Source organism: Lynx rufus, unplaced genomic scaffold, assembly GCF_022079265.1.
Source record: "Lynx rufus isolate CCGP_SWC_20201006 ecotype Redwood Valley unplaced genomic scaffold, mLynRuf1.p SCAF_10, whole genome shotgun sequence".
NCBI classification, from domain to species: Eukaryota; Metazoa; Chordata; class Mammalia; order Carnivora; family Felidae; genus Lynx; species Lynx rufus.
Genome location: NW_025814824.1, coordinates 50,346,174 through 50,465,419, shown reverse-complemented (window position 1 = coordinate 50,465,419; position 119,246 = coordinate 50,346,174). Strand labels below are relative to the sequence as shown.

The 119,246-nt window shown below is 41.5% G+C and overlaps 1 protein-coding gene across 1 annotated transcript; it reads right to left on the bottom strand.

Moving 5' to 3' along the window:
• Positions 1-218: 218 nt before the first annotated feature.
• Positions 219-106,240, bottom strand: TEK (TEK receptor tyrosine kinase). Its single transcript, XM_047065125.1, has 23 exons — positions 106,112-106,240; positions 60,890-61,201; positions 51,085-51,195; positions 50,059-50,211; positions 46,363-46,494; positions 45,902-46,042; positions 44,791-44,919; positions 41,197-41,348; positions 39,435-39,579; positions 33,358-33,519; positions 31,468-31,602; positions 26,691-26,978; positions 20,549-20,848; positions 18,529-18,680; positions 16,807-17,017; positions 14,304-14,414; positions 11,853-12,043; positions 11,189-11,302; positions 6,242-6,312; positions 5,145-5,185; positions 4,116-4,212; positions 2,198-2,297; positions 219-1,407 (listed from the first exon to the last, which is right to left on the bottom strand). Exons 1-23 carry the CDS (start codon positions 106,161-106,163, stop codon positions 1,333-1,335), a joined length of 3,375 nt encoding a protein of 1,124 aa, XP_046921081.1. The 5' UTR covers positions 106,164-106,240; the 3' UTR covers positions 219-1,332.
• Positions 106,241-119,246: the final 13,006 nt, after the last annotated feature.

Here is a 119,246-nt window from a genome sequence, read left to right as displayed (position 1 = left end):
CCTTAACGTTTGTTCCAAAGCTGTATGAAAAATGTGAAGATCTTATTTACATTTTCAGATCATCCTTGTTGTGGTTCATTTCCACATCCTATACATTCAAGCTAGCAGTTGTCAGGAGTATCTCTACGGCATTTGGGTAAAAAGCAAAAGAAACTATTGGGACTCATTATCAAGGGCTCTTCAATTAAGTTCTCAGTTGGAGGTATATGGCCCTGGCAAGAAAATGAACTAGACACAACACTTCTCGATGTTTCCAATCCTGGGAGCTTGCGAGCCCCTGTCTGGCCGAGTACCCACCTGCTGCTCTACATGGATCTTACTGACAAGTTCAAGGAGGATAACTTTAAAGTATAATAAAGATGTTTGTCAATACCTATGAGAAACATTCCCGGACGAAAAGTGGGTAGGCAAGACATTTATTCACTTACTGTATGACCTCAGTGCAACATGTGCCTACGGTATAAACTGTAAACTCACAACTGATCAACACTGAAACTTTACAACGTGCAATACATGTAGGGATGTTCAGTTGATACAAATGTCACATGTCTCCCAAGTGGAACTCCAGGCTTCCTACTTCAGTTTCTTAAAACACACAAATCCATGTTACCAGAGAAACTAAAACCAAATCTCATTAATTTATCAAACTTGTACTTCTCTAAAGATTCTTAGACTTGTATGGAATGAGATTGAAGCTTACTTTTAGGTGTTAGCATTCTGGATTGACTGGTGGGGTCTGGAAACACATGATGAAGTTGACAAATGACCAAGTGAAAGTGGGATGGCTTCTATACACGAGGGAGAAAGTTAAGAGATGCACAGCAGGATCTCTTTTAGATGTTAACCTCTATCCTGATAGAACTAACCTATTTCCCCCACTTTTCTTACCCAGCCTATCAGGGCCAGTGTTAGGTTTACTAACAAGATCTTTCTTCTACAGAGCCAAAGATTTTATAGCATTCACTATGAAGGTAAATATCAAAAATACCTAGGATGATAATGAGTTATGCATTATAGTAATTGTACTCACACACCTTCCTGTAAAGTCCATATTTTTAGAAAAATATATTATTGAATATGAAACCACAAACAGGCATTCTGATTTCAGCACATTCTTACTCGAAACAGTATATACAGTCCTATGAGAGTCAAAGTGTACTATAGATTCACACACACGGGTTTTTGTGGTAAAGTCCCAGACACACAGCAATATATGTACATGTTTATGTTCTAGGTCACCTCTCTTGGCACAGTCTTGCTGGCTTGCTTGGCATCAAGGGTCTGTCATGCCAGTGGAGGGGAGACAGAACATACAGGTGGGTGGGCTTGGTCCTAGGCTGCCTCCTCAGCCGAGCAGTCGATCCCTGCGTAGGCAAACTTCTCATAAAGCGTGGTGTTCACGTAAGTCTACAAGAGCAAGAGTGGGTCAGAGACACAGGCTCCCCCGGTACTGCCTCTGCACGTGGCACTTACAGTCATACCCCAGCTCCCTTCATGTGGTTCAAGGACTAGGTACCTGGGGGACATTTTTCGGTCTTAAGTTCCCATGTTGTATTTGACAACTTTCTTCCTGAAATGCATCCCTCGACCTCAGCAGGTAAGATTTCACCCTGTCTCTCTCTCCAGGCCACTCTCTGCTGTCCCTCCGGAGATGTCGCATTCTCTACAGATACTTTCTCTGTCCCCATCCCTGTGGGTGACCGCCCTCCCCCCCCCCATCTCTGGTTTAATTACCACTTGCATTGTGGTAACCTGCCATCCATTTCCTTAACCTAGACTTGCCTTTTCAACCTCAGATCAGTATAGCCGACCACCTGCTGGACATTCTGATAGACTTCCTGCCCCTCCCCACAGAAACTGGACACCAGGCTCCACTACTACTGGCTGTGTGTCCTTGGACACATCACTTTCACCTCTTTGTGTATATTTCTTCTACAAAATTGAAGGATCAGGCCACATTACTCATGAGGCTCACAAGCTAATTCTGTTCTACCACATGTGACTCTCTTTTACAGAAATGTTACCACCTCTGAAATTGTAACTTCCTCAAAGTTAGCGGCCACATTTTTTATGTCCCTCTAATACCAAGGGCTATGGCCCAGAAGTACTTGGTGACTTGTATCAGCCATTTTTTTTTAACCATACAGGGCACATGAGGAATTCTGACTCAAGAGCCTGCCCTGAGCCCCACGCTCACCTTGCGTTCTTCTAACATCCTGTTTAAGGACACCAATATCTGGGCAAATGACGGCCTCTCATAAGGCTTCTCCCGCCAGCACTGTCTCATTAGATCATACCTTTGGAAACAAAGAGTTATCCAGTTAACTCTGTGCTTCAGTCCTGGGCATGGCCCGGTGTGGGGTATGGAAAACAGAGAAAGTAGCCATTCAACACATGGTCATTACACTTGACTGGCAGCACAGGGTACAGCACTGAGTTTTGATCCAGCCTCCCACTTCCCTCAAGACCCCCTTTCTTCTGCCAGCAAATCTAGTGCCTCTGCTGAGTACCATTCCCGCAGGATCTTGGTCTCACCTCTTCTGATTATCTGGAAAGAACTGAGTCATGTGTCTAGGGCAGCATGTCCCTTGGAATACTGTGTCTCTCAAAGTGTTATTTAAAAAAAAAAATGGCTCCATACTCTAATAAATTTGCCAACTTCCACACTGCATCTCCCTCTAAGGGATTAGCAGAGCAAACTCTTGAGAAGTCTTGCCATTTAAACAAAAAACCTGTTTAACCTGACTTAACATGGAATTTCCCAAGGTGACCACAGAACTCCTTCCCCCTTCTATCACTTCTTTACCTCTTGCACGTGCATGAACACAGTCTGGGAAGCACTGATCTAAGACAGTACTCTCCCAAATGTGGTCAGAACCACTTGCGTTATTAAAATGCAGATTCCTGGCAGTGCCCTCCCCCCTCCCCCCAGGGCTACAGAACCAATGTCTGACTGGGCTCAAATTTTCACACTTGGAACAAATGCCTCAGGGGAACCTTATGTGCACAGAAGGCTATCAACCTAGCATGGTCTAGGTTTATGGCCTCTTGTATCAGTACCATAATTAATAGCACTCTTTCTTAGAAATGGCTCAGTTTGGACAATAAATTCTTTGCTGAACCTAGAGCCTTGTGCTTTCACATCATGCCAGTTAGGCAGCAGCTAACTCAGTTTTGAGAATGGTGGTTTCACAAAAGCTAATCATTCTTCCCCTGGGTATAATTCTTACTCCTAGAAAACAATCCTTGCAGAAGCAAGATTCTATGACCAAAAAAAAAAAAAAAAAAAAAAAAATCTTCCTACTATCACAGCCTAAAATCTCTGTCCCCAAAGTTAGTCTCAAGGTTTCATGCATTTACTCATGAAGAGTCTCATGAATTGATTTCAGATCTTTTCTGCATTTTTTGCTTTTCATTTCAACCTTCCTGATAATCATCACCTTAAATTCCTCCTGGATTTCTGTGCCTAGGAAGCTCTCAATTCCCTGCCCATTACAGAATGGTATTAGTTTAAGGAACTCCCCTTCTTTTTTGGAGGGGGGGGCAGTATGTAGGATCTCAATGTGTGTGCATGTACAGGTATACATATACGCATGTGTGTATGAATCAGGTACCCCCTTCATTAGTATCAGTCTGTCCAAGAAACACACAGAGGAAGGTTAAGATAAAATGGCCCTAAGGTGCGGGGCGCCTGGGTGGCTCATTTGGTTAAGTGTCTGACTCAATTTCAGCTCACGTTATCATGTTTCAGTTTGTGAGATTAAGCCCCGTGTCAGGCTCTGCGCTAACAGTGTGGAACCTGCTTGGGATTCTCTCTCCCTCTCTCTCTGCACCCCCTCCACTCACTCTCTCTCTCAAAGTAGACTTTTTAATTTTTTTTGTAATGTTTATTTCTTTTTGAGAGGAAGAGACAGAGTGCAAGCGGGGGAGGGGCAGAGAGAGAGAGGGAGACACGAAATCTGAAGCAGGCTCTGAGCTGTCAGCACAGATCCGGATGCAGGGCTCGAACCCACAAGCCGTGAGATCACGACCTGAGCCAGTCGGATGCTTAACTGACTGAGCCACCCAGGCACCCCTGAATAGACATTTGTTTAAATGGCCCCAGGCTGACTTACACCTCGTCATCACAGTTTAGAGGCTTCTCCAGTCTGTAGCCCTGGGGCAGCTTCTCGTACAGCTCTGCACATGTCATCCCGCAGTAAGGAGTGCCACCTGCAAGACAGGAAACCGGGTTGCCCTGAGCCCCTCTGGGGTGGAGCTCAGCATCTCCTGCCCCAGGCCCCTCAAGCCCAGAGACTGGGATAGAGACAGGGTGTGTCAAGAGAAGACGCAAAATCAGCATGATCTTCCTGTCTGAGCAAACCCACCACACATCACAGCTGGACATAAGCCCCAATCTGCATGACAGTGTGGCCATTCCGTCAGCAGACAGATCCAGAAGGCGGCTCCTTGTTTCCCGCACTGTTTCTCTTCCCTGAGTTCACCTGCACACGAGTCCTCTACTGTACTAATGGGATGTATCTTTGTCCTATTTGGAAGTCCTCGGTCGGGTTTATACAATTCCGATTTTATCTACAATCGGTACTGCCCAATTTTAATTCTAAAACATACATATTTAATATAGAAAACTTGGAAAATACAAAAACGCATGAAGCAAGCAAGCAATATTTGTAGTGCTCTCCTGCAGACTCCTTCCAGGTTTTTCATGTGTAACATGTATAACATTTATAAAATGGGATCACCGTGTAAGGAAGTTTCTGGGTTTTGGCATGCATGTTTTCACATGCTATTAAATGGTCTTCAAAAATGACTTTTCACGGCTGTGTAACATATCATCTTAAAGTTGTAGAAGTGAACTTATAACAGTTCTGTGACACCTCTGTACAAACAAAGACAACCTATGATGAAGTTCACAGCCACCAGGTTGTTAGTACTAAATATGACATTAGACACAGGGCTCTCAAAAAAGAGAAACATGGGAATAAACACACTCATACATGGAAACCCATCAAGTTCTATGTCCCAGTCCCATCTAGTGGTGCCCCAGAAAGATGGCACCCGTGGGATCCCACAGTGAGGGAGAATGGGAGGGGTCCACTCCCATTGCCTGGAGTCTCACCTAGTAGATAAACATAGATACTCACCTAAGCTAACGATCTCCCATAGGAGCACTCCATAGGACCATCTGCAGGAGACACAGTAGGGAAACCAATAATCAACAAACAGGTTGACCTGTCAATCTCCTGCCTCAAAAGTCAGGGTGACTGATGCTTTGCCAGAAAAGGAAATGTTAAATGTGTGCTCCCCAGGACAGGGTCTTGTACGTGGCCTGTGCTGACCTCCTCTTAGGCCAAGGGAAGGATCCTAACAGGGAAACGTTAGGGAAATGTGTGAGAACACCCACTCACTTTAGGTGGAGAACATGAGCTGGTACTGGGGAAAGCAGGTGCAATTCTAAGCCAACAGACTGGACTTAAATCCAGGCTCGGCCGCCTGATACTCGTGTCACCTGGGACAAGTTACTGAACCTCTGGAGGCCTCTTCGTGTCTTCTGCAAGTGGGAACACCAATTGCCACCTCAAAGTTATGCAGAGACGATGGAAGAGAACATACAAAAGGCACCTTGCATGCAATGAGGAAGCAGTGCTTGCCAGCCCCCTGCCCTTCCCCTGGCATAAGCTAAACGCCCTGGACAAGTCATCTCAAGCCCCGGGGCCTCAGTGTTTCCTCCCGTCAATGGGGGGGTGGGGAGGAAGCGGAAATGGCCTAAGTTTCACTCCCAGTCCTTCCTTCACCACCAGCCTGAGACTTGTCTCTCTTGGCTGTGAGCAGACATGGGCCCTTGATCTGGCCTGCCTTTTTCCCCAGCCACATGTGACCCCCAGCAGCTATTGTGAACTGCCCCTCACTGTTCTGGGTCCTGTATGCTGAGGTCAGTCTGGGAAGTGGAGCGGCAGGAATGCTCCATATGCCCCTTGCTCCTCTGGAGATGGAGAATTCACCATTTCTCCTTGATGGGCAGAAGGACACCCACAGCCTGTCACCAGGGATCTTACATTACACCCTGAATACTGTCTACTCTGAAGCTTATTTCATAGACTCCAAATTTATTTCTCGGGATTACTGACTACTTTTGTTCCATAGATGGACATAACAGTCCTACTTTGCTTTAAGACTCTGTCAGATGCTTATTTTTCTGGGAGAAAAAAAAAAATCCCTCAACAATAAAAGGCTTACTCACACATCACTGTTGGTTGTATACACACTGTAATTTAGCGACTCAATTGCCATCCAGCGCACCGGGAGCCTTCCCTGGAGAGAACAAAGTGAGATGCCACTTAGGCACAACAGGGACCCTTCCCCAGGCACACAGCTTGCCCGGAGCTGTGGTTCACTCAAGCCCACAGGGAAGTGTGTTTGGGATTCCCCACACGTAAGATACAGCACAGTCAGGAGCTGCTGTTTGTGTATGTCCCATGTACAAGAGCGTTCTCAAACCCAAAGATGTGCAAGGAGTATAAACCCCGCTGACCTCAAAGAGTCCCTACCACTGTTTTGTATAAAGAAAAATAACATGTGTGGGTATGTGTGTGTGGATGGGCATGTGCATTTTTGGTAGGCATTTCATTGATTCACGTTGTGGCTCTCAGAGGCACTCAGAGCTTTGAAAAGGGAGAGAGGCATCAGGGAAATGGAGAATCATAGTGTGGGAAAGGCTCAGGTGATATGAGGTGGCCAACCACGCCTGGAAGAGACGGGGAGGACTTTCAGACAAGGGGACACGTGAGCTCGGTTCTGTATGTGTAGGTGTCCTCAGGTGGGTCGGGGAGAGAAGAGCCTTTCCAACCAAAGGGAACATTGTGCATACACATTAGTGGGGGAGGAGGATATAACCTCCCATCAATGCAGTTTACACTGGGTTTGAAGATGGGATGACACGCAATCATTTGCCCTTTGGGGGCCAAGTGCTGACTCCACCCAGGTTGTCCTTTTTTTTTTTTTTTTTTTGCGTTGATTCATTTTTGAGAGACAGAAACAGAGTGTGGGTGGGGGAGGGGCAGAGAGAGGGAGAGACTGAATCCAAAGCAGGCTCTAGGCTCCGAACTGTCAGCACAGAGCCGGATGCAGGGCTCAAACCTACAGACCACAAGATCATGACCTGAGCTGAAGTCAGACGCTCAACTGACTGAGCCACCCAGGTGCCCCAAAGTTGTCCCCATTTCTTTAAGTCCAGCCTGGGGAAAATGACTGGACATTGGGAAGTTTGGCTTCTAAGTTTTATTCCTAGTTTCACTGTGATTTTGGGCTCCCTTCCCATCAACCCCAGGAATCATATAAGCCCTACTGAGAGGGACTTCTCCCCCAGGGATTTGTCAAGCTCTAACAGCAGTGTTTCAGCTGTGGCAAGCCAGGAAGTAAGACAACATCAAGAGTATTTGGGGGTCTTCTCAGTTCCCCTGAAATAGGAGAAGGCATTCTCCCAGACCCATCTTGAGATCATCTTGAGATCAGCCATGCCCTGGGCCCCAACTCTAGACCTGAAGGTGCCACTGTCTCCTAGGTCTTTGTGAAGTGGAGATATTCTGAAGCCCGTTCTGACCCTAAGTCCCGATTGGTACTTTAACATTCAGTTATAAAACTACCCCTTTGCAAACCTACCTCTTGTGCTCCCCAATATTCACTCCATGCCCACCTCACCTCCGGGCACACCTGTTATTCTAGCCTTTTCCCCCCCTCCACAGGAATGGAAAGAGTCATCGACATTTTCTGTCTTGTCTTTGCTTTTATGTACCTGCTAGCTTCTGACCTCATGCCTCCAAATTACTAATTTCCACGTGCACTTTATTATTCTTGTTTGATTTCTTTTGGGTCTGTCCATTTCAATCTGTTACTCCTGCTCTCCCACCTGAGTTCAGGCCACCATCATCTGTTACCTGATGACAACCTCTTAATTGATCTTCTTGCTTTAGAGGTTCAGTCCCTAAGGATCAGTTCTCTGCACCACAGCCAGATTAATGGCTCAAAATGGCAAATCCAAACACCTGGTTCCTTTTTTAAAAAGTTCTTCCATGTCCTTATTGTCCCAAGATCTTAATTCCTTAGCTGAGTCCAAAATTTTTAGCTGGAATTCAAAAATCTTCAATAAAACGGTATCCCTGTGGGGCGTGTGGTTGGCTCAATTGGTTAAGAGTCTGACTTCAGCTCAGGTCATGATCTTGTGGGTTCTGGCTCCACATGGGGCTCGCTGATCTCAGTGTAGAGCCTGCTTCAGATCCTCTTCCTTTCTCTCTCTTTTCCCCTCCACCCCTGCCCCTCTCTCTCTCAAAAATAAACTTAAAAAAAAAAAAAAGACCTTATCCTTGATTCCTCCTCCCATCTTGAATTGTAACTCTCCCTCTTTTTTGCATTATGCTCCAGCCATATTGAATTACTTGTCCCCCAAATGTTTCCTACCTTCCTTTGTCTCTAGGCTTTTACATGTACTGCACCCTCCAATTCATTCTCATATCTCCCATATCTATTTAACATTTGTAAAACACAAGAGTTAGCCTCCTCCACGGAGCCCTTCTTGATTGCCCACAGGCTCAGTTCAGTGTGCTTCCTCTGTGTCCCCATGTGCATTTCTCCTCTGTGCTTTCTTTGCCGTCAGCACTTATCAACTGCTTTTCATTATTAATCAACTGTTTTTCATTATTAATGAACTGTTATTTATTATGCATCTGAGCTACTTAAAGGTGGAGGCTGTCCCAATTTATGTCACCCCCAAACCTAGCACAGACATGAAACACTATAGTCATAAAGACATTGATGAGAGGGGATGCATCTATCAATGGTAATAAAGCCCCAAATCACTTAGTATGTTAGCTTGCAACACTTCCAATATTAGCATCGCCTGGGGGACTTAAACAAAAAAAAAAACAAACAAACAACCACAAACTGATGTAGGACAACAGAACAGGACAACAGAATCAGAGTATATAAGTATGTATATAGTATTTAAGCAGTAGGACTCAGCATCAGTATTTTTTAAAGCTCCCCAGATGATTCTGAGGGGCAGCTGGAGTGCAAAATCTCAAATTTAAACAATAGTCCAGAGACAGTAGCCACTCTGCCCTCTGGTGGTAACTTGCCACACTGCACCCCTCTTGCAGGGAGCTGGCTTCCCTCCATTCCCTCTCCTTTCCCGTGCCTGAGGGCTAATGTCTTTCCTCCCAGACCCCATGCTGCTGCAGGACACTTCTCCCAGCCACTTCCAGCAGACACAGTTACGTTCTGACCCATCTAAGTGCTCTGCCCCCCTAAGCATTCCTCTTGAGCTCTCCAAGACTGCAGAAATCACTGCCCTTTATGAAATGCCAAGCAAACCATCATTCTCCCCGGGCATCTGAGGACAGCATCCAAATAAAATATGTAGGTTGTGGGGCTAAATTATGTCAGTGCCTCCACCCCCTCACTCCGGGCACCACAGCCCCCAAACACCAAAGAGAAGCAAGGAAAGATTCTCTGTGAGGAAGAAAGCAAGCTTCAGGTGGCCTAGGGGGAGAAGGAGTAAATGGGTGAGTGGTGGGTCCTGCTTCTTTAAGACAAGCCCCGCCCCTCTGCTGAGAAACATCTGCTTGGAGTGAGGCAAATTCAGAAAAGCTTAGAGAAAAAAGTATTGTGTGCCTAGGAGTCAACCCTCAGGGAGGCGCCCAAGGCTTCTGGAAGGTGTTGATGTTGATAAGCATCCAAGACCCCACTGGATGTGTGTGAGGTCTCTAAGAGCCAAAGAGGCCCCACCTCAAACCCTTATCAGAAAGGGAACTGGAAAGATCCAAAATAGTTATGTTCACTGTGATAGTAGCTATATAAAAATATGTATGTTTGTGCAAGGCAAGAAGTAAAAAATGAAAAATAAAATGTGTTAAGGTAGTGAACTGTGGGTCATTTCCTTTTCAAAACATTCTTGAATATTGTTTCTGTTATCTTGTCAGTCAGTAAAATAAGCATTTTTTTTAAAAGAACCTAAAAAAGAGGGTAACTACAGAAGCCTGAGCCTTGCCGAGGCAATTGTTACCCACAAAAGCAAAGGGACCGTGTGAAAACCGCAGGATTCCCAGGAAATCTTAGCCAGAGTAATGTCCACCAGACCTGGGAAAGGGGGAGCCATACCACTGGGGTAGAGCCACCAAACACATGTGATGATGCAGGATTTGTTAGCTCCAAGGCCCTGAACGTGCCAGCCCACCCTGGGAAAGCAGAGGGTGGCGCCATGATGTTGTTGTTACATCCCTGGAAGGAAGGGGCATTTCCAGGGAGCTATGACAGGCAACGAAAGCTGACTGAGTCCAGCTTCTCTCCTTCCATGGTGAGGTTCTCCTGGGATCTTTACTTGAAGATTAAATGTTACTGTTTGGGAGAGGAGGTGTCATCAGCAGAATGTGGATTCGACGTAGGCTTGGAGAGGGAGTGGAGAACTTTTGGCAAAGAGGGAAATCTTCTGTGGCCTTAGAAGTTAGGGATTTCTCGGGGCGCCTGGGTGGCGCAGTCGGTTAAGCGTCCGACTTCAGCCAGGTCACGATCTCGCGGTCCGTGAGTTCGAGCCCCGCGTCGGGCTCTGTGCTGACGGCTCAGAGCCTGGAGCCTGTTTCCGATTCTGTGTCTCCCTCTCTCTCTGCCCCTCCCCCGTTCATGCTCTGTCTCTCTCTGTCCCAAAAATAAATAAAAACGTTGAAAAAAAAATTAAAAAAAAAAAAAAAGAAGTTAGGGATTTCTCTACAGAGCCTCTTTGTGAGGTAGGAACCTTATTAATTTCTTTCCTTTAGATTTGGAAAGTATGTTAGATGTCTTTTTTGTCCCTCCTATGCTTGCTGTACATGAAAGGGGTTTGAGGGAGCTCCTCAGAGGTTTCTGAGTGAGACACTTAGGGGTCCTGCCTGGATGTAGACTGACCCCTGTACCATGAGGCTTGCATGTTCAATCACTTGGCCACATGTGACAGTGGCTTCTTCAGTGGCAAATACAGAGCCTTCAGTCATTTTAGCAATCAAACCTCAGAAAGGATGTTTGCCTGGCCAGGGCACTACTTACTGGGGTACCCAGCCAGATGCCTGAGTCACCAAAGAACAATGGCATCCAAGAGAAGGGCCATCGGGAGAAGGAGGGTGTCCTGGGGAGGATGTCCTCAGTGTCTGTGTTCTGAACTTACCATTGTCTTCTTCACATATACTTCTTGACCTCGGGACAATCCAAAATCTGCTATTTTGGCTACATAGTTTTCACCAACTAAAATGTTCCTGGCAGCCAGATCCCTGTGGATAAACTGAAATTTAAAGAAAAAAAAACATCATTTGCTTTTTTCACTTCATTCTGCTGGCACAAGGCCACTGCGGTCAGACCTTTGGGAAATAGAGAAGAGAGGAACCCAATTCCCTTAAAGTTCCTCTCTAATATCCTCAGTGGATTTGGCCAAATGACCCATCATGTTTTGGGAGAAGCATTTCAGGGGAAAAAAAAAAGAAGAAAAAAAGAAAGAAAAGAAAAGAAAAAAAAAAAAAAACCCAGGTCATTAAATCTTCCTGCTGCAGTCCAAGTCCTCTGCTATCATGCATTATTTGGATCCAAATGAAGCTAAGATCAGTTCAGCCTCCTCATCAAATACACATGCTGAGATTCACTAAATACAGTTCTTGTCAGTGTCTGGCATTAACTTCTATATAAACAGAATAGTAACAAAGAGATTAAAATTAGGACAATCATAAGAGGAATTAAAGGGGGGAAGTTGAGTAGAAAAATGTATAAATTTAGCTCAACTCTGAGTCCAGAGAGAATTTCAAAGGAAAGATGTCCAAAGCAAGGTCCTCACCACACACCTGTTTCTGGCTCAAGTAGTCCATGCCACGGGCCACATCTGCTGCAAAATGGAGAAGCTGCTGGGAGGACAGCGTGGAGGCGGTGCTGTTGGCAATGGCAAAGGCAGGATCGGTCTCCAGCACTCGGCTCTTGCGCAGGAAGTCCAGGAGGTTTCCGTGGGGAGCGTATTCGATGGCCAGGTACAGGTAGCCTGTGGGGAAAGGGAGAGACATCACCTTCTCAGTGGCCCTCAACAGCTCTGAGATTTCAAAGGTGTGCTAGGGTCTCGGGAATGGCTTGTAAAATTTAGTATCTAAAAGCAACACGTTGGGGCACCTGGGTGGCTCAGTCAGTTAAGTGTCCAATTCTTGATTTGGGCTCAGGTCATGCTCTCACGGTTCATGAGTTCGAGCCCTGTGTCAGGCTCTGCACGATGAGAACAGAGCCTGCTTGGGATTCTCTCTCCTTCTCTCTGTTCCTCCTCTGCTTGTGCTCTCTCTCAAAATAAATAAATAAACATTAACAAGGAAAAAAAAAAAAGCAATACATCTAGTGGTACCAACCTTGAGAACACTGACAACAGGACCGAGAGAAGTTTCACGTTCCTGCCATGCTTATAGGGCACCATGCTCGAACTCAGGGTCCCCTCTTTCCCACCCCCTCCCGCCTACCACACGTGGACTAACATGGAGGCTTCCTGAAGGCCTGCACCTACTCAGTAAGATTTGCCTCCAGAAGATCTAGGACAGCTAGTCTGCATCACCTGTTATTTTTTTATTCAGTATTGATGGAGAACTAACGTGAGCCAGGCATGTTATTCCAGTCTGTCTCTAACTTTTCTTGAGGTTATTTTAAAAAAAGAAAAAAAAAATAGTAAGTGTCCATGGCAGAAGGACCCGTACCAGGTAACTCTCTGCCTCCTCCTTCTACTGCTCCCCTAAAACTCCCGCTACGTCACTGTCTTGCTCGTTAGGTTCGCAGACTCTGAGGTCAGAGACTGCATTTTGCTTAGAGAAATCAGAAAACTCAAACTTAGACAAATAAAACAATAGGTACTAGAAGAAATTATGGTCCATTGTCTTGGCCTATTCCCAAATTGTTTTCCTTTTTTCTTTTTTCTTTTTTTTGATAAAATTAATCTTCTTTCACAAAAACATTGATCTTTTGAGTCAATGAAAAGTAGAGTGGTTTTACTGTCTTTTAAAGGTAAAATTTTTGGTATACCATTTTTTACATTTAAAATGTCGAATGAATTTTAACTTCAGAGACATTCTAAGAAATTGAAATTCTGGTGTAAAAAAAAAAAAACGCCTAGTACTGTAGCATGTAGCACTCTAAGGCAAGATACGCCTCAATGCTTTCTCACTTCCTCACTGAACTATAAATTTTAAGAGCCAACCAGTTATGTGCTAAGGTGATGACAGAGCAAAAATTTAAAAGATACACATTTTTCTGTTGGCGGTGGTTACTTTTTTTAACTTTCATTTACTGCTGTCCCATGCTGACCACTGTTTTCAGGAAATAGCTGAAAAATAAATGTCATTACTTCATTATTGAACCTAAGGGACATGATCTAGCTTTCAGAATTACACCCTATTGGATCACAGAATGATATATTGTTTGAAGCCCCAGTATTTTTAGTTTAATAAATTGAGGAAAAGGAAGTAGTCTCTCTTCTATTGTTGGTGTTTGTGCCTCAGAGTCAACAAGAGGTTGTCAAGTTTGGAAATAATTACTGTGTGGAGCTTTTTTGTGGGATCAAACTTTTCCATGAGGAATTAATAATAATTAAGCATAAATTTAAGCATAGATTCAGAATTATAAACCCAGGTAGGATGTTGAAGTAAACCCATAGAAGTGCTCAATTATATCTAAATAATATAAGTTGACCTTTAAGAGTATGTACAACATAGGATAGTTGTAGAGCTCCACCATAATTGTACCCATAATTGTTTGGGGAAAAAAAATGAAGTTCTATCAGATATGTTTATTACTATTATTTTATCCTAGCCATTACCAATGCTTTTCTATTACAATAGGTTTTTGGCATTCATGGGTTTAACATTCAGAGTATCAGTGTCTTGGGTTTCGAGGAAATAAGATAGGCAACTCAGAAGAGCCAATGCACTTCACTCTTCCTGATGCTGAAGGCTCCCCCAAACCCTAGCAATAGTAGCTGAGGGAATCCCTGAATCAGCAAGGATAGCAATGTGCAGCAACCACGGGTACCTTTGAGCATTAATGGGTGAACCACACCAGAAGGCAAAAGATCCAGCCTGGGACCTACCTCCAAAAAAGATCCCAAGTCTCATTACAATCTATAAATAGGACCAGACATTCAGAATTAAACTGCAACTTTAAAAAAAAAATGGGTAGCATTCTTAAGATTGTTATATTTACTAATTTCAATATGGAATGTGCCTGTTTTAAACAAAAATTCTGGCAGGAAAGACAGGAAAAGAGCATCTTACCACGATGTTCACACGCTCCCAAGAGATTGATGATGTTTGGGTGGTGGCCAAGTTTACAGAGAACCTCCAGTTCCCCAGCGAAGTCCCTGTGGTCATCTTTGGAGGCATATTCTGGGAATTAAGTCAAGAGTTGTGATCCCTGGCTGTTAGACCTCTTTAGAAACAACTATCCCCTCCCACTCCCCAGGACCTTCAGAGGCACTTAGTCACCATCAGGTCTGGAAAACTGTATAGAAATCAGACATTACTCTAGGAAGAGTACTTGGTACCATTGATACTTTGGGCAGAAACCTCTGTTGTTGGGGGGCTGTCCTCTGCATAGTAGGATGTTCAGCAGCATCTCTGGCCTCTACCCCCCCCCCAGATACCAGCGGCCCAACCAAAAGTGTATCCACACATTGCTGAACGTCCCCCAAGGGGCAAACCACCCCTGGTTGAGAACCACTGTTCTCAAGTTTTCTTGTTTAAGCTCTCAAATGCCCAGTGAGATGATTTGGTAGAGATGGAGCAGCCTCTATTTAGACTCCAGCTATTCTAGCTGAAGCCGCTGTCCAGCAACGCATATGCTGAGGAGCAGAACCAAAGTTTCAGTACAACAACACCGGGAATGTACACACCTTCCTTTATCATAATACTTTTAACCTGCTTTCCCACAAATCAGTCCTGCTAAAAAAACAAACAAACAAACAAACAAACAAAAAACACCTCAAATCCAACGGCATTTCTATGGAAGTTGCTTGATGGTCAGGAAACTGAACTACATCTGTTTCTATTCTTTCCATCCTGTCTCTCGGTTACCACTTGGATCAGAGGAAGAACCACCAGGTACCAACCAGGCTGAAGGGAAAGCTCTCTCTGGCTGATGCACAAACTGATCAGCCTTGATTGGTGACAGAGCGCTATTATGGTTTTTTGAAAAATAATGTTGGGTAGGAAAGGGAGGAAGGGGGGGCCAGTTGGTGCTGGTGGCCCTGTGCCTACCTGAACATGCTTGGAAATTACAGGAATGTTTCATATGGGCTAAGGGTACACACAAAACTAGCTAGTAGGCAATCCCAAATCAGATACCCTGTTCATACCATAAGAAGCCCGAGGTTTAATGCCTTGGAAGCATATTTAAAATGAAGTTCTTTATAATGACCTTGTCCCCTACTTCAGTATCTGTCTTCCTTTGGATGCATCATTCTCCCTGCAGACATTTTCTGCCCTGGTGCCCCATTAAGCTATTTTACCTCTTCACATGGGCATGGGACCATCAGGCTCAGATCAGACTTTAAAAGCCCTGATTTTACAAAATTCTATATCCTTTCTTCTCATACTATCCTTACTATTCCCCAAAACTCCCTGTAACTAAAGTATCAAAACAGAAAAGACATTTCTGGATGCTAAGCAAGATTGTGTGTGTACATGTGTACGTGTGTGTTTGAAATATACTACTATCTCTAGGCATTGACAGTATTTTATTTGTTTTATTTTATTTGTTTTCTATCAACCTGCTGCAAAGAACAAGTTAATTCCCCCCTTGCGCTCAATACTGCTGTCAGAAAGGAAAACCCAGCAGCAGCCTTAGAGAGCCCACACGGTGAAGGTGACCCACAGAAGTAGTTAATTACATTCCCTGTTCTGACACACAGCTTTCCAAGCCCAGATGCTCTAGAAGCCACAATGCAGCTTCTCAATCAAGCTATGTGCATTACCTGCCGCTTCACACAGAAGAGAGTACAGACAGTGAGCTAGACATTCAGCTTTCTCAGAAGATGTGTATTAGCCATCTTGTTAGATGGGTAGGCACCAAGCGGTCTTGAGATGAAGACAACTGGAAAATACCTCATTCTTGTGACCTTAGATCAATGGTTTTCAAACTTGAGGGTACAGAAGAAGCAAGGAGCATGCTTGTTGAGAACACAGATTCTCACGTGTCGCCCCAGAAACTCAAATAGTGTAGATCCAACAGTGGGAGAAGCCAAGTAGATGCATTGCTAACGTCTCCAGGAATTTTGATGCAGATAATCCATGAAGACAGTGGTTTGCAAAATGTGGCCTCCAAACCCTCAGCGTCAGCATCACCTGTGATCTAATTAGAAATACAAATCCTCTGGCCCTGCTCCAGACTTACTGAGTCAGAAACCAAGGTGGACCCCAACAGTCTGCTTCTAACAAGGCTTTCAGACGATTGTGATGCATGCTCAATTTTGAGAACCACTGCAGTAAGAGAAACAACAGTCCTCCCCCACAATGAGCAGTGTGTGACAGGGAATCTGTATTCTCACATCACAACAAGACAGTGGCATTTAAACAGCTCATGCCTTCATGTTTATGTCCTGACCCTGTCACCAGCTGACCTCAAAGGAAATATCACCTGCAGTTGCACTGAACAGCTATATCTGACACCATGCCAATTTTCTGTTTAAATAATGTAAGAGAATAGAGGAAAGATTCAACAGGAAGTCAAGTTGTCTCCCCGCCCGAGTGAAATGCTGACTTGATGTGGCCAAGCACTGACCTTTCATTCTCTTGATGGCAGCGTCCATCCGTAAGCCGTCCTTCTTGATGCGCGCCTTAAGAACCTGGCCAAAGTTACCCTCCCCGATCACATCTTGAAATTTGATGTCATTCCAGTCAAGCACTGGATAAATTGTAGGATCTGGGTTGTTTTTGGCCTTCCTGTTCAGGGCCAAAGTTCCTGAGTTGAACTGCACAACTGGCTCTTCCCTCTGGAGAAATAATTTTTTAAAGGTTTTATGTCAGGATTTTTCATAATTCTGACATGCATAAATACTCCTGGTTTGTATCCATACCAAGTGAAACAAGAAACTAATTCTGGGATGGAGATGGAAATAGGTTTCATCTAACAGACTGTCTACAGCTTCATGGGACACTTCCAGGCATTGGGGGAAGGTATTCTGCAATCAATTAGCAATGTCTGCAGACAGCAAGGCAGGGGAGAACTAGAGCAGGGATGCCACAGGATGGCACATCCCTGAGTTAGTCACATTGAGTTTCTACTGAGCTTTGAAATAAGCAGGTATTTAGTTCTGGTTTGGAAAAGAACACAGAGATCCTACCTGGGACAGTAAGAGGCCATGCCTCCATGAGAGCTTTTCTTACATAGTCTTGGTCTATTCTGGACTCTAACTCACTCGCTCTGGCTTATCCTAAATCTGAGAACTTCTTGAGCCCACTCTGGAGCAGATTCAGACCCCAGGATGACAGACGCTTACAGCAAAGCCCAACACAGCATCACCTTTTCTCCTGAGTTTGAGAGGCTGGCCTGTATAATGACAAGGCACCAATATTATAGGAGCTCCAGTGCTCCCGGCCCCCTTGCTGGCCCTGTCTCTCCAGGAGCAGCTTGAGTTGAGCCACCTCTGGCATGGAGTCAGATAACAAAGCTCCCCTTGTCCTCCATAGAGGGGAAGCTCAGGGATCTGTGGACATGAAGGTATACCTTATCTAGAATGTGTAGCTGTACTCAATGTTTTATACATGGCATTGATAAAGCTGGGTGCAAGTTCATTTTACATAGCTTAAAACCACACACTAGAAAAACATTCAGGCTCTAGTAAAACCAAAGGAATCAAACAGGGTACATATTGGTCAAGTATGATTTTGTAAACTCTGGTTACTGATCAAAATGTCTAGGCGAAAGAATGATGCAGTGCCAGGTATTATGAACTATGATGGCAGACTGAAGGATACAAAGGAATGGAGATACACACATGTACATACAATTCACATATATTACAGACACAATGTATATGGGATAATAAGATTGTGGGAGATACTAAAAGTCGAAAGTGGGAACTGGAAATAGGAAATGTCTAGCACAATACATCATTACCCATGACACTGAGGTCTGGTTACACTCATGTCCTTCCTTACCAACAGTGTTCAGTTCTTCATACTGCAAGATTAGTCTCCCTGGTGACTTATCATTAGGATGACCATACAGCTCACTTTGTTAGGGCCTGTTTTAGCCCTGGCTTCCTGAATAATTACTAAGAGCAACCTTTTCACTCTCATAATTGTTCCAGGTTGGATAACAAATTATATAGTCATGCTGTTTATCTCCCATTTCATAACGGAAGTCAAAGAGAAGATGAGGCCTGGCTAAGGAAAATACTGGCTTTAGAAGTAAATTTCCTGGTCCACATCTTTCAAGTGAAGGTTCTGCATTCATGCAGACTTGTACTTATTAGTTAGTAGGAAGATGAGACACTACCACGTTTTGGAAAGCTTGGGCCATTCTCCTTTGGACATTTGCCCTCTTCAATTGCAACATGATCAGGAAGGCCAACAGCACCGTCAGGCAGGTCATTCCTGCCGAGCCAAGGATGGCTATAAGCAGCATTTTCCCGCCTCCAAGGTCCGCTGGTACTGCGCAGAACACAGGAGAAGCAGTAGGGTTAGTTTTGGAGAGATAGGGCAAGACCATCTATGGTAGACATCACAGGGAAACAGAAATGTCATGGTAGCCCTGACTCTGCCACCTAATTGCTATGGGACCTTGGGCTACTCATTCATATGTTCTGAAACTCAATGGAGAGGAATGACTCACAGTCTGACTTTTCATAAGACCTAAAAAAAAACAAAAAAAAAAGCAACAAAACAAACAAAAAAAACACCAAAAAACACAAAGTGCTGATTATTATATAATTATTAATTATTAATCTCATCATTTATCCAACTTTTACTTCCAAGTAGAGGCCCAACCAACTGCACATTGTCAAGCAATAGTGAGAATGACTAACTAGATGTAGAACTTTGGGAAAGTAGCTAAAGTTCCCCTGAATAATTTCCCCACCTAGAAAATCTCTCTTGTTCTAAGATGCTGAGTTTAGAGTCTGTAAGGTATTTTGCTTTTTTTTTTTCTTACATAAAAAACTGATAGAGAAAATCTGAGAATACCAATGGGAGAATGAAGGAAAGGAGGAGGGGAAAGAGGGAGAGACAGAAGAGAAAAACCATTAAATTCAGGGCTCAGGTCAAAATGAACTTAAAGATTATGGTCTAATCTTTCCATCTCTTTCCCTTAAACTCAAATAAAATTAAATGCAATATATTTTTACAAAAAACAGTATGTAGAGCATCACCCCATCTTCTTACAAGTATTCTTTTGTGATTATCTCTTTCCTTCCTTCTATCTCTACTCATGGGTGCATAAAAACAAGTCTGGAATAGAATAGTGAGAATTTTGTTGTTTTGTTATGTCTTTTTTTTTATTTTTTGCTTGTATTTTTGTAGAGCTTGGATTTAGGACCTGTACACATTTTACCAAAACACAAAAAATTATAAAAGTAATGCATTTATTAAGAGTGTCATCTGAAAACTCCAATTCTCTATAATTGGTAGACTCATAATTCCTTTAACATTTCAAAAATATTCCAAAGAATCAGCACTGAAAATATCCATGTTTCATTTTATTTCTTAAGCCCTAGGTAGCCCTCGAAACCAAGAAGTTTTTACTACTATAAGATTTTCTGTAAAAAAAAAAAAAACACAAACAAAAAAAAACCTTAGTCCAGGTTATATAAATCTTCCAAAATTTCCATCTAATGTCACTCTATGTTCCCTCACACTTGTGGTACAGGGCAGAGGGCTGGGAGGTACGGTTGCAGACAGAATTCAAAGGGAGGATGCTCCAGGAGCTGTAGCCCCCAATCCCCATCCTGAGTCCCTTTTGTTCACTTAACTACGTTCAACAGGTGTAATCAATCACAAACCCTGGGCATCCTGTGCTTGGCACTCTGAGGGACCTCCATCTGTCTCGAAGAGCTTACTCTCACTAGAGTGGGGGTTAGTGGTGGATGTGGAGACATTATAACTTGGATAGTTATAATAGAATAGTATAGTGTCATCCAAGCTAAAAGAGGAGTTCATTTGAGAAAGAATGGTGTTGGTTCTTGGAGCCTCCCACTGAAGCACCAGCGTAGGCCTGCCTCCACTAAGCAGGTTCCACATTCTTTTTCCATGGAATCAAATTCATATTCTTCAGAGCTTCCACTGCTGGATAGGGAATGTGATGGGATAATTTAGCCTAAGGCTTAACAAAAGAAAATGGATCAACAAGGATTCCTTCCCAGGGGCATTTTCATTTTAAGAACCTATCTAGAGATGGTGAAGCCTATTTGGACAAATGAGTTATGTCACATGACGTACATATCAGGTAAATATCTTAAGATAATGGGGCTTTCCCAATCATCTCCAGAAATAATCCTATGTAAATACCTGTCCACTCTACCAACCTTGAGATTTAGAAAGGGTCATCAGTTCGTGAGAAAAGGTTGGGTTGCTTGACCCTATGTTGTTCTCTGCAAAAATGTCCACCTGGTAAGCTGTTTCAGGCTCTAGGCCCTTGAGGTGATACTGGGTAATGGTGGCATTCTTGATCTTCACATCGATGTGCTGGTCTTCATTCTTGCCCTGAACTTTGTAACGGATGATAATAGAAGAAATAGAATAGCCATCCAAGATTGTCCAAGAGATCATGGCTGAGGAGTCTGTGATGTTAGAAATCTTAATGTTTTCTGGTTGAGGAGGGAGAACTAGAAATTTAAAAAAAAATTTAATTCACTTAGGATACACTATCATCATTTAGATTATTATGTTCTTAAGAGATACTTAATGTCAGTTCATAAACCATGAATGGCAGAAAGCAGGAAAGAACCTCTTTGACCCTGCCTGCAGCAACTTCTTATTCAACACGTCTCTGGAGGCAAGGGAAGCAAAAGCAAAAATGAACTACTGGGACCTCATCAAAATAAAAAGCTTCTGCACAGCAAAGGAAACAATCAGCAAAACTAAAAGGCAACCGACAGAATGGGAGAAGATATTTGCAAATGACATATCAGATAAAGGGATAGTATCCAAAATCTATAAAGAACTGATCAAACTCAACACCTAAAAAACAAATAATCCAGTGAAGAAATGGGCAAAAGACATGAGTAGACACTTCTCCAAAGACACCTAGATGGCCAACCGACACATGAAAAAATGCTCAACATCGTTCATCATCAGGGAAAAACAAATCATAATGAGATACCAGCTCACACCTGTCAGAATGGCTAACATTAACAACTCAGGCAACAACAGATGTTGGCGAGGATGCGGAGAAAAAGGATCTCTTTTGCATTGTTGGTGGGAATGCAAGCTGGTGCAGCCACTCTGGAAAACAGTATGGAGGTTCCTCAAAAAATTAAAAATAGAACTACCCTACAACCCAGCAAATGCACTACTAGGTATTTATCCAAGGGGTACAGGTATACTGTTTCAAAGGGGCATGTGCACCCCAATGTTTACAGCAGCACTATCAACAATAGCAAATGTATGGAAAGAGCCCAAACGTCCACTGATGGATGAATGGATAAAGAAGAGATGGCATATATACATACAATGGAGTATTACTGGGCAAACAAAAAGAATGAAATCTTGCCATTTGCAAATATGTGGATGGAACTGGAGGGTATTATGCTAAGCGAAATTAGAGAAAGACAAAATTCATATGACTTCACTCATATGAGGACTTTAAGATACAAAACAAATGAACATAAGGGAAGGGAAGCAAAAATAATATAAAAACAGGGAGGGAGGGGGACAAAACATAAAAGCCTCTTAAATATAGAGAACAAACAGAGGATTGTCAGAGGGGTTGGGGGAGGGGGATGGGCTAAATGGGTAAGAGGCATTAAGGAATCTATTCCTGAAATCACTGTTGCACCATATGCTAACTAACTTGGATGTAAATTAAACAAGAAGTAAATTTTTTAAAAAACATGAATGGCAAATAGATGTTTTCTCAGATGGTAATTCCAATCAATTGGAAGTGGAGTCCAGAAGACATGACAAAATAGCATAAGCCAGGAAAAACGTCAACACATATATCACATATTTGCTCATGCTTGCATTAAAATAAGACTTCAAATTCTGTTACCCACAAACATATATTATACTGTTTTTGATGCTGGGGAGAACAGAAAGATTATGAGAGGTGACATTTATATAGGCTCTTCCATACAGTAACTCATCTCCTCTTCCTAACAATCTTATAAAAATTCAGTCCCAGAGAGGTAAAGTGACTTGACCAAGGTCATATAGATATTGTGTAGAAGAAATAGGATTCAACTCCTGGCAGTCTGACTCCACAGTCCATCATCTTAGCCACTGTCCCAAAAAGCCTATCCTTGCCCTAAATGTATTTATGGAGCAGTAACAAGTCAGTGTATACATAAGAAAATGTGTCAAGGACTTAACAGACAAAATGCTACTGGGATTTAGGGAAAATAGAGATCACATTCTACTCGGGGGGAGGATGAGAAAGAGAGGTTCTGAGGTTTTCCAGATGTGAAGATGATAGGCACAGAATTGTCCCTACATTTTCACTCAACCTGCTGTCTGGTAAAGGACTCCTGCAAGAGGTAAGTCGCTGACTCTATACAATAGAGTGACTCTGTATGACCCCAGGGAAGAAGGAATCCAAGGTCTTGCCCCGATATCAATTATACCTTCCATCTGTGAGGCTGTTGACAAGGTGTTTCCATATGCAGGTTCCCTCTTGACCCTCATAACCACATAGGTGGCTATGAGTAGTGCTGAGATTTTTATTATCCAGTTTTAGAGATGGACTTTGAAAATGAAAGGACTTGTACTGGTCCCGGTAAGTAAGTAAAAGACCCAGGCGACTTCACCCCATATATTACTGTCTTTCCCCATATACTGCTTAGAAGCAAAACAGAACCTTCAAGAAATGTCTTCAGGTATATTCTTTCTATCCTAAATTCTCAGAGATTCTTCTGCATTCTAAATTTCCTCTTTCCATGACGTTGATCATACTCCTTTGGTAACTGTGGCAATTTATGAGGATTAAATATTGGATTTTGGGCCTTCCAAATCTGATGGTCATTTTCTATGTCCCAAACTACAGTTGATTCATCAACAGTATGTCTTAACTTCCTTTGCCTCCACTACCAAGATTTTGTATATTTTTACAAAAATATAGAATAATCTTCCTTCCCATAAGGAGATGACAGAATATTTGGATTCTTACCATTTTCAGACTACTATTAACACATGATTAACTTTGATATAGTGGTGCCTCAAAAAAATATTCAACTTGATAAACCAGCGGTAGATCTAAACCTGTCACAAAAAGAAGCAGTGCCTTGCAGACACCTGCTAATTTTAATGCCAACTAAAAAGCACAAATTTACATCTACCAATTTATCCACATTATGCCTGAAAGAAGTCACCCTTTGAACTAGCTTAGTGGACCTGTGATTTAGATGCAATGAGTCTGAATCCAGCCATCTACATTTTTGCAGTTTCACCGGGTAGGTTCTAAAGTCGATTTTAAAACACTTTAGGAAAAGCTAACCAAACAATTTACAAGTGGGATATGACTGCAAAATGAACTTCTCCAAGAAGCGATCTCTTTTTGCAATGGTTCATTGCCCCTCCAAAGAGACTAATGGGTATCCTGGTTTAGTAAAAACAAACAAAACATAGAATTAAAATATGCAATTTCAAGTCCTAACCCCACGATTTACTTGCTTAATAACTTTGGTCAAGTTGCTTACCTTCCTTTGCTTCAGGTTCCTCATTTGTTAAATGTGATGACAATTCCTATTCTAATTTCCTTACAAAGTAATTGTTAAGTGTCAAATGATATGCTCTGCATATACGTATGCAAAAAAAATTACACACATGTATTATTTTTACATACGTTTGGGGCCATAGGCCAAATTTAACTCATTCCACCCCTTACACTTGGACCAGATGAAATTGCTAGGCTGTGACTACTCAAAGTATGGCATTGTGACCATTAGCTTGCTATATGTGAATAAATAAGACTAAAACTAAAAAGATTAAAATACACCAAAATAGGGGCACCTGGGTGGCTCAGTCAGTTAGATGTCTGACTTTGGCTCAGGTCATGATCTCGCCGTTTGTGGGTTTCAGCCCCGTGTCAGGCTCTGTGCTGACAACTCAGAGCCAGGAGCCTGCTTTGGATTCTATGTCTCCCTCTCTTTCTGCCCTTCCCCTGCTTGTTCCCTCCCTCCCTCTCTCTCTTTTTCAAAACTAAAATAAAACATTTTTTAAAAACACACCAAAATAACATCCCTAAATTTTAAAGACCCAAATATACAAAACAACTAGAACTACTAGAAAAAATACAGAGAATATGTTCATGACCTTGGGATAGAGAATAATTCTGAAACAAAAGTACAAACCATAAAGGCAAATATTGAAAGGTCTCATTACTTCAAAATTTAAAGTATCTGTGGAGAAGTCACCACAGACAAGGTGAAAATAAAAAAATTATGAGAATAATATTTGCAATGTGTGTAATAAGAATAAGTATCCAAATTATATAAACAGCTTTTTACAAATCAGTAAGAAAAGGCAACCAATAGAAAATGGGCAAAGTGTATCAACAAATACATCAAAAAAAAGGAGGAAATCCAAATGCCCATGAAAAGATGCCCAACATCGCTAGTTACCCAGAAAAAGAAAATTGAAATTAACAGTGGGGTACCATTTTTTACCTTTGAGATTATGAAACATAAAAAGTTCTTCAACATCAAGTGTTATAGAGAAAGGATATATATACAGGACTGGATGTGGGGAAGATGGTGCTCTCACATATTCCTGGACATCATCCACTTGGAATAGCCACTTCAGAGAAAAATAGCCTCAGTTCTACTTCTGGACATACTCCCTAGAAAAGCTCTCACACCTATGCACCTGGAGACATGTATAAAGGATGATCATTGCATTTTTCTTTGGGATAGTTAAAAAAAAAAAAGGGAAGGAAGGAAGTTAGGAAGGAAGTTGGGAAGGAAGAAAACAGACAACCTAAATGCCCACCTCAAAGGGAATGGATAAATAAGACAACAGTCATAACAAAGAATATTATGCAGAAGTTAAAAAGGGATATGTGTCAGATCTAAACAAAGGAACATGGATAAGATGAAATGATGTTTATTCCAAAGAGCAAGGTGAAGAGTGATTTGTATGCATAGGTGCACTTATGGATGAAATTAACATACTGAGTTGATTCAACCTTGAATGGAAAGATACACAGCAAACTCCTAATTGGGTTGTCTCTGGGGAGCAGAGAATAGAATGAGAGTAGGGATGATGCTCCAAGGGGCTTGTGATCTGTCTGTATGGTGTTATTACTTCCATAAATCAACAAAAAGGCTGAAAGTAAATATGACAAAATATTAACAGTTGTTAATTCTGGGTGGTAGGAATGTAAGTGTTTGAAGTACTATTCTCTGTACTATGTTGTAACTTTAAATTTCACAGAATTTTTTACAAACTGATGAAGAATTCCTGAACACTGACAAAGCAGTTGACTTCACATGTCACTCACAGAAGACAGTGGCTGGAGAAACAGAGCCAGTGTCTACACCTGGTACGGAGGAAGTGAGGACACAGCTGAAGAGAGCCTCAGACATCGGGTATTGGCAAGGGACCACAAGATCCTAACATAAGTGGCAGTCGGTGTGGCCAAGAAATATTTAATCTTTCCAAGGACTCCAAAACACACAGATATAGTTCTAATGCAATGAATCAAAAGAGAACTCTTTGCCTAATGATGAAAAACTTTCAATACTACCAGGAAACCCAAGAAGTCCCAACTAATTTTAAATGACCAATCTGAAATACAGAAAATCCTGGGCTGCAGAATATTTTGAAAGAAAAGCGATTTTATCACTCTCAAATATACTTTGGAACCCTAAGAATTATCTATTATGAATATTTTTCAAGTCAAGTATTTGGCTTGTAAGATTAGGAAAGACCTAAGTAACCAGCATTTATGTGTCTAAAGAAATAGGACAATCCTAGCTTGTTTGTTTGTTTGTTTGTTTTCTAGAGAGAGACAGAGCAAAGCTGGGGAGGATCAGAAAAAGAGACAGAGGATCTGGAGTAGGCTCTGTGCTGACAGCAGACAGCCCAATGTGAGGGTTGAACACATGAACTGAGAAATCATGACCTGAGCCAAAGTCAGTTACTTAACTGACTGAGCCACCCAGGCGCCCCAAGAAAGAGGACAATCCTGAAAACTGTCCTGTAACAAATTAAACCCTAGGAAAGCTTATTCATGTTATTAACTTACTTAATACATAACTCCATACCAAGGAAAGGTAAATTTTAGCACAGTCCTGCCTGAATTATTGCAAATCCAAAAACATGGAGATTTCTTATGCATTACAGGTTATTCAAATGATTTGGTATGCTGGGGCAGGGTATTAATTAGCCTCCATTCACAATTAACTGCCTTTTACGATTTCCAGCAAACAGTCTTGACTTAATGGTAGCTAAGTCCAAGTAGTGTTAGCCAAATGTCATTCAGGCAAGGTTGGGGGCACATGAGTTACTTACTGTCACTAAGGGTCCAAGCGATGAGATCTTCACTCCATTCCCCCTGGGCCTTGGTGTTGACTCTGGCTCGGACTATGTACTGCTCCCTGGGGTGTAAATTGTTAAGTAGCACTGAAGTCAAGTTGCCTGGGACTTTGATATTCTGCTGGTCACTATTCATTTGCACAGACCTCCTCTCCACTTCAACATAAAAGTCATCTTCTGAGGTTGGAAATATTGGTTGCCAGGTCAAATTTAGAGTAGTCTGACTTTTTGGTAGGAGAATAAGACCTCTTGGAGGAGGGAGACCTGGGAGAAACCAGAAAGGTTATGATTTTTTTAAAGATTTTATTTTCAAGTAAGCTCTATACCCAACATGGGGTTCAAACTTAAAACCCCAAGATCAACAGTCACATGCTCTACCGACTGAACCAGCCAGGTGCCCCTAGACCATGATTTTCACATAGGGTGAAGCACAAACAGCCCCAAAGGGCAGCTTTACATAACAACCTTGGCTTCTAGAATAATATACAACTTCACAAGCCATCAAAGAAACACAAGCTAGCAACCATGCAAGACTTTTTTTCTATCAAAACTGCAAATCTTTGTAACAATTCTAATTTGTAGTTTGAATACTTATAATACAGGAAGACCTTTAGAGAACAACTTGGGAATATTTTCCAATAGCCCTAGAAATGACCATATGCTTTGGCCCTATAACCTAACCATACCAGGGATTTATATTGAAGAAATAATTCAAAGAAAGGGAAAAACCTATGTACATGAAGATGTTCATTATGGCATTATTTAAATAGCAAACAGTCCTAAATACTCAAAATAGGAAAATGCTTTAATAAATTATGATATAGCCATCCAATGGATTAAAATAGATCATGAGGAAAAGTATGGGAGGCCAATAAAGTATTTATAATACTTGAGAAAAAACTCTGCAACATGGTAAAAGTCATGTCTACAAATGGTGAAGGACAGGGAGGAAAGTGATAAAAATTTAAAATGTGGAGGGGCGCCTGGGTGGCTCAGTAGGCTGAGAGTCTAACTTCAGCTCAGGTCAGGATCTCACGGCTCGTGAGCTTGAGCCCCACGTCAGCCTCTGTGCTGACAGATGGTAGCTAAGTTGGAGCCTGGAGCCTGTTTCAAATTCTGTGTCTTCCTCTCTCTCTGCCCCTCCCTCCCTCCCTCCCTCTCTCTCTCTCTCAAAAATAAACAAACATTAAAAAAAATTTTTTTTAATTAAAACAGATTTCCCAAGATTGTGGGATAGTAGGTAACTATTCAGTGTTCCTGTCATGCTTTTGAGCAACATATTTTAAAGCAATTTTAGGGTTACTTCTCCTTAGCAAGAATTTCAAACATTATAATAGCTGTGGTGGCAGGGCCTGGAGCAGCCCGGCTCTAATCACATCAAAGTATCAGCTACAACCACATGCTGCCCCTGCCAAGACCCTGGGCTACCAGACAGGTACCTGAATGGAAACAATATGCGTTCTGAAATGAATCAGATAATGCTTTGTGGCTTGGGAAAATTCGTAAGTTCTCCAAGTTTGCATGTAACACAGGATGAAAAAAGCAATCTTGCAGACTCAGGAGGAGTAAACGGGATAATGGATGTGAAAATGCTTGGAAGGTGTCAGGGACTCTATTAATATAACCTACTTTCCTTCCTTCCTTTCTTCCTTCCTTCCTTCCTCCCTCCCTCCCTCCCTCCCTTCCTCCCTTCCTTTCTTTCTTCCTTCCTCCCTCTCTTCCTGTCTTGTGTCAATGGACACAGAAGGAATCTGTGTATTTTCAGTTAATAATAGTAAATTGATTTTTAAATTCCAGATATTAAGTGTTTGCAAAACACAGAATAGGGATCCTCTAACTTGTGCTTTCTCAGTGGGGACATTATTGCCCCTAAGGGGGCAAAAACTGGTTCCTGGGATATGAGAACATTTTATACATTACAATGGCTTAGACATTTTGTCTTAAGGACACAGATATCTAAAAAGGGGGCAATAATTGAAGAAGGAGGAGGGGGAGGGGGAAGGAAAGGGAGAGAAGGTTGAGAAACACTGTTCTAACTCTTCTTGGTGAGAAGAAGGGTCTATTTCCATACATCAGGACAGTGACTCCCACAAGCCAGTCTGACTGCTGTTATACTAGGGAGAACCAGCAGTCAGGTCCCACAATTTACTTGGCATTATGCTAAAGCAATAGTTACTCTCTATAGCCTTTGCAAATTAAATCATTATTATAACTATTTAACATGAATACATTTATTACTCTACATAGTTATTATTCCCTATAACCTTTACAAACTCAAAGAGGTGATGTCAACGCCTTTGGCTCATCTCTGAGGTTTAAGGTCCATGAAGCCGCCCAGAGGGGCTAGGCAAGCTTGTAACGACAAAGCAGAACAGAGGGTTGATGTCTTGGAGCATACATCTAAACCTTCTAAGCCTATGCCTGGTACAGGGGAGTAACTGGGACCAACTTCCCTTTGCCTTTCCTTCGGGAACATGACTTACCCTTCACCCCTCCCTACCTGCCCTGTATGTGCCATGTGTTCAGAGTGGGATCTCTTCCCTCCTCTCCTGGCCTTCTGGCCTTCCCCATTTAGTCAACACACTTATAAATAGTGCAACTGCCAGATAAATTAAAAACCAAACATCAGCAAGATTCAAATGATGGGAAAAGAAGAACCATCAAGAATTCCCTCCCCACCTACCCCTGAGAACTCCTTTGAAATATTCCAAGAGACTTCTAAATACATCCTGGCTGGAACATGTTCTGAGCACTGAAGACAGTCCAGTGTGGGTCTGTGAAGTGTTTTATGATCTGTTCCATAAATACTTTCCATCTGAGTCAGATTATGTATGACCTTCCCCTTTGATTCATCAGTACTGGCAGAGAGAGAATTAACTACCATTTGCCTTCGAGCAGCAACCTGACCACAGCCAGAAGCCCCTTTGATGTCTTTATCTTCTACTTTATGTAGTTTCTGGTATGATTTTTGGTATTTGCTATCTGCTGAGTTCCCAGGAAACCGTTCCTCATTTGCACAATGCTTCTACAAGCACCAGAGTTGGTTTGGAGTTTCCCTTTGGTTTTCTAAGGGTGGCGCTAGTGAGGTGAAACAGGTAGGGTGAGTGAAGTTGGGCAGTCTCTGTTAAGGGAAGCACCACCCCTGCAGGAGACTTAGATGTTCTTTCGTGTTTCACACTCATTAATCCAGATCCTTCTGGACTAAAAATAGGAAAACTGACCAAGTGGGATAAAGAAATGGTGTCTTTGGGCTCCTAGCTAAAATAATAATAATAATAATAATAATAACAACAACAACAACAACAACAACCAAAGAAGTAAAAGGATGTTAAGTCTGAAGATCAACTTAGTAACCACTCAATAAAATGGGGAAGATGATTCTTACCCTTTAAGGTAATATAAATTAAATATATGTGAACTACAAACTATAAAGCGCTGACCAGGAGACAGCAACAAATGCTTATACCCAAGGACCACTAGAAAGGCAAACTTTACAAGGGATCACTCCCCTGTTTCTGACAGGGGTACCTGGGTAGCAGAAAGATGGAGCCTAGGTTAGCATCAAGGAAGCTTCACAGATTCAAAGGATTCTCAGTTAACACAATAGAAGGCCAATAGATACTAACATTGATCAACCAAAAAAATATCACTATATTACTCAGAACGCGTGGACCGAGGATATGCAAAATCCAGTACAACTCGCCAACTTTTTAGAGCTGCAAAATCTTGAGCCTGACTCCCACCCCAAACCTACTGAATTGGAAACTCTGAATTGGAAACTCTGGAGGTGGGGGGGGGGGGGGGGCTCAGATACCTGTTTTAACAGGCTCTCCAGGTAATTCTTATGGACACTAATGTTTGAGAACCACTGAGGTATATATAATAAGAAATAGCTTGGGCACCTGGGTGGCTCAGGTGTTAAGCATCTGGCTTCCGCTCAGGTCATGATCTCACCGTTGGTGAGTTCAAATCTCATATCAGGTGAGCTCAAGTCCCACTTTGGGTAAATACTAGCCCCGCCTGGGGTGAGTCCCACTTCTTTTTCTTTCTCTCTCTCTCTCTCTCTCTCTCTCTCTCTCTCTCTCTCTCTCTCTCTCTCTCTCTCTCTCTCTCTCTCTCTCTGCCCTTCACTCACTTGCACTGTCTTTCTCAAAAAAAAAAAAAAAAAAAGGAAGTAGCTTAAGGAGGTGAAACTGACTGCCTATAGGGAGGAGCACTCGGAGGTGGGGAGGTGACACAGGGGTCTGATCTTTGGATAACAGCCTTTCATTCTATTTGACGTTTTAACTACGGGCATGAATTAGTTTGAAACATTAGAAATTAGTTTTAAAAATAAGTCAACTGGGATTTCTGAAGTATACATGTGGCAAGAGTCTGGCCTAGGCCCTGAAGATGGAAACAGGAAGCTGTTGGTGAAACTCAGGAACCAAGCAGTTGCTGCTAAGTAAATCCCAACTCCTAAGGGATGTCCCTGCCTTCCTGAAGGCTCATCTGCTTCCTCCTCTGTCCCGGAGTGCTGCAGACACCCTCCCCCAGGGAGATAGACCAGGAGTGCAGCCCAAATAAAAGAACGATTTGGCTCCAAGCTGTCAACCTTCCTGTCACTTTCCCACCCATTCAAAAGCAAACTCCTTCCCCCTGCACCCCCACCCATCCACTCGCCCACCACCACCCTTCCTGGTCTTCCTTCCTCTTTCCCCTTCCTCCCCGCTCCCACCCAGCGCAGGAATAAATGCCGTTTGCTTCCACTGACCGATAGAAGCAGTGGTGAAGCGTCTCACGGGTCCCGGATGCCCTTCCCCGCCCTCTCCACGCCGGACCAGCTGCACGCAGAGCTCGTATTCTGTGCGAGGTTCCAAATAGTTGAGTGTAACAATCTCATTTGTCACTGAGAAGAGGGAAAGTCCAGGAAACTTAAGTTGGCATTCTCATACCTTGCTTAAATCAGAATGTTGTTATTGTGATGTGAACTAGTGTTTGGTTCTCAGAAATAATGTGTAAGTGAAACAGGCAAGCCATTCCTAACATAAGGGAAAAAAGGCTTTTTAGAGGAAGTTTCCAGGTGACGATGTATACATTTCATGTAGGTCTCTGAGCCAGTTAATCACTTCCACATTTGTCTTTTCATTTGTAGAGTAAAACCACACAAATCCTCAACTATATGAAATAACAATTAGATTTAAGGGAGGGAAAATCCCAATTACAATAATATAAAATAATTTAATTGCCACTGTTTTTAAATACATAGTGATTGCAGTCAGCTCTCAACAGAAGAGATTCTTTGGGAGTTTGTTTACAAAGACCGGATAACAGATTTGTAATAGTTACACTACTTGCACAGGAAGGGCTCTGAAGTACTTGAAAACAGAGCCCATAAACAAATAGTTTATGCATGTTTAGCTATTAGCTTTAGCCAGCCTCTGTCCTCCATAGCTATTGCAAACTATTGCCTAATTGTAGGATAAACTCCCAGTTGGTAAGAAAAAAGAATTGGGCTGTGTATAAGAGTTCTTAGAACACTTTGTGAATGTCCACTTGTAGAAAGTGATGACGGACTAGTACCACCGTATTGAAAAAAAAAAAAGCTGATTTTTAATAAGACCTAGCCATTGATATCGTAAACAGCAACATAGCAAATCAGCCTTATGTCACTGGGATTCTGAATTTCAGCTGAGTCTAGAATAGAATGAAGCGCTCAGTAACAATGCCATGACTTAATTTAACACAGGTCAGCTAGCATTAAGCTCAAACCTCCTTTTGTTCTCCTTCTTGAAACTTCGTCAATTACCTACAGAGAGTATGTGGAGGGCCCTTTTTAGGAACTGACAGGCATAATGATACTAAAGGATGCCTGTTGTCCACAAGTGTGGTAGTGAGAGCTCTAACAAGTTGGTGCTACCATAGCCAGTTGACAATGTTCAGCTTTAAAAAAAAAAACAACCTGTGATTTCCACATCAGGGAACAAAAAGAACTGCAATTTGTGTTTCAAAATAAATGTAACTGTTTCCGTGAACTGTTGACATTTTATCACATTTTGGGATTTTTTTTCCTTCAGGGAGTTGGGGGAGGGGCAACTCTTTGTCCACATACCGCACCCCCAACCCCAGTTTAGTCTGTCACAGCCCAAACTTTTCAGGTCCAAATTCCTTTCAAAATCTCTGTGTGTTGGGAGCCTGCAGGACAGGGCAAGTCTCAAAAGAGAAAAAGAATGAACAACTCAATACATCAGCAACAATCACCCCTCAGATTTTATAGTCTCTCTGCCTTTCCAGCAGGCCCTGGACTTTCCTATTACCGTATTCATGGCATGAGCATGTATCTTCCACCATGACCCAGCCAGATAGAGTAGCTAAACAGAGGATTGATGAGCCAGAGAAGTGTGGGAAAGACATACTGATATAAATAGTAACGCTGGACACAGCCTGGTTCTGTGTCCTGCAGTATACCACAATTTCCAGAAAGTTAGCCCAAGAACTCAGGACCCACGCACTCTGTCCTGAATACTCTCAAGTGGAACCCTCTGCTATAGCCACTACCCAGGGGCAGAGGAATGGGAGTGGGAGAGAGGATTTCTATATTTGAGGAATTTTTTTTCTACCCCTGCCACTTCTTTAGCTGGAGTCTTTCCTGTTCACACCTTACCTTGAATATGCCGCCAAGCCTCATAATGATTAACAGGTTTGTATAGGAGCTTCTTGGATTTGATTGGTCCATCCCCAAAGTAAGGCTCAGAGCTGATGTTGATGACAGCAAAATTATGTCCAGTGTCAATCACGTTTGGGGCATTCAGGGGCTTTGGAAGAACTAAAGAAAATTTCAACAATCAGATTAGTCCTGAACACTTTGGAGCTTGATTATCATTTTTTGGTGGAGGTAGAGGAAGAGTGCCCTTACATTCCAACAAAACCCTCTTGAGGCAGGTGCAATAGGGAAACACTGGGTAACCGTAGGAGGAACAAAAGACAGGGAACTGAGTCTGACACCTGACGGAATGTGACATCTGAGTAACCCCTGTGATAGCTCTGTGGTTTCTCACGGCCATAAGAATCCTATTGTTGCTCAGGCTCAAGCACACGTGTACACAGACCCAGTTAGCCTCCAAATTGCCAAGAATGACTCCTGCATTGGGGGCGCTAGAGTACTCCTAGTACCTTTTGACTGTGGAGAAGCCACAAGAGAAAAATCAGACTGCGCCTGCATATAGTAGCTGACATGGAGAATGCGTAATAATATGCAGAGTTTTTAGAAGTCCCCGCCTATTCCCACAACCCTACAAGAACATACCATCCCCTAGTTATGACTACCCATAAAAAAGCAGAACCCTACCTCCACCCAAGCGACTCAGATCCTGTATCTGACTGTACCTGCACCCCACCCATCCCCTTTCAGTGTGTACTTGTGCTTTGCAATAAAGCGTCTTCTGCTCCACTTTGACTCCTTCTTGAACTCTTTCTCACAATGAAATCAAGAACCTGGCACTAGGCTGGTGGTTGAGGTCTCAAGGCCGGAGAACTCTCCCACATTTGCCATATCACCCTTAGAGTTCTCTGTTCAGATTCAATGCATTTGCCAGTGGTGTGGTCTCCTGGCTTTCCTCTTGCCCCTCCAAACCATTATCCACAAAGTACTCCTTAAAATATGCTCACTTCCCTGCTCAAGACCTAACTATGGATCCCCATCATGTCTAGAGTAAAATCTAAGATTCATACCATGACCTGCCAGGCCTTGCACAATTGAGCCCCTGCTTCCTCTTGCCCTCACCCAGTACCCTCCAGTGCCATTGATCTTTCAGTTCATCCAACTGACAGTGTACCAAGCTCCCTTCTGTCTCAGGTTCTTTGTACATGTTGTTCTGCCAGCAGTGCTCCAAACCTCCCACTACTCTCTGGTACCTCTTAACTCATCATTCAGCAATCAGCTCTGATGTGACTTCTTCACAGAGGCCATCCCCAAACCCCAGTTAGGCTTGTGTGTCATACACCTTCACACAACTTACACTTTTCCTTTGTTGCAATTTTCAGAATTTATTATTCTTAGAGATTTTGTGTGATCATTTGACATTGGTCTTCCCTATTAGACTATGCATGGTCTCTCTCTCTCTCTCTCTCTCTCTCTCTCTCTCTCTCGAGCTTAGAGCAATGCAAATTTATTCTTATAGTTCTGGAGGTCAGAAGTCAGACACGGGTCTCACTGGACTAGGATCAAGGTGTTAGCATGGCAGTAAGGGAGCTCTAGGGGAGACTCTGTTTCCTTGTTCTTTCCAACTTCTAGAAACCACCTACATTCCTTGACTCGTGGCTCCTTCCTCCATCTTCAAAGACAACAATATCATGTCTCCTCAACTCTTTTTTCCATTGTGATATCTCTGACTATAACTAAGAAAAATTCTCTGCTTTTAAGGACTCATGTGATTACAGTAGGTCCACCCAGACCATCCAGAATAATCTCCCCATCTCAAAGACCAAGTATTCTCAATGGGGTGAAATAGCAACCCCAAGGTGGTTAAAATTGGTTCTTGCATGATTGGAAAAGCCTCAGATAATACAATGGTTTGTGACCCTCGAAAGAGCCTAAGTTCATAAACAGATATGCAGTACATTCATGATACTAACATTTTATGGTGTTGGGAGGAGAGTTTGGGAATAAATTTCTAAAGGGGCTCCTTGGTGAGGTGATAATGATAAAAAGGTTGTAAAACACTGCACTGGACTCTAAACCCCGAAAGGACAAAGACCATGGAGGTTTACCAGGTGCTGCGTAATGTTTGTCAATTGAATTTCTAGTGAGTTCTGTAGCTCCACTAACCTATCCTTCTTAAAAATGCACACCTGTTTTTTTCCCTCCCCAAGAATGTATGCTATGTATGTAGAGTCTTTCAGATTCTGCCAGTGTTTTTAGTTAGGGCAGTTTCTGAGAAGAGGGCACTGCTGTGAGTAAATTCATTCATTAAGTCATGCTTCCCTTGTATGATCAAATAAGACCACCTGTTTGCTTAAACCATCAAATGCTTATTTTATTATAGCTATTAATACCAGTATCTTATAAAAGGGATACTTTTACAAGCATGAAACAAACTGCCCCAAAGCTTCCTCTTAGTAATTTATCATTTTATTTTTTGTCTTTTAATAATTTTTATTGAGGAAAGCCTGGGTGGCTCAGTCGGTTAAGCATTTGACTTCAGCTCAGGACATCTCACAGTCCGTGAGTTAGAGCCCCGCAGTGGGCTCTGTGCTGACAGCTCAGAGCCTGGAGCCTGCTTCACATTCTGTGTCTCCCTCTCTCTGACCCTCGCCCGCTCATGCTCTGTCTCTCTCTGTCTCAAAAATAACCATTAAAAAATTTAATAATTTTCATTGAGATATGCATAATGTAAAGTGCAAAAATCTTAAGTGTGTTTAGCTCAAGGGACTTTACCTGGGTACACACCCACGTAACCATGACCCAGACTGAAACACAGTACATTTCCAGCGCCTCCTCGCCTCCCGAAAGGGAACTCTTGTGCCCCTGCCCTGTCAATAGGGAATTATTTTCCTGGCTTCTGTCATTATCAGTTAGGTTTGTCTGTTTTTTAACTTTATATAAATGGAATCATAAAGCATATATTTTTGTTGCTCAATATTATGTCTATGTATTATTGCAGGAATTAATTTTTTTGCTATTTAATATTGCATTGTAGGATGTTATGAGCTGAATTGTGTTCCCCCAAACACAATTATTATGTGTATGCATATGTGTATGCATATCTCTTATGTACTTAAACAGATCCTACATTGAATTCTTAACCCCTAGTACCTTGGAATATATTTGAAGATAGGGTCTTTAAAGAGGTCATTAAGTTAAAATGGCATCATTAGGTCTGTTCCTAATCCAATATAACCGTTGTCCTCTTTAGAAGATTAAATCAGGACACACACAAAGGGAAGACCATATGAAAAATACAGGGAAAAGAGAGCCATTCATAAGCCAAGGAGTGAGGCCTTAGGAGAAAAATCAGCTCTGCTGAAACCTTAATCACTCACCTGGCCTCCAGCACTTGAGAAAACAAATTTCCATTGTTTAAGCCACCTAGTCCACGGAACTTTGTACGGCAACCCTAGCAAACCGTTGTATATGAATATACTACAATTTATGTATCCTTTATGATGTTGACGGATGTTTGGGTTAATTTCAATTTGGGGCTATTATGAATAAAACTGCTCTGAACATTATTGAAGATGCCTTTTTGAACATACACCCTCATTTCTTTTGAGCATGTATCTAGGAGAACTGCCAGGTCATAGGTATGTGAATGATTAGTATGTATTTTCAGTTTTCCAAAGTGGTTGTACCAACTTGTCTTCTGGCAGCAAAAAGCCTTGCATCTTTTTTTTTTTTTTTTTTGTGTGTGTGTATCAACTATGATTAAAGACACTGATTAAATTACCTAATGGCTATTTTCATTTTATGGATATCAGTAATTATGACATGAAGAGGCATCGGTAACCTAGTAAAACAGATGCTTCTATGCACTGATGCTGTGTGCCGTGACTTCCACCAAAAAATAAAAATGAGAACTACTGACTCTTCTGAATCTTAGCAACATGGTTTATTTTTGACTTATTTATTTTCCATGGGCAGCAAACATTCCAACAAGCTTAAAAATAAGGTAATTTGTCTTGTCTGCATATCATTTCCTTCCTTTCAAGAACACGCAAGATATAAGAAATTATTTTGATCGTGTGAATGTTCTACTGAATAAAACAGATCAGGGCTTTTTTCCAGTAACCCAAAAAATATTAAAGATTCTTTGGCAGTTTACACAGATCCTCAGGGTACAGAATCCAAATGTATAAGGCTGTATTCAGGCTAATGTTGTTATTGGTCTTTCAAAAAAAGATTAGGTTCTGGGCATTTACATTTATTTCATTTATGGGAATTAGCTCTGGGATAGCCCAAAGATTCCTAATCAAGTAGCAAAATGGGTCAAATACAAGTCAGCGTTGGTTATCTTGCTTCTTAATCTTTAACACAACAGACTCAGAAAATAAAATGGTCTAGAAAAGATGGTGGAGTATTTGGAGTCAGGAGACCCGGGTTCAAAACTCAGATTTACTTCTTAAGAGATATGCTACCTTACACAAGTTAACTAACCCCTCTGAATTTGTTTTCTGACTGGTGAAGTGGTCATAACAACATCTATCACCCACAGTTCTTATAAAAATTAAATAAGATGAGGTATGTGAGGCACTTAGCTTGGTGCCTTTTCTTTCTACAACACATATCAGAGAGCTGTTTGCTGTTTTTGTCTAAATGAGTTCATAAGAAACTGACAAATTTAGGGGCTCCTGGATGGCCCAGGTATTTAAGCATCCAACTTTGGCTCAGGTCATGGTCTCGCGGTTTGTGAGTTTGAGCCCTGTGTCGGGCTCTGTGCTGACAGCTCAGAGCCTGGAGCCTGTTTCAGATTCTGTGTCTCTCTTTCTGACCCTCCCCCACTCATGCTCTGTCTCTCTCTCTGTCAAAAATAAATCAACATTTAAAAAAAATTTTTTTAATAAAAAATAAACATTAAAAAAAAAATACTGGGGCACCTGGGTGGCTCAGTCAGATAAGCATCCGACTTCGTCTCAGGTCATGATCTCGTGGTTTGTGAGTTTGAGCCCTGCATCGGGCTCTGTGCTGACAGCTCGGAGCCTGGAGCCTGCTTCAGATTCTGTGTCTCCCTCTCCCTCTGCCCCTCCCCCCACTCATGCTCTGTCTCTCTCTCTCAAAAATGAATAAACGTTTTTAAAACACGTTTTAATAAAATGAAGCTGACATTTAAAATTCCTTGTGGTATCCATGTATACCAGCCAAGCTAACTTGGATTTACCTCCACATTGCTTCTTCCGCTCAAGCCAAGAATGTACATACACCCACTTAGATTAATTTGAATTTTGAAATACTAATTCAGAGCAGGAAGAATACTCACAATGCTGAATATGTGAAAGAAATCATTCATGTTCATTATATAGCATAGTCTGGATTTCATAATAAATGAGTAAGCCTCAAAGTATTTGCCAAATTATCCTGTGCAATAGTGAATAGAATGAAGTCAAACTTTTCATGAAATATTAACACTATAAGACATGTTGTTCCAGACACAACTCCAAGTGTTTTTACATATTTAACAAATTTTCACAGTAACCCTGAGAGATAGATAAACTAAGCTTTATTTTCAAATAAAGATAGGCTCACGGAGGTTAAATTCAATTGCTCAGGGCTATAGACAGGTGTCTGGCTACTAGGGACAAAAATTAAACCCAGGGCTGTGTGACTCCACAGGTCATATACTTAATTCCTCCCTTCCATTTTCATGCATATAAAAAGTTGTTAAGATTTCCTATCCTGGAGGGGCGCCTGGGTGGCGCAGTCGGTTGAGCGTCCGACTTCAGCCAGGTCACGATCTCGCGGTCCGTGAGTTCGAGCCCCGCGTCAGGCTCTGGGCTGATGGCTCAGAGCCTGGAGCCTGTTTCTGATTCTGTGTCTCCCTCTCTCTCTGCCCCTCCCCCGTTCATGCTCTATCTCTCTCTGTCCCACAAATAAATAAACGTTGAAAAAAAAATTAAAAAAAAAAAAAGATTTCCTATCCTGGAAAATATCCTAACATCATCTTAGTGCTCAGATAACATTTCTGTCTTGGAGCAGCACCCAATGATACATAAAGGATACAAGCTCTACTTCTATAAAATGGAGCTTACCTTTAACAGAAATGTTGAAAGGCTTTTCCACCATCCCAGCCACTGTGTTCACACTGCAGACCCAGACCCCTGAGTCAGGGGGGAGGACCCGGTGGATGGTGAATGTGGCCACTGACAGATGACCCGTATGGTTGAAGTCTTTTGGCTGGAAGGGATGAATACAAATAAAAGCTTCTAGGGAGGCAAAACACACGAAAGGTCCATAACACTGACCCCACCTCATTGTTTGATAAGAAGTTTTCTAGGAGAGATTAAGAAACCAAATGCAATGCTAGTATAATCATTGGCTTATTTCCAAAGCTATTGTAGTGGCCCTGAAAGTTTATATTGGATAGTTGCCCTCTCAGATCCTGCTGTTGTGTTTGTATGTTTGGGAGTGTGGGGTAAACACTTACAAGCTAGGAATCTAATTCTTTTAAACAGCTTCTGGTAACATTTGTTCCTTCCCAGTTTAATGTGGAGATGGCTGGTGAGAGGACAAAATGGCTTCCTAAAATGATTGAGGAGCTGTCAAGTGTGGTGTTGTGGGAAAAATCAGGGCTCTGAGGACAAATGAACCTCAAGTCACATCCCTGCTCTGTCACTTTTCACCAATTTCTTAATTACTCAACTTCACCCAGCCAATTTCCACTTCTACAAAAAGGGAACAGGCTTTTTAGCAATGTTTAGCAACATGTTGTATACAGTATGGTTGACCCTCACTAGATGGTAGCTCTTACTTCCAATAACTCGTGAAAAGGCCAACAAGATTTGAAGAAGCTGTCAGTTTGTTTCACTACCTAATGAATTCTTTGAGTGGAATCAAGAACATCTGATGTGTCAACACCAGTAATGGCACATTTTCTACCTATCCTGCCCTCAAGAGGTCACTCGCATCTACCCTATTGTCAAGGTGATGTTCAATCATCTTTGAGAGAAAAAAAGGTAACCACTTCAAAATCTTTGGATAAGAAAATACATCAACTTTCTGATCACTTGTGACACAGAGAAATTTGGGGAAGTCCTGTCTGTGCTGCATTTGGGATTGTTGGGAGAAAAGAGGCAAACATATTGGAGAAGTTGTTTAGTCCTTTCCAGCAGAGAAGAACTGCTATGACAGCACACTAACCAGAGCTGAGCGCCAGCAAGGGCAGAGTGAAGTAGTAGGAGGGTCAAGGAATGTCCTCAGATCCAAGGGATTCCATGGATCACGGTTTCTGAACAGGAAACGTGGGAGCAGATTCATCTAGAGTCAAAAGGACTGTGCTGAACTCCCCTCTTTTACATGCTGCTAATTTTTGCTCCCAAAAGCATTGTAGAAGTAGACCAGTCATCAAAGCACCATTTCCTGATAGCACTGGGGGGTAACACACGAATCTCCTGCTGATTCATGGGGCCACACCTACCTTGCCACACACTTTGGTGGCCACAAGACCACCTCATTCTTCCTGATAGGAGAAGTTAGAACATGGGGATAGTTCGGGGGGCTGAGCCTTGCACAGGCTGACACATACTTCTCAACACACACAGTTGGAAAGTTCTGCAGGATGAGTGCCAGCCTTGGTGGATAGACTGTGGTGGTCTATTTCCAACCTTGCACCGTAGCTCTGGCCAGGCTGTGTTGAATCTGCTCTACCTCCCCAGAGACATGGCATTTTGTCAAAGCTAACAGTACACTGGCTTAGGAGGACACAAGCCCTGTGTGGAATCTAGCCTTTAGTGGGGGATTACTGCATAGAAAGCATCTAGTGGTGTCAGGAGACAGGTTAAGAATGACTCTTACATGGAGCACCGTTCCATCCGGCTTCACGAGAGTCATTTCTTCATTAGCAGGCAGTGGCCAGCCAGACGCCTTGCAGATGGGATTAAATTTACCACTGTTTACTTCTACGTGATCCGGCAAATCCTCTATCTTTGGGACCATCCTTGGCATGCCTGCATGAAGAAAACAACATTGTGGCATCTAATCTTTAACACAGCAGCAAGAGTAATACAAGCAGCTACCATTTAGCAAGTTACACCCCAGGTAAGAACTCCGCAAATGTTATATCATTTTATCATCACATAATACACTTTTAGGGGGTATGCTCTTGTACTCCCCATTTTACAGATGAGAAGACTGAGGCTCTGAGTCCAGAATCAAGCTCAGATCTGTATGAATCCAGAGTCCACACTCTGCCATAATGCCCTGCTCTCCTCCATGGATCTGGGATGGACAGTCTCTATATTAAAATGATTATCATGGCCACATCCCCCTGGCCTTACTTTTCAGCTCCTTTTACTTTTTAAGAAAATGTTAACAAAAACAAAAGCAAAGAAAAAAAAACCCCAAAACTAGGTTCTCACTGACTCAGCCAATGACCCCACCTATTTGCTGATCCTCCATTCTGATATACAAGACATGTCTCATTGATTGGGAATCTCCAAGTAGCAGGCGATTAAAAACATTCACATTTACATGCCCGAAGTAGACTATAACTGCCCCAGACTGGTTTCTAGGCAACAACCAATCAAAAGTGTTGCTGCCAATACTGAAAGAAAAGGTCTCTAGTAGCAACGAGGGTATCATGACTCCTTGCCGAATACCTATGTAGTAGAATGGATAATCCTGAAATAGAACAATTTTATTCTCAATCGTAAGGTATTTGAGAACCTCAGACCCTTTGTAAGTAAACGTGAAATAAGGCAGAAAGCAGTCCATCACTTAATGGGGAATGTGGATGATGTAAGTGCCCCCAGAGCTGCAGTGACTTACAGGCTGTTTTATGGAGGGGCAGGGGGAGGCCACAGTAAACACAATATTGATATTTTATATTGATATCTTGTTTCTCGGGCCCAGATTATGATGAGGAAAGGGTATGGAGCAGGAGGGAAAGAAGTCTAATAACGGCAGAGGTAATTACTTGATATATCTGTAGACTTGAAGGGATTATGATTAGAATCTACCAGATTTTGGGGGCACCTGTGTGGCTCAGTCAGTTAAATGGCTGACTTCGGCTCAGGTCATGATCTCACGGTGTGTGGGTTCGAGCCCTGCATCGGGCTCTGTGCTGACAGCTCAGAGCGTGGAGCCTGCTTCAGATTCTGTGTCTCCCTCTCTCTCTGCCCCTCCCCCACGCTCACGCGCTCTCTCTGTCTTTGTCTCTCTCTCTCTCAAAAAATAGATATTAAAAAAAATTTAAAAAGAAAGAATCCACCAGATTTTTCAGCATCAGAAGGTACTCGAGTAGGAATTTTAAAAAGTGCTTTGATATTTTTTTTAATTTTAATTTTTTATAAAGTGTATTTATTTTTGAGAGAGAGAGAGAGAGCGAGCGAGTTGGGGAGAGGCTGACAGAGAAGGAAAGAGAGAATCCCAAGCAAGCTCCACACTGTCAGACTGGAGCCCAATGCAGGGCTCAACCTTGAGAACCGTGAGATCATGACCTGAGCCGAAACCAAGAGTCAGATGCTTAACCGACTGAGCCACCCAGGTGTCCCAAAAGTGCTTCCATACTTTTAATCCAGTGAAGTCTTTCCTTCATCTTTGCCTTGTGTTTCCTGCTGTCAGAGGTGCAGGGGGAGGGCAGAACTGGGGGGAAGGAGACTGCTCTCTGAAAGCCAGGGGGGCAGGGTCTGGGCTTGAGGTTCTCACGCCTTTTGCAACATCAGAGTTAGAACAGAAAAGCAGGCATAAAATTGAAAATCCAGATCCTTCAGCTTCTCAGTTGCCTATTTTCAACACGATCCTCCGGCAGCCCCAAGACCTTTCCCTCCCTTCCTAGACTCTCCCAGGTTCCTACTCTGCAGTAGAGTCCGAACATGGCAGAAAGAAGTGAACATGGAAAGCTCAGCCAAAGCCTTTGGGAAAACAGTCGTTGGTATTTTCCTCCCATATCTGTTCTGATTCTAAAAACGAACAGAGAAAAAGCTGTGAAGCTCTCAGTTTTGCTGCTCTGAGTGTAGATTTCTTTCTGTAACAGTGACATTTATAGGATTGAAAAGGTGCTATGTGTTTATTATTTGTAAATAATAATATTATTTAGTATTAATACTATTAATATTAATATTTTGAAAATATGCAAAAATATGCTTCTTTTAATTTTAAAAAGTATATTCTAGGGCAGGAGTTGGCAAACATTTTCTGTACAGGACTAGACAGTACATATTTTCGGCTTTGCAAGCTAAAAGTTCTCTAGTAACTAACTACTCAACTCTGCTGTGGTGTGAAAGCAGCCATACATTATATGTTCTAAAGGAACCAGCGTGGCTGTGTTCCAGTAAAATTTTCTTTATAACAACAGATGGTAGGGAAATAAAAAGGAATGAAGCACTGATATATGCTACAATACAATTAAACCTCAAAATAGTATAGTCAATGAACAAAGCCAGCCACAAAAGACCACATAATGTATAATTCCACTTACAATTTATGAAATGTCAAGAATAAGTACATCTACAGAAACAAAGTAAATTAATGGTTGCCAGGGGCTGGGAGGAGCAGGAAATGGGAGTTACAGCCAGTAGGTACAAGGTTTCTTTTGGTATGGCAGAAACATTCTAAAATTAGATTATGGTGATGGTTGCACAACCCTAAATATACCAAAAAAATTATTGAACTGTACATTTAAAAGGGATGAACTTCATGGTATAAAAATTCTGCTTCAATAAAGCTGTAAAAATTGTGGATTGGGGGGCACCTGGGTGGTTCAGTTGGTTAAGCAGCTGACTTTGGCTCAGGTCATGATCACACAATTCATGAGTTCAAGCCCCACATCGAGCTCTCTGCTGTCAGCACAGAACCTGCTTCGGATCCTCTGACCCCCCCCCCCCTCTCTCTGCCCCTTCCCCGCTAGTTCTCTCTATATATATCTCAAAATAAATAAATAAACGTTAAAAAAAAAAAAAAGAGCTGGCTGGAGTTGGTCTGTGGGGCAGGTTTTGCTCTAGGGTAATTTCTGAACTAGAATTATTAAAATTTCATCTTGAGGGTAATCTTTTCGTTTTTCCTTCTTTTTTATATCTTGCTTTTCAAAAATAGCCTGCGTCCAAATCCCTCCAAAGCAGTTCTTCCCTGTTGTGCATATCCAGGGAAAAGACTGGTCCCAGAGAAGGGACAAGAGGTAGGCAGAGCCCTCAGCTAGCCAGTCATCATTGAATGTGCCACAAAGTGCCTATGGTTTACTCCTAGTGGAAGGAGAAACGAAGGCCACCATGAGGGCCTGCATAAGAGAACTAGAATGGTGTCCTTTAGGACTCGGAATATATTCTTCCCACCTTCTGGATGGAAATAGAAGTGGCTTGAGGAATGTGGGCTGCTGGGGCAAGAATTATAACCAGCAAAGCTCAGCTCAGACATGCTGAACATGGCCCGAACTACAGTGTTACCTTGCTTTACCTTCTTTCTCACACTGGAGCCCTTGGCGTTCTGGAGAGCAGAGACATCCTTGGAACCGATCACACGTCTCCCCGTGGCTGCACCTGCATGTAAGCTTACAGTCTGGCCCATAATAACCAGGCTGGCATGCTGCAGACAAAGACACCAGAACCACCGTTACCACGGGGGAAGGGAGAAAACTAAGGCTGTGGGTGGCTAGTTTTGTCTAAGCTATTTATCGGGTGAGATAAAATCCTAAAAATTATATCCACTGTTACTTTTAACTTTTTTTAAAGAGGACTACTAGAAAGTTATCAGTTATATATGTGGCTTGGTTCTATTTCTACTGAACTGCTCTGCCCCAGAACATTGTTACCAAATCGCCAGGACTCCATCATAGTTCTCAATATGGCAGATGTGGAAGCAGCTGATTTTGTGAGGTAAATACTGACAACCCTTGGAGCTATGGTGAATTCACCACATTAGCATTCATGAGAGAGGGTCTGGCAACCTTGACTGTGTGTTCGTGGCAAGCTACTGTATCACAGGACGTGTGAAACCGAACTTGAAAGATGTGAAACACATACCACTCAGTCTCACTGAACAGGAAGGTATATTTTAGAAAGGGCAGAGGGACTCTTTGAGTAGGTGAAGTTAGTACTGCCTAAGTAAGGTCCACAGAAGAAAAGACCTTCCTCTATTTTCATATCCCAAATCCTGTCTGGATCGGGCCTAAGAGTCCTGATATTTACATCCCACTGAAAAAACAAATCCTCTATGGCCTTCCAACTCCAAGTGTGGTCTGAAAACCAACAGCATGAGCACCATCTGGGAGCTTGTTAGAAACAGAGATGCCCAGGTGCCAGTCCAGACCTATGGAATCAGCACCTGTGTTTCAATAAGAACGCCAGGTGATATGCATGAGAAGTACATTCTATAAAGTCCAGAGTCTTAATTATGAAAACATAATTAACTTCGGATGAAAACATCCGTGATTCAAAACCCTGTAGCCCAGCATTGGGCCGCTGACTGGACAGCCCGGGTATATCCCACACTATTATTTCCAGCAAGCTGGACCTCCTTGGTATACCTGCTAGAACTTTCTCTGTTCAGGGGTGTGACTGATACGTACCTTCATTGCACTGCAGACCCTGCCACCCTGTGGCACAGGAACACCCGTAGGGGTCTGGGAGACAGAACACATACGACTTGCATCCCTCCGGTCCACTACACCTTTCTTTACAAGTTCTGCCGAATGTGTGCAGTTCACAAGCTTGGAGGGGAAGGAAAAGAGGACTCACAGTCAAACAGTCAAGCCCTTGGAATGTAGGAGTCTTCTTTTAAAGGGTCTCTCCTAGACTTGTGAATATGGAAAATAAGCCAATCTCAGCTGTGGCATGGACAGCTTTTCAGTGGCCGGCGATCAAGCATCTCTAGGAAAGGATACCTTTTTCCAATTCATACCAAGTTACCATATGGCCTAACACAAGCCATTTAGTTTCTGTTCCCAATTGTGTCCAGGGTTCGAATTCTAAATCCAGCAATGACGGTTTTTGAAATCTACAACTTACTCAGCAAGTACTCTTGACTTACCCTTCTCACATGTCCTCCCCATAAACCCAGGTGGGCAAATGCATTCTCCTGTATCCTCATGACAGATACCGTTGTTCATACAAACAGTGCAGACGCGGTTGCATTCAGGTCCCCACTTCTGAGCTTCACATCCTTTCAAGGAAAACAAGGCTCTGGTGAGTAGAGCACATTAACTCAGCCAACATTTACTGGGCACCCACGACCTGTCAGTCATTTTAGTGGACACTGGTAAATGAAGATAATCTTTGCTCTCTAAAAGTTAATGGTCTTATATGAAAAACAGACATGGAAACAGGAAATAAGGATCGAAATAAAGACAAGGAGTATCTAATCCTGTCTTGGGGATGGAAGAGGATACACAGGAAGGCTTCCCAGAGGAGGTGTGTGTGAGTTGAATCTGCAGGACCATGTAATTAGCCAAGAAGACAGGCTGCAGAGTGTGTTCCGAGCAAAAGCGAGATAGGGGTGGAAAGCCTGGCATGTTCAAGAGCTACGGGAATGGTTAGAGATAGAGCAATGGTTTTCAAAGTGTGATCCCTGACCAACAGCTTCTCCAGTACCTGGAAATCTGCTGGAGATGCCAACCTCAAACGTACTCCCCATCCATGACCTAATAAATGAGAACCCTGGAGGTGGTCTAGCAACCATGTTTACCAAGTCCTCCAGATAATGCATGCCAGAGTGTGAAAACCTCCAGTCTAAAGTACGTAGAGCAAAGAGTCAGCTAAAAAAGCAAGCAGAAGCTAGTAGCATTCACCTAGTTTTTCAAGAACATTCAAGAAGCGAAGCAAGACACACAGAACCTAAAATACAAGAATGGTAAAATGCTTCTAGATTCTTTCTCATGGAAAATCGCACCAGGTGATTTTCGATGGTTAATTACATCCAAGGACATCTTCTGATGTAAGGGGAAAAACTCAGGGGGATTTGGATGACCCTTTGTGGTCAGGAATTTAATTTCTCATCTGAAAGCAACTAGTGTCTTTGTCCCTGAATATTAGTCTCACAGTGGTAAGCTTGGACCTGTGCCTACAGCTGATGTAACTTTATAACTGCTTTGGCAAGAACTCCTGGTTATCAGTATTTTCTCTGAAATAAGCAGGAAGACTGTCTACCCGGACCCTTTCTTACAGACTTCCACTTAATAGATAAAGCTACAAAATGTCTAAAAGCTAATATTTACATGCCTTAATATATAAAGGGAAAAATACTTCTGCATGATTAGTGATTTCTTGAGAGCCAGACCACATGTTATCTGCACATGTTGAAAACTAATGATGGCAGCCTATGGAGATGATAGTGGGCTTCCTCATATTAAACTATGTCTCTAACTATATACTTCTCTATAGACCTGTCCCAGCTTCTCCCCTAATCCTGGCAAGGGTGAAAGAATAAAGATTGGGGAAAGACTTGGGGTGACCTCTTGGGGATGAAGAAGCCAGGTAAAGAGTTTGTTGATAAGCAACAAGTATGCAATCAGGCTTCTATGATTTTCTTCAAACACCCTGAGGTTTTATATTTCAGGAAACCAAATACTCATGCATACAGAGAGAAATCCTATAAACTCAATGGTTGTGAGAGATCTTTTGTCAGAGAGAGAATTTATATTGGAGAGAAATCCTATAGATATAACCAGTGTGATTTTTAACATGAAGTCTTTATGCACCGATTATTCCTAGGTTTCAATTCGTCCTAGAGAGACACCCTACAGTTATGAGAAATGGACAAATGCCTTCAGCTATACCTCATTTCTTTTCTTTTTTTTTTAAATTTTTTTTCATGTCTTTATTTATTTTTGAGACAGAGAGAGACAGAGCATGAGCAGGGGAGGGGCAGAGAGAGAGAGGGAGACACAGAATCCAAAGCAGGCTCCAGGCTCCGAGCTGTGAGCACAGAGCCCAACACGGGACTCAAACTCATGGAGTGTGAGATCATGACCTGAGCTGAGGTTGGATGCTCAACTGACTGAGGTGCCCCTGTACATCATTTCTTAAAATATCAAATAAATCATACTGGGGAAAAATACTCTTAAATGGGATGGGTTGTAGCCTAATTCAAACTTTCTTAGAACGATTTTAGATATTAGCCATGCTTCTCAAATACTTCCACCAAAATACTCCTAAAAACAGCAAAGGAATGAACATGTGTTCCTAGCAATCTCAAGGTATAAGCTAGAGATCAAAATGTGTTTGAAATCTTTCACTTTACCTTTAAAAATCAGGTGAGTTTCAAATTCTAGTCTACATTAAGTTGTGTTTGTTTTCACATTAAAAAAAAATGTTAGGGGCACCTGGGTGACTCAGTCGATTAAGCGTCCGACTCCTGGTTTTCAGCTCAGGTCATGATTTTGAGGTTTGTGATCAAGTCTCAGGTTGGGCTCTGCACTGACAAGCACGGAGCCTGCTTGGAATTCTGCCCACCCGCCCCCCCCACCCCCGTTTCTCTCTCTCTCTGCCCCTCCCCCACTTGCACGTTCACTCTCTCTCTCAGAATAAATTTTAAAAACATAAGAAAAAGAAAGTTAAGTCTTTTACCATAGGTCAACATCTGATGTTTCTGATATTGCTAGAAAATGTGCCTACATACCTCAGACTCTGAGTACTGCTGGTACATCTAAATGAAATGAAGATAAACTGTGCTTTTGCCATTTGGACTCTCCATGAGAGCAGTGGGATAAAAGCAGATTTCACTTGACCAAACCAGATGAACCACACTTTTCATACTTCTACTACCATTCCGAGGGGACAGGGATTCATCTTATTATCCTTGTATTTTCATACCAACACAATGCTGGACACAGAGTTATGATCAATACACATTTGTTGAACAAACGAATGAATAAATGAATATAATGCAAAGCAAAAGCAAAACTGTGGATGAGTTAGAGATTCCCATCATTAGAATGACAGAGTGGCCCAAATACTTAGGCCTGGGTATTTAAGAGCATGAAGGCTTGGCAGAGCCGGGAAAATTCAAGGCAAGTTTTTCTCTCTATAAATCAATCTCTTATAAAAACTAATGGTGGATGGTTACTCCCCCACTTTGGTAGTTGTAAGAGGGTGGGGGAGCTTTTACTAGTTTTACTTCATGCACATTTTTCAAACATGAAAACAGAAATCCCATTTGAGTGTTACATGATCTGGAAAGTGTGGGATTTATAGGAGACTTAATGTTTACATATTAGACCTACCTAGAAGACCCAATTCCTCCCCACGTAGCAGATACCTTTCAGGGAGACTGCCCAACTCACTGTGATTCCCCCTTCCTATGGAATGATGCTGCTATTCAAGTGGGAGGTCCTAGGGCCCGCACTGTGGTAAGTGGTTCCGCACTTGACTATAGCTCATTGGTCTAGGCCAGTAGACATCTAGCATATGTTAGGCCAGTCTGATTCTTTACCCTGGGAATTCAAACTTTGGAAGTAAAAGAAACATTGCTGAAGCACAGTTAGGCTAAGAGTAGCATCCTAGAGAGAAAGTCCATCTGCCCCCACCAATGCTGGGCCCCAGATCCTCCCTGGGGCCTATCTTTTCTGGAAACTTGCTTGTCAGCTGTTCCACCAATTTTTAAGAGTCCTTAATATACTTTCAACCAATCCCTGGTTTTTGCTTAAGTAGCCAGAGTCAGCTTTTGTTACTTGTAACTAAAAATCCTAACAACCAAATCATCACAGACTGTGGCCTCTCAATCACTTACTCCGGACTATCAGCCTGGTGAAGGCCGAGGTGAAGAGGTTTCCTCCTATGTACCTGGCTGAGTACACTCCAGCATCCTGGGGCTGAGCATGAGGCAGATGCACTTCTAAAATATCAGGTACTTCGTGCCGGGGCACTGAGTGGATGAAGGAACCTGGTGAAGGGAGAAAGGTGAAGAACAGTGGGTCACACACTGACACTCCTGTCTCCCCATCTGGCCTCTCCACTTCATCAGCTCTCCCTGACTGGATACAGAAAATGTGCTCTAGCATAGTGTATGTAGAAGAATGAAAAGGCTGAGTTATTCAATGCTCTCCCAAAAAGTGAGAAAAGTATGGTGAGAGAGCAGACAGTTTAGTCTACGCAATCTACCACCAAACATACGAAGACAGAGGTAAAGCTAAAGTGCTTATCTTCTGCAGGGAGAGATGAACGGGCAAAGGTACCCCTGCCAACTAACCAAGTAACCAGGAGATAAATACCTAGAATCACTACACCAATCTGGAAGTCCCATCCATCCATAGGACTCAGAATAGTCCCCATCAATATTTCACCTGGGTCCGGCAACTGCCACCAGGTGGTGCCAAACCCATAGTTGGACCTGGACAGATTTGTACAGCACAGTTGGACTCCCAGAACCACTGCCAGTTGGCTTCCCAGTCTCAGCCTGGTCATCTCCTTAACCTCTCAATCAAACAACCTCACGTTTTACATGACTGGATTTGGGACCTCACGTATCACATCATGATGGGGTTTTATTGTACATTCACAATTCCATATTACACATTCATAAATACAAAATGTATGTACATTCATATATGTATATGAATCTGTACTTTGCTTGATGAAGCAACCAACCACACTGCCTATTAGAGCTTCTTTAATAAAATTCAATGGGCTTGCATCATAGCACTTTACTTCAAACATCTGCCCACCAGACTGCACCAGGGTAATGATCCAACAACATATTTTGCGTTATCTGATGTCTCACATCATGGTGCTGGAAGGAAACAAAACACATACTCACCATTTTTGTAAATCACTGCATCTTCTTCTCTAATCAACACCTTTTTGAAAGATATGTTCACGTTATCTCCCCTGTCCACAGTCATGGTTAAAGTAGCTGGTAGGAAGGAAGCTTTTAAAAGAGAGAAAACAAACAAGTGAGATGAGGGGACACACTTTCTCCAGGAGCAACTGAACTACGAATTAAGAAGATGAGGGCGAGCGTTTGCCAGGAGTCAGCTCAAGTGTAGGATCTAAAAGACAATGACAACTAATGGGTTTCAAACTTCACTAAGGTTTTGAAGAATATGATGAAAGGAACAGTCATTTTCTCTGTAAAACTGTAAGAATGTACACACCACCTATATATACACATTTTTTCCCATACAACTATTGGGGGAGAAAAGGACTTTATGCTGATTAATATGTGTTATCAAACTAAGACCTGAGATTAACCATAAACTAAAACGATGAATCAGCCATCCTTCTCCAATCCCTACCAAGTTTTCTCAGAGTGGAGAATAGAAATGGTTAAACATTTGCCAAATGACTTGTCCCTTCTGGGTGGTGGTCCTTTTCCGTTGTGGGGATCCAGATAATTCTAATTGCTTTAGAATGCCCTAAGCATTTCTCAAATGGAATTAGCATCATGCTAGACTTATTACTAATGGTGTAAATAATGGAATATTGAACACTAAGGCAATGATGGGACCCAGTATACACACACATACACATACATATATATATAATATGTCTGTTACATAATTATAAATATATAATTAGATATACATTACTATATAAATATATAATTAAATATATAGATATAGATATAGATATAGATATAGATATAGATATAGATATATACACACACACACATACACACATATACTGACACAGTTATGGGGACTGGGCAGTACTGGAAGGACACTGGGGAAGCTACTGCATATTTGGCTTATAAAACCATTTTGGAAACATCTGTCTTTGTGTCAGCCTTAGAACATAACAGTGCCCGAGTCTCTTGGTTTGTTGGACAAGATGTGTGAGTAACATGTTCTAACATTCTTCCAGCCACAACAGTTTCTGAATTCCCTTAATTTACACCATAATCTACAAAGAGCCACAATTACAAGAATGGAGGTGTGATTAATTTTAGTCTCTATTAAGGTAAGCCAATTTTTAAAATTTTCAGCTTTATTGAGCTATAACTGACAGACAAGTTAAGCCAATTTTTAAAATTTAAGGATCACCACTAGGAGAAGATAATCAGAATATATAACTTTCTGGGGCACTTGCCTGGCTCAGTTGGTTGAGTGTCTGACTCTTGATTTTGGCTCAGGTCACGATTCCAGGGTCATGGGATTGAGTCCCATGTGGGACTCCACACTGAGTGTGGAACCTGCTTAAGATTCTCTTTCTCCCTCTGCCCCTCTCCCCAGCTTGTACAATCTCTCTCTCTCTCACTTTAAAATAAAAAATAAATAAATAAAAAGAATCTATAACTTTCCTAAACATGGAGGGCAGGAGAGAATGGAAATAAAAAGACCTAAAAGGAGAGGAATAAGTCCAAATAAAAATCACAGCATAAAGAAAATATAGATTATGCCAAATATACATCAAAAGCCAGAGAATCTCAGAATGAATTAAAATATCTATTTTTTTCATGAGCTACACATTAAATGTAATGACACATAAAATTGAGAATAAGGGTGAGAAAAATAGACACCAGACTTACACTATTTGAAAGAAGCTGGTATTGCAATATTTATATCAGGAAAACATCATTTACTTTCAAGGCAAAACAAAATTTTAGGAATAAATATGATCTTTACATAATGACTGAAAAATGGGAGGCACCCGGGTAGCTCAGTCAGTTCAATGTCTTACTCTTATTTCAGCTCAGGTCATGATCTCATGGTTTGTGGGATCGAGCCCCAAGTCGGGCTCCACGCTGACAGCACAGAGCCTGCTTGGGATGCTCTCTCTCCCTCTCTCTCTCAAAATAAATAAATAAACTTCTAAAAAAATGAAAGAGCAATCCTGAACTTGTATAAGCATCTATAACAACAGTGCTTCAAAATCCATGAAACAGAAACTGACAGAATGAAAGAAACTGACAAATCCACAAGCATAGTAGAAACCTTCAGAAGCCGATTCAACAAACAGACCAAAAATTACTAAGGACAAAAAAAAAAAAAAAAAAAAAAAAAAAAAAAAAAGAAAAGAAAATCTGAATAACATAATTAAAGATCTGTTGGCTATTCATGGATCCCCATACCCAGCTATGTGAGCGTACATTCAGGCATATTGCCTCCCTTATTAAGCCACAAAGCACATCTCTATAAATAAAAAGACACAATATCCTATAGAACAAATTCTCTGACCAGGAGGCACCTAAATTAGAAATCAATAGCAAAACACCCTGTACCCTAAGGTTTGGAGAGCTATGGAGTTTCAGCCGAGGACCAAGCCTGCTGAGGACCACCGGGTGAATCAGCCTTCCTTCCTGCTGCTTCTGTGGCTTTCAGACAGGTGGCTTGAGAGAGGCTGATTCAGTACTATGCACACCATGGGCTTGGAGAGCTACCCTGTGAGGGCAGAAGATGCCTTGAACTATACTCAGAAGGTCTCAGCTTTTGGTTCAGCTGCCCATTCTCCTCTGTGCCTGCTGACCCAGGCCTGATGCCCTGCCAGGACACCCACATAAATGCCTTTGGTGCAGGCAATGACACGGTGACATGGGGCAACCTTAGAGGGAGAATGGTATAGATCAAAGGGCACCATGAGCTCTGGAAGAGGACAGTCCTGGGCTTGAGGCCACCCTCTGCCAGTTACTAGACCTCTTTGAATGAGTTACTTAACCTGTGAACATCTCTGCTTACTTGTCTGTAATTTGGAAGTAGAAGTATTTACTTCGTTTATTTTTTAATGTTTATCCACTTTTGAGAGAGAGAGAGACAGGGTGCAAGCAGGGGAAGGGCAGAGAGAGATGGAGATACAGAATCCGAAGCAGGCTCCAGGCTCGGAACTGTCAGCACAGAGCCCCACACGGGGCTCTCTGTGAACCACGAGATCATGACCTGAGCCGAAGTTGGACACTTAACCGACTAAGCCACCCACCCAGGCGCCCCAAAAGTATTTACTTTGAAAGGTTGTTAGGAATATTAAATAATGGATGCCAAACCCGTGGGTACTTAGAAGAGGCCAGTATCCTGCCCAAATATAAACCAACAGCCACACTGCCGTGCTGAGCTGTGCAGGATGGACATGAGTGGCAGCTTGCTCACTGGTACTGACATGGATCAGCCATGCAGGGACTGGCAGGGGGACTTGACGGGGCGCCCTCTCACTCTGACAAGATGCGTCCATGAGCAATCCTAACAGCAGCAGCTCCTGCTCTCTGAGACATGACCCTGGGCGCCTGTGAGAATCTTTTCTGACCATTTCATGCTGTTGTTCCTTTCTAAGTGGTTTGTTTATATTTTCTGCCCCTTTGTGTGAAGACTGTTTAGCTAACCCCAGACTTCTCACTCAGCATTGTATTCTGAAAAGGAATAGAGATTCCCCGAGGCTCCACTCCAATGGGGCTTTTCTTCCCCACCCCATCCCCACTCTGTGGATTTTTATTATTACAGACCTTGTACCTTTTAAGTTCCTGTTTCCTTAGATAGAAACAATCATAGCAGAGTTCCACTGCTGTCCAACCTGCCACGTCCTGCATTCCTGGCTCGAGGTCGATTGTTCTCTGCCGGGTACTAATAAAGGGGTCTACAACCTTCCATGCTGTACTTTGATGATGGAGGAGCCCAGCTTGCACACAGTACACACAGACTAATGTCATGTGACTTGACTGTACCGTGAAAACCGTAAGCACCTTTCAACAGTGCCTACTACCAGGCACTACATTTCCTTATATACACACACTGGAATACTACTTGGCAATGAAAAAGAATGAAATCTTGCCATTTGCAACAGTGTGGATGAAACTACAATGTATTATGCTAAGGGAAATAAGTCAGTCAGAGAAAGATAAATATATGATTTCACTCATACGTGGAACTTAAGAGACAAAATAGATGAACATAGGGGAAAGGGAGGAAAAACAAGATAAAAAGAGAAAGGGAAGCAAACCATAAGGGACTCAACTAAAAAGAACAAACCGAGGGTTGCTGGAGGGGAGGTGGGTAGGGGGATGGGCTAAATGGGTGATGGGCATTAAGGAGGGCACTTGTTGGCATGAGCACCGGGTATTATATGTAAGAGATGAATCACTAAATTCTACTCCTGAAACCATTATTACACTATATGTTAACTAACTTGGATTTAAAATAAATAAATAATAGTGCCTACTATCAGGCACTACTTTTTCTAAGCACTTCACACATAGTTAATTTTCATAATACCTCTATCAGATAGTTACTACAATTATCCTAATTTTACAAATGAGGAAATTAAAGTACAGAGAGGCTAAGTAACTTGTCTAAAATCACACAGCAATTTCATGGGAGAGTCAGGGTTTGAACTAGGTAACTCAGCTCTGGAAGCCTCTCCTAGGTTATATAACGTTAGCACTCAAAAGGCTGTGAAGTCCTATTACCTCATTTAAAAATGAGATTGCTAGGGCCTGGGTTCAAAAATGACTTGAGTAACATGATTTAGATGGGCTAATTAACTGACAGAACTTAACTAAGAACATGATCCACTTTTTCCTTAAGGGGTGGAGAAGAGAATCGATGATAGTAACAGTTATAAACAAAGAGGCTTCTCAGGGATGTAAAATAATTGAGTTCAATTTTGGGTACCTCCGTTCATGTTAGACTAAGGGTAGTTTCATGTCCATTATTATTTTGTGCAATTTTGCGACAGTGCTGTGAAGATGTTGTATCCGGTGTCTACCCATGTGGGAGATGGCGTTAAGGGTGACTTAGTCCCTTACTCCAGGCCTCCTGACAGTAAGAGTTAAAGTTGAGACACAATCTCAAGACGCCCCCACTTGTTGAACCACACCCGCTCTCCACACTCCTCTGATTCCAGTCCCACAGTCTTAGCTCTTAACTGCAGCCATTGTGAACTATGTTCAGTCTGCAGTGGACCACGTGACCACTCCCAGGCAAGTTATGAGCTTCCTCCCTCCTCTGCTCCTGCCTTTTCCCTGTGTCTCACCAAGTCCCACTCCTCTTCAGTCTCCATGTAGATGTCCCTTTCTCCAGGGGCTTTACTCATCCCCTGGGACCCAGGGTAAGCGCCCCAAGGCTGTTCTCCAAATGCCCTGCACTTTCCCCTTCCAGGCCCCAACAGCACAGCTGCCCTGCTAGACTGAACCCTCCTGGACACAAGGGCATGTCTGCTTTGGAAGGCAGCACAGGGTGTTGGTTAGAGCCTGGCTTCTGGGATCAGCCTGGGTTATCCTTCCTAGGTCCAACAGTGGATACTAGGTGTGTGAATGCATCTAAGTTACAATAGCCAAAGGCCTCATCTATTAATACAGGGTCATAATAATCAGCACCACATACACGTTTGGTAAAGACTTAATTACACAGTAATGTATATAAAGCTGCTGGGGGAATGTCAGGCAGGTTAACACTCAGGACATGCTACCATCGCTGTACCTCCCATGTGTGACACAAAGAGACACCTAAGAATACTCGTGGAATGAAAGAAAAAATGAATGGATCAGATTTCAAATGTTCCTATTTTCTTTAGGCTTTTAACACATTCATTTGTGTTATTTAGATACAAATGGCTCTTCTCTGTCAACTTCACAAATCGTATTTGGAAGGTCTGATGTTCTTAAAGTTATTTCTCGAATGAAAATAGGAAGGAAATAACCTGTGTTTCCTCCTGATGGAAAACTCTGAGACAGCCGCTTGCATGTGAAAATATTTCAAACTTCATTTATACCTCCCGACCCCCAAATGAAATCACCAGGGAGGTTTGAACAAATTGCTTTTGATTTTTTTTTTTTTTTTTTGCATGATGCCATTGATAAAAAACAGTTTGGCCATGTGGAGTGTGCGAGCCAAATTAAGCATGTTTTGGCACATCTCAAATGGATTTTCCACTTCCTCCCCAGATGCATGAGTCAGCAGCAAGCAGGGATACATGTTTATCCTATCCTGCTGTGTCCCTGGGCAGACACCTCTGAGATCCCATTATGTGTTCCTAGGGAATTAATAGTACCATGAAGACACCATTGTAGAGGTTTTCCTGATTCACATAAAGGATATCACTTTCCTCACACCGTATTTCAGCTTCTGGATGGTCGGTAAAAGATACAGAATCCTTTCACCACCCTGAGATGTAGTTATTACAACGTAGGAAAGGGGGCACCTGGGTGGCTCAGTCACAGGCATCTGACTCATGATTTCAGATCAGGTCATGATCTCACAGATCGTGGGGACGCAAACCCACAGCTTGGGACTCTTTCTCTCCTTCTCTCTGCCCCTCCCCCTCTTGTGCACACACCCTCTTTCTCTCTCTCAAAAACAAATAAATAAACATTAAAAAAATGAATGCAGGAAAGAAAGTACTACCTATTTTTCTGTTTTGTATAAATTTTGTATACCGATTATGTTAATGAATGGTATTCAATTTTTTCCACAACTGAGTAGAAAATAGTCTCACTTAATTATTGCTTATTCCAGGACACTATGATAATTATTGAACGTTTACAATGAGCCAGATAGGTTGGTGGTCTTCTCATTTGATCCTCAAATGTACAGGGAAAAATCTCTATCCTGGTGATATTTTTCAAAGGAGGAAACATGATTTCAGTGAAGTAACTTGCCTTCATGGTACCATTTAGTTGCACAGCCAAGCTCAAACCCACCCAAACTACCTTCACTGTGCCCTGGGCTGCTTTACAGGGTTTCCATTGGAACCGTTCTGTTCCCAACAAGTGTTCGGAATCGGGGAGGGCGGTTCACAGTAAGTGGGAGGGATATACCGAGGGTCTTGCGGTGGTCATCCACACAGGCTCTGCAGTCGGATCACTTGGCTTCAAATTCCATTCCCAACATTTACAAACTGCTATTGTTATTATGTAACTTATTCTACAATGTTTCATGTCACCCAAGCTTTTAGCAACACATCTGTGGTGTCGATCAAATCTTAATATGAATGCACTCATGGGAACTGGCTTTTGGTAGATACCTTATTTAAAACTGAATACAGTTTTGAAGGTATTGTTAGTGTGCTCGTTACACAAATGATGAAAAAAGAGACCAATAGGTGCTAAGTAACTTGCCCAAGGCCACAGAGCTGATAAATGGTGGAGATGAATTAAAAGTCAGGGGAAAGGAGCCTAAAAGGCATCATCTCCACATTATCAAGTCTGCTTTACCTCATGTAACTGAATTTAAGTTCTCCTTTACCTGTGCTGGCCTTGACTGTCAGTTTGGAACAGTCATTGGTCTTTGACTCCCAACGTTCTGATTTAATACTCTCTACGGGTTCTTCTTTCTACACTGTCAAGTTCAGCCCCAAGCCAGCCCGGAAAGAGCACAGCAGCACTTCATATTTCATTCCTATGAAGCCACTGGGGACAAATCTCAGATTATCTTCATTCAGAATGGGGAATTATCAGCAAAGAGACATAACTCTTTACACAGGTCAAATCCCGAATGACACAGGCAAAAAATAATAGAGTTGACTTTTTAGCCATGATAGCTTTGGCACACCTCACATCCCTTTGTTCAAACTCTCTCCCCTCAGCGGAGAACTGCCTTCCTGGGAATGTCTGCTGTGCACTTTTCCCACTCACCCTTGTGTCATCTAAAGGTGAACATTGCAGTTTTGCTAAGAAAACCTTTTCCTTCATTTGTCATGAATAGCAATTTTATCATTTTTGACTTGAAAATGAGCTTGCTGCCTTCAAATCTTCTAATTACCAATGTTAGCAAATTCAAAGAAATGTTTTCAGGTGGACCCCAGCTAGGGGCTAATTCTCCTCCCTTGCTACTGGAAGTGTGGTCCACAGCCCAGAGGCACCTGATCACCAGGGGCATTGTTAGACATGTATGATCTCAGGACTCTCCTCAAGGACCTACTGAACCAGAGTATGCATTTTATCAAGACCTATGGGAAATTTATAAGCGCATTCAGTGTTGAGAAACACTGGTCTAAAACAATGCAGACTCCTATATAAAAAAAAACAAACAAAAACAAAAAACAAAACAAAACAACAACAACAACCACCTGCCAATAAGAGAAATGTGTAGAAGTGTGTTATTTATCTGGATCAGTTTTATGATTACAAATCAAACCCCAAAGAGTTCACACAGTCATTATCTCATGAAATGACACATTCGCAGGCCACAGTCCCTGTGGTTATGATGACATCAATTTGGAAAGGACTCCTTCACTAAAGGTATGACCAGCCCAGTAAAAAGGTCTGATGACTGAGTGGCCAGATCATTTGAGTCAGAACAAGGAAAGGTCATCTCTGCTGGAATTCTGTACCATCTTCCCAGCAGGCAGCACCAAGATACCAGAAGTCTACCTGCCTGGCCAGGCCTGGGAGCCCTAGGGTAAAATAGAATCATTAAATAATGTTCACAACACTGTCTCCTCCAACTGCCATCAGGATCGGCCTAAAGATTTAGCTTAGAGCCACTTGTATCTTGGGAGAAAGTCTCTATCACATCACTGCCTTGGGGAGTGGTAGCAAAGAGTTATACACGACCCCCCTTCCCCCCTGGCCCCCAGCCCCCCTGCGCCCTTTGCAAAAGGCCCTCAACATCTCCCTTCAAAGCTCTGGTGTTCTGTGAGCTAAGTGTGGTTATTCAACTTTCAAAATGAAATCATGGTCTCTTTCCAAGAACAGTATACCGCCTGCAAAAAGGGCCTCAGTTCTTCATCCCTCCCTGTCACCATAATCTTTGCCATTTGGTTGTGTGATGCCCATCCATTCTGACTTTAGGTTCAGCTGTTTGACTTTCTTTGGGCAATAAAAAATGAGACGGAAGTGAGAGTATTATACTACTGAGACTGGGTTTCGAGAAGCCTTGTGTGTTTCCCTTTCTTCTCTGGCTCTTGTGCCATCTCTGTGAGAATATACCTAGGTTAGCCTGCAAAAGGATAACAGACACATGGAAAAGAGCCAGGCTGGCTCAGCCAAGGCCAGCATAATAAGCCTACAGGCAGCCAACATCCATGTGTGGGAAAGCCCACTCGAGAATGGCAGAGCCACCTATCAGCCCCGCTGACTTACACTCGTAAGCTATATGTGCTTGCTGTTGTATGTCACTGCGGTTTGAGGTCATGTGACACACAGCATTACTGTGGCACCAGAAAACTGATACATTAAGTCACCAATGAAGCTGAGTTATTGATAGATGCTTCCCCTTAAAATTTCTTATCTCTACCACACTTTCCCCTGAAAACATTCACTTCTGTTAAGAATACTCAGGGGCAAGCAAAACAAAGAATCAAATGAAAACTCAATGAGAAAGCTCAAAATGGCCAATATTTTGGCACGGACAGTTAGTTGTCTCCATAACTGTGATTTTCTATTACATACGTGTAACCTGTTCAGATCTCCATAAGGGTCATGAAGCTCTCAGTACAAAATATAATACAGTTCATCTCATGACCTAGGCACAGTGTCTAGTGGAGGGGCTGAATGTGCAAGAAGTGGACTGGCCAGTCTCTTTTATCTCTAGTGCTATACATGTATCAAAGACAAGCAATGCCTGGAACGAGGCAGACAAGGTCTTCAAGCTCCACACTCACACAGCTCATGCCCAGTCTCTGAGTGAGCAACTGCCAAAACGAAAGTTGTGTGTGAGTCTCAGCACACCTCACCTGCCCACGACTAAGGGGCATGTTACCTTGCTGGCGCATCTTCATGGTCCGTATCCTTATTGCTTCTCCTCGAACTCGCCCTTCACAGAAATACGCACCATTGATTTCACTAGCCTTTTCTCTCTTCCAAACGACTTTTTTAGCCCATTCTCTGGTCACATCTTGAGTAACTTCCAGTGGATCCTGGTGCTGGTTCATTAAGGCTTCAAAGTCCCTTCCTATGGTGATGGGCTCATGGGGGCGCCATCCAGTGGCGATGCAGGTGAGGGATGTTTCCGCATCAGACACGAGAGGTAGGGAATTGATCAAGATCAGGTCCATGGCACTGTCCACTGTTCCTAAAAAGAAAGCACATAATCTATGAGGAAGGCTATTACCATGGCCCCACAGATGAACTGATTTTTACAAAGCCCTGTCTAAAAATAGCTAGGGAGCAGTCTTTCTAATGCTACTCTTCCATAGGACAAGATCCAAAACTCTTTACTGTGACCATCACTCAGATGCTACTAAACAGTCCTGCTCCACTGCACACCCTAACTACAATGAACTATCAGTTATTCTCCATCCCCAAGACAAAGCTGTGTGTTACAAATCTCCACCCACTAAAGCGTCTGGGACATTAGTTAAGAATTCAGCAAATGCTCGTTGAGTTGAGATAAATTCATGATAATAGCATTATTGTCATTATTAATGATAATAATTATCATTATTAAAAATTAATGATAGGGGCACCCAGGTGGCCCAGTTAAGCAGTCAACTCTTGATTTCATCTCAGGACATGATCTCATGGTCATTAGATCAAGCCCCACATCAGGCTCCACGCTAGACGTGGAGCCTGCTCAAGACTGTCTTTCTCCCTCTCTCCCTCTCCCTCTGCACCTCCCCTGCTCACACAGGTATCTGCTCTTCCTTTCAAAACAAATTAAATAAAGTAAAAAGTTAATGATAATGTGGTACTGCCACAATAAAGCATTCTAAAAAAATCTATCAACTCTACACACAGCATGCTAACTTTATAGACTCTCGTTGTTACCAAAGACTTGTCCAATTCCATATTAAGTCCCACAAGACAGGAACTGAGCGAGGTCCACCTTTCTATCTGAGCTTCATTCACTTCATCTTTAAAACAAGGCTAATAAGACCCATCTTACAGGATTCATGTGAAGATTAAAGGAGATAAAGTACAAAACTTACTAAGTACTGTGTCTGCTACATACAATGACCACTATTTCAGCTCTCTTTATTGTTTTCTGAACACCTATGTCCAAACCTCAACCCTCTCCAAATGTAGTTAAGAAATCCTATCTGGTCTTTAATAGTTATTCCATAAATAATGAAGCACATTTTAGAAAATAAAATCCTTTCTTTTCACTTTCTGTCCCTCCTCTTCTTTCCCTCCCCTACTTCTCTTTTGATGTCCAAAGCTTTTAAGATGAACAAATGAAATCTGTGCCCATTCTCTCCTCTTGCTGAGTGTGAAAAACTAGGGATGGAGGATGTTCTGGTCCACGTGATGGTTGGTCCCCAAGTCTACATACAATGATCAGGAGGCTGGACAGGTCAATCACATTGGGTGCCAAGGACCAACTGGGGTCTCAGAGACCTTTGTGAAGATGTCAAGCGACTCAAGTAGACTACATGTTATTTCCTTTAATACCCATTAAATTCTCCCAATAACCCTGTGAGGTGTGCACCATTATCTGACATTTCAATATGAGGAAATGAAGGCTCAAAGGATTGAGTGGCAATTCTGTCTTCCACAGCTACTGAAGTCCTAGCTAGAATTCAAACTCCCATAGATCTTTCAGTTCCTTAGATACACTATGCCCTCTCCTACCTCAAAGACTTTGCACGTACTGATCTCTGCACCTGGCTCCGGTCCTTGCATGGCTAACTTCTGCTCACCCTTGGAGCCTCTTCCTAAACACCTTTCTCACAGATGGCTTCCCTACCTACTTGATCTACACTATCTGTACACTCTCATCATGTTACCCTCTAAACGGCCTCCTGTTTGTTTCCCGCATAATGGTTACCACACTCTGGGACTATTTTATTTACTTTCTCTTCTCTTAGATGGTAAGTTCCATGAATACAAGGATTGAAGCCATTTTGTTCACATTGACATATATAGGAATACCCTGCCTAGGTCCCTTATGTAAAGGGTTACTAAGCATTTGCTGGATGAGTGGGTGGGTGGATGGATGGATGGATGGATGGGCAAATTTTATTCCAGATATGTCTGATTCAAGTTCACCATTCCCACTTCTAGAATAGTAAGGTTAAAAATGAAAGTACTCTTCTGAGTCTAAACTGACCTTCTTGCCCGTACGTAAAAGGCTGTTTTGAGAATTAATGGAGTTTAAAAAGCAAATGCTACGATTTTTAGAAAATGCCACAGAGAGGTGATCAATGATTGCGGAGTAACGGGAGCTGACTGGTGTCCATTTATGAGAACTTTTTTAGCATCTGCTTATGGTAAGCATTACATCTGCCATGAAGTCCTCATACAATTTTTTCTAATGGCAACCGCCAATGTTGGGTGCATGCAGTGATGTTCTGAGAATAATTCAGTTAGGAGTTAGACTTTTATCTCATCAATTAGGAAGAATGCCAAAGTGAAGTCTTAATGTAAATGTTAACTCACTACATGGGACTGAGGGAGAAAACCTCACCTAGAATGAGTTTCCAAGCCTGACCCTGTAGCATCTATGTTGCGTCAAGCCTCAATGGTAACTTTAAGATCTCCAGAGAAGAGACAGTGGTTGGGGTAAGGAAAATGTTGTAAGAGAGGATAAGCTAGGAAAACTAGCAGTGGAATTACAGCCTCTAAATGTAACACTGGAGCACAGCCCCCCCTTCCACACGTACATCCAGCTGTGCCTCTGAGCGAACACCACCTCATCTCCTGTGCTCACTCATTCCAGGCATGTCCCCCAAGAGAGTCATCAGAGGAAGGAAACACTGTAATTCTTTCAGCTCCGGTTCAATCCAGCCCCATTTCTAGGACCAGTTGGGTGGCTTGCCAAGACCGAGGGATCTGCTCTGAACTCACTGAAGTGCACTGGCACTGGCTGTGGTTTATTTAATGACTTTAGGAAATAAGAGAGAAAGCAGTTGATTTGAAGAGACAGCCACACTTCATCTGTAGATTGTTTCTGGGTATGGATCTGGTTTCTTTTCCCTTTTGTTCCTCCCAGCTCTCTCCCTCTACTTTGAGTGACAGAAAGGGAGATTGTGTACTACGAGCGTCCAGACTTGGCAAGGCTTTCCTACCCTTACTCAGCATGCCAGGGACAGGAAGCCCTCTCCCACCAGTGAGCTCTCTGTCCTTTGTTATGGCATTTACAATAAAGTATCACAAGGATTTTGTATATGAGCTTTGGAAATGAGAAGAAATAACTACCAGATTCCTGGGATGCATCTTAAAAATCTTTAGTTTTCCCAAAACAAGAGCACATATTTGTACTTGTCTGTGTATGCCTGAAGAAATTCTGGAAGGTGACACATGAAACTGAGAACAAGAGGGATCCATTAGAGGAGAGTGGGGCAGTTGGGGGACAGGGTAACAGGGAGGTTTCTCACCATGTACTTATATATGCTGCTTTTGAACCATTGGAATAATACCTACACATAAAAATTAAATGTAAAAAGTAAGTTATTCCTCTAGCCTTAAAAAGATGCATTTGGGAGGGATTCAAGAGCCACAGGAATATATATGTCTCTCATCAGTGGTCCCCACATCTACCCCAAATCTCCTTGGATTGCATCCAAATAATGCATTCTCTCTTTCCCTCTTTTTTGGACTAATAGGAAATGTGATGTCATTCCACAATGCCAGAGGGAAAAACATGGGTTTAAAAAAATTTAAGAACAGAGAGAAGAACAATAGCCACACTTAACCTTTCTTTTTGTTTCAAATTATTGCTTTTGGGGGATTTTAATTTATTTTGAGGGGGCGTGGCGTGCATGCATGCACACGCAAACAAGTGAGACAGAGGCAGAGGGAGAGAGAGGGAGAGAGAGAGAATCCCAAGCAGACTCCACACCATCAGCACAGAGACCGATGTGGGGCTCAATCCTATGAACCGAACCGTGAGATCATGACCTGAGCCAAAACCAAGTCAGACGCTTAACCAACGGAGCCACGCAGGTGCCCCCCACACTTTGCCTCTCAAAGAGAATAATGGAGCAGGGGACCGAATACAATGGGTGCAGCTGTGGCCTGTGGCTTCTTGAAAGAGTTCAGCCAGTGACACTGAAAGGTGTGACTACAGTCTCATAGCTGGTGCCACAGAGGAATCTGCTACTAGGGACATTTTCCTCAGAAAAATGGCCAAAAGACAGACCCCCATCTGAGCTCACACCAATATCAGCAACCGTGCCTCACATCTTTTCCTCCATCACAGCACGGTCTTCTCTAAGTCCTGCTGGGGACCACTGTGGAGCTATTTTGCCACGAGCCTAGTCTGAAGGGCTCTGCTCAAATTTAGTACTTAGTTCATTACACTTCTATCATCAAGGCTAAGTTTGTTGTAACTAAGTCTGCATGTTGAATTTCACACAGCTTTTATATTCTGGGGATTGGTACTATTTTTCCTTAGCAAAGACCTTGCAAACACTTCTCAATATTTGCCTAAAATGTGTCTTATTTACCTTCCATCATGACATGGCATCCGCCAAGTTCACAAATGATCGTCCATCACAGTGGAGACATAACAACATCCTAAAATGTCATTTTGCTCATTCTATTTTTGGTGTGCTATACAGCCCATCATCTAATCTTTCAAAGTAACATTTGCTTATTAAATTGCATGTGGTACACTGAAAATTGCACTTCGATTTTCTCATTCAACATTCTCTGAATAATACCTCAAAAACCAAGAAATAGAAATATTTTTCTTTAAAAATGGTCACAGAAAAATAGACGCATAGATCAATGGAACAGAATAGAAAGCCCAGAAATAAACCCCAATTATGTGGTCAATTAATCTTCAACAAAGAAGGCAAGAATATGCCATGGGAAAAAGACAGTCTGACAGTCTCTTCAACAAATGGTGCTGGGAAAACTGGACAGCAACGTGCATGAATGAAACTGGACCACTTTCTTACACCACACACAAAAATAAATTCAAAATGCATTAAGGACCTGAATGTGAGATCTGAAACCATAAAAATCCAGTAAGAGAGCATAAGCAGTAATTCTTCTGATACTAGCCATAATAGCCTCTTTTTAGATATGTCTCCTGACGCTAGTGAAACAAAAGCAAAAATAAACTGCTAGGATTACACTAAAATGAAAAAGCTCTGCACAGCAAAGCCAACAACTAACAAAATTAAAAGATGGAATAGGAGAAGATATTTGCGAATGACCTATCAGATAAAGGGTTAGTATCCAAAACATATAAAGAATTTATACAACTCAACACCAAGAAATCATAATAATCCAATTAAAAAATGAGAAGACATGAACAGATGTTTCTCCAAAGACATACAGGTGGCCAACAGACACATGACAAGATGTGCAACATCACTTATCCTCAGAGAAATACAAATCAAAACCACAATGAGATATCACTTCACACCTGTCAGAGGGGCTAATATAAAAATCTCAAGAAATAACAAGGATTGGTGAGAATGTGGGAAAAAGAAACACTTGTGCACTGTTGCTGGGAATACAAACTGGTGCAGCTACTGTGGAAGACAATACAGAGTTTCCTCAAAACATTTTAAAAAAGAACTACTCTATGATTTAGTAGTCGCACTACTGGGTATTTACCCTAAGAATACAAAAACACTAATTCAAAGGAATATAGGCACCCTGATGTTTATAGCAGCATTATCTACAACAGCCAAATTACAGAAGCAGCCCAAGGGCCCATAGACTGATGAATGGGTAAAGAAGATGTGGTGTATACAGTAAAACCTTGGATTGTGAGTAACTTGCTCTGTAAGTGTTCTGCAAGATGAGCAAACATTTCTAATAAATTTTAACTTGATAAGCAAGCAATGCTTTGCAATAGGAATAGCACATGATGCCAAACATAACATGATCACAACTGAGCCAATGGTTATTCTCTCTCTCTCTCTCTCTCTCTCTGAGGGCTTGTGGCTGATCATCTCCCATGCTCAGGTGCTCAATCTCAGGCCACGGTGTTTGGCAGAAATTTGGGATTTTTCAAAATGTTGGAAGGTGTCCACAACTGGCTGTCGTGTATTTTTTGTCATTTCTAAGCACCTGTGGACAGTCCTCTGCTTTTCCATACAAGAGGAAGCTTAGGAATGTTTTGCTTCATTCTAGGTCAGGCTGCCTGCAGATATAGACCCTTTCTTCTGCTGCCTTATTGCCAGTTACATTAAGTGCAGTATATGACAAGAGTTTATTTATTCTTTACTGTAGTCAACATTGTGCGAGCGTATACAATGGCCCCCATTGTATGCAGAAAAAAATTCCATTGAGCCAGCAGTGATTCCATTAGTGATAGTGAAATTCTTCCTACACAATAACCCTCCTCTCTCTTGTCTCCCTCACACCAGCCATGAAGGTTTTCAAAGGTAGTTCAGGTTAACTTATTTTTTTGTTATATTTTGTATTTGCTTTATTATTTTGTATTATATTACAGTATTGTAATCATTTTTATATGAATATTTTTTGGGTTATGGAATTTGCTTTGATATACAAGTGCTTTGGATTACAAGCATGTTTTTGGAACGAATTATGCTCACAAACCAAGGTTTTACTGTATATACAATGGAATATTACTCAGCCATCAAAAAGAGTGAAATCTTGCCATGTGCAACAACAAGGATCCAACTAGAGAGTATAATGCTCAGTGAAGTAAGCCAGTCAGAGAAAGACAAATACCATATAATTTCACTTATGTGTGGAATTTAAGAAACAAATGATTGAAGGGGGAAAAAAGACACAAAACAAAAAACAGGCTCTTCATTATAGGGAACAAACAGATGGTTACCAGAGGGGAGATGGGTGGGACCATGGGTGAAATAGGTGAAGGGAATCAAGAGTACACTTAACCTTGATGACAGCACTGAGTCATATGTGGAATTGCTGAATCGCTATATTGTACGCCTGAAACTAATACAACACAGCACGCTGACTACACTGGAATTAAAATTTAAAAATAATAACAAAAAAATAAAAAATGGTCATAAAAAGGATTATGGACCTAAATCAACATCCATATGATAGAACTTAATTTTTTTTTAATTTTTTTTAACGTTTATTCATCTTTTTGAGAGACAAAGAGAGATAGAGCATGAGCAGGGAAGGGGCAGAGAGAGGGAGACACAGAATGTGAAGCAGGCTCCAGGTTCAGAGCTGTCAGCACAGAGCCCAATGCAGGGCTCGAACTCACGAACTACGAGATCATGACCTGAGCCGAAGTCGGACACTCAACAGACTGAGCCACCCAGGCTCCCCAGAACTTAAATGAATTAGAAAGTAGAGACCGAGGGGCGCCTGGGTGGCGCAGTCGGTTGGGCGTCCGACTTCAGCCAGGTCACGATCTCGCGGTCCGTGGGTTCGAGCCCCGCGTCAGGCTCTGGGCTGATGGCTCGGAGCCTGGAGCCTGTTTCCGATTCTGTGTCTCCCTCTCTCTCTGCCCCTCCCCCGTTCATGCTCTGTCTCTCTCTGTCCCAAAAATAAATAAACGTTGAAAAAAAAATTAAAAAAAAAAAAAAAAAAAAGAAAGTAGAGACCGAGCTATTTTTCAAACTGTATTTCAAGGAGTTCTCATTCTCTAAAATGTTCCAGAAGTTTCTGAGACCGGTGGAGGAGAAATTAACACACATACACACTCTCAAAGAGACGTTCAACTTTTACCTGTTTTTTACATTTACACTTCACATAAGCTTTTATTTGGGAGAAAAATGGTTTTGCTAAAATAAAAACATAAAACCTCCAAGGCCATCACTTTTAACTACTTCTCCTCTTACAATCAAATGAAACATTAAATATGATTATCAATGCAAATACATCCCAATGCAGCACAACATGCTTATTCTAATTAGCCTCTCTTCCCACATTCACGTTAGTACTGCTGCAGACAGTGAAGTTCTAATTAACCCAGTTCCCTGCTGACAGGCTAAGTGTACAAACTAGGTTAAATTACTGCATACTGAAGTCATTTTCTTGTGCTTATCACCTTAAAATTGTGGTATTGGTAGTTTCACTGATATGTGTTTGGAATAAGATAACATATCTTCAGAAAAACTATCTGTATGATTTCCTGGAAGTTTGATATTGACTACATTTAAAACCTTTCTGAAGTGTTCTTGAATGTCTCACCTTTGTAATAGCAGTAGATATCTTAAACTTCCAAATATTTAAAATGTCAATGAGTACTACCTTAGCCAAAAGCATTTCTGGTATCAAGGGGATGAGCTAACAGCCAAAGAAGCTGAGACAACCCACAGACTATCCAAGATATTTGGTGGAATCATTTGGATTTTACTTTACTTCTGTTGTTTGTTTTTTTTTAATGCTGTCCAAAAAAGGAAAATTCTCTATAGTTTAAAAACTTCTCATTATTTCTTTGTCCACCCATCCACTAAACAAACTTACCGAGCAAATCCCTTGTGCTGTACTTGGAGATACAACAATGAATAAAACAGATAATCTCAATCCTCATGTAGTTTACAGGCAAATGTGAAAGACAGATGTGAGAAATTAAGCACATACATAAATATAACACTGGAACCATGATAAATACTGTGAGAGAGAATTACAAGGTGCTATGGGATAGCATAATGGTGAACTTAATCAGACTTGGCTGGAGTAGGGGAAGGGTTTGAGGACCAGGCAAAGCTCCCTCAGGAAGTGACATTTGGCCAGAAGGAGAGTTCCACTTACCCAGGCAAAGCAAAAGGGATATGAGAAGGCAGAAAAGTTTTCCCCAAAAGGGAAACTATGGAGCAGGGTTTTAAGAATGAATAAGTGTTTAATAAGACTCGCTTCTAGAATGTTCTTTCTTAAGTCTACCCTAAAGTTAGCATTAGTTTCTTTTTATTGGATTCTAAGAACTACTAGGGCCATTTCTAGATGTCTATGTTAAAGTATTTTCAGTATCCTCTCTGCTTTCCTGTCTCCTCTGAAGAAATCCAATTCCCAGGCATACTTCCAACACTTCAATCTCTTTTTGGTCTCCATGATCTTTTTATGTATGTAGTAACTGTCTGAGCAATAACTTCATCCTCAAGTTTCCTTAAGAAGGTATTGGATAAATTGTCGGGCTCTGTGCTGCCAGCTCAGAGCCTGGAGCCTGCTTCAGATTCTGTGTCTCCCTCTCTCTCTGCCCCTCCCCTGTTCATGCTCTGTCTCTCTCTGTCCCAAAAATAAATAAACGTTAAAAAAAAAATTAAAAAAAAAAGAAGGTATTGGATAATTAACGAGAAGATACCAAAATGCACAAGACTGGAAATAACTAAAGGAAGTTATTTTATTGTGTAATTGGGAGTTAGGAGTTAGACAAGGACATTCCTGATGTGAATAGGCTGTGTCGAACAACAAACTGTCCTCACCCATGAGCTGTGCCAAGCCAGTTTACCCAAAGGGCATGGCTGTTTCCCATCCCTGCTTCGCAGCCAAATAGAGTCCTTGTCTGTCTCCTCGAGGAAATGGCATCCTTTCCCCACCTTAGAACACCAGAAATTTTCTATCCAGGATAAATAACACATGTTCTAGTTAGAATTAGCATTAGTCAAAAAAAGGTGGGGGGGGTGCCTGGGTGGCTCAGTCAGTTAAGTATCCGACTTCAGCTCAGGTCACGATCTCACTGTTGGATTGGAGCCCCATGTTGAGCTCTATGCTGACAGCTCAGAGCCTGGAGCCTGCTTCGGATTCTGTGTCTCCCTCTCTCTCTGCACCTCCCCCCTCACACTGTGTCTCTCTCTGTCTCTTGAAAATAGGTAAATGTTAAAAAATAAATAGAAAAAAAATTTTTTAAAGATTGAGCATCATTTAGTTGGCAGGAAACTTTTTATTTTCAGGGAATAGGCAGAACGTCTGCACAGTGAGACTTCACTAATTATCAAGCACATATGTGCACTGAAATGCAAACTCTATTCTGTAAGGCAGTGGTAGAGGACGCATCATACCACCAAATCAAGGCTTGTTTAAACTGGAAGGGACTTCTAAGATTCCCTGGTTCAAGCCTCACAATGTATACAGAGTAAACTGAGACCCAAGGAAAAGAGAGTGTTCAAGGGTCACATCAAAGACAGCAGAAAAGCCAGGCCACAAGTGCTGATTTCTCTCCAGCGCCCTTTCTGTCACTGGGGGTAGCTGTCAGTGTAAATGGACACATCTTTGATGTGAGGGATTTTGAAATGTTTACAAATCTGGCAGGATGGTACCTGGAAAATCCTGGAGCTTGGTAGAAACTGGGGCAAGGGAGGAAAGACACTGAGGAGAGGCAACCAAAAATCTGGAAAGGATACAGGACAGAGAGATTGGGAATATCCGGGAATGAAATTTGATCACCTCGCAAATGCCCCCCGCCCCCGCCTTACAATGCTGTCTTACCATCTTTCCTGTCCACTTCACCCCAAGAGAAGAGTGCTCTCTAATTTGACCATGTTCATCCAGTGCCAGGAAATGAGTCTGGTGTGAGAGGAATCCACATTTGGTGCCAGACCACCTTTTCTCTCTGGCTCTCATCCAGATTAATCACCTGCCAAGTTCCCTTCCACCCTTATGCTGCCCAAAGGTGGGTGTATCTACTTCTACAACCAAATAGCTATATCTTCCAAGACAGAATTAAACACAACTCTTTAACTCCCCCGTGCCCTGATCTCCATCTCCCGATTGAGAAGCCAATTTGATTGATTTGCTTGCACAAAAAAGAGAATAATCAAGAAGAGCCTAAAGTGACAACCCACTGAGAATTATTAGAAGAGCAAACCAAAGAAATGAGTCTGTAATGGAAAAAGTCCAGGATCGTGATGGTCTCTACAAGAAGACCACCAAAGGAAGAGGGTTAGCCTCGCCAGCAGGCCTCAGATTATACCACGCAGGGACAAAAGCTAGCACTCTTTACCACACACTACTTAGTAGGTACTAATGCTAGGTAATTTATAAACTTTGTACACCTGACTTCTTATAATACTAGTGAAGAAAGGTATTTATATTCCATTTATAGGTCTATTGACACCAACCCTTTTTGGGTTCCTGGACCCAATTCCAAAGTGGGGGGAGGGGTTCCCCAACATACCACACCAAGCAATTCTTGGACACCGGCAAGGTGTCTGAGATTCAATCCAATTCTGACATTATGCACCCGGAGTCAGCATCGGATTCCACAGAGTAAGGGCTCAGTCCTGTAAAACTGCCCACTACCCATCCCCCTCCCCGTTTGGGATAGTAGTCACAAGTCCAGGCTGTCATCTGCACATCTCCATTGGGCTACAGGACTGGAGGCTCCAAAACCCTCCTCCTTGGACTTGAGGTGCCAGCTGTTGTACTCCTGACTGACTTACTAGAAATCAGAGGTTCCCAGGACCTCCTTAGTTTCTTTTAATTTGCTAGAGTGGCTCACAGAACTCAGAGAAACACATTTACCAGTTTATTGAAGGATACGATAAAAGACATGATGATATAAATCAACAGCCAGATGAAGAGGTACCTAGGGAAAGATATGGAGAAAGGGCCAGGAGCTTCCATGCTCTCTTCAGGATCCAGACGCTTTCTGAACTCAGTCCTTTTGGGTTTTTATAGAGGGTTCATCACATATCCATGATTGCCAAAGTCATTGACCATTAGCTGATTCAACCTCCAGCGCCTACCCCCTCCCCAGAGGTTAGGGAGTAAAACTTAAAGTTCCGACACTCTAACAGAAAAAGACATTGTTATATGTAAAACCTGAAGAGTCAATATATACGATATATAAGTAAATTTTATAAAAAGTAAAATTAGTGGCAATTCACCGACAAAGAAACACACATAGCCAATTTGTAGGTTGAAGACAAAGTGGTTGCAATATTTTGTATTTTCTTGGAAATGCATTTGTAGGACATGTTTGTAATATCTACAATAACTGTAAAGTTACACAAAAGCTAACTCTCATTCATCATTTATTATATGACAGGCCCTGCTTTAAGTGTATTCTTCATAATAATCATCATAGCAATCTTATGGAGTAGGTACTATATCTTTGTTTTCCAGAAAAGGAGATGAAGGCAGAGGAAGGTTAAGTACTTGGTCATTGTCACACAGGTAATTAGTGGTAAAACTGAGATTCAAATTTAAGCAGACCGGCCTCAAAACCCATTAACAATTAAACTATACTCATATGACACCATTTCACATCAAAAATGTATCTTTCAACAATTCAGAGACAAGAGGTTGTTCTTTTCAACAAATAGGGTTGCAACAATTGGGCATCAATATGCAAAATAACTGAGCCCTGAACTAAAACCTCCAACCTTAAAACAAAAACTGATTGAAAATAAATTGCATAAAATGTAAAAATATGAAAATTTTAACACATAGGAGAAAAATCTTCATGATGTTGGTCTTAGGTCGTGAGTTGTTAGCTATGACACCAAAAGTGTGATCCATAAAGAAAAAATGGACAAATTAGATTTTACAAAAATTTTAAACTTTGGTCCATAAATGATAATGTTAAAATAAGAAGACAAACTACGACTGGGAGAAGATATTTGCAAATCACGTATCTGACAAACAACTTGTATCCAGAATGCATAAAAAAAAACTTTCAAAACTCATCAGTAAGAAAACAACTCATTTTTTTGTTTTAACGGGCACAGGATTTGAGACACTACACCAAAGAAGACATATGGATGGCAAAAAAGCATGCAGAATTAGGGAAATTCTAATTCAAATCACAATGAGATACTACTACATACGTATTAGAATGGCTAAAAACAAAACAAAAAAACCTGGTAATACAGAGTGTTAGCTAGAATGTGTGGCTGGTGGTAACGTAAAATGGATGGTCCAATCACTGGGGAAAATGTTTCAACATTTTTTTATAAAGTGAAACTTACATTTATCGTATCACCCAACAATGCTACTCCTAGGTATTTACCCTAGAGAAACGAAAATTTATGGTCATACAATGAATGTTGATGATAGCAGCTCTATTTATCTACCATCACTCAAAGCTAGAAATATCCAAATGTCCTTCAACAGATGAATGCATTAACTAGCTGTGGTACATCCACACAATAGAATACTACTCCACAACAGTAAGGAACAAACTTTTGAAACTTACAACAACATGGCATTAAGCCAAGTAAAATAAGGTACTATCAGAAAGCTACATATTGTATGATTGCATTTATATGACATTCTGGAAAAGGAAAGCATTTTGAGGATGAAGAGAAGGGATTAGAGCCGGGGAATAGGAGTGGGAGAGAGGTATGTGTACACTGGGGCAGTACAATAAGATTTCTGGGGTGATGGAATGGTTCTGTATTCTGATTGTGGTAATAGCAGTTGCATGAATCTATACATACATTAAAACTCATAGGGCTGACTCTTAAATACTGAGAACAAACTGAGGGCTGATGAGGGGTGGGGGGAGGGGAAGGTGGGTGATGGACACTGAGGAGGGCAGCCGTTGGGATGAGCACTGGGTGTTGCACGGAAACCAATTTGACAATAAATTTCATACAAAAATAAATAAAAATAATAAAATAATAAAATAAACATTAAAAAATAAAAGATATATAAAAAATTAAAAAAACTCATAGGGCTAAACACACACAAAGTCAATTATACTATATATTAATTTTTAAAATTATACTCAAAATGTGTCGTGCATAATGACCAGTAAAAATATGCAAAGACATGGCAAGGATATTCATCACAGCCTACGGCCACAAACTGGGAACAACACAAAATTCATGAAAGGAACATGGCTGAATTAATGATGGCCCTTATGTATAACAGAATATTGTAAGTTGCATGGAGTTATGTCCCTGATATATTAAGAAAACAAGTTGTAAAAAAAATAATAAAAAAATAAAGAAAAGTAAAGACGTCACAAAACAACATCCATGATCCCATTTTTGCCAAACTACAGAGAAAAGACTAGAAGCCATACGCCAATGTAGTAACAGTGGTACCTCTGGGTAATGAAATTGCTAGGCTTAGAAATGAAGAGTGGGGTGAGGAAGAAGGTAAATGTTTGCTTACTCTTTCACATACTTAATGTTGTATTTCTTTTATAATTTTAAAATAAGTATTTTTATTTATAGAAAAGCATATACAATAAATCAATCTAGTGGCAGGGTTCTAATTAATAATTGACTTGTCTGTCTCTATGAACTTCCTGAAGAAAAGAACTGTTTTGTTCATCCTCAACTCTCCAGCATCAAGCACTATGTTTGACCGACAGCTCATATTCTCAATATACTTAAGTTGAAATGGAAGAATTCCAGTCATGGAAAGTAATACGTCTTAAACCCAGGTGACTCTTTTGTGAATTACCAATTGCCTGGCAGCATCAATAGGATAGTGGAGTAGTTAAAAACTCTGGTATTGAAATTTTGTCTCATTGTACTCAACTGTAAAATGGGAGAACATCTAAATCATTGGCTTCTGTGTCAAGGACTATTTCTATGAGCATGGCACGAAGCCAGTTTGACCACGTGAATCTGTATCAAACTAAGGTCTGTCTTAGCCTCAGGGAAAGGTCTTCTGTTTCTGTTTTTTTTTTCTTCCTAAGTCCCCTTGGAGCGCAAGCACCCACCCACAAAAGGAAGAAGTGCTAATGGCTTTGTGTCCTGCAGTGCGCCTGCCCTCCCACACACTTCAAACCCATATGGGCAGGAAACAGGCCGATCCTGAGCTAATGAAGATTCCCTTTGTTTCCTTCAAAAGTACTTTGATTCTTGTCCCCTTTCTTACAGAACTGACCTTAACAGGAAACCAATTCTCTTCACATGCAAGAAAAGCAGTTTCACAACCAGCTTGGTGGCAAGGTGGTGGCCTTGGAGGAGCACGGGGACTATTTGGAGATAACATAAGCCTTGGCTCCACTGGCCTTCGCCAGCTGACCCCTCAGGGAAACCACTCACCTAAACAAATGCTCCCCACCCCCACTCCGTATGTCTCCCGGCCAGAGAATCCACTTTTACATTTTCTTCATTGTCTTTAGTTTTTTTTTTTTAATGTTTTTTCTTTATTTTTCAGAGAGAGAGAGACAGAGACAGAGTGTAAGCGGAGGAGGGGCAGAGAGTGAAGGAGACACAGAATCCAAAGCAGGCTCCAGGCTCTGAGCTGTTAGCACAGCTCACTTCTCTTTACTCTTCAACAGGACAGTGGCTCTGCCTTTGGAAGCATCAAATGCTCTGGCTCAGCAGCCCCTCGTTGTAGAAGAGGGCTCAGGGGCCTCTAGCTTTGTATCGTTTCATTTAGAAATTCCTTCATTGCAATTCTGGAATCTGTTGTTCTCTGGGCCTTACATAAATTACTTCTGTAATTGGAAGTCTTACTTCTGCAAACAAAGCATCTTGTCTGGTCCTATTCTCTCCCCTCCATTAAAAAAAAAAAAAAATCCTGGGACGCCTGGGTGGCTCAGTTGAGCATCCAACTCTTGAGTTCAGCTCAGGTTATGATCCCAGGGTTGTGGATCGAACCCTGCATCCGGCTCTGTGCTGAATATGAAGCCTGCTTAAGATTCTCTCTCTCTCTCTCTCTCTCTCTCTCTCTCTCTCTCTCTCTCTCTCTCTCTTTCCCTTTGCTCATCTCCCCAGCTCACATTCTCCCTCATTCTCTAAAAAAAAATCTTTTTAATATTTCTTAAAATCCTTTGTACTTCCAAACTACAGACACATTTGCTAGGTGAAATACCAACAAAACTTTATGTTGGCTTTTCCCCTATCAAAGTGCAGGCCTGAATGCCTCAAGAGGTGCTAGTCTGTGTGTCTTCCTTAAAAGAGGATTCTTGAGAAACACTGGGTGTCACAGTTAATGGATCACTTTGGGCCCCTGCCAGGCCCATTTATTCCAGTGACAATGACATCATTTCAAACATGTCTGCAACTCTTCTTAAAGGCCCATCTTTGGACTCTCTTTGCATGAGCTATACTCCATGCCTGCACTGCCCTCCTCCAGAGCTTCTATGCCCACACTCAACTGGCTAACTCTTGCTTAGTCTACACATACCCTGGCTTATGCTCTCACATATCCTGGGAAGCCTCCTAGATGCCACAGGGCAGGGGCTGTGTCTCATGGGTGGCACAGATGTGGCACCTAATAAGTATGGCAGTGTGACAGACTGTGATTCTATTTATAGCAGCTGCCGGGAATTTTATCACTGTAACGGTTTAGGAGAAGGATTCCTTTATCTTCCCAATTAGACAATGTGGGATGTACTTAGATTTTTCTGGCAGCCTGGAGACAGAGCCTGTCTGTGCAGTCACTTGAGGGAAAGCAGTCCAAAAACACGGAAGGCAGAGAAGCAATTGCATTAAATACTCAAGTCGGATACTCTGGGCATAGATAAGCTGGGTGCATTTTTCAATCAAATTTAGAACACGAGTTTAAAAGTCATAGTTTAAGAGTCTCACCTGCTAAGGCCAGGCTGTTCCTCAGGTCTGTTTTGACAGGGTGTGGCCCTCACCAGCCGGGCTCCTACCTTCTCCACCCTGCTTTGGGTCCATGGAGGCCACCTGGGTTCCACTGGGTGCAGCTAGTAGGAAGCCCCAGAAGGAGAGAGGAGGGTGGAAGGAACGAGTTTGTTCCCCCCGCGCCGGGGCTCAGCCATCTACAGAAACCACAGCTCTGGTGGACAGTCCCCCTTTGCCATTTCTCTACCTGGATTCAATAAGTGTTCCCTCCCCTGTGCCTTCAAGTCCACACTCATTTCAAACAACTCTCATTTTTCAGTCAAGGCCTTTATGTAAACGCAATTTTGTGCTGATGTCTGATAACTAAAACAGATAAAACCATGCTTCCTGTGGCTTGGCCCCGAGACTGGAGCCCAGCTTTGTACCTCCTCTCCCACCCTGGAAGCAGGCCCTCAGGCCCCTCCCTAGAGCTGCTATATTTCTTTAAGCAGCACCATTTGCAAATCGGTATCATCAAGTATTTGCTAGTTTGGTGTTTCAATAGCAGTGTGTCAAGTACACACAAGTAATTACTTAGAGTTGTTAGTAATATAATAGCTACAGCTTATCAAGTACGTACTATCATTCAGAACTTTAAATGCATTGTTTTACATAATTCTCCCAGCAACCATATCAATTAGTCATTTATATCTCCATATCATGGGCAAGGAAACTGACGTAGACAAGCCAAGTAAACGAGTGACTACATGAGATCTTAAACGTAAGCCATCTGGAACAAATTTCGTAGCTCTTCCTTGTCCCTGACGGAGAGCTTGGCACAGGAGGCTCACCATGTGCATTGTTTTAGGAGCCATATGCCTTGGTACTTGGTCATCCCAGTAGAGGTACAGGAGCACTCCATGAATAACACCATGAATCTAAAATAGCAGGTTTCCCTTGCATCTAATTTCCCATTCACCTTTCTTGCCAAAATTCAGCAAGTGGCCATGACCTTAGCCCAGAGATTATGGCCTAACCAGGGCTACGGAAGACCCCATTTCCGTGTTCACAGTGAGCTCACCAACTCCCAAGGCTTCAGTTATCACTTATTCCAAAACTAGGTCTCCAGCTGTAACCTCTTCCCAGCTACAAACACAGGTGATGAAAATGCCTGCAGACACCCAGACAGGCATCTCGAGTGTAATGTGACTACAGTGGACCTCAGCATCTTCTCCTGTTTTAAGCTTCTCTCATAATCTCTTAAGCTTTCACCTTTCCAATCACAGATGCCGGAAAACTCTTGAGTTACTGACAACTGCCTTTCCCCTCACTGTTCATAGCCAATCATCACATTCTATCCATTCCAGCTCTACTTTTTCTCACACATTCAGGCCCTCATTCTTTCTCATTTGAACTACTGCAGAATTATAGTACCATTGGTCTCTGTAGCCCCAGACTCTGCAGACTTTCCTTCCTGGCCACTGGTGATGCTGTTGCTTCTGCCAAGGACTCCCTTCCCCTACCTACATTTTTCTGTTCAAGTCCAGTCTTTTCCAAGACTCAGCTCAAATTTCAGTGGTAATAGGAATTTGTCTTCCATTATTTTGCACAGCTCACAAAATACAGTTCAGATCTGCAGACTGCCATATGTGAACATTCAAACCCACTACAACTGTTTTTTTGAATTAAAGAATAGAGAGGACTTTAAGATATACCAAATGGAGGGGAGCCTGGGTGGCTCAGTCAGTTAAGCATCCAACTCTGATTTCAGCTCAGGTCTTGATCTCACAGTTCACAAGGTTGAGCCCCAGGTCAGGTTCCATGGTGACAGTGCGAGGTCTGCTTGGGATTCTCTCTCTTTCCCTTTCTCTCTGCCTCTCCCTTACTTGCACACACATGTGCGCTCTCTCCCTCAAAATAAATAAACTTTAAAAAAAGATACACCAAATGTGAAGTCATATTTAATTAACAACATCACAAAAGAGAAATAGATCTCCGAATCTCAGATTTTTTTTTGTTTTAATTATTTTATTGTTTTTAACCATATTAAATACACTCTTTAATCCCCATCTCACCCACCCCTCCACCACCCACCCCCACCCCGATACCATCAGTTTGTTCTCTGTAGTTAAGAGTCTATTTCTTGGATTCTCTCTCTCTCTCAATCCCCCTCTTTTTCTTCCTAAACTCATTTGTTTTGTTTCTTAACTTCCACACATGAGTGAAATCATATGGTATTGGTTTTTCTGACTGGCTTATTTCACTTAGCATTATACTCTCTGGACCTATCCATGTTGTTGCCAATGGCGAGACTTCAGGGTTTTTTTTTTGTTATGGCTTAATAATATTCCATGGTGTGTGTGTGTGTGTGTGTGTGTGTGTGTGAACACACCAGTTCTTCTTTTCCGTTCATCTATTAATATACACCTGGGCTGCTTCCATAGTTTGGAGGATCTCAGATTTAAGGTGTCATCTGAGTAGCACCTTTGGTATGGACTCTCCTCACTTTCCACTAAAGACAAGAAAACAAATGAGGAATTGTAGCTACAGTGATAACCAAAACTGCCAATCAACCTTTTATCAGCATTTAGTAACCCCAAAGTCCAATAAAATTGGGCTGAAAAATATGTTTCTTTTTACTATTAAAATATTTTTTAATGTAAAAGATGAATCACTGGCTTTTACTCCTGAACCAAGACTACACTGTATGTTAATTCACTTGAATTTAAATTAAAAAATAAATAGAAAAAAAAATTTTTTAATATCATAAGTACCTCTTAAAATTGAAAATGTGTAACTGGGATCTCAAATTCCATATTAAGCAAGCAAAGATTTAGAAGGGAAAAGGAAGAATCAGAGAAAGTTTAAGTGTGCTGAGTTCCCCATTGGTACCCAAGTATCCAGATATGGTTCACTATTTACTGTTATAAATACAGAAGCATAGGTTAAAGAATGTTTCTGAAAAAACTAAGGGTAACCACTAATAAAATAAAAAACAGGATATATACACTAAAAATGACTAGAGAAGATAAATGTCAACAAAATAAAGCCAAATAAGCAAAGGATAGAAAAAAAAAAAAACACTAAAAGGAAACATCAGAGAAGTGTAAAAAAGTAAAGCATAAAACAGTATTCAGAAATTAAGATTAAACACATTACCTGTGATTTAAATATAAATGTTTAAAATCACCTATAGCAAGTACTCTCAGAAAAAATTAAATCTTTCTAGATGATGCTTATAGGAGACTCACTGAAAATCACACAAGCTTAAAAGCAAGAGATGGACAAAGAATTTATCAAGAAATTAAAAGAAAAAAGAAAATAAAGAAATTAAAAATAAAGAAAAAAAGGGTAATTGTATTAGTTTCAGACGAAGTGGAATGCAAGATGGAAATGGAACAAAGTGTATTATATTATGTTGATGGAAAGTCAAGTCCATGAAGAAAGCACAGTGTTACAGATTGTTGTGCTCCAAATCATAAAGAATCAAATATATAAAGAAAAAAACAGATAAAAGCAAAAAGAGTGGGAGGAAAGCAGAATGGTTTTGGCAGATAGCATCACATCTCTCTCAAATTTTCACTGATGAAGTAGATGAAAATGAAACATGCAATTTGATAATGATTATAAATTATATATACATATATACATGTGTACATAAACACATACATGTATCTTTCAGGTATATCTAACTATACCTTAAATGAAAGAATTCAGCTTCTTTTTTTCCCCAATCATCCAAAGAATATGTACCAAAATTGAGTATATATCCAATGGAGCAACACATTTCAAAAGATCAGTGTGTAAAAGGTAAAACTGTACAGCCAAAATTACTCTTAACAATCCTTAAATCCCCCAAAAGAGAATATGCAAGTGCATCATTAGTCCACAAATGTAACATGCAGGTTTTCCCCCAGCACTGGATCAGATCACCGCTGCCTTCAGTGCGAACCAGATGGAGGAGCTGGCTGGTATTCGGGAACCAGGTAGCACAAAAAGAATGCACCTCCACACACACTGGTCACAACTGGAACATGAGAAGCCTAGAACAGGGACTGAGCTCAGTGCAAGGGAAAGCCCAAGTGAAATTATCTGCACCTTTATATACTTTGAGACCAAGTATATACAGTTGGATTTGCCTCATTTAAATTTGGTTTGGCTCCGAGGTAAATACTCAAAATATTTAACAACCTGGGCCAGCCAGATTAAAATGCTTGCTGATCTGAGTGCCAGAAAAGGTTCTGAATGGCTCTGATAGGCCGGATATTAACCCTCTAGTTGCTGGGTGGTTGGAAAGTCTAGAGGGATCTAGGCAGCCGAGGTGGCAGGACAGGGGGCATTCGGGAGGAGCAAGCAACAATTATTTACCAGATGGCACAGAATTATTTCACTCTTTTCACAATCAGTACAAATGAACCAGTACAAAACAGTGGAATAGCAGCCCTGTCGTAATCCATGCACGCATGTATGCACACACACACACACACACACACACACACACACACACTCACACACTCAACTCAGTGAAGTCAAAGAGAAACAACCCATGCAATACTCCCAAACCACAATAATCCCTTACACAACATATTAAATCAAGTTTAACAATTCATCACTAAAAAAGAAAGACAACCAAACTCTTAAAAATCATAAGCAGTCTTCTAAATAATTACTAATTCTCAGAAAAGATGAGAACTAAAAAGACAAGACTTCTAGAAAATATAAGATAAGAATCTTACTTTCAAAACCACACAAATGAGTCCAAAACTGCTTTCACAGACAAATACATAGCTTTAAATACTTGGCTTATTATTATTATTATTGAATATAAATAAATCGAGAATTCTCCTAAGGAAACCTTTGTAAAAAGAACTAATAAGACTCAAGAAAGGCAGGGAGAAAGAAAAATAAAGCTAAATACAGATATTAAGAAACTTAAAAAGAGAAAAATGAGAATTCCAAGAGCTAGTTCTTGGTGTGGGTAGAGTTCACAATAGCCAGTCTCTGAAGTCTATTTATGAAACTAAAATTGGTAATAAAACAAGAGGTAAAATAGGTCTTGTGAAAAGATGCTTTAAATCACAAGAAAATCCCATGTATAATTCTCAACTAATAAATTTGAAAAAAATATATTCATTGATTTTATTAGGAAATATAAATTCCTAAAGTTAAGCTAAAAAAATACAAAGCCTGAATGATCTCATCAAAAATTCACAGGGCTGGGGCACCTGAATGGTTCAGTTGGTTAAGCAACCATCCAACTCTTGATTCCAACTCAGGTCATGATCCCAGCGTTGTGGGATCAAGCCCCACATCAGGATCCATGCTGGGTGTGGGGCCCACTTAAGATTCTCTCTCTCTCTCTCTCTCTCTCTCCCACCACCCTTCCCTCATTCATGCTGTCTTTCTCTTTCTCTCTCAAAAAAAAAAAAAAAAAATCACAGGGCCAACTGATTTTGCTAGAGAGTTTGTGTAATAGAAAAACATTTTTTTGTTGTTGTTTTTTTAATGTTTATTTAGTTTTGAGATAGAGAGAGAGCATGAGTGGGGAAGGGGCAGAGACAGAGGGAGACACAGAATCTGAAGCAGGTTCCAGGCTCTGAGCTGTTAGCACAGAGCCCAACATGGGGCTCGAACCCACAAATGGTGAGATCATAATCTGAGTTGAAGTTGGATGCTTAACCAACAGAGCCACCCAGGGGCCCTGAAAAACTTTTTTTTTTTTTTAAATAGAAATCTACCAATTCTTTTAAAGCAGAATAATCTTGTTATCTAACCTCAAATAAATAGCTGAAAAATGAAGACTACTCCTTATCTCACTTATGGAAAAGCAAAAAAATCCCAAATAAAATATTAGCAAATCAGTTCAGCACTTTATTAAATGATTCATCTTCTGTAAATATTCTCTGGATTCCCAGCAGGCAAGAATGGTATAGTAGATCACAAGTGTATTAATAATGTATCACTTAATTGCCCAACATGAAATGCATTGGACCTTTATGAAAATATCTATGAAATTTCCAACATGAGATGCATTGGACCTTTATGAAAACATCTATGAAATTTTACCAAAAGATATAAAAGATTTCAAGACTTGGAGAAATGTACAGGGTTCTTAAGTGGAAAGATAACTCTTCCTAAATTAATTCATAAATTTAAGATAATCCCAATGGGTGTCACAAAGGAAAGAGTCACTACGATAGGTGCTGAAGGGCTTCAAGAAACAGGTATGTCCGATACTCCATGGGAAGCTGTTTGCATTACCACATCTCTATTTGAACTCATTGGTCAAGTGCATTATACTCAGAAACGTGCTATCCGTCTATGTGTCTCTTTATATCTATCTGTAGCTCTGTGTGTGTCGAAAAATTGTTGCCCTTCTTATTTTTGAGATAAAAGGCTGAGCTGCACATCTGGCCCGGCACCAAGGTGAACAGAGAATGTAGCAGCAGGAGAGAGCAAGGGAGGAGTGCATAAATTAAAACCGAAGCCCAGTTCCGTGTGGGAGGTAACCATGAGAATATACGCACCCTGGGAATTCACAGGGGAAACCTGGTAGAGGGCATGTGAATTCCACAGGGAGAGATATAAAATTCAATCTTATCTGGAAAATGTGAACAGTGGCTATCTCTGGATAGTAGTACTGTACACAGAGCATAAAAAGATAAACACGTTTAAATGAGTTCATTGGAAGGGAGGGAAATGGCTTGTGTTGTGCATCCTAAGCCTTGGATTTAGTCATGGCTCTCATGGTGGTGCTGTGTCTAAACTATTTCAGTCTCCGGGTGCCCTGCATCAAACACAGATCACATCACAGTGAAAGGTCAGGCAGGTTAGCCTTGCTGAACAGCAGAGCCAAGCAGTATGCGGTTCGAAGCAAGGGAATCAAGCCATCCTGGGTTTGAATCCCAGATCTGCCACATATTACTAATGTAACCCAGGACTATACACAAATAACTCTGCCTTCTATGCCTCTGCTTGGTCCTCCGTAAAGTGGAGGTGATGATACTGACCTTTTAGCATTTCATCATATGAAAAAAATCTTTTGTAAATTCTATGAAAGATGTGTTAAGAATGTGCACCAATAGCAATGGTCAATAAACAGTGACGTTGCTGCTGCTGCTAATGATGATGATGATAACGGTGAGGACTTAGGATTCCCTAAAGGGGTGAGACCAGTGAAGAGAAGAGAGACTTCTCCCTGCAAAATAGGCACAACCTGCCCCCCCCCGCCCCCCCCTGCCGAGGGTGATCCTCCCTGCAGGACCAATCCGAGGCAAAAGCTACAGTTTGTGGTAGTTTTTTATCCTACATCCAGAGAAAACAGGGTCCACAGAGTGAGATATTGAACACCACCCAGCACGATAATGGTGCACTACGACAAAACTTATCTCACACCCTTGTTTCTCTTTTTCCCATGTAGTAAAGGACTTAACTTCCGGTAGGGGGCATGCAGTTTTAATCTGCGGTTTCTTTAATGACAAAGTCTGACTCCATATTAAGGATGACACACATTATTTATAGTCTAAGGTCACCCCTGGAAAACAAGATTTACCATGTGCTCTAGGAACTAAAGTCCACAATCCCTGGACTTTAGTCCTAGATTTTAAAATCAGAATTTTAAAATATGACTAATCAGCCAAAGACCTAGGTTTCTTTTATTTTTTTAATGTTTATTTACTTTTTGAGAGGGGTGGTGAGGAGAGGCAGAGAGAGAAAGACCCATAGAACAGAAGCAGGCTCCAGGCTCTGAGCTGTCAGCACAGAGCCTGATGCGGGGCTCTAGAAGAACCTTGAGATCATGACCTGAGCCAAAGTCGGTTGCCCAACTGACTGAGCCACCCAGGCACCCCAAGACCTAGGTTTCAAATAGAATTTTTGATACTCCTAAGTTTGGTTTCTAAAGGAGTTAGAAACTAGATCAAACGGACTTTAGTTCTTGGACTGTGTAATGTAAAATGTATTCAAAAGAAGCCAAAATTTTTGCTCTAGTGTGTGCTTGAAATTAGAACTTGATTGCTGAGGTCTGTGTGGCTAATTTCAAATTTTTAATGTCTGAAAGGAATCAACACTCAAATGTCAACTTAGAAGGAAATACTTGCACATATGCAATAGATTCCCCCAAGGACCTATGCAATTTCAGGTTTGTTGGCAGTAAATCTCACAGAATAAATGAGATGATGTTCACTTCTAAATCAAGTATACAAAATATTAGTATCAATATAGTAACAGTTCATTCACCTCAAACTCTGCTTTTTTGTGAACAATCCTTCCCATAGCACTGACAAAAAAGTCAGCATTATCAACCTCATGACTTAAAACATATCCCCTCAAGGCACCTGGATGGCTCAGTTGGTTCGGCATCTGACTTCAGCTCAGGTCATGATGTCGTGGTTTGTGGGTTCAAGCCCCATGTCAGGCTCTGTGCTGACAGGTCAGAGCCTGGAGCCTACTTCGGATTCTGTGTCTCCCTCTCTCTCTGCCCCTCCCCGACTCGTGTTCTGTCTCTCTCTCTCTCTCTCAAAAATAAACATTAAGAAAAAAAAAAAAAAAAATATATATATATATATATATATATATATATATATATATATATATCCCCTTTATTCTGGAAGAGTCTTTCTTTTTTTTTTTTTTTTCAACGTTTTTATTTATTTTTGGGACAGAGAGAGACAGAGCATGAACGGGGGAGGGGCAGAGAGAGAGGGAGACACAGAATCGGAAACAGGCTCCAGGCTCTGAGCCATCAGCCCAGAGCCCGACGCGGGGCTCGAACTCACGGACCGCGAGATCGTGACCTGGCTGAAGTCGGACGCTTAACCGACTGCGCCACCCAGGCGCCCCTGGAAGAGTCTTTCAAACCTTCAATCAACACTTTATCAGCCTTTATATACAGGTGTGATTACCCGGTTTCCGGTCTACAGTAAATGGAAGAAACAGATCAGCTTTCATATTTCAGTTTCAAAACCTGTACTTCTAACCAGTATTGGCTTAGCCAATAATTCCTCATACGGGATACCCGTCTATCACACCCAGCTCAGGGCTGTCTTTGCCAGAGCGTATCTTATAACTATGTTAGCAGTTCCTCGAGGGGTTTTGTTGAAGCAAAGGCATCCTTCTACCAAGTGGAATATTTTATAGAAGGTAATATGTTAACCAAATTAAGGTTACCCTGATTGAAGTTGGTAAAGTAGGGGCATGGGGCCCAAGACCAGCAAGCCCAGGCCTCACCTTCACCCGCTGTGCAAGCCACACAGGTGTCCCTTTGGAACCCCAGAGCTCCATGAAGCAAATATGAGAGCCACTGGCTTACAGTCTAATGGGAGATTTGTAGACAGATCGAACACGTTCAGGTAATTAGTACGGATACAAATACTAAAGGGCAGCAGTAAACTGAGAACTCTGGCTTTGAGGTTTGGACGTGTCACACGGCCACTGTAATCACAAAGGAGGCCATGGTGCAAGACTGCAGAGGGCGCTGGTGGGCTGTCGTCCTCACCTTTCTCAACCTCCACTGACTGTGGCTCCTAAGGTTTACAAGGAAGATGGTGAGATGGAGGGCAAAAGACACAGCCAGAAGGACACGGCATTTTGAAAGATGCCCTTTGACACCAGGGGTTCTCGGGCATTCTCAACTGTTTCATCACCCGAAAACAAGCCAAGACTCTCTTCTTCATTAATAACACCTTTTTTAAATTAACAAATACTGCATATATGACATTCTCACCCCATTTCTGGTATTTACTCTCATCCATCACACTTCCCTGAATCTTCACTTCATCCCTCAGGGTTAAGTTCTAAGTGATGAGAGGAGGTCCAGGGAAAAGAGGAAAGGATTTGTTTCAGGTCTTACTTGATTATTATATGGCAGCATCAGAAGACCTGGCTTAGTGCTGTGACTTAACTTCCTATGGCCCTTCTGGTTTATGGTCAATGATCCTGTGGTTGAGACCGTTTTTTTCCCCTCTCGCAGTTCCCATCCTAAAAGGGAGCCTGTACAACTGGGTTTATGCTTCAAGACAATAGTTAACAGATGTTTAAAGCCAAACAATCAAACCTAGCTATTTCTCTGCTTCTCAGTCTATCTCTTAATCTTTCTTTCTCTCTTGAGCTCTCTCTGTATAATTTATATATTTTATTTATTATTATTTTATGTTACTCATGTATTAAAATGTATTTAATATACTTACACATTAAAAGAGTATATAACTAATTTTTGTATTAAAATGTTTCTCTGCATGTCCAAATTTTTCAACAGGAACATGTATTATTTTTGTCTTTTTTTAACTTTTTAAAAAAAAATTTTAATGTTTGTTTATTTTTGAAAGAGACAGAGAGAGACAGACTGTGAGCAGGGGAGGGGCAGAGAGGGGGAGACACAGAATCCAAAGCAGGCTCCAGGCTCTGAGCTGACAGCACAGAGCCCTATGTGGGGCTCAAACCCATGAACCATGGGATCATGACCTGAGCAAAGTTGGATGCTTAACCAACTGAGCCACCCAGGCCCCCCTATTTTTGCCATCTTTAAAATTTATTTTTATTATTTTAGAGAGATAGCATGCATGAGCTGGGCAAAGGAGCAGAGGGAAAGAGAGAGAGACACAGAGAGAGAGAATTCTAAGCCGGCTGTATGCTCAGCATGGAACCTGACGTGGGGCTCCATCCCACAGCCCTGGGATCATGATCCAAGCAGAAATAAAAGGTGGGATGCTCAACCGACTGAGCCACCCAGGGGCCCCTTTTTGTCATCGTTTTTGTAATCAAATTATTTCTGTAGAAAAATACACATTTTAAGGAAGCTAAAGTATACAAATACTGTATTTTGAAGTAACTACCCAGAGTTCCAATTTGCATAGTATTTTCATTCCCAAACATCAAAAATCAACTGAATTCTGTGAGAGAAACATTTCTCAGCATCTCTCCTGGTCTTATTTCAATAGGTCATCTGAATGTCCCAATAAAAATATCCAAGGAAGAGAGTGTTCCTAGAATCTCTTTTTTTTCTGTGATTACACCATATTAATAAATATCTTGATAGTCATAAACATTATATGCAGAATAGATGGCAGTACTGATAAATGTGGGTCCTTTTATATTTATTGTTATCTTTTAGGAAATAGCAATTTAAGCATGAAACTGATCATCACAAAGTATCTCTACAACTATGAAAGTATTATATTTGATGTTCTTTTTAGAACAGTCAGAATATACATTTTTAAAAGATATGTCTTATTATGAAATCTCTGTCTTTCAACACCTATCCAAACACAGTAAGACAAAATGATTAGAAAGAAACGCTTTTACTGTCGCTAACATTTTGATGTATATTCTTTGTTTTTTGCCCAGGGTATACAAAGAGAAACTGCAGAAACCAACATACATACTTTTTTTTCTTAGGTTAAAACAGAACAGTTTCATATCCTGAATTTTTACTTAATCTTGTTACATTTAAAATCTTACGGTAACATTTTGCTTTACAGTGCTAAATTTCTATGTAAAAAGCTACAGTGTTGGGGCACCTGGGTGGCTCAGTCAGTTAAGCATCTGACTCTTGACTTTGGCTCTGGTCATGATCTCCCAGTTTCGTGAGTTCAAGCCCTGCATCAGGCTCTGCAAGGGCAGCGTGGAGTCTGCTTGGGATCCTGTCTACGCCCCCTCCTCCACTCACACTGTCTCTGTCTCTCTCAAAATAAATAAATAAACTTTAAAAAATAATTTAAAAAATAAAAAGGTGCAGTGTATTTTCATACACACTTATCTCGTGTATTATTGAATATTCTCACTTGCTTTTTAATCTTTGCCAGTTTGATATAGAAAAATACTCTCTTATTTTGATTTGATTTTAATTCAGAGGGTGAATTTTTTCACAAGACTATTAGCCATTTGTATTTCCTCCTCTGTGAATTATTTCTTCTTCTTTTTCTGTTGTTTTCCTTTTTCTATCAGCTTCAAATGAGCATCTTTTATGAAAATACTTTAGTCTCTTATATGCCATATTTGTTGCAAGTATTTTTCTCATTTTTCCTTTGCCTTTTTATTTTGCTTATTAAATTAACAGTTTAAATATTTATGTAGCTATATATACTGAATTTTATTTTGTGGTTTCTTTCACTGTTTTTAAGCCTAAGAAGTCTTTCTCCCTATGAAAAATCAATAAATATTCACTTCCATGTTTTTTTGGTGGCTTGATTTTTTACATTTACTCTTTAATCCCTTTGGCATTTACTTCAGTGTGTGGTAACAGATGGGTTTTTTAAACAGTTCTTTTTTCAAAACAGAAAACTAATTTTCCCATAACTGTTATTCTTTTCTCCACTGATTTATATCCTTTATAGATAATAAAATTTTATGTAAACTCAGGTCTGGTTCTGACTTTTCTAAGTCTGTTAATCTGTGTCCCCATACTCTTATAGGGTACTCCACTGTTACTAGAGTATTATACGCTGCCTTGAGAGCTATCAGAGCCATTATCTGGGCACCTGGGTGGCTCAGTCGGTTGAGCATCCAATTCTTGATTTCGGCTCAGGTCATGATCTCATGGTCGTGGGATAGAGCCCCATGTCAGGCTCAATACCGAGCATGGAACCTGTTTGCAATTCTTTCTCTCTCTCTCTCTCTCTCTCTCTCTCTCTCTCTCTCTGTCCCTCCTCTGCTCACATGCTTGCTTGCTCGCTCTCTCTAAAATAAACATTTAAAATAATAATAAAAAAATAAAAAATAAAATAAAATAATAATAAAAAGATAATAGAGCTACTGCCAAGAATTACCTTTTTCTCCCCAGAATTTTCTCAGCAGCTCCTTCTGCTTGTTCTTTAAGATAAAATTCACAATTGTTTTAAGTTTCAAAAATAGGATCATTGGCAATTTTGATGAAAATTATTAGAAAGAAGTGTTTAACACTTGTGATGAGGGTTATAAAACCTTGCTGCGAAATATGTAAGGAAATTACAGTAATTAAAAGTACCAATCAGTTTTGTGGAGGAAAACATTACAAAAATGTCTCCTTTCCCCAAATCATCTGTTTAATGGAAATCTATTCACTTATCAAATATCTAGCGTGGCTAGGGCCTGGACTAGGCTCTTTAAAAACTGTAGAAACTGGGGCACCTGGGTGGCTCAATCGGTTAAGTGTCTGACTCTTGGTTTTGGCTCAGGTCATGATCCCAGGGTCTTGGGATCGAGCCCCGTGTTGGGCTCTACACTAAATGTGGAGCATGCTTAAGATTTTCAATCTCTCTCTCCTACTGCCCCCCTCCCTTACTTGCTTCCTCTCTCTAAAATAAAAAATAATAAAAAATTAACTGTAGAAACCACGGATCATGTGTCCAAGATGAAAAAATATTCTGTTGGGAAAAACTGGCAGCACGAGGGAGTGGTAACTCATCCGGGACCTTGTACTTCTTTCTTGCCTATTCCAAAATATGGAAAAAATATTTTACTGAGTGACTATTTGGATAAGTGGGGAGTGAAGCATGGAGTAAAAACTCCCCAAAGCCATCCCAGTAATACAGGCCTCCTGCAAAGAGTCCACAGGAGAGGGAGCCAGGAGAGGGAGCTGACCTTTGGCGTGCTGAGTGCTATGTGCACGCAGGGGTGAAGTGCAACAGCCTGGAACAGGACAGGTGGAAGGGAGGGAGGTGGAGAAATCAGGAAGCTGGGAACTGGAGATTAACTTTGCCAGAGAAACAGAGAGATGTCTCCTTGGGAACTTCATTCATTTTGCACACTGTACAACACAAATCATCCTCCCCTTCGACCTACTGGGAACTCTATTATTCACCAACACTACAGAGGTGGGTCCTTCCTCATGTGTTTGGTGTCTCAGAGGGCTGGGTCTCACTTTGACATGAACGTGGGTGAGAAGAAGTCTGCTTAAGGGCATCCAGTCAAATCCAGGCCACGTGGTACGGCACTGGAGGCAGAACCCCCTCCACCCTGAGCCCCAATCTGGCAGCCATACCGTCATCTCTTCAGGCATCCATGTCCACTGTCTGCTCGGTCAGAAATGCCTCTCGGAAAGCCTGATTTCCATCAGTGGAGCTTAGTGTCCCAGAATGAACTCACTTCTCTCTTTCCTGTGCCTGCCTGTACATCTGTGGAAACCTCATTACCGCCCGAGTAGAGTCATTTGTATCAACGGTCTATCCTCATTATTGGTTGATTCCGTATACTTGAATTTGCCTACAACTTATTTATTGCCTCAAAATCAGCACTCATGATGCCTTCCCAGCCATTAGAACGCACAGTAGAGCAGGAAAAACCCCGAGTCCTCAGATGCACATGTTCCCAACTGTAAACCAGTATCCTCTCCACAGTATAGGTAGTGCTATTTTTTCACATTTTTGTGCTTTTAGTTGGCAGTTTCACCATTTAAATTGCCTCCAAACAACTAAAGGCACATCATAAGGAATACAGTCAATTGTTACAGTAATATAACAGGACAGGTGGTTGCTACACTTGTGGTGAACATACATAATGTATCAACATGTCAAATCACTACGTTGTACGCCTAAAACTAATGTTACGCGGTGTGTTAACTATACTCACATTAAAAAAAAAATTGTAAGACAAATCCAAAAGATAAAAAGAGTAAGATAGCTCCTAGGCATAGTGTTGAAGTGCTGTTTAGTGTTCTTAAGCATGAGAAAGCTACGATGTACTTCAGGAGAAAACACATGTTAGATAAGCTCCTTTTGGGCTGCAGTTCATGCTGTTGACCATAAGTCCCATGCTAAATGATTTTCCTTTAAATGGAAACACACACAAAACTAGGTATGTATCGATTCGCTGACAAAAAAGTTGCGACTTGCAGGGATCTAACGCTGTGTCCATGATTTATAGAATGGAACTATTAGGAATGATGAGAATGTACTGAATGTCCACTGGCAACTCACACCCCAACAGCAACCTCCTTAGCAGCACGGACTTTATTTTATTCATCTTTACATCTGCTGACCCAGGGTGGGGCACAGAGTAGAAGGTCAAGAAATATTCATAGAATAGAATAGGCTGGGAAGGAAGGAGATGTTGAAATGGGATGGAATGGAATAGAATAACATTTATACAGGTTCTTAGCAACAGGGTGCTCTTAGGAACATAGGGAAACATAAGAAATAATAATGACAGTTAATATTTATTGAGCTTTTTTTTATGAGCCTGTACTTGCCAGGCATTTGACCAACTTATATCACGGAATCCTTACCACTCTGCAGTGTGGGTGACACGATCCCCATTCTACAGGAAGGTGAAATAAATTGTTCAATGTCACACCATTTTCACCCTGGGTAGGGCTCCAACCAAGATCCATCTGGCCCCAGAGCCTGTGCTCATAACCATCTGGGGAAGGTGAAAATGTGGGCTTGGCAGGGGTGATAAACCACGAGTTCCATCAGAGAGTGATCTCTAGGAGAGGAAGAGAGGTTCTCTAACAGAAGTCAGTCTAAACCACAGGCTCTCCCCAGCCTTAATGGGAAGACAGTGATGCAATCAAAGGTGATTCTTTCCCTGCTGGCTGGCAACAGCACTAGTTTTTGTTTGATTCCAGAAGCAGCTGGCAGAATGAGTGTATTACTCACTTTGCTGATGGCTTGTGGACTCCGGAGTCATCAGTGGTCAGGGCTGTGTCCAGGCCTGCAGATTACCCCAGGCCTCTACATGTGGCTGACCCTTCTGCAGCTGTTGTGTGTTTCTGGCTCCAGTTCCACACCTCTTGGCAGACTATTTGTGTGAAAAGCCCTGCTGAATCTGGGTGTGAGATACACAGGGGGAAGGGGGCTGGGAGGCACAAAGCAAGCCAGCACTGCCAGGGGCCTTGCAGCTGTATCCATTAAGCACTTAAAAGAGAAGGAAAGGAATTTATAAGTGAATGATCTGGAGGCTCAAACCTAAACAGAACAGGCAATTTGGCGGTACATGGATTCTGCCCGAATTTATAGATTGCCTTCCACATTCTCCACCGAAGTGAAGAAACTTAGCCTCTAATGCACTGAGTGAGTTTAAACAAAGTACTGAACCACAGTGCTGGCATCTGTATAATGAGAAAGTTGAATCAAACCGGTATTTCTTAAGGTAACAAACATTAGCTCCATACGATACTCAAAAGACAAAAAATAAAGGATTCTACGATTCTCTGAGGAGTTCGTCTTCAGAAATACTGGACCAGATAATCTTCTAAGACTTTGACAGTTCCACTATTCTGTTACTCTATGTAACAGTTAGTGTGTGGCCTGCCATAAAGACTTCTACCTCTGTTATCATGTTCTTGAAACTAAAATAATTCCCTAATTCAGGTAATTGGGGACCACATCCAGGGGCAAGAGAGAGTATCTGTCATGTAAGAGTTCTTTCCCTATCTCCAGACCTCTGTGTATCCTCTGCCAGTGTTAGCAGAGAGGACCTCACGCCTCCTCCTACCAGATCATGCCGCATCAAGCTTACAGAAAGGCACGTGGTAAAAGGAATCTTCCAGAATAAGGGACATCTCCCAGAAAGGAATTTATGCTTACCAACCCCACTTCCACACCTCCCACTTACTCCTCAACCCCAGCCCAGCGCCATTCACCAAGAATGCTTTGCAACACACAGCACCTAAGTGCCACATTCTCTAGTCCCTCCCTTCACCCTACTCCTGCCTCTGCACTTTTGGACGCAGCTAAAACTCCCTCCTCCCTTGGCTTCTCTCATTGAATGCCTCCAGTTTCCTTTTCCTCTACCCACTTACCCCGTTGATACAGGTGTTCCCAGAACCAGTCTGCTGTCCTCTTCTTGGACAATCTCATTCCCTCACACAGCTTCACTCTACATCCTAATGACTCCAGGAAGGGTCTCTGGTCTGTCCGTGCCCACTCAGCCTAACTCAAACCAAATTACCGTCTTCCCAACTCATCTTCCTGGCTCTACCCCTTGCTACCTCCTTCAGCGGGCCCTGGAGCATAGCCACCTAAAACTGCCACACAACATATTCCTCATTTTCATGCTTTTTCCTCTGCCTGGAATGCCCTACTTCTCACTTCCACTCCTGATTTTCCACAAAGTATAATCCTATCCATCCATCTCAGATGTCACCCTCATGATGAGACCCCTGTTCTCTTCCAGGATTACTCCCTCCATTTTCCATGCTCCCAACATCTGCCTCCCATAAAGCAGAACTTTTCACTGACCATATCACAAGCCAGTTGACGTCACGTGCCTCTCTTAGTCATCTTTCTAACTGCAATGCCTAGCAGATTCCCAGGACACAGAAAGGGCTCCGTAAATGTTAGCTTGAATGAGTGAGTATAACGGACTTACCCGTTCTTCTACTGGCTCACTATGCCTGCTGGTCTGCTGGCTAACTTGTGGGCCTATTTTGAGGGATGCCCCAGTTATGTCCAAGGGGTAAATTAGATCTTGTCTATGATTTAATAACAAATGCCCATTTTCCAGGTTTACTGGAAAAAGCAAGATTAGAGTCCTAGATAATCCTTTGACACAGGCTGATCACTGTAAGACTCTTTCACTTGGTTCATCTCACTGGGATAGTATTCATTACATGCCAAATTACTTTTCTATTTTCTTTTTGGACACAGAGTTCTAAAGAGGATTAGCTAACTAATTCAGTTAGAGCAGTATCTCCCAAAGTGCATTAATTTACGTACCACAGGCATGATCTTTGCTGAATCTACATGCTGCTTGTACAATTATTCTATTAACCATTCTCTTTAGCTCATTTTTTTCTAAGCCTCATATTAAGAATATTCATTAAATCACCTGATTGATATGATAGATATATACACACATATATTTACACTTAGATACAAAAATAGATAATTTAAAATATGCTTCCAGGAAGCACATACAATCATCTTTTTCAGGCCAGCAGTAATACATAGAGCACACGTAGGGAAGCACTAGGTTGGAACATTTAGTCCAACGCAAACCCATTTATTAAAGCATTTCTTGGGGCACCTGGGTGGCTCAGTCGGTTGAACATCTGACTTCGGCTTATGTCATGACATCACAGTTCATGAGTCGAAGTCCCACACTGAGCTTGCTGCTGTCAGCACAAAGCCCACTTTGGATCCTCTGTTCCCCTCTCTCTGCCCCTCCCCAACTTGCACTCTCTCAAAAATAAACACACAAATAAATAAAGCCTTTCTCTGCCAGCCACAATACTACGTCTGGTGCTGGGAATATTGAAATGCCAACCACAGCTCACTAGTGGGTGACACCAACAAACAAACTGTTCATTGTCATCTACTGTTCTAAGTATGAGGACAGAGGCAAGCATAGGGGTGCCCGTATGTGACACTTCTTGGGCACCAATGCAAATCCACCCCACTCCACCTGCAGCAGCCACTTTAGGCAGGTGTCAAAGTAGCTCACCCAGTGCCCAGGCAAGTACATGTCTTTTCCTTTCCTGGGACTTTCTCCGGCACAACAGTACAAGATACCAGCAGTAACCCACTAGTTTCTTTTATCTACATAACCCTGAACAGAGGAAGGAGGATAGCAATGGATGAATGCCTCTCCTTTTTCTTTGTGGGTAAACAGTTCTGAGTCTCATTGTATAAGGCTCCTCAGGATATCTGGGGTACCAGGCATCCATAGCAGTGACCAGCATATAACACTTCCTAGTACTGTTCTACTTCCCTAGTCCCTCACTCCTGCTCCCAAGATCACTTCCCGAATAATCTACCTACGCATATGCCTTTACTTCAGGCCACGTTTTTAGTGGAAGCCCAGGTGAAGGCAGGGCCCAAACCCACGCAAGAAGTTTAAGGAAGACTTCTCGGAAGAGCTGGAACCTGAGATAAACCTTGAAGCATGAATAAGTCACATGAAAAAGGGGATGGGAAGAGAGCATTCCGGGCAGAAGACACAACATACACAAAGGCACACGGAGGCTTCAAGAGTGTATGTTTAGAAACCGCAGAGCCTGGTATGGCTGAAATACCCCTCCAATGTGACATGAGGGACTGAGAATCGCAAGAGCCTTGCGAAGCAGGTAAAGACTGGTTTCTGAAACAGTGCCGACCACAACCAACGGCTACGACACCGTGCCCTTTGGTTCTGAAGTGGTAGCAATGAGTAGTAACGCAGGTGGGTGTTTGAATCAACCCCCACCGATTAGAAAGTGCTTTCCGGATGTGAGAGGTACTGGACATAAAGAGGAATTCAGAGTAAGAACAGGAGTAATTGGGGCAAAGATGGTGGTGAAACGGGAGGAGAGCTGCTGCCACACACACATACTCTCTCTCTCTCTCTCGCTCCAGGATGGGTCCAAAAATCCGATAATGAGCTTAGTCAAAAATGAGGCAACTTCCATTTGGAACTAACAATTCCACAGTAAATTGTCAAGAACTAGGAATTAGGCTTGGGATCAGTGCAGGGGGGACCTATAAATGACAAATCATCCTAGAGCCTCTGTTCAGTCAAGACAAGAGAAAAGAAGGAATCGGGAGCTGGCGGGAGAAAAGCAGGAAGAACTGTCTTGCTACCTAGGAGATCCACTGGAAGAAATTCTCCTACCTGACCCTCCAGATATTTAGCAAAAAAAAAAAAAAAAAAAAAAAAATCAAGAAACCACTCCTTTCACTCCTTTCTCTGAGACAAGGCCAAGCTACGAAGGGTACTAATGCTGAGTTTCACCAAGTGAAGCAGAGACCTCCATCTGGCATAGAATACGGGTTGCCTGCCCTCAAGGGTGAAGATGTGCCTTGCAAAGACCAGCATAAAGCAACCTAAGAGTCTCCAGCTTTGTTTATAAGCAAACAACTAACAGCGTTTGATTTTTTTGAGTGCTTGTCATGTACCAACACTGTACTAAGTACTTTGAAGTAATGTTTCTTTTAAAATCTTTCCTAAAACCACACGACTAAGTACTGTCATCAGCCTCCTTTTCCAGGAACCAGCCTGCAGTGACCATGAAACACTAGTTAGAAGACCACACAGTGAAGAGTTTAAAAGAACTCATAACTGGGCTTCAGGTCATTCTCAGTTTAACTCTTGCCTCTATCACTTCCTACTGAAACCATGGCATCACCCAGGACGATTCACTTTCAAAAGACAGAAACCAACTCAAAATTGTGGAAGCAAATAAACGTAACTGGATCCCATACTTGGAAGGTACAGGAGTGGATTTCTAAAAACCACTGCACTCAGCGCTCCGGTAATATGGAGAGCCTGTCATGGTTCTAGGTTCTCTGTGCTACTGTCCTCATTCTCTCCTTCCAAAGACTAGCTTCCTTCAAGTGCCCAGGGCAGCTGGTAGCTCTGGGTGCCCAGTGTCCTCACCAAAGAGAGAAAATGTTTTCTCATCAATTCCCCAAGCCAGAGTCTACCTGGCCCTGTTGGGTCATGCATCCTCCATCTGAACCAATGGTTGTGGTCAGATGAATGGCACACTCTGCCGTCACTGGCAGTCCCATCAGGGTCACATGGAGGGAAATCATAGCAGCTCTTAACACATAGGGATGCTAGGCATTCCAAACTAATGGATGTCTACTACGTTTTAACCTTGGGCAAGTCACTTTTGGAGCCTCAGTTCCACCATCTATTTAAAAAAAACGAATAATATCTATTGTGCACAGTTGTCATGAGTTATTAAAAATCATATGAAACACTTGGCACATAGAAACATTCAAGCTACGGTAGTCATTTTTGTTATCTGGTACTATTATTGTTTTGCGGTTGTTTTTGACACAGGGATCAGAATTTGAAGCCCATCCCAGATTCCCAGATGTCTAAAGCAGCCCTGTCCCCAGGGCGGAGTCCCCTTTGGCTCTGCAGCCAGACGCCTTGCACAACCCAGGCCCTGTGTGCCAAGGTTAAGCTGGTTCACCATCTGACGGCCGCAGAGCAGTGAGTGCCTCCCCAGCCCCAGCAATGTCAATACTGCCTTCCTGACTCCGCCTATTGTATCTGGAGAAAAGTGGCCGAGCATTGTCTTCCAGCACTCCCCCCAGGAAGCATGATATCACCCTCTAACAAAAGCGGGAAAGCTGACAGATCTGCTGAGATGGGTGTGACCACCACATACACCTCACTGGTCAAGCCCCGAGCAAGGGCTGTGGCAAGCAGAAAGTGAACAGCAGCCGCCCACAATGTCCCTCATCTGGCTGCCTGACAGGCTCCCTGTCACATCCATACCATGTTAGACAGGGAACCAACCAGGCAGAAGGAATGCGCTCCCTCCCATCAACGGATGTATTGAAAAGAGTCAGGACTCTTTCCATCTGGCAGACCCACATCCCCACACCTGCCCCTGCAGCCGGGGAAACGAACATGAAGAGAACGACGGTCCGATTCCCGAAGGGACAAGAAGAGTGGGGGGCGGGGTGCAGAGGAAAGCAGGCATGGCTCAATCTAAAAAACATTCCGCACGTGTGCTGTGAGTTAAGGAATAGTCTGGCCAGAACGGTGGGAATTGGGTTATCAGTTTGAAATTCCAGAAATAAGGGAGGCAACTTTAGACATTCCCTTTCCTGAAGGCTGGGAGTGATGCCAAATGATCCTCTGACATCCCTTCCAGTCCTGGTCCACACTGTTAGGAGTGCGGCTGGCTCCCTGTAAAACCACACACCTGTAACCTGGTGCCACCACGCCAAACCCAGAAGCTGTCAGTCTGCTGCCCCAATCCTTCTCTCCTCTTTTTATTTTTTTAACAGCAACTGTTTTATTATCTCTCTCTCTCTCTCTTTTTTTTTTTAATGTTTTTATTTATTTTTGAGACAGAGAGAGACAGAGCATGAATGGGGGAGGTTCAGAGAGAGGGGGAGACACAGAATCCGAAGAAGGCTCCAGGCTCTGAGCTGTCAGCACAGAGCCCGACGCGGGGCTCGAACTCACGGACTGTGAGATCGTGACCTGAGCCGAAGTCGGACGCTTAACCGACTGAGCCACCCAGGCGCCCCTCTTTTTTTTTTGAGAGAGAGCGCAAGTGAGCAAGGGGTAGAAAAAGAGAGCAAGAGAGAGAAGCAGGGCTCACTTGAAGCGGGGCTTGAACCCCCAAACCATGAGATCATGACCTGAGCTGAAATCAGATGCTTAACTGACTGAGCCACCTAGTCGCCCTTCCTCTCCTCTTTTTAAAACTTTCTTCTTCCTTAGCTACCACAACACCAATTCTCTAAAATTCCAGGAAAGAAATCTAATTGGATTTGCTTTTCCTACCAATTCCCTGATTGCTGCCCCCACTTGGCTACTTTCTCCTTTTTGTCCCTTCACTTTATCTTCATATACGTCCATGCCCATGGCTTCACTTCCCATGAATCAAGGGTGTTTGTCTCAAGCCCTTGCCCAGTCTCCTTCATCTGAGCTTCACACTCGAGACCCAAATTTTGCTAAATATTTTCCCTTTACATGGAACTTCAAAATCAACACATACAAAATCATTATTTGCTCCATCTCAGCCCATCTCCAGCCAGTTCCTCCTGCCATGTTTCCCAGCACAGTGAATGGCAGCACCACTACCCAAACCAGAACAGTGGAACTATACTTATTCTCCCCCATCTCTCTCAATCTCCCAAATGCAATCAATCACCAACCCTTACAGTTTCATCTCCTCAATACTCTCAACCCCCCTGTCCATCCAGGCCTTTCTTCCTGGAGTGTTGAAAAGCCACACTAGTTCAGGCCTACAGGCTCTGCCAGGTCAACCCATCTTCCATACTATTATCACAGTAATTTTTCCAAGATAGACATCAACTATGATAGAACAAACACCATACTAAATTTCAACATGTACAGAATGAGGTACAAGTTACTTAAAATGCCCTACAAGGCCCTTCCTGATCTGACCCCAAACTTAATTCTCCATTTCCACCCTACATTCCAGCCTTACTCAACTTTCTTGACCTTTACCTGCTATTTCAGACCCCCTGCTCTCTCTAATGGGAAGTTCTTTCTTCCCTTTTCTTTTTTATCTTCTTAGTTTTCCAATCATTTGATAACGAGCAATTCCTAACTACAAGTGGCAATAATTGGCAATAGTCACAACTATTTAGGGAGTTCTTGCAAAGTGAGGAACATCTAAGCTACAGACTCATTTCAAATATTATTAAGTTTATTTATACTAAATTTAGCAACTAATGAAGTCGATATTCTATGTTTTTAGACATTTATGCATAACTTAGATTTTAAAGTTTCATTTTTTATTAGTGGAGCCAAAAACAGTTTTTATAGCTCTTGAAAAGCTAGATTTTATATATATCCCTATGATAACATTTATCACATCATCATATAATTCATGTGCCTATATTCTTCTTTCCTTCTAAACTGTGAATTTAGCAAGGGGGAAAAATGACTCATCCTTTTTTGCATTCCTGGAATCCAGTACAGGACTTGGCTTTGTGAGTAAATCCTCAATAGGTCTTCATTGACTGAAATGATAGCTGAGTAAAGGAATGAAAAAATGAATAAACAAAAGGCAGCCAACAATTCAAATGTCTATTGAAAAAAGTATACATACCTTTTGGGTAATATTCAACAATCAAACAATACCTTGTATAAGGTAAAGGCCTAGTTAAAGCCACTTTCATGAGTGTATTTTTATGTTTCACACACATTAAATGTGTGAACATTAAATGCAACACACTGTAGAGAATAAAAAAGAAGTATTATCTGTTGTTAAAGATGTTAAAGGCTAATGGAGCTAAATCTATGTGCCCAAAGCTCAAGACACAGCCTCTATGAGAAGGGAATTCAGAACTAAGGGAAGGAGATCATGACGAAGAGCTGACCCAGGCAAGTTGAGTTCAATTTTGTTTGCAGAGAAGGCATGGAGGGTGTCATTCCCAAATGGATGGAACAGCATGAACAAGAGCCATGAGGGAAAAAAATGTGTAGACTGTAAATATGGGCCTGATGGAAGGAGAAGGGCCAAGAGCAGGGATGAAGGGAAGCACTGGGATAGTAGCCCAAGTGGGGAGAGACAAGCATAAAATTTGAGGAATTAAGTTATTTAAAAAAAGAAACTTTTTAATGTTTACTCATTTTTGAGAGAGACAGAGAGAAAGAGAGACAGAGAGCAAGTAGGAAAGGGGCAGAGAGAGAGAGAGAGACACAGAATCCCAAGCAGGCTCCAGGCTCTGAGCTGTCAACACAGAGCCCAACATGGGGCTCAAACTCAAGAATTGCGAGATCATGACCTGAGCTGAAGTCGGCACTTTACCGACTGAGCCACCCAGGTGACCCTATGTTGAGTTATTTCAGAAAGAGACTGCTTACATGAGCAGTGACTCCCCTACATGCTAGAAAAGATTAAACCAGTCTGGAACTAGCACAGAGGTCCTCACCTCAGAGAAATACTCCCCTTTTTTATTACACTCGCTTCATTTATTTAGAAAGTTCTTACCGGCTAAGCTCTCTTCTTGCATTATCACACTTGATCCTCATAACTACTCTGGGAAATACGTATTCTCATCCATAAGAGATGAGAAAATGGTGTCTTTGAGAAATCAAGTAACTTTCCCACTGTCATCCAATTTGAGCTTAAGCCCAGGTCTGTGGCTTCACAATTCATACTCTTAACTCTTTCTCCTGCCTTCTTGATTAGATCCACCTCAGTCCCATAAAGGAGTGTCTTCGGAAGAGCCATGATAGCACATGTGCAGGTACACTTTTTTCTCTCACAAGTCATGTGGGTTGAGTTGAAATTCGGGAAACACACTGTTTGGTTTCAAAGGTGTTGGTGGCTTTTCTGAACTCACAGAGAAATAGTAAAATGGAAGAGATGTGAAAGACAAGTATAGTAACCATCAGACTCCACATCCTTCTGATGTTCCTGATAGATATCACCCAACCTATGCCTGAACACTCTCCAGTGTGGGAGTTCACTCTTCATGGGGATGGTGATCCAATTTTTAGAAGGTTTCCATCAATAAAGCCTAACTCTCTTCACCCCTCTATCCTAGATCTGGCAAAATACACTATCTGTGGGGTCTTGTACATGGAAACCCTTAAAAATGCTGATCTTGGTCTCTTTTCCCTGGCTAAACAGTCCCATATAAAATGGTTTCTAAAGCACTTACCTTCCTGCTTGTCCACTATGTTTACTGCCAAATTTCTCAATGTCTTCAGTGTTTAATGGGTATTCTTTGAGCAGTACAGTGATTACCATTTCTAATTTGGACCTTATATATCTACTAAAGTGAACTGTTGCAGCTTATAAATTACCTTTTCAGCAAGCAGAGCACATGTTGGCATCTATGAATTTTGCATATCACCAAAACCTGTTATTCACTAGGAATTTGAATAAACAGGGGCGCTTAGGTGGCTCAGCTGGTTGAGCATCTGACTCGGTATCAGCTTAAGTCATGATGTCAAGGTACTTGAGTCTGAGCCCCACACCAGACTCCGTGCTGACAGGGCAGAGCCTGCTTGGAATTCTCTCTCTGCCTCTCTCTCTCTCTCTCTCTCTGCCCCTCCCCCACTCACTTTCTCTGTCTCAAAATAATTAACTTAAAAAATTTTTTTAATTAAAAAAAAAGAAAACTCAACAAACCAAGTCTCTCTCACACTGAACATACATACATCCATTTATTGAAACCAAACTCATGACTTCACATTCGTCTATTTTAAAGGGCTGTCTCTTGGATTTGGTCCACTCATCCAGCCTAGAGAAATCATTTGAATCCAGGTTCTATGCTCTGACTGATAAGCCATCTACAGGGAATAAGCAGGTTACACAATTACATACCTATCTTTTTAGGAGTAGTCAAATAGATAACGTCAGAAAAATTTGGAGCCCACCCATATGAATCTCCCAGAGGACATAGCATAGTCCTCTGAAATGGCTTTGGAAGAGTTCTTTCCTCCTGGAGGGATGTCTTAGAAGAGTTGGAGCTCTTGCAGGAAGCTCTCCCAGCATAGAGCTGAAAGGGAAATGCTGACATTTCCAACAGAGACATTTCCTCCAATGCTTAGGAGGGAGCATCTGTGAAGAACGCAAAACTCCTCCCTGTGCGAATAATTCCCAGGTGTGTCTCTGGTCCCAGCTACTAGACCTCCACCCTTGATTACTCAGACTTGATATAGCCTTCCAAGACCAGCCCTAATGAGAAGGTTCCCTCTGGGACCACTTCCCTGACCTTATAACCGAATTTCCACTGTCATTCCAGATAAGATATCTACTATCTCTGAACCCAGGTTGTTACTTAAAATGTCAAAGGAAACAACAAAGAGATATGAAGGCATACTACTAGAGACTTCCCAGTGGGTCGGCGTTGATCATATAGGACATACTATGATAAAGCAGAAAGAGTAATTTGTTGTATTTTGTATTGCTATATACACAACTCTTTAGAGAGAACAGCCTAGTTTGGTGAGGACAGGAGAGTGAGGAAAAGCTAGTATGTTTATTATAACTTGTTTGTAAGCTGAAATTGGCCATGATTCTCAATGGGGAGGGGAATGTACCAGAATCTAGGTAGGTTGGGGAAGTCTTCTGAAAATTATATACCTCTTCCAAACCTCTTATGGATATCTGCCACCCAGAGCCACCTTCACTGAGGCAAATGTGACATATTTTTTCAGTCTTATTTGTTACAAAAAAAAAAAAAAATCAGAAACAACCCATTGGAATAGAGAGAAAAAACCATAAACCATAAGTCCCTTGTTCCATTACTATGGTCTACCAGGGGAGTTTGGTGCAAAGAATGGACTCCTATGCTTGTAGATATAATCATGCTGGATTCTTGTCGCAATTACCAAGCCTTGTTTGTTCATGTCCATGGAGAGTTATACTGGGAAGGGAACTTAAGATTCCAATACAACAGACCTACCCCAGAAACCAACCTTGCTAGTGTCACCTTTCCTTTTCAATTGGAGGATGAAATCCCTCTCCTTGGGCCTCTCCCTGTTGAAGTCAGGGCTATGTTTCCAGGGAACTAAGGTCTAGACAGGGAGCAACTGTTTCAACCACATAATTTTTTGGTCTGATTTTATGACAGCTCTTCTAAGCCTAGACTACAAAGTGCCATGACACAGTCACTTTGAGGGGCAAAAAGTGAATTAAAACTGTGTGTGTGTTGGCATGTGTGCACACGTAGGTGATTTAACTTAAAAAATAGCTCAGACCAATGATAGACCCTGGGCTTTGCGTTACTAGAATCCCTGGTGTAGAATTAGTTCCAGATTTCATGTTACGCATAAGTATGTCACACAGAAAAAAAGCCAAACAAAAATGGAATCATAATAATTCTTTCATTTAAAGGTGCATATAACAGGAGAAATTAACACTTCTATGTTAATATAATTTCCACATAAATAGTGAAAGCATCTCAGCAACTGACATTACACGTTCTTAGCCTCAAAATATGATTAAATCCTCAATATAACTGGTTGTTGAAAGTGATCTGAAATGCTATAAACAAGTTACATGCAATTCTTTTCTCTTGTTGGATTAATTTTTTGAACATTTAATAATTTCCAAACTTATAGAAAAGTATGAAAATAATGTAGCACAAACTTATGTGTATGTTCAGATCAAATTCTAATAATATAATACAGTCTGCAACATTCAATTCAGTACGTTTGTCCAATTCCATTTCCAGTATCATTTCTATCTTCATTACAATAATTAGAATGTTTTCAAACTAAAAGGGAGAAACCTAAGGCGATTAGAGTTGTGATTTGTACTTCATATTTGGATACCACTTTCAGACAGTGTCCCTCAGGGTGGGTAAGCATCAGAGGCATGCCGCTGTGTGGAGAATCTGGGCAACACACACACCAGATCTAAAAACATGCAAGCCAACCATTCCTTAGCCCTCCAACAGGCTTTGATCTTCTCCTGTGCCCGGTAATCTGGATAAGTGCCCCAACTTTCATTTCACTGGGCCAATAAAGACTTTATAAATTACTACATGCCAAGTATTTTTTTTAAAGAAACAGAAAATAATTATATAGCCATGACCCAAGGTCTAATAAAAACCCAAAAAGCCTAGAATTTGATTGCTTTAACTAAAATAGGATGTGGCTAGGGCCCCTGGGTGGCTCAGTCAGTTAAGCATCTGGCTTTGGCTCAGGTCATGATCTGGTAGTTCAAGGGTTTGCGCCCACATAGGGCTCTGTACTGACAGCTCAGACCCTGGAGCCTGATTCGGATTCTGTGACTCCCTCTCCTCCGTCCCTCCCCTACTAGTGCATGCTCTCGTGTGTGCTCTCTCTCTCTCTCAAAAATAAATAAATATTTTTTAAAAATTTGTAATAGGATGTGGATATGACATCTTTTAGAAAAGCATCTTTGTTCTCCTTTAAAAATGACAATCTGTACATTGCCTTAAGTGGGTCCCCATAATTGTCTGCATGAATTTCATTTTTTAAAAATTATGCAAGATTTTTTTTGAAGCAGGTAAAACTGGGTTTGTTTGTTTGTTTTTAATAAGGTAACAATCCCAAATGAGGAAGAGTAAAATAATGTGCCATAGTAAGTGATTCTCCACAAATAAAGTGACCTGATCAGTTCTCATAGGGTCTGTGGCAACATAGGGGGTAAATAAGCGGAAGGGAAACTCTCGAAAAACTCAGTTCCAAGCCACAAAGACATTGCATTTTAATCCTCACATCTATTAAATGGAAAGTCCTAGAGAAACAGTGCCTATAACACAGCTGCCCTTTGTTAACCAGAACTAAATACTGGTGAGAAAGCCCAGTATCATTAACTGTTAAAGAAAGAAAGAAAAAAGAAAAAAACCTAAAAAATTAAATTAAAAAAAGGCAACAAAGCCAAACCTTACCAGAAAGGAGCAAGCTGACTCCATAGAGAACTAAGCCAGCTAAAGAGTCCATGCTTCCCCAAATCTCTCCATCCAGTTTCCGCAGATGTGCATGAGGTCCCAAGGATACTTTCAGACACCAAGAGGTTTGTGACTTTCCATTCGCATGTTCTACTGGGTCCTGTTTACAAGTCAGAGGCAAGAAGGAACAGCACAGAAGCAGGCTGTAACAGTCTCATTTCTGTCTGAGCACAGGGAGTTTTAAGTTCCTTTTTCCTGTTTCCTTTGTAGATTAGGATGGGAAAGGCTGTATCTTAAAGGCGTTTGGTATCAGCAGGGCTGGGGGCACTGAAAGCCCTATCCATCTTGCAATTCATCAAAACACTTCTCTATTGCTGTTGCTTCTGCCGCTGCTTTTGCTGCTGTTGTGGGGATAGAGGAATTTTTGTTGGAAGTGTGGGTCCTGGTCAGCGTTTTCAGAAACAATAGGGGTATCCTCTCTTAGGCGGGAAACAGAATAACAGCCCTCCACCTATGTGTGGTATGCGATGATCACCAGCCCTTCTCAGCCTCCAACAGCTCTCCCGGGTCCACCTGGGATCCCTGACAGAAGGGGCTTCTGGGTGTGGGGCGGAATTTTTGCTTTTGTTTTCTCATTCTAACCCACATGGGTTGAATTGGGAAAGGAAGGTTTCCGTGATGAGAGAACACAACCCGAAAGGCAATTAATTTGGATAATTACCGGTGAGGTCAATGTGCAATGCAGCCACGGAGACCAGAGTCCAGAATTGTTAGCCTGTTTTCTTTCACACACATGGTTTATTTCTTGGCCAAGAGCCCAAACATATCCATGCTACTGGCTATAGCTTTAATTTTTGCTAACAATTCATTTGAAGGTGATCTCATTTCTTAAAGAACTTGGCCTAGAAGGATTTTGGTAATGAAACGGATTTCATGGTTCTTGGCCAACAGTGTTTCAGAAGCAAATTATATACAAAACCTTAAAAATAACCGGTGTCAAAACCAAATGTAAGGGATTTGATTTGGGATCAAAAGAGCATTCCTAAGAGCAGAGAGAATACATAGGCCAAAAGAAAAAGAGCTTTTGGAGTAACCATATCTAAAATGAGATCAGAGATCCTAAATTTATCCAGAAGATAGTTTCTCCATAACACAAACTATGACTTCAGAACCGGGTGTCATTGTTTTTGTTCACCCTGCCTTCATGCCCTAGGAAAGAGCCGTCCGCTGCTGCTTTCACTGCTCACCATAGGAAAACAGAGACGCTGCTGGCTTTGCCTCATTTCTCTCCCAGGTTTTACCAAATCAGTGACAACTCCAGGACCAATGGATGTTTCCAGCTGGGGCAGTAAAGTGCAGGCTTTTTTTTTTTTTTAGGTTTATTTATTTTGACCGAGAGAGCAGGGGAGGGGCACAGAAAGAGAGAGAGAGAGAGAGAGGGAGAGAGAATTCTAAGCAGGCTCCACGCTCTCAACTCAGAGCCCGATGTGAAGCTCGAACCCACAAACCGTGACATCACGACCTGAGCCGAAATCAAGAGCTGGAAGCCTAATCAAAGGAGCCACCCATGCACCCTGCACAGGCAGTTTTCAAGCAGACCTGGGTTCAGATACTTACTCCACCGCATGTTTACTTCATCTCTTTGATTGTCAGTTTCAACAGCTGTTACAACAGCACTAATATCTCCAACCTGGGGATTTTAGAGAGGATTAAATGAGGCTGGCATGATGCCTATTCATCGAAGGCTTTCATTAAATGTTAATATATTCATTTCCTTAGTCTTTCCCTTCAGTCTCTGATTTTGGTCCCAAGGGATTCCTCCCAAAAGCCATTCTCTCATCTTATGAAATGGCTTTGAGTTTGGTTTTGCAAGGAACCAGGCTGGGAGTGGGGGATTCTGAGCTCTACTCCCAGCTCTGTTCTTCCTGTGAGGCCTTGGACTAGTCATTTCCCATCTGTAGGCCTCAGTTTCCTCAACTGTAAAATAAAGGGTTTATACTGGATGTGACTAACTTCCCTCCAATTGTAACAGCTTGTAAGTCCAAGTGACTAAGCTGTCCCTGACAGCATGTCCTCCTAGGTTCCCAGGTCCTCTCCTCTGGGCTGTTCAGAGAAGATGCTAGCTTTGTGTCTGTGTCACTGCAGAACCTGAGAGGGTCACAAACGTGCTCTATTTTGAGAACGTGGTGGCTGAAACTTTGTGAGGTCCTATGGCCCCGGGCCATATGGAGCAGACTTGGAAAGCCTTGGAAATAAACAAATTCCAGGGCACCTGTCTCCTCAGCCACAGCTTCCTTTGTTTGTGCTTGATGGCCACACAAGGAAGTCATTGCTCACATTCCCTCCTGTTGGCTACTTCATGTGGGACAAAGATGCTTCTACCTTCCTTTTCTGGGCTGCTTCCCTCTGTTATGCAGAAAATCACCTCACTTTCATTCGTCCCCCATTCTCCAGAAAGATCTACTCTTCCCGTGAATTGTTAATCAAGTTCTCTGTCCTTCCTTTCTTCAGAATGGGTGACTCGGTTTCATCCTGTGCTCTGTAACCCAGAAATGTTGTTCATGTTAGAAAAGGCAGTGTTGCTCCATTATGCAAAAAGAGCTATGTAGTTTAATCTCATCTTCCATGGAGTCCTTTCTCGTGCTATCCAGAGTATTGAGTCCATTTAATAAATAACTGCTAAATTTCCCTAGCCTATAATTGTATAGCTAGGCAAAAGGCTGAGCAACTTCTCTCTGGGATATCTGAATCATTAGCATGTAAATTCCAGGTGTAAAGTGAAGATTACTGTGGACAAACCTGGCCAAACATTCTCTGCTCCAACTTTCTGCCCTGTGGATATTAGAACATGAAGAACCAATCAAGGAACAATAATACGAGGTTCACCACACACTGTGGGGCCGATAGGTCAGCAGAGCTGACTGGCAACACGTTGGGAAGTTGCAAAACTGGATGGCATGCCAGAATTTCCAAGGGAAGGGAGAGGCCACTTCCACGTCTGGACAGGACTCTCCCCAGTACATAACGTATTAAGGAAATACCACATATTTGGACAAGCCACAACCCTTCTCTAGAAAGCTGGCTATGGCCATCATAATGGCATCTCCATTCCCTGAAGAGCCTTGTTGGGGGCCAGCTGGATCAGCTCTCCACCCGTAGCAGCTTAGCTGGACAGGTTGAAATCATCTTCCCACCCTTGCCTGACAAGCTCCTAGCTATCCCCTTAGTCTCCGAAAAGTGTTCTTTAACTGCTCAATCCACATTAGGTCTCCCCCATTCTTCTCTTATAACACTGTGTCTTTTTGTCCATGGTAGTGATCACAACTGGTAATCATACATTTGTGTCGTTGTCTCTTTAATGTCTCTTTCCTCCCACAAAGTCTAAGTAATGTGCTCAGCTGTGGGTAGCCCAGAGAGTATTAGAATCCTGGTCTTGGCTTCCAATTTTTGCAAGTTTAATATATGACTCTTTTTTTGCATAGTTCATCTTTAGACCACAACGTGCAAAAAAGTAGATAAATAGAAATATAGGAAATATCATAAACACCAACATGGTATACTCAGACCTTAGGAAAGTATGTGAAATGAAACTTGGACAGATAATGGGAAAAGTCTGATAACACTGAGAGATGTAGTCACTTCTCATTGTGCTTCCAAAATAGTAATAGCTAATATCAGGACCTCTGTGCACTCCATAGCCTTGCTCCAGGGAAATGAAAAGGGGCTTCCTCATGAGTCAAGCACACTCAGTTTAATTTTATTTTTCCAGACATTACTTAAAGCAGAACAAAAAAGAAAAGCAAACCAGCAACAAGGAAACAAAATAAGCAAACGAGGCATTTGGCTGGTTTGTTGTTTTCTATTCTCTGGTTTTTGCACTTACTATATGAAAAACATTTTTAGAAAACATTAAAAATCTTTGAAACAGATTAACAAAAATATCAATTGACAATCAAAAAATGTGAAGAGGTATGGAAAGCATACAATGTTACTAATATACTGGTATCCCACATCTAGAGGTCAATATCACAAAAGCCACAGATGCATATCCTTTAGCTGAGAAAATCCACTTTTATGATATACCCCAAGCCAAAGTCAAAGATGTTACCCAAAATGTAGGTCTAAAGGCCTTGTAAATTTTTTCTAGAGTTTATTTATTTTTGAGAGAGAGAGGGAGACCAAGTGCAAGCAGGGTAGAGGCAGAGAGGTAGAGGACAGAGGATCCAATGTGCGGCTTGAACTCACAAACCATGAGATCATGACCTGAGCTGAAGTCGAACACTTAACAGATTGAGCCATCCATGTGCCCTTATAAAGGCATTATAGAAGCACTGCTGATAATAATCAAAACATGGAAACAATATAAACGGCCAACAAAAATGGATTATTTATATAAGTCATGGTACACAATGAAATAGACAAATATCAAAATATAGTGGAAGCTTATTGACAATGAAAGATGTAAAGATATATATAGTATATTGTTTATGGGGAATCAACATTTGATGTTGTATATTATATTTGATGTATACAACATTTGATGTTGTATAGTTTTTGGTTGATTGGGAATCAAAGTTTGAACAATATGAAATGTATACACATATGCACACGTGCACACATATACCTACACGATACAATATATATGACAAATAAATGCCAAAACGTTATATTCATTGAACATAGGCACACATGCACCTATATAACCATATGCTATAGTGTATATGACAAATATATGCCAAAATGTTATACTCACTGAACAAATGTTATTATTTCTAGGTTGTTGAAACACTGATAATTTTTATTTTCCTCTTTATAATTTTCTATAATTTCAACATTTTAAAAGGGACACCTGGGTGGCTCAGTTGAGCCTCTGACTCTTGATTTCAGCTCAGGTCATGTTCCCAGGGTCATGGGTTGAGCCCTGCGTCTGTCTCAGCACTAAGTGTGGAGCCTGCTTGGGATTTTCTCTCCCTCTCTCTGCCCCTCTCCTCCACTTGTGCACGCTCTCTCTCTCTCTCTCTCTCTGTCCAAAATAAAAGGAAACAAAAAATATATTTTTTTAATAATGAGCATATATGTACAAATGAAGAAGATTGGGGGAAATCCTTGAGATAGTTGACCCAGGGCAATAAGATGAACATTAAAACACCCATTGGCAAAGATGAAACAGAATTCAAGTGTAGCTCAGTGTCCAGGAGGTGAGCAAACAGATTTTGGTGTTGGCTTCCTGCAAGGTAGCCTTACCATCCTGCCTTGTGCAGGGGTATAAGCACTGAACCTCCAGCCCTATCACATCTGGCTTCTTAAGGGCTTTCATGAACTTCTTTGTGAACCCGCTATACTTAACGGTGGCTAGCAGAAAAGGAAGGGTCATCAACAATTAAGTCCTGGCTGAAGGCCAGGACACCACAATGAAAGTGGCAACACCCATTCTGGGAGCTGATGGCTATGGAAAATATGGAAAATACCTGACCCTCCACGAACCCCATTTACTCTAAATCTTTTTTTTTCTTTTATCATCTAAATGACAAGGACTATGCTTATTACTGTAGGAAGAGACACAGATATAGAAGATGTAGTTTCTACTTTGGAACCTCACAATTACACAATCCTAGCATGACAACAATGCATCAAAACAGGAAGAGTAAAGTAACAAAATCAGGCATTGTGTGGCTAAATACCAAAGGGTGGTACTGGCAGTAAAATTTTTAGTAGTCTCTGCTTTAGCCCATGAGGCACCAATTCTCCTGCCTCTTTTCGTTTCTCCTGCTCTTTCCTTGGTACACAAAGCATCTTTCCATTAAGGCAGGGACTCTGTACTTCATTTCAGATGATCCTATGCTATTTTCTCAATGGCTTAGGGGAAAGACTAACCAGAATGCCTCACAACCACTATGAGACCAATTTGCCACAGACAGAATAGACTGGGAGTATTTTTCATGACACCCCTTCCACCCCCGCCCCAAAAAAAACCTTCATAAAAGATAAAAATAGTAAGAAAAAAGAAAAAGAAATTCCTATTTATCCTTCAAAAAACAATTCAAATGTCACTTCAACTGTGAAAACCTCTTTGAATATGTAGCTAACGATGTCTAATAAATCATCCCATGACTTAGTGGCTTAAAACAACAAATATTTACATAGCTCAAGATTTTGTAGGTCAATAGTTCAGGCTCACCTGGACAGTTCTGATCCTACCTGGCCTCCCTCATTTGTCTGTAGTCAGGGATACAAGTTTTCTTGAGGCTGTTAAATTAATTAAACAAGGAAGCTGTTAGACTGAGGTTGTTCTAAAGCTCTGTAGGTCTATGTAAGTAAACCAAAGTCTAAGCCTGTAAATGCCTGAAGATTATGAAATCAAAACACTAAGGACAACCAATCGTAGCCAAGTAGGCCTTAAGCTACAGCCAATCAACAGTGTTCTTACTTTGCTTCCTCCTCTTCTCTGTAAAAGCTTCTGCCTAACTGGCTCCCCAGTACTCCTGACACTGGGTTATTCCTAACCACTTCTGATTTGGTGCTGCCTGATTCAAAAAAATTTTTGCTCAAATAAACTCAAAATTTTTAATTTGCCTCAATTTATCCTTTAACGAGGTCTAGGCATATCATTACTTATGCCACATTTTATTACCAAGCAAAAGCACATAACTAAGACTAGATCCAAGAGGTAGAAACACAGACTTCATCTTTTGGTATGAAGAGTTAGAAAGTTACAATGCAAAGGGCAAGAATTTTTAAAATGAACATTTTTGGTCATTCTTTAGGTTTGTTAGGATATAATGTATATACAGTAAGATTCACCCCCATTTTAAAAAATTATGGTATAAAAACATAAAAAAAATTTTTTAAATTTTTTGATGTTTATTTATGTTTGAGAGAGAGAGAGAGTGAGCAGGGGAGGTGCAGAGAGAAAGACACACACACACAGAATCCGAAGCAGGCTCCAGGCTCTGAGCTGTCAGCACAGAGCTCCACGCGGGGCTCGAACTCATGGAAGGAGAGATCATGACCTGAGCCAAAGTCCAACACTCAACTGACTGAGTCACCTAGGCACCCCAATATAACATAAAATTTTAATTTTAACCATTAAGTATACATTCCAGTAGACTTAACTCTATTCACATTGTCATGCAACAGATCTCTAGAATGTTTTTCATCTTGCAAAACTGAAATTCTATACTCACTGAACAACTCCACATCTACCCCTCTCCTCAGCCTCTGGCAACCATAATTCTACTTTATGTTTCTAGGAGTTTAACTACTTGAGATTTCTCATAAAAATGGAATCACTCATTATTTGTCTTTTTATGACCGGCTTATTTCACTTAGCATAACGTCCAGTGTTTGTCCATGTTGTGTCAGATGACAGGATTTCCTTCTTTTTAAAGGCTGAATAATATTTCACTGTATGCATATACCGTATTTTCTTTATACATTCATCAGTAGTTGGGCACTTGGGTGGCTTCCACCTCTTGGCTATGGTGAGAAATGCTCCAGTGAATATGGGTATGCAAATATCTTCTTGAGATTCTGCTTTCAATTCTTTTGGATATATATACCCAGAAGTGGGATTACTGGATGATATGAGAGTTCTATTTTCAATGTTTTGAGGAACCTCTATATTATTTTCCACAGCAGCTGCAGCATCTTCTGTTCCCACCAGTAGTGCACAAGGGCTTTAATTTATCCATATCCTTTTCAACTCTTAATATTTTCTGGTTTTTTAATGGTGGCTATTTTAATGTGTGAATGGAAAAGTTATTCCTTTTTAAGTGCACAGTCCTAGGAGTTTTGACAAATGCATGCATACCTTCGTATAATCACCACGCCAAACACCCTAATTTCCAGTACCCAAGAAGTTCCTTTGGGCTCCAATGCAATAAGTCCTTTCGCCTACCCCACAGCCCCAGGCAATCACAGATATGTTTTCTGTCTCTATTATTTTGATGTTTCCAGAACATCATGTAAAGGAATCACAGTATATAGTTTTTGAATCTTGCTTCTTTCATTTGGCATGATTTATTTAATTCATGCATGTATTTGCATTTATGAGTAGTCTGTTCCTTTTTGTTTCTGAATAGTATGACACTGTATGGACATACCAAAGTTTGTTTATTCACTATTTGGAATGTTTCCAGTTTTAATTGATAAAGTCCCTATAACATTGTTCATCTGTGTCGCTTAAACTATTTATTATTTGCATGCATATATTTTGTGTAAACATATGTTTTTCATTTCTCAGGTAAATACTGGAGACTGGGATTAGTGGATTCTGTGGATTCTATGCTTAATTTTATAGGGAACTCCTAAGCTTTTCCTGTTGTGGTTGTGACATTTTGCATTTCCATTACCAACATACATGAGTTCTTGTTACCCTATATCCTAGCACTTAGTATTATTAGGTTTTAAAAAATTTGTTTTCTGGGGCTCCTGGGTGGCTCAGTAGGTTAAGCATTGGACTTTGGCTCAGGTTATGATCTCATGATTCATGAGTTGAGCCCTGCATTGGGCTCGCTGACGTCAGCACAGAGCCCGCTTCAGATCCTCTATTCCCCTCTTTCTACCCCTTCCCTGCTTGTGCGTGTGCTCTCTCTCTCTCCCCCCAAAATAAACATTAATGTTTATTTATATATTATATATATTTATTTATATATTATATATTTATTTATATATTATATAATGTATATATCTATACATATATGCTATTTATTTAAATATTTAAATATTATATATATAGTTGTGATTTTAATACTTACTTCCTTAATAACTAACAATGCTGAGAATCTTTTCATGTGTTTCTTTGCTATTCACTTTTCTTCTTTGGTAAAGTGTTAAAATTGCCCATTTTTTAATTGAGTTGTTTCTTTTTGTTAAGTCTTGGGAGTCTTTTATATACTCCTGTCAAATATGTGATTTGCAAATATCTTCTCCCAATCTGTGGATTGTCTTTCATTATCTTAACATTGTATTTTTCAGATGAAACCTTTTCATTTTGAAAAAAGATGCCATTTATATCTTTCTTTTATAAATATTGCTTTTGTGTTGTATCTTCTTTTATAAATATTACTTCTGTGCCTAACACAAGGTCACAAAGATTATTTTCTGTTTTCTTCTAAAAGTCTTGTGATTTTTTATTTAGTTCAATAATCCATTTTAAGTTTTGTATAACATGTCATGTAAAAGTTGAGAGCTATTTTCTTGCATGTGGATGCCCAACCGTTCCAGCACCATTTGATGAAAAGACCATCCTTTCTCCGTTGAATTTGCTTTGCACCTTTGCCGAAAATCAATTAACCACAAATGTCTGAGTGTATTTCTAGACTCTCCATTCTATGCCATTAATCTATGACTCTGTTCTTTTGTGAATACTATACTATTTTGTTTCTAGAGCTTTATAGTAAATCTTGATATCAAGTAGTGTGAGTCCTCAAACTTTGTTCTATTTCAGAATTATTTTACTTGTTCTAGTTCCTCTGTATCCTTCTACTTACTGTGAGCTTAGTTTTCCCTTTATATTCTAGTTTTTTAAGGTAGAAATTTATATCACTAAATTGAGACCTTTCTATTTTGATATAATCATGTTATGCTATAAGTTTCCCTTTAAGCACTGCTTTAGTTGTGTCCTACAAATTTTGGTAAGTTGAATTTTCATTTTCATTTTGTTCAAAATATTTTCTAGTTTCCATTTAACTCATGAGCTGCTTACTCCCGAATATTTAGGGGATTTTACAGGTATCTTTCTTTAAATGATTTATAGTTTAATTCTGTTATGATCAGAAAACATGCTTTGTATGATTTCAGTTCTTTTAAATTTGTTTAGGTTTATTTTATGGTCCAGAATAAGGTGTATGCTGGTGAATGTTCCATGTGCACTTGAAAAGAATATGTATTCTGCTGTTAGTGGCTGGAGCATTCCAAAAATCAGAGTCAGGTCCAGCTGGAGTATAATGTTATTTAGGTCTTCTATATCCCTACTTGGTCCTACTTTCTCCCTGTTGTATCAGTTTCTGAAAGCAGGGTGATAAATGTTTCAACTAGAATGATGGATTTATATTTATCCTTTCAATTCTATCCATTTTTCTTCATGTGTTTTGAAGGTTATTTGTTAGGTTTGTTATATTTAGGATTGTTATGTGTCTTCGTAAATTGACTCACTTGTCTTTATTTAATTAATATGAATCTTCACTTCTGATTATACTTCTTGTTCTGAATTCAACTTTGATATTTTTGAAATCTGTCATAGCAGACTTACCTTCTCTTCTTTAGAGTTATGTATTTATTCATCCCTCCACCCTAGAAAGGGCCATGCCGCTCAAAGGAATCTTGATCCAGGTACTGAAAGCTGAGTTGTTTACCAGGTGAACCATGACAAGGACAGGAGGGAGGTCAGATAGGCATTTCAACAAATGGACCAGTAGCCTGGGCCTAAATATGGTGGTGTGAAATAATATTCCATGTTAGGGGAAATGTAAGTGTTTGAGCAAGATGAAATAAGGGTGACAAAGGGCCTGGCAAGAGAGAAGGTGCTTTAATCAAACTGTTTTCAGATTTGGTATACCCTACTGAGGTCTATAACAATGGGAAATAAAAAGTTTTAAATCAAGGAATGTCATGACCAAACTTTCATTTTAGGAAGATTACCCTGGAAGCAATGGATATGTTACATTTGTAGAGATTAAAGCTAGGAAAACTAATAATAGATGAATATTGCAATGTGGCATTTAGAGACCATGAAAGTCTGAACTAAGGCTATAGTAGCATCAAAGATAGAAGGACAAGTGTTAAAGTGATAGAAGTATTAATATAATGACTCTTGGGGGTTGACATGGAGGAAGGAGATTAAGGTAAATCCAAGGTTGCTATTTTGTTTAACAATATGGACGTGGTAATACTCACTGTGAAAAGGCCATAGGACATGAAGCTCATTTGTGGGGAAATATTAAAAATTCATAAAATTCTATTATGGATACATAGGTTTAGGTTAGATATTGGCTAGTCAAGTATGGATAGATACTTAGTTTAAAGTGGATACATCGGTATGAAGCTCAAGAAAGAAATCTGAGCATTGCTGTGGGGATGAGTGGGATCACTCAGATGGCCTGCAAAGGGAGGGACCCCAGAGAAGCCTGGACCATAAGGAGCAGATACAGGGGAAGAGTTAGTGGAGGACTGTGAGAGACATGACTCTGAGAAGCAGGAAGAGAGCTTTTTGAAATGACTAACAGTATTTGTCACTCTGCATTCCTTGTTTCCCTTCTGGACTTTGAGTTCTTCAGTCAAGGGCAATGTCGTAGTCATCTGTGTAGATCCATTAGCACAGTGCTTCACTCGCAGATACTCAGTGAAGTTTTGGTAAATGAATACAGAAGGTTCCATGTTTTATTTTATTTTTTAATGTTTATTTATTTTTTAGAGGGGGGGGCAGCGTGAGTGGGGGAGGGGCAGAGAGAGAGGGAGACACAGAATCTGCAGCAGGCTCCAGGCTCTGAGCTGTCAGTACAGAGCCTGATGCGGTGTTCAAACTCACAAATCGTGAGATCATAACCTGAGCTGAAGTCAGACGCTTAACCGACTGAGCCACCTAGGCATTCCGAAGGGCCCACCTTTTAGAGATTAATTTGACCACTGGAAACAAAACCAGTGCAAATGTCTTTAAAGAGTTGGTGGTAAAGTGGTTATCAATCCACACATACATCATAGAAATCCGTTTTCAAGGAGTTGGTGTATAGAAAAACAAAAAGTGCAGGGCTCCAGAATCACTGATGGGCAAATCATAGGTACTCCTCTCACTAGCTCTTTTCCCTTGGGCTTACTCAGTTCTCTAAAGCTTAGTTTCCTCAGCTGCTAAATGAAGGAAGGGGGAGGAGGACATCTACTTTGAAATAACATGTAATTTGGGTAAAGCATCTGGCATAATGCCTGATAATGATGATAACTATCATCATCATCATCATCATCATCAAACACAATCCAAACGTTTCACAGGTAAAAAGCATCAACATCCACCCGTGACAACCATAGAAAAAAATGGAATCAGGTCTCCACTGGGGAATCTACCATGCTTAATGGCAGAAAAATGATGTCTCCATCTTTCTTTCATACTAGATCATAGGCTCCCTGGAGGAGGAATCGTGTCATATGTATCTCCAGCAGCTATTCCTATAAAGGTGCATAGAGTTGAAACATGAAATACGGAGCCTTTAAACACTATCTAGGAGACATTTCAGTTTGGAGAACTTTATTTTAATATCTTGGAAAACCAAAGAAAAGCAGTTGAACTAGTTCTCACATGAGCAGGAGTTTGTCCAGTTCAGTGCCATTAGTGCTGATGGATTAAATGTCCAGGAAAAGCTCTCTGAATAGGGGCTGCTTTTGGCACACGAGATTTATAATGTCCACGCACATGTCCATAGATGAAGTTGAAGCTACCCCTGCTAGTCCAGGCAGGGGTATAGACATCTCACTGTAAAATAACTCAACAGTAATTCTTTGACTTCTAAAACAGCCTGCAAAACTTCTAGACACTCAAACCCAAACCTCCCCCTTTTGATTTCTTGAGGGTAAAACAGTAGGGGCCGTGAGGTACACTGTAGCGCCTGACATTGGCCACATGAAAGGCCCTGCCCTTGGTGACTCATGGCTACTCATCAGCTCTGTATTGTGAACTCTTGGCGTGGCCTGCACTGCCATCCTGCCAACCTCTCCACCTTTACCAGGAGCTGCCTTCCCCTTGCCCTCTGCAATTAGGCACAATGGCCTCCTCACTATTCCTGGAACTTCTAAGCTCATAGCCCCATAATCCATTCCCCTGTCAAGGCCTTCGTAATAAGGTTTCCCGTTATCTTGTAAACTCTGTTAGTCACTCTAGGCAAGAGAGATGGAGAAAGAGAGCAAGTTAACCTGGAAAGAATGTTAGATTGTGTATCATCTCTTCAGTCACACCCACCCTGAGAAAGCAATCTGCAATCCTTATCAGACACAAAAACAAACAAACCAACAAACAAAATTGTAATGAGGAATTGAACAAAACAACTCAAAATAGAAACTAATTTTTTTTAAGTAAGAAGGTTTTGTTTTGTTTTGTTTTCCTCCTGCATTTGGCAAAATACAGGCAAAATTAAGGCAGGAACATGGA

Coding starts and splice junctions, on each gene's coding strand:
- TEK (XM_047065125.1), bottom strand. CDS start 106,163: ATGGACTCTTTAGCTGGCTTAGTTCTCTATGGAGTCAGCTTGCTCCTT. Junction 12,044..14,303: donor GGGAGCGTGTGAACATCGTG/GTAAGATGCTCT, acceptor CTTTCCCCACAG/GCTACCTGTACCTGGCCATC. Junction 5,186..6,241: donor TATACAACCAACAGTGATGT/GTGAGTAAGCCT, acceptor TGTCTCCTGCAG/ATGGTCCTATGGAGTGCTCC.